The 144179-nt window shown below is 41.4% G+C and overlaps 4 protein-coding genes across 7 annotated transcripts; 3 read left to right on the top strand and 1 right to left on the bottom strand.

Annotated features, from left to right (window-relative positions):
• The first annotated feature begins 13836 nt into the window (after positions 1–13836).
• LOC145393389 (organic cation transporter protein-like) lies at positions 13837–32011 on the top strand. Its single transcript, XM_080267484.1, has 11 exons — positions 13837–14105; positions 17314–17449; positions 17887–18070; positions 19207–19310; positions 19658–19812; positions 25043–25211; positions 25832–25979; positions 27799–27995; positions 28481–28653; positions 30279–30463; positions 30803–32011. The coding sequence occupies exons 1-11, from the start codon at positions 13853–13855 to the stop codon at positions 30980–30982; spliced, it is 1884 nt and encodes a 627-aa protein (XP_080123610.1). The 5' UTR covers positions 13837–13852; the 3' UTR covers positions 30983–32011.
• Positions 32012–34355: 2344 nt separating this feature from the next.
• Positions 34356–56305, top strand: LOC145393445 (organic cation transporter protein-like). 3 transcript variants are annotated; one of them, XM_080267542.1, is made up of 12 exons: positions 34356–34508; positions 38608–38901; positions 40689–40824; positions 41445–41637; positions 42814–42917; positions 44436–44590; positions 44990–45158; positions 45610–45757; positions 47126–47319; positions 50077–50249; positions 53512–53696; positions 56053–56305. In XM_080267542.1, exons 1-12 carry the CDS (start codon positions 34460–34462, stop codon positions 56176–56178), a joined length of 1926 nt encoding a protein of 641 aa, XP_080123668.1. In that variant the 5' UTR covers positions 34356–34459; the 3' UTR covers positions 56179–56305. The 3 variants fall into 3 exon arrangements, with proteins under 3 accessions (XP_080123668.1, XP_080123669.1, XP_080123670.1); XM_080267543.1 differs by having other exon boundaries at positions 50077–50253; positions 56053–56189; XM_080267544.1 differs by lacking the exon at positions 50077–50249 and having other exon boundaries at positions 56053–56189.
• Positions 56306–69368: 13063 nt separating this feature from the next.
• Positions 69369–101167, bottom strand: nompB (intraflagellar transport protein 88-like protein nompB). Of its 2 annotated transcripts, XM_080267545.1 has the most exons (16): positions 100979–101167; positions 100430–100510; positions 98289–98464; positions 97121–97316; positions 96520–96737; positions 95708–95939; positions 94532–94689; positions 93004–93190; positions 89702–89888; positions 80803–80950; positions 80124–80235; positions 78597–78831; positions 77297–77438; positions 74558–74644; positions 69970–70091; positions 69369–69531 (listed from the first exon to the last, which is right to left on the bottom strand). In XM_080267545.1, the coding sequence occupies exons 1-16, from the start codon at positions 101123–101125 to the stop codon at positions 69413–69415; spliced, it is 2547 nt and encodes an 848-aa protein (XP_080123671.1). In that variant the 5' UTR covers positions 101126–101167; the 3' UTR covers positions 69369–69412. The 2 variants fall into 2 exon arrangements, with proteins under 2 accessions (XP_080123671.1, XP_080123672.1); XM_080267546.1 differs by lacking the exon at positions 74558–74644.
• A 2907-nt stretch (positions 101168–104074) lies between these two features.
• On the top strand, positions 104075–117100 carry eIF1A (eukaryotic translation initiation factor 1A). The gene is made up of 6 exons (XM_080267643.1): positions 104075–104177; positions 108296–108390; positions 108976–109071; positions 111831–111963; positions 113674–113780; positions 115928–117100. Exons 1-6 carry the CDS (start codon positions 104162–104164, stop codon positions 115931–115933), a joined length of 453 nt encoding a protein of 150 aa, XP_080123769.1. The 5' UTR covers positions 104075–104161; the 3' UTR covers positions 115934–117100.
• Positions 117101–144179: the final 27079 nt, after the last annotated feature.

Consider the following 144179-nt stretch of genomic DNA (forward strand, 5'->3'; position numbering starts at 1 on the left):
AAAAGTTGTTGCTGAATGGAAGTAAATATCCCTAGAACTAGCAAAAATCGTTGAATTGGCAACACACCGCATCAGCTGATTAACAATAACAACAAAAATGAATAATTCGGTACGGCAATAATTTACCTTACTATCACGGCATGGCTACCAAAATTATTGCAATCTGTGACATTCTGGGCAATGAAATTGTTAACAAATATTTGAATATAAAAATAAACAAATAAATAAAAAAAAAGAAGCGGGACTAGTCGGAAAAACATTTCGAATAGTTTTTATACGTAAAAAACGTTCTGACACGGTTAAAGGGCTGTGTAGGGGAACTGCCCAGCTGACTGAGGGGGAAAATTATCCCAAAGTTCAGAATGACTTGTATCGAGGAATGGTTCATGCGGAGAGTAGAGAATAAAGGAAAGCAGGAAAAAGAATTAGTGGTGGCCAGAATTAGGATTCAAGTAAGATGGAGGAATAGAAGAAGGGAAAGACGAGAGGAAGGAGTAGTTGCAAGGAGAGTGGAAAGGTTACAAGAGGATGAGAAAAAGGCAGAGTATAAGAGAGAAGTGGAGGAACGATTGGGCAAATATGAATTGGAGCAGATGGGAGACGTGGAAGGTGTGTGTAGGATATTTACAGAAGAAATATGTGCAGCATGTGAGGTGGTGTGTGGAAGGAAGAGAAGACGGAGGAGGGTGCAAGGAACAGCGTGGTGGACTGAAGAGGTGAGACAGGCTGTGGCACAAAAGAAGAAAGCATACAATGAATGGATGAGAAGTAGGGGCGTGGAAGAAGTTGAGAGGCAGAAGAGAGAGTTACATGTAGAAAAAAAGAGAGAGGTGAAAAGATTAGTAAGGGAGAGTAAGAAGAGAGTGGATGAGGAATTTGGAAGGAATTTGAGTGTAAAGTGGAGGGACTGTAAGAAAATGCTCTGGAAAGAGGTGAAAAGAGTAAGACAGGGTGGAAGTGAAGTTAGCAGGGGAGTGAAAGATAAATATGGTAGATTACTAGTGGAGAAGGGAGAAAAAGTGAGCAGATGGAGAGAACACTTTAAGGAACTGTTGAACATAGAGGATGGAAGTAATGCGAGTATAAGTGGCTGGGGAATGGCTGGGAGAAGGAGGGAGGTGAGAAGACAGGAAGAAATCAGTAGGATAGAATTTGTGGAAGCAATGAAGAAAGTTAAATCGGGGAAAGCCCCAGGAATTGATGGAGTGTGTGGTGAAATGCTGAAGCATGGGGGAGAGATAGTAGTAGAATGGATGTGGAAGATGTGCAGATTGGCCTGGGAGGAAGGTAGAGTCCCGGAGGATTGGAAGTCAGGTATAATTATTCCCTTGTACAAAGGAAAAGGGGAAAAAGAAGTGTGTGGTAATCATAGGGGCATTTGTCTTCTTAGTATAATAGGAAAAGTGTATGGTAGGATACTTATTGACAGAGTTAGAGAAAGAACAGAGAAATTAGTTGGAGAAGAACAGGGAGGCTTTAGGAAGGGAAGAGGTTGTGTAAATCAGATATTCATTCTTAGATCTTTAGTGGAAAAGTTTCTAGAGAAGGGAAAGAAGTTGTATGCCGCTTTCATGGATTTGGAGAAAGCATATGACAGGGTGGATAGACAAGGATTGTGGAAAGTATTAAGAATATATGGAGTAGATGGGAAGTTGTTGAATGCTGTGAAGAGTATGTACGATGGTGCGAGGGCTGCAGTGCGTGTGGATGGTGAACTAAGTGAATTTTTTTCTTTGAAAGTTGGGTTGAAACAGGGATGTGTCATGTCGCCATGATTGTTCAATCTGTACATGGATGGGGTAATAAAAGAGGTACAAGGTAGGGTAGTGGATGTTGGAGTGGCCCTGGTGAGAGAGGATAGTGTTTGGAAACTCCCTGTACTGTTGTTTGCAAATGATACTGTGTTGTTGAATGAAGACAAAGGGGAGCTGCAAGGCTTGGTGGATGAGTTTGGGAGAGTGTGTAAGAAACGGAATCTAAAGGTGAACGTAGGGAAGAGTAAAGTGATGGTCTTTGAGAGAGGTGAAGTCAGTGAATGCACAGCGAGGTTGGATGGTTTAGGAATTGGAAAATGTGAGTACGTTTAAGTACTTGGGTAGTGTGATGAGTAGGGATGGAGGTTTGGAGGGTGAAGTGCTTAAAAGGGTACAGCAGGGAAGGAAGGTTGCTGGTTCTTTGAAAGCAGTGATAAGAAACAGGGAAGTGAGCATGGAAGTGAAAAAGTTACTACATGACAGTATTGTGATACCAACTCTAACGTATAGAAGTGAAGCTTGGACGTTGTTGGAAGGACACAAGTCAAGAGTGAGAGCAGTGGAAATGTGTTATTTAAGAGGAGCCTGTGGAGTCACATGGAGAGAGGTTGACGAATGAGGATATAAAGGAGCTTTGTGGTGTGTGGATGTGGATGTGATAGGAAGCGTTATGAGGAACACACTGAGGTGGTTTGGCCATGTGGAGAGGATGGAGGGTGAAAGACTGACGAAGAGAGTGTATGTGTGTGAGGTGGAGGGGGGAAGAGGGAGGGGGAGGCCGAGGATGAGATGGAGGGATGGGGTGTAGAGGTATATGAGAGAGGGGGGTGTGAGTTGGGAGCAGGGCAGTGAAATGGCGGGGGACAGGGCGACTTGGAGGCGATTTGTTTGTGGCCACCCCAGACGGGATTGAGGTGTCTGGCAATAGATAGATAGATAGATAGATAGATAGATATTTTCGGTGTTAGGTGTAAATCTACAAGAGGTAACTGTCATGTTCAAGGATGCTGTTTTATCTTAGAAGCAATGAAAACTGCAATGCGATCTCCTGCAGGCAACGATCCCAGAACTTTGACAATGCATACTAACCTCAGCGGTGTGCCATACGTAAGAATCAAAGGGGCTAGAGGACTTTCCCATTTGCCTTACTGGTTACAAAGGTTACAAAATACCCTCCCTTCCCCCCCCCTCTCTCTCTGAACGTGAACACGATAGACTGCAGGCTGAAGTTGTCGCCCCACCCTTCTGCAGTCCACCATTCTCCTTTCAGCGGACAGAGGGAGGTGAGAGATGGTTGTACAACTGGGCAGTGGAACAGCTCGATTATAATATCAGTGTCACCACATGAAGGCGTCCCTCTCCAGTACCATAATTTTGATATAATACCTTACACTATAGGAGGTCTCGTTGCACTTCGTCCTTAGCGACTTATTTTTGCGATATAGCTTTAAAATATCAACATACCTTTAATCATTAATTCACAAGAGGATACTGAAATTTCACGAGCAGAACAAATCACCCAGGAAGAAGCGTTACGAGATATTAAAAGTCATCTAGAAAATTACCCAGACCGTAGGGGATATATAATTAATACTGACAACTTGAATATATGACGAAGAGGTACCATACTTTTCATTTTCATTTTTATTTATTTATGACTTTTGACGCATGCAATGACGATACAACCTGTCTGGCTTTTCTGTATCGTTGCTGACTGCACTCTGTAATGTTATGATAAGTGCAAAAGCCGATTAAATTACGAACCGAGAGCCAAACTTGGGGGGCAAGATGAGGGTCAGTGTAGTCGAGTGTGCACTGCTTCCATCACCTCCTACAAAAAACAGAGATGTGTTATATTAGCTTCCTCGTGCTTATATAACTTACACACACACACACACACACACACACACACACACACACACACACACACACACACACACACCAACGACAGCCAAAGCACTAGCCCACGAATGCTTATCTCCCGCCATCAAAAAAAAAAATAGATCAGTAATCCTAAATAAAATGGCTGGAATTTAAGTATGGGACCTTATTAGGAAGGGTGGTGTCTAAATATTTACTAAAGTCCTCTGGCAATCGGAGGCATATCATCGTAGCTTCACCAAAATCTAATCATTTCAAGCCACATATCCTGAAATACTGCTCACAAAGTTTGAATACAATTTGCGCGATTGATTTTAAGATATTTTGGTCACACACACACACACACACACACACACACACACACACACACACACACACACACACACACACACACACACACACGATAATAACAACAACAAGGGAAACAGCAATAATGTCAACAAAAACTACTTGGCCTCTTTAATGACCTTCGTGTACTGATAGGCATTCTCTCTCTCTCTCTCTCTCTCTCTCTCTCCTTGACAATCAAGGCCAGATTCTAGAGCCAACCATGTATTTACTACTCGGCTGTGAATGACAACAGAAGAGAGAGAGAGAGAGAGAGAGAGAGAGAGAGAGAGAGAGAGAGAGAGAGAGAGAGAGAGAGAGAGCAGTTTAGTGATGCAGGTATAGTAGTCGTGGAGAGGTATGGTAGTGGTGTAAGTATGGTAGTGGTGAAGTATGGTAGTGGTGGAGGTATGGTAGTGGTCGAGGTTGTGAAGGTATGGTAGCGGTGAAGGTATGGTAGCGGTTAAGTGTGGTAATGGTGGAGATATGGTAGTGGTGAAGGAGGGACAGTGGGCGAAGGAATGGTAAAATCAACTCTCTCTCTCTCTCTCTCTCTCTCATATAAACCACAATAAACACAGTTGAACAGCGGCAGTGTATTTCTGTGTAAAAATAAACATAACAGCCTTGGAAACTAACGTGCTCTCAGGTCCCTCAGAGCTGTGGTAAGTCACAAACAGCGATAAAGGAGTTAGAAGAAGAGGCAGAAAGCTAAAATCAGTGCTGTGGTAAGTTAGAAATAGTGATACAAGAGTTAGAAGAGGGGGGGAATGCTTAGAATTAGCCTGTGGTAAGTCAGACCTCGTAATAAAGGTTAGAAGAAGAGAGAGAAAGTTTTAATTCCCGTCTATCTAGTTCTCTAAGAGCTATAAGACAGTTTTATAAGATGGGGGAGCGTGTGTGAGAGTCTGCCAGCAAGGTGAGGTTAGGTGGGTGGATGATGTGGCAATAAACTCTTGTCCTATTGTGGAACGGTGGAGGAAGTGGACCAAAAGGTGATGTCAAGTGGATCAGGAAGGACCAAGGAAGCGCCAAAAGATGGACCAGGAAGGATGGGAAAGAAAAAAAAGAAAAGTTTGTGCGTTGGACCAAAAAATGCCAAAAAAAAAAAAAAACTGTTGTAAAGTAGGCATGAAGGCACACACACACACACACACACACACACACACACACACACACACACACACACACACACACACACACACACACAAAACTAATGCTATAGCTCACTCCACATCACTCTCTTTCCGTTGACAATCCTCTCTCTCTCTCTCTCTCACTTTAAGAGAGAGAGAGAGAGAGAGAGAGAGAGAGAGAGAGAGAGAGAGAGAGAGAGAGAGAGAGAGAGAAAGTATTGGTCATTAAAGCAAGCAGATGTAAGCTAGTTCGCATCTCGTTACCTCCATCTCATTTTTCTCACTCTAATGGCCGCGCGTGTGCTTGTGTGTGTGTGTGTGTGTGTGTGTGTGTGTGTGTGTGTGTGTGTGTGTGTGTGTGTGTGTGTTGGCTAGTCTTGGTAAACATGCGGTGGTGTACAACGTACTGAATTTGACTCTCTCTCTCTCTCTCTCTCTCTCTCTCTCTCTCTTCTTTTGCTTCTTCTTCTTCTTCTTCACCTTATTTACAAACTCCTACATTCTTGTCTCATTAAATTACCTCTCTCTCTCTCTCTCTCTCTCTCTCTCTCTCTCTCTCTCTCTCTCTCTCTCTCTCTTTCTTGCCGCAGGCGGTTGAGGCAATTTTGTGCATTTTTCACCTTTAGCATTATATCTCAATTTTGTATCTTCATTTTCTACCTTATTTTGAAACCAGTATTTAATAGGCAGGTGTGAAACTCCATTATTTTTTTTTTTTTGGGGGGGGACAGCACTTTTTAATATAATACTCTAAAGTCAAAAAAAAAAAAAAATCCATATTAATCCAGAGAGAAAAATAATCTGTTAAATTTTTTGGATCTATAACTTAAGAATTTCACCAAGATGATGTTTTTTTTATTTATTTTTGTTTATTTCTGCTAAACATATGAAAGAACTCGTACTGAAGAGGTTAATGATGGCTATAATTAGTCTTTTTAGTTCGAAAAATTGAATTATCTGGAGAAGAAATGAAAACAGAAAATAGTAAAATACTGATTAAGTAAAAAATAAATAATGGATAATAACAATAGATAGATAGATAAATAAATAGATAGATAAACAGACTAAGTTCTAGGTGTAAAGATGTTAAGGTACTGGTTACATGTGAAAGGGAGCCAGGGAGTCGATTGGTGTTTGGCTACTATTTCTAGCTGACCAATCTCCCCCCCCCCTCCTCCATCTCTCTTCTCCCTCCTCTGTCCCTCGCTTCTCCCCCCTTCCCTCTCTCCACACCCCCTCCTCTATCCCTCTCACATTCTCTTCTCCATCCCCCCTTTCCTTCCTCCCCACTCCCTCCCCTGTTCCACTTCCTCCCTCTCCACACTTTCTCCTTTCCCTCCTCATCTCCTCCACACTTACTCCTTTTTCCTCCGCGTCCACATTTCCTCCTCTTTCCCCGTTCTCCACCTCTCCCTTTCTCTCTTCAGACTTCCTTCTCTTTCTCCTTTCTCCTCCACGCCTGTCTTTAGGTATCAACATAATTATCTTCCATATAACCTACACCTCCGTATAACAAAAGAACTGAAAGAAGCAGGCGTGTTTCTATTTACATTTCATTCTACCCCTCTGTACCTCTCCCTCCCTCCACGATTCCTCCTCTTTCCCTCACCTGTCCTCTCCCCTCTCCTCTCCCTCTCTCCCCCCGTTTCCTATCCCTCTCCTACCCTCCAATCCCTCTCCCCCACACACCCAAAATCGCAGTACTCTCCCAGCACTCGTCTTCTCTCTCTTGTGTTACTTCAACCCTCTGGTAAGCATCTTTTTTTTCAATATGCATCAGTGAAGAGTCAAAATTTTCACCTCTACCTGCCAGAGTAACACAGCACCTTGAGTTAACGCACCTCTGGCCTGTGTGATATCCTGTACGTGTTACGGATTTAGACCAAAGAAATGCTGACAGTAAAAGATGTGATGTTAGTGACCGAAAATGAGACTATGACAAAATATTACAAGAACAGTGATTATCTACGCATCTATCTGTCTACCTATCTTCCTGTCTAACTATTTATCTATCTGTCATCCATTAAGTATTATCTTCAAGAACGCAGGGGTCAGAGTTTAGGCCACTTAATCCTGACAGTTATGGCAAGCATGACCAGTCGCTCTTCCCTCAGTGGCATTATGTGAAAAATAAACAGCAATGCACTGTCGAAGTACACTTTTATGGGTCACATCCAGTTGGAGAGCCTAAAACCACTGGACCACCAGGTGTTCATTTAGTTATATGGTTACCACCCAGCGTAGTATATGCCTTCCTCAATTGCACGAAACGACTTTGGCCTGTCACTCAATATAAAGTGAACCGAAGGGGGTACTACATCAAGTGAGTGGATGGTGACTCCCCCAACCAACCACATAAGTCATATTATGTGCCTGTTTTTATATATACTGCAGAAAACAGATAATCCTGAATTTCAGCTGAGCATATGTGAGCAGATAATGAATGTAAAGAAATCATACTGATACTACTACTACTACTACTACTACTACTACTACTAATAATAATAACAATAATAATAATGACACCACCATCTCCGCCACCACCACCACCACCACTACCACCACCATCACCACACCATTACCATCAATAATAATAATAATAATAATGATAATAATAATAATGATAACAACAACAACAACAACAACAATAATAATAATAATAATAATAATAATAATAACAACAACAACAACAATAATAATAATAATAATAACAATAATAATAATAATAATAATAATAATAATAATAAAAATAATAATAACAGGCTTCCGTAGTCCAATTAAGGGCAGATGACCAGCCTACTCCATGATGGCACTAACTTACCAAAATTCCCCCAGTCACCTCTTGGGGGATCGAACCTACGCACTACCGACACTCCAACCGGGGCGCCTAGATCCACTAGGCCACCAGGTGCAGTGTGTGTCCTTTGGTTCCTTCTTCCTTGTATAAAAAAAAGTCCCATGTATATTTCTGTATCATATTAGCGTATCATTGTATTACTGTATTCTTGTATTTTCGATAAATTCTTGAGTGTTGGGGAGTGTGTACTGGTGTGTACTGACGTGGTGTGGAGTACTGTGCTTCACGTGAAAGTCAGAGGATAGTGTACTTTTCCCTATGTGTAGAAGTGTACATGGTGAGGGTGTGGCGGTGTGTACTGACATTGGGTGAAGTACTGTGATTCATGTGAAAGTCAAAGGGAGTGTAATTTTCTCTGGGTGTAGAAAGTGCATTGTGCTTATGTTGCCTAACCCCCTTCAGCCTAGTCGATGGTTATGTGTATTTAGATTGCATGATTGAATTGGCTATACTCCTTTTGCTCTAACTTGGCCTAAAATTGCCATCTCCCCATCTTGAATTGCTGAGTTGTAACAAATGATTAGCACTAGAATAGGGTGCTAGTCACGAAGATGTAGTTATGAGAAGGATGGAGAGTTGTGTGTGTGTGTGTGTGTGTGTGTGTTTAGCTACATGAAATACACTGAAAAACTGAAGAATATCTGGACCAAGTTGGGTAAAAAAACGTATTAGTAACCAAGGAGACCCATTCCCAGGCTTTCCAAATTTCACGTAACGAGGACATAGTGGGTTTATTGAAGGTGTGGGATTGCCCAGTTCAGTCAGATGAAACCAGACTGGCAAGGGAACATTGAGAAGAAATACCTGTTGAAAAAGAGTTGCCAAAAAGAATTCCTCTGTGCAGCTCCTAACTTTGATCTTCTCACTCTCTCTCTGTCTCTGTCTCTCTCTCTCTCTCTCCCTCTCTCTCTCTCTAGCGATTTTATACCCTGATTTTTTTTTGTGTGGAATCTATTGCTTTTTGTCGCCATATATTTCACATCAGTAACATAAAACAGGATACTGAGTTACAAAATACAGAATAAATCACTGAGGAGCAGGTATTACGGAACACAATCGTTGTCACAGGACTTTTGCTGTTGATAGTACATATGTGACTCTATTATCTGAAGGTGTGGCAGGTTGATCCTAACTCTCTCAGGCTTCTATGAATCACGCACAGCTGGCTATAAATCGTATGCGCTGTCTGTGGTAGAATACTAGAGTTGTCTCAGTCATAAAAGGGTTAACGTGTGCCCCCTGAAAAAAAGGCAGACTTCTTTATTTAGGTTATATATAGGCGCCTGGTGGTTTAGTGGTTAGAATGCCCCAGCCAAAACGGTCTTCCATACGTTTGATCCCTAAGAGGCGTCTAAAAGATTTCGACCATGTACTGCCACCATGGGAAGCAAGCTGGTCATCTACCCTGCAATACACTGGATACCTACACTTCACAAGGGGTAGTATGGGAATGGCGACTTATCGTTTTTACCATACTGAAAACATAAGCTCTATAACCGTCGAAATAAAGCGATTACTCTATACTCACTGATATGTCGTAAAACACTTCCGCTAATACCATCCTACCAGTCCTGAATGAGAGCCCTAGCATATATTGAAACTTGAACAGCGGGTATTAGTGACGAAATGGTAACTTGTGAATAAATTGTGACACATAGGGACACAGGGAAAGAGCAATTAAGTCTATGCTAGAGTCGCGAGTAAAGAAATAATAAATAAAACTTCTGTCTGACGGATGTGATGCTGATTTTTTGATATATCGTAAAAATTCAGATCAAATAATAACCAGGCTAATATTCCAGTGAATTATTCTATCTCGAACTTATTTCCAAGGCTCGAATGATGACAATAGATCTCATGGTTCTTTGCAGATACTTACACTGCTGTTGGTGATTTTGCATTTCTTGTACCCTAAGTTACAGAAACGAACATTAGCGGTGGGGTTAAGAAAAGACGAATGTTTGTTTTTGTCTTTAATGTACTGAACATATCTAGAGAATAATTAATTGAATTTCGTTAAAGCAGATTGATTTACCTTCAACACCACCAGTATGTTATCAAAATACCCCTTCATATACCATCATACCAGTCCTGAATGACAGCCCTAGAATGTACTCAGTATGAACGGTGGGTATCAGGGCTGAAGTGGTGATATGTAAAGATGTGTGGGAGGTAGGAGGACCGCTGGACCACAGGGAGAAGACTGACAAAACTATACTAAGAGTCAGACACATGAAAAAAGGGTCAATATGTCACTCCAAAACAAAAAAGTACAATGCATTTCCGATGAAGAGAATGCAGAAGATTTCGCCAACGTGCACTCTTAATAATGGATTCTCTCTCGGGGCACTCATGGGTCCTTACTCTTGTCCTCAGCACCTTTTCTTTAGCGATTTACTCGTATTATTTAAATTGGTTTAATATCCCTTTGTACGTTGTTTATGCAGCATATGGCGATGTTTGAAGGATGTATATAGCACAGAATACTAGAGTAAGGTGTAATAAGCCAAATAAATCGCTTAAGAAAAGATATTATGACACTCCCGGCTCGCCAGTTGTATGGGAAAGTAGGATTCACTTTGAAAGGCCTGGAGCAAGAAAAGTTTAATTGTCTTCACCTACGTCTCTTGGTTTCATCAGTAAATAATCCTTAACATGTGTCATTCTACTACTTGATTTCTGACTTACTCGCTGTCTTTTAGTGTTGATCAGTAGCCAGACACTTTCTCCAGACTACCTGCCTTTTGTTATTAATCTCCTTAACAGGTGATGGTCCCGTACACTGACTAGATCACTTGGAGATTATTTTTAGCTGAGTATGTGTCACTTGGTCGTCCTTACTATCCACCAAAACTTCTGCTGAATCTGTTTCCCTACTGAAAGTTACTTAGCACACCTCGTTCCCTGCTTGCTCATGTGCCACTTTACTCAGTTCATCTACACTCTGTGTGTGTGTGTGTGTGTGTGTGTGTGTGTGTGTGTGTGTGTGTGTGTGTGTGTGTGGAATGTAATGCCGGTTATGCTGGAAATCCCGCTGTGCCACTTGCTGCTCCAGGGATTGTCGTTCTGTTCCCCTCTCACGTTCATGCCTTGGCGGTTCCATACACTAGCCAAATTGCGGAAACGTGTAGTCTTGCCCAAAATGAAGTTGGTCAGTTTCTTTGTGCTTATGTTGGAGCTGATCTGTGTGTTTCCTTCTTCCTTTATATCTTTTGGTCCTTATGTTGGAGTTGGCCTGTTTCCTGGTTTTGATGTTCGTGTGTTTCAGTGCTTCTATGTTGGACCTGACCTGTGTTTCTTTGTCTTTATGTTGCAGTTGGCCTGTGTTTCTTTCCCCTATGTTGATGGTAGCTTGTGTTTCTTCTTTCTTATGTTGGAGTTGATCTGATTTTTCTTCGTCCTTGTGTTGGAGATTTCCTAAGTTTCTGCGTTATGTTTTCCTTCTCCTGTGTTTCTTCGCTATGATGAAACTGACCTACGTTTCCTCGTCTTTATGCTATCGTTGATTGTGTTTCTTTGTCCTTATTTTAGTCTGTGTTTCTCCTCTGTGTTCCGATGCTCCAGAGGCTTGTGGACGTCTGGCCTTCTCTCTGTGCTCCCTGGCTTCTTATTTCCCTTCTCTGATAAGCTCTGTCCTGCTTCCTGATTGGCCTCTGTACCCAAACACTCTCTTCCTGGTCTCTGATTGGCTAGGGATATTATTAGTGTTTTGTGTCGTGAGTGTAGGAGGGGAGTGTCGAGAGAGGCAGTGAGATATAATTATACCGTATGATTGAACAGGAATATGCACTGATGGATAACTAAACTGGGAGAAAATTATTAGATTGATGGATGGATGAAAGAAATGATACATACGTTGATAGATAGACTGGTAGATTATTATTAGATGGATGAATAGATTGACTGATTTACACAATATCACTATCATAATCACCTTCACCATTTTCACCATCACTAGCCTATTATCACATTCACTGTTGTCATTGCAAAAATCACCACCGCAGCCAGTCATCATCATCATCATCATCATCATCATCAACCCAGTCACCACCATTATCATCACTTTCGCCAAAACACCGTCATTATCATAATCACCATCATCACCACCAGTCATCATCACAATAACCATCATCACCATCATCATAGCCGCAATCATCACCACCACTGTCATCACTCCAATAGCCATCATCATCACCACTTCCACCACCACCATCTTCACCTATCACCAACATCGTCACATCACTCTCATCACCATCATCACCACCACCACCATCACACCCATCATAACCACATCAAACCCTCTGAATGAGATAACGTGTATTATTATTTTACTCTCGCTGTCTCCAGACGATTTTGTTAAGCTTAGGATGGATTTTCTTGGACTGAAGGGTAGATACAGCCTTCGTTATATCCCTTTGAGTAGGAGAGGTGATTTTGGGATGAATAAAATCGTCCGGAAAAAGCAAATATAAATAAAGAAAGAAAACGTTATTGATTTAAGGGCTAACTATCATCCTTGCCATTACTATCATCATCATCATCATCATTATCATCCACAATCATCATTATCTTCATCACCACCATCGTCACTGCCATAATCATTGCTACGTACCTTTAAAAATATATAGAACATATTATATCCACTTATATAATTCCTAGCACGAAGGTATAAGTGATCGTTAAGTTGGAAATGAATTGCAGCTTTACAGATTGTAGTGAAAGTTTTAAAATATTCGTTAATTGTGAATTTAATTTTAAACATGGAAACAATAACGAAGATTTACTGCACCTACAACTATTATTATTATTATTACTATTATTATTATTATTATTATTATTATTATTATTATTATTATTATTATTATCCATCCATCCATCATCCAATCCTACGTTGCCCCATGAGGAGCGTAGGAGCCCGGGGCTAGGAAAGTTGGTCCTGGCATTTAAGATGAGAGTGACCAGCCTCACTCATCCCTGAGTGGCATTACGTGAGCAATAAACCCGAACCAGCCCTTGGATACAAACCTTCACCGGCTCAATCCGCTTGGAGCACCTTTATTACCCACTAAACCACCAGGAGCCAAAATCTGATTATATGGTTACCACCCAGCGTAGTAAATGGCTTCCTGGTGTCCAGGAAACCATTTGGCTTGTCACTCAGTGTAGAGTCACCCACAGGCAGAAGGAAGAGTATTATTATTATTATTATTATTACTATTATTGCTATTATTATCAAAGTTACACATAAAACCCATTACTGCTCTCCCAACTGGTTCCAAAGTGACAGCCAGGTGGTTGGGTAATTATCTATGCTATTACCGGAGCCACAACTCTTTCACCCAAAAATTAAAGCAGAAAATAATGATGCAAAAATGTCCAAAGTCTCACATATACCTTGCATTTCTCATCTTTAAATACTAAGAAAATAATAATAATAATAAAAGAAATAAAAATCTGTTCTTTTAGGCATATCTTTACTTCTGAATATTTAAAGGATGAAAAGAAATGAAAATAAAGAAAGTTGCACTGAATATGATGTAACCTTATAAGCATATTTAATTTTGATCTGATGTATACAGTACTTCACTATCTGCCACAGAGACATCACTTTCTACCTTCACTTTCTATCACACAGACTTCATTTTCTACCACAGACTTCACTTTCTACCACAGAGACGTCATATTCTACCACAGACTTAACTTTCAACCCTCACTTTCTACCACAGACTTCACTTTCTACCCTCACTTTCTACCACACAGACTTCACTTTCTACCCTCACTTTCTACCACAGACTTCACTTTCTACGCTCACTTTCTACCACACAGACTTCACTTTCTACCACAGACTTCACTTTCTACCACGGAGGCTTCACTTTCTACGGCCACAAAGCTGGAAGATGTCGGACACTAATCACGAAGAAGCGCCCCCCGACAATCCGCCGAAGGAAACCGGGGGGGACGCTCCTGAGGCACCGAGGACGACCGAAGAGACACCTGAGAGCGAGAGGACGGTGGGGGACGGTCCTGCTGCGAGACTAGGCGAGGGAGAGACAGAGACCGCGAGGGAGATGCAGACGTTCGAGGACCTGATGGAGGTGGTCGGGTCTAAGGGTCGATGGAACGTGCGCATCATCGTCATGTGCTGCTTCTGTAAGTTTCATTCTCTTATTGCGTGTGTGTGTGTGTGTGTGTGTGTGTGTGTGTGTGTGTGTGTGTGTGTGTGTGTGTGTGTGTGTGTGTGTGTGTGTGTGTGTGTGTTTAACTGATTGTGTACGTGGTGGGCGGTAACGGCCTTCATCCATTCTCTTGATGTAGTGCTACCTACTTTTCTTTCACCTTGTGTCATTCCTTTTTTGTGTCTACCTTCACGTCTCCCTATTTCTGTCTACCCTCAACACTTCCTATTTCTTCCATCCATCCTGTCACTTCTTACTACACTTCTATCCACTTCAGGAGGCTCTACACATCCTGTCACTTCTTACTACACTTCTATCCACTTCAGGAGGCTCTACACTGCGTGACAAGTCTAATGTTTTCCTGTAACCCTGGAAAACATTTTGAAAGCTAGGCATGATTCTTTTTCCCTCCTTTTTTTCATTTATTACACTATAAATATCCCCAGCGCAATATGTATTTAGGTTATCAGTTTATATCCATCGTTTACGCTTTACATACACCCTCCTCGTCAGTCTCTCACTCTCCATCCTCTCCACATGGGGGAAGGTGAGGGGAGGCCAAGGATGAGATGGAGGGATGGAGTGGAGAGGTATATGAGAGAATGGGGTGTGAGTTGGGAGCAGGGCAGTGAAATGGCGGGGTACAGGGCGACGTGGAGGCGATTTGTTTGTGGCCACCCCGTAATGGATTAAGGAGTCTGGCAATAGACAGATAGATAGATAGATAGTTTACGTTTTATGATGTAAGAATATATGCAAGAGAATGAATAGAAGAGATGAGGAGTGAAGGATAGTTTCTCAGCCAATATGTAGTAGTGTCTGTATGAAGCTAATTATTTATCTTGATTTTCTAGACTATCTTTAATTTTCGTGTACGTCATGACCTTCACGTGACCCTAATTTCTCAAGGTCAAAGTTCATCACAGTCTGACATTATTTATTGTTAAGTGATGTTACAGGCTACCCTTAAAACGATGCATGTCAGATGAGAGAGAGAGAGAGAGAGAGAGAGAGAGAGAGAGAGAGAGAGAGAGAGAGAGAGAGAGAGAGAATATTATTAAAATCTGGCAGCGCAAGAGAGAGAGAGAGAGAGAGAGAGAGAGAGAGAGAGAGAGAGAGAGAGAGAGAGGCTCCGGGGCCAATGCTCTCATCAAAGCTATAACTAGAGCCGTAAAACAAACACTGTTATTGCTAAGTTTTAGGTTTTTCATTGAATTATTATATTTGTATGGTGGATTTGTGGCACAGGTTTGCTCATATACATACATACATACAAATATACATACATACATACAAATATACATACATACATACAAATATACATACATACATACATACAAATATACATACATACATACATACAAATATACATACATACATACATACAAATATACATAAATACATTCATACAGTAGATAGATATAAACACACACACACACACATACATACATGCATATATACATACATACAATTTTCCTCATGCACATACATAGCCTACCTACCTACCTACTTACATACATAAATATTTCCTGACACGCGCATAGCCAATGCACACACATAAATATTTCCTGACACGCGCATAGCCAACGTACATATAAATACTCTCTCTCTCTCTCTCTCTCTCTCTCTCTCTCTCTCATTTTAACAGACAAAGTAAAGCAAATATCAAACCCGCCTGGTATATTGCTTCACCACTACACCACACATCTTCCTGGGGGGTGGGGGGGGGCAACAGAGGGTACAAGTAGCTCCAGAAATACGTAGGACAGTGAGCAGGGGGGAGGGCAGCGGAACACATTACTATCTGTACTGTGTTCACTCAAACTTGGCCCAGATTTTCATCTTTCTGTTGTTCATTTCCCGTAACAGTGGCAGCAGTGGACATTGGCTCTACATCCTTTCCATAGCACCTTTTCGTGACCAGCATCATATTCTAGTGTTAATCTGGTGTTTTAACTAAGTACTTAAGGTGAAGAGACGGTTATTTTAGGCCAGGTTAGAGTGAAAAGGGTACAGGGACGGTATTCACAAACATACAATCAGCCTTCCCTCGCAGCTCACATTTTTGAATTGCAAGAAAAATATAAGCAGGGAAATTTCGACATTATCACATTATCGTCTATCCTGAAAAAAAAAAAAAAAACATCTTTCACTGGGGCAAGGAGGAGCTGATTAGATTTTGAGGTGGACCTGGATCAGGATACAGGAGTTAATCATAAATTTTAGTGGCGTCGGAGGAGGTATGCCTTCTCTGAGATTGTGTAATAGGGCAGACTGACACCGTAGAATTCTTTGGTTAGTGCTATATATTAACCACACTGCATATAAGGCTTAGATCGCAGAATAACAGGAAACTAGCCAAATTTACCCGTCAGAAAACAATACTACAGACTCATTCTTTAGTGACAGTGGCGAAATAAACCAAAGTACAGTAATAAAAGCCAATTCTTTGCTATATAAGCCAGAAGGAGGGAAAACCAGCCTATATTTATAAGCTACTGTGGTGCTGCATCCTTCAGTAGCCTCGCTGACCCTGGCTACTTGGGATTTCTTTTGTTATTTTTATTTTTTACCCAACCAGTGTTTTGCTAGAGAGAGTTGTGGCGGAGAAACGTAATATCTTGCAATGTCGAGTAATTACCTTCAGCCAATTTACTCTCACGTCATTAAGCATCAGTCAAGGTCAAGTCTCTAAATCGGATAACTGTTCTTAGAGGATTAACCCTTTCAAGTCGATAACACACTTTTTTTTTATAGTTTATTCGTGTTGTTGTCAGACGATTTTTTTTTCAGCAATGGAGACTTGCCTGGTTATACGAACGTCCCTCAAACCCCTTCCTATCCCCCCAAAGAACAGGATGCTGTAGAGGAAGGGCAACTCCTTTCTGCAGTCCACCTGGTTCACGTTTCATATGAACCTGGGTCTGCTACTGCTACTACTACTACTACTACTACTAAATGAATAAATAATACAGAATAGCTTTTGTTTGAGAGAACGGCTCATTCTGCTGGTGTGGGCATGCGTGTGACAATGGAAGCAGCAAATAAAGAAGTAAAGAGGGAATGTTATATATGTCTCCCATTGTTATTTTTTCGTGCCATATCCGATTTCTGCGTCCCTAAGTTTCTTCCACGTCCTTAGATATCCCCTTTAATATTTCCTCCTCCCTCCCCTCCTTCAGGCAGCTTCGTCACGCCCTTCAGCAGTATGTCCTACCAGTTCTTCGGCGCCACACCCGACCACTGGTGTAAGGTGTCAGAACTCATCCAAGCCAACTGGACACAAGAGCAGATATTTGACCTTGCCATCCCCTTCAGGTTAGTCACAATCTGTCTTTCTATCTGTCTATCTATCTACCTGCCTATTTATCTGTCTGTCCCTCCATCTTTCTGTGTCTACCTTTTGCCGGACACCCTAATTCTGTAAAGGGTGGACACAAACAGATCTTCACCACGTCGCCCTGTCCTCTGTCAGTTAGCTACCCTTCCTCCGACTCACTCCCCTGCTCTCTCACCTACCTCTCCACTCCATCCCCCCAAATCATCCTCGGTATCCCCTCTCCCCTTCCACCTCACTACACTCACTTATCTAGTCAAGCCACGAGATGCTCCCACGTCTTTTCCCGACTTTCACAACAGGTAAGTATGCGTCCAGGTGAGAATAAGAATCGCCTTATAGAACACTCTGTCTAATGAATCTTAATGGTACTGATTTTTAGTAACTGCGTAACACCACTAATTCCAATCCCTTCCAGCAACGCCACGGGGCAGCCTGAAAGATGTCTGATGCACGACTACAACTACACGGCCGCTGCTTTACTGGGCTATGAACAAACTATGGCTAATGTGTCGGTAGTCAGCAACGGGAGCGAGGAACTGATCCCCTGCCCCGCCAGGGTTTATAACACTACGGATCTTCAGACCAGCATAGTGACTGAAGTAAGGAAACAGAGTAGCCTAGTACTGTAAAAAGCCTGCTTTAAAATGAGATAGTTTTGTAATTTCTGTCTCCATTCTAGAATGTCACAGTAACTTCTACTGAGGAACCAAAACATTAGTGACATCATCATCATCATCATCATGTTGACTTCGGAAAGATATAAGTAAATTAAGAATAATGGATCACGAAGAAAGAAGTGATGGTCACCTATGCCAGTTTTGAACATCATACTTTTTTACTTTCGCCAAAGAAGTTGAAGGGAGTGTTATATTAACCTGTGTCTTTCTGCCTGTGTGTCTGTTTGTGAAGAAGATATCTCCAAAAGTTGTTATCGAATTTCAATGAAATTTGGTGAATAGGTGAGCAGTGGGTTAAGGAAAAGTTGATAAGATTTTGAGGTGGATCCGGATCCGGATGCAGAAACAAATCATAAACTTCCTTGGTGTCGAAAGAGGCATGCACTCTCAGATTTTGTTATAGGGCAGACTAAGACCGTATAATTAACTGAGTGATTATGTGAGACCGTAAAAATATTTGTTTAGTAGGAAAGAAGAAATAAAGCAGTAAGTCATTAATCGTATTGGTGTTGGCGAAGGTATACCTTCTCTCAGTTCTTTCTGGTACTTACTGTAACAATAGGACTTGACGTGATAGACGAGTGGTGTTGTAAATCCATACCAGTTCTAACCATCCATAATTTCACATGTACCAGTTTTAATTGATATACTGTATTTTCACCCCTCCAACTTTCTTCTCACCTATTATTCTCCTCGTCCTCTTCGTCCTACTCGTCCTCCTCCTCCTCTTCCTCCTCCTCCTCCTCCTCTTCCTCCTCCTCCTCCTCCTCTTCCTCCTCCTCCTCCTCCTCCTCCTCCTCCTCCTCCTCTTCCTCCTCCTCCTCCTCTTCCTCTGTTTTTCACTCATCCTTCCTCCTCCATTTCGACTTCTCTTTTGTTTAAATCAATCTATTTTAACCAAATAATTTTGATCACTGTGTATTGGCTCCTTCCACCCTCCTTCTTCTCTATATTTCTTCCAATTTATCCACTACGAGTATTTTTTGTCCACCCATTTCTAGCCACTCTATTTTTTTCTTTCCAATTTTGATCGCCATGTTTTGTCCTTGTTATTGCAGTGGGACCTTACTTGCGATCGACGGGTCCTGTTCTCCACCACCCAGGCCGTCACGCAGATAGGCACCCTCATTGGCAGCGTTTTCTACGGGTACCTTCTGGACTGGTGAGTGTGTGTGTGTGTGTGTGAGAGAGAGAGAGAGAGAGAGAGAGAGAGAGAGAGAGAGAGAGAGGGATGACTAAGTGAAAACGAATTTGTTGTGCTTGCGCTGTGTATGTGTGTGTGTGTGTGTGTGTGTGTGTGTGTGTGTGTCAAAAATATCAGGAAGGTATTAATGAAGCTTATATCAATTTTCTGCGTTACAAAAAAAACTCAAAAATTAAAAAAAAATGCATAGAACTAACATGAAAAAAAAAGTAAGGCATTGTAGTGAAAAAGTCCTTATCTATTAATTGACCTAATTAGACTCAAGCCTCCTGAACTGACTACTGACCCCCTTGTTACGTGCACAGGCTGGGTCGACGAACTGGGGTGATTTTCTCCTCCATAACAGCCGTAATTACCAGTCTCCTCCTCATCGCCTCACCTGACATTGACACCTACCTGGGACTGAAGCTTATATATCAAATTGTCGACCTTGGCTTCTACATGGGTTGCCTCATCCTTGGTAAGTCCTCCATGCTTGCCTACTTACCTGCCTACCTTCTTTACCTACTTGCCTGCCTATCTCGTTATCTACCTGGGACTCAAGCTTGTATATCAAACTGGCGACCTTTCTTTCTTTATGGGTTGCCTCATGCTTGCCTACCTACCTGGCTACCTACTTACCTGGCTACCTACTTACCTGACTACCCACTTACCTACTTACCAACCTACCTACCTTGATACTTGCCTGTGGATATAACCAAACAGTTTTTGTTAACTTAATGGCTCAGTGTGTGCCAGCAATACAACTGAGTCCACACCGCCACCCCTTCCGTAAACAATGTTGGTGTAAGATTTCCACACCCTCTTGTGTACAGTAACTAGCCTGCGCAGCACTTTAGCACACTGTTGTTGTTGTTGTTGTTACTTATCTCCGGTGTGTTTGGCCAAGTAGACCCGTCGACCACAAGCAAGCAACTACTTCTGTGGGGTCGTCCTACGGGTACAGTACAGCCAATACACCGCGTTAGAATCCGGCGCCCCTTGTGGTAGACAGAGCCTCACTAAGGTTGGGCAGGGCCCTTCCCACAGAAAGATGCAGGGAAATATGAGGAGGTTTGGCCCCTGAGTGGAGGCCGCAGATGCTCCACTCAGGGTGCAATGCGCCGCCACGTGTAGACTCCTCGTCAGTGAAAAAAAAAAAAGTATCTATCTATCTATCTATCTATCTATCTATCTATATATCTATATCTATCTATCTATCTATCTATCTATCTATCTATCTATCTATCTATCTATCTATCTATCTATCTATCTATCTATCTATCTATATATATATATATATATATATATATATATATATATATATATTGTGTGTGTTAGTGTGTGTGTGTTAGGATAAATTTGTGCTAAATTTACTGTCACTCGTACAAGGTGGTTGCCATCCCGCCTCTCGCCTGCCAGCACATTCCAGGCATCTAGCATCAATGTATGTGTGTGTGTGTGTGTGTGTGTGTGTGTGTGTGTGTGTGTGTGTTGCCATCCCTCTGTCACTGGGCGGGGCGGGGCTAGCTGAACTGTGCTCTTTAATTTGGTGTTTTTATACATGTTTGTTATGCAGCAAAAAGAATGCAAATTTTTTTGAATATGCAAGTATATAAATAAGTAAAAATGAGTGAATAAAAATGAATGAATGAATGAATGGATGAATGAATAAAATAAATCGATAGATAAATTAATAAAGACAGACAAATAGACAGACTGATAGATTCAGACATATAGATAGATGTATGGATGTGGTGAGTGTAGCCTATACACTGTATATACACTGTATATGGCTAGTGAGGGAGTGATCGCCCTCTACCTACACAGATCAAAAGCCCTCGGGAGCAGGGGGGTGGTTGCTTTCTCAGGCAGAGGAACTCCTTGAGAGTGAAATGGCTGGGAAGCATGCCGGCACGTGACTGGCTACGGCATAGCTGGGTCTTTCGGGTGTGGGCAATCAGGCAAGTTAGCTGCCTACTGCGACTGCAACACAATGGCGAGGTGTTCAGGAAGTTAGCCAAAGAAACCTTCATGGACTCTGAAAGAACAATAATGGTCCCCAGTCCCGTGCAGCCCTTAAATGGGCAGAGGGTGCTAAGAATCTCACTGTTGCCTCAATTACAATCTAATTCCTTTGTTAATGCAAAAAATACAATTAAAAATGGTAACTGGAATGTGAGAACGCTAAATCATGACGGTAAAATCGATGAGTTAGTGAAGGTTTTTCAAAATTACGGACTTGATATTTGTGCTCTGACAGAAACTAGATTAACTGGAGTCGATAAGTTGGATTTGGAGGATGGTATACGTTTATTGATATCTGGCCGACAGGATGGAATGCATTATCAGGGAGTAGGATTGTTGCTGGGTTGGAAGGCAAATAAGGCTTTATGTGAGTGGGATCCTATAGATGAGCGATTGTTATACGCACGGTTTAAATCAAATCATGGCAACATCAGTCTGTTTGTGTGTTATGCACCTACTAATGATGCACTCGATGAAAGGAAAGACACATTTTATGAAAAGTTGCAAGAAGGAGTAGGAAGGGTACCTAGACATGATGTTTTGATCTGCGTTGGAGACTTTAATGCAGTAATGGGCTGTTCAAATGAGGGATTTGAGGCATGTATGGGTAAGATGGGAGTTGATAGTAGGATGAGTGAAAACGGAGTGAGGTTTGGAAGCTTCTGTCTAGCAAATGACTTAGTCATCGGGGGCACACTCTTTCAGCATTGCAATATACACAAGACAACTTGGGTGTCGCCGTGTGGAAAATATAAAAATCAGATTGATCACATCGCTATCAGTAGGAGGCATAGAAGTTCTCTGCTAGATGTTCATGTTAAACGGGGAGCGGATATTGGTAGTGACCATCAACTCAGCATTGCAAAAATAAGGTTTAAACTTAAAAATCAGAAGAAGGAAAAATCTGGTGTTGGTAGATACGATATTATTAAGCTTAGAAGGGAAGGAGAAGAAAAGGAGGAATTCAGATTAGAATGCAGAAATAGGTTTTTGGTGTTGGAAACGTTGGAAGAGGGGGAGAGAAGTGTAGATGAGATGTGGGAGGATGTGAACAAAGTTTTGCATGAGACTGCTGAATGTACGATTGGAAGGAGACATAGATTCAGGAGAAAGAAATGGATATCAGAGGAAACGTGGGATATGATAAAAAAGAGAGGTGAGGCTAAATTGAGGAGTGAGATGCAATGCGTTGATGAACGAGAGATTGAATTAGCAAGAGCTGCGTACTGGAGTTTGAATTCAGAAGTAAGAAGGTTAGCTAGGAGAGATAAAAGAAGATGTGTGGATGAAAAGGTTGCAGAGACTGAAATCTTAATAAACAAAAATGATGGACAGAGTCAAAGAATAGCATATGAATCGATTAGAGAACTGAGTGGTAATGCAGGTAAACGCAAGGAAATACCATTTAGAGACAGGGAAGGAAATTTATTGACCAAAGATGGAGATATTAAAAATAGATGGAAAGATCATTTTGAGACTGTTCTTAATAGACCAATACCACCAGAAGAGGATATACCGTCTGCTCAGGAAGATTTAAATATAGAAACAGGAGAGTTGAGGCTTGCAGAAGTGGAGAAAGCAGTAAAACAGTTAAAGAATAATAAGGCACCAGGGGAGGATGGTTTATTTCCGGAAATGTTTAAAGTGGAGGGGGATAGATTAATAATGATCTTGACCAAGCTATTCAATAAGATATGGGTGACGGGGTTATTACCATCAGTTTGGAAGAATGGTGTAATTGTTAAAGTTCCGAAGAAGGGAGACCTGAGTGAATGTGGTAATTGGAGGGGAATCTCTTTGTCACCGATAGCTTTGAAAGTTTTCAGTAGAGTGTTGTTAAATAGGTTGGAGCCGGTGGTTGAGGGTATTCTGAGGGATGAACAGGCGGTTTTAGAAAGGGACGTGGTTACAATGATCAGATCTTTATAGTTAGGCATTTGATGCAGCAAGTTAATGAAATGAGAGTACCGTTAAGTCTTTGTTTTGTTGATTTTGAAAAGGCTTTTGATAGTGTTTCGAGAGAGACTATGGGGAAGATCATGAGACATTATGGAATACCAGAGGAGTTTGTGAGGGTCATTATGAACATGCATGAGGACACATTTTGTAAAGTGATGGTTGATGGTTGTCTGAGTGATTCGTCTGAAGTCAAGTCCGGAGTAATTCAAGGTGGTGTTCTATCGCCTTTACTATTTATATTGGTCATTGATTACATTATGAAACGCGTTGGAACAGAAACCGGTGCAGGTATACTTTGGGGAGAGAACAGGAAACTTTTGGATTTAGATTATGCAGATGATATAGTTTTGATTTGTGATGGGCCAGAAGAGATGCAGAGAGTGTTGGACTGTTTGGTGAGTGAAGGTCGCAAGGTGGGTTTGGTTATTAATTGTGGAAAAACTGAAATAATCAATATGAATATGGAAAATGAGCAGGAATGTGTAATTGGAGGTATGGTTGTAAAGCAAGTTGATAGGTTTAAATATTTAGGTACTTATTTAGCCAAGGATGGTTCTTTGAACTTTGAATTCGAGGAAAGGTTAAAGAAAGCTAATCAGGCAATGGGAATGCTTAAAAATATTTGGAATAATAACAGTTTTTCTGTGCATACAAAAATCAAACTTTATAAGGTAATAGTTAGGAGTATCTTAATTTATGGACAAGAGTCTTGGTACAGCACAGTGACTATGGAAAATAAATTTTTGGTGTTTGAAAACAAAGCACTTAGAAGAATATTAGGAGTTAAGTGGTGGGAAAGGATACCAAATAGTAGAATTAGAGAAATAACGGGAGTGCAGCCGGTCGATGAATATGTTAGGTTCTCACGATGGAAGTGGCTAGGACATGTGTATAGGAGACAGGGAATAGTACGAGGTACACCAGGGTGGGTGGCACTTGGTAGGAGAGGTAGAGGAAGGCCAAAAGAGACGTGGGTGAGGACAATGAGACGGGAAGCTGGAGATGAGTGCTGGGGAGATCTTGAGGAGTTAGCACAAGATAGGATGTGGTGGTGTGAGTTCATCGAGGCCCTATGCATCCCCGAGGGTGCCACAGAAAATGATTGATGGATGTATGGAAGAGTGGATGGATAAATATATAGACACATAGAGAGACAGGTAGATAAACAGAGAGATAGATAGATAGACAGACTGCTAGATATAAATTGGATGTTCTGCAGCTTCAATTCTTCCTTTCATCCTTGGCAGTCATATTAAAGAATTTAGTTGCTTCAGAATCCCTCCCTAAACACAGTAATATGTTTTCCTTCCCTCGTTTTTCTTTCTTCATTCACCTCTCTCTCTCTCTCACACACACACACACACACACACACACACACACACACACACACACACACACACACACACACACACACACACACACACACACACACACACACACACACACACACACACACACACTCACACTTTCCCTGCATTTTAGCTCAGACCTGAACACTAACACATTAACACTTGCCCATGTTCCTAGTCACGAAGAAGTGCTATAAAATCGATATAAAAACCATATCCTTGTCTTATGCTGAACTACGTAAAATAACCCGCGAAGGGACGAAAACCTGGACCAAGTTAAGGTGAACGTACTATTGAAATGTCTGCTTATTTTCCTATAGTAATGTCTGCTTATTATCCTGTAGTAATGTCTGCTTATTATTCTTCCTCCTGCAGCTATGGAAGTCTGCTCCCCTTCCCAGCGAACTCACGTAGGCTCCCTCTTCGCTCTGCCCTGGGCTCTGGGCTACATGCTGGTGCCTAGTGTAGCCTATGTGGTGAGGCCCTGGCGGTGGCTGCAGGCTACCTTCACTGTTCCACTCCTCTACACACTTATCTACTGCTGGTGTGTCATTTACGTAGCATCCACAGTCTCATAAATAAATAAATAAATAAATAAAGGAGCTGGATATTCCGTGCTCCTATCTTCATTAACATACACACAAAAAAAGATTATTGGAGACGGAAAGATAACTATAGATACAGCCGTGAAAAAAAAAAAAAAATCGCCGAGCATTGTGTCCTTCTCTCCATAATTCTCATTCTTTCCCAGACGAGAGAGAGAGAGAGAGAGAGAGAGAGAGAGAGAGAGAGAGAGAGAGAGAGAGAGAGAGAGAGAGACAGCCGGGAGAGAAGTGTCACCGAAATTTTTGAACATTGCTGTACAGCTAAATAACCAGTGCAACTAATATGGAAACGAAATAACGCAAAATATATTAAAACATACAATATGTTCACTAATGTCTTTCACTCCCTTATGCATCAGGTGAAGTAGAGAAAAACAGATTGATTTAGTCTACCATGAGAGAGGCATCTCGGTGACCCAGACGGCTTTATTCGGGAAATGGCTGTATTTATGATGATGATGATGATCCAGGAGATATTATGCACGAGACTGTTGATACATAATAATAATAATAATAATAATAATAATAATAATAATAATGATGATGTGTGTGTGTGCAGGGCAATGCCAGAGTCACCCCGATGGCTGATTCATAGGGGTAACTTCCCTAAAGCGCTGAGGGTGGTGAAGAGAGCTGCTGCTGTCAACAAAAGGACCCTGCCTCCTGACGACGTGCTCCTCTCCGCCATGAAGACCATCAGAGACAGGGTAGGGGTGGCTGATTGACGGTAAGGAACGACAGAGTAGGAATGGACGGTGACAGCATCAGAGAGCATGAGAGTCAGTGCAGGAATGGACGGTGGAGGTGACAGAACAACAAAGCGTATAAGAGGCAGGGTACTAATGGACGGTAGAAGTAACGGAACACCAGACAGCATTAGTGACAGGGTAAGAATGGAAGGCGGACGGTGACACAGCATTAAAGAGCATAAGAGACGGTAGGAATGGACGGTGGACAGTAAAAGGGCATCAAAGACCATCAGAGACAGGGTGGGAAAGGATAAGAGACAGCAATTACAACACCAGGGGCAGGGCAAGAATGGGTCACGGTTGTAAACACAGCTAGCAGTCATTCGATGATGGATGACTATCATAAGCGCAGTAGACAGTCACTGACGAGGAACCTACACTTGGTTGCGCTTTGTACCCTAGGTGGAACAAGGCAGTTGTGGCGTCCACCCAGGAACCAAACCTCTTCATACTTCCCTGCACCTCGCTGTGGGGAAGGGCTGCGGTCCAACCCTAGCGAGACGTCGTTTGCCACAACGGGGTCCCGGGTCGCGACGCGGTGTATGTATTGTACTGTACCTGTAGGACTGTCCCACAGAAGAAGTTGCTTGCCTGTGGTCGATGGATCTGCTCGTCAAGGAAGACCGAGGTTATATAACAACAACAACAGTAACAAGTCTTTAGATGATGGGCGTATGGTGATTCTTGGCCAGCCTCTTCAATCCGAAGACGTCTTAGTAGGCTATATTTTTGCTCTTCCAGACCATTGTACTCAGCCCATGGGACATCTTTCAAATTGGATCATCCCTAAGTTGAGTAATATCGTCTGTGCAGAGGAAGAATGAAATATAATACGTCATGTGATTGAAGATGTTGGTGGTGCTGCGCTTGCCACACTGTTTATGACAAAATTAAGACATTCAACCTGAGTTAGGCCACAAGTATTAAGTAATTTCAGCAACAATACAAGCAGCGCGCCAAGAGTGCTACATCTGCCTCCTCCAGTCAGATTAAGGTGGAATCTTTGCCTCTTCCTTGTGCCCTTGACCTATGACAGATTGCCCCCAGTGTCGATTAATTTCATCCTTCCCAGACCCTAAGCCCATTCACCGATATTGGTCTACACTGGATCAAATTTTTCTATGTCAGTCTAGCTCTATGATTTTTACCTCTGATTTGTTGTTCTGGAAGCAAAATAAGTTAATCTTTGGCGAACTTTAAATCCTTCCACCAAGTCTGATCCAAATCGAACAAAAAATATATGAGTTAAAGGGACAAAAATTTAACCATACCTCGTAACCTTTAATTCTGAGCGATTCATCTCAAAACTGAATAATTTTATCCTTTTCCTTTCCCAAATTCTTTTATCAAATCAGGTCAAAATCGGGGGATAATCTTTACCTTGACCTTGCTCTTTTACCAATAATCTACTTTCTTTTCAATCACCCTTTTTTCTGGCGTCTCAGTCATTAGGCCAAATCTGGTGCAAATCCATCCACCAGTTTTTATCTCGCTGACAGACAGAATGACAGAAGGACAGACAAACAAACGGAGCCAAACACATTAACACTTCGCCCTTTCGTGCTCGGGTGTATTTATCAGTACCAAATAACACTGCTTCATTAACAATTGGAAAGCAAGTATTTATATAAGCGAAAGCAGTCTCCTAACGACAATCCATCAGCAGTTTAACGAAGGGTAAAACACACACACACACACACACACACACACACACACACACACACACACACACAGAGGAGAGTATAGAAAGATAGAAAGTAAATCTGTCCATCCATAGGAACACGCGATGGAGGGTGCTGAGGGCAGAGGGAACGCGGAGAGCAGCAAGAGGAGTCGCATCAGGTCAGCAGGGGAGACGGTGTGTATGCTAATGCTGAACTCAAAGGTGCGGATGAAAACACTTGTCATCTTCTACCTCTGGGCCGCCACCACTGCAGTCTACTACGGTATTAGCCTCAACACATACAACCTCAGGTGCTGCCTTCACTATCCTCACCTGTACCGTACACCACATTATTGCACGGTCGTATTTACATCCCCACGAGCAACAGCGCGTGCGGATGTACTGTCTAAGCAATGTCAGTCACCATAATAATAATCTAGATGACCAATACATTTATCCTGTTTGATTTCTATCTATCTATCTATCTATAGCCCGACGCCCTAATCCCGCAAAGGGTGGCCGCAGACAAAACGCCTCCAAGTCACTCTGTCACCCACCATTTGACTCCCCTCCCCCCAACTCACCCCCCCCCTCCCTCATATACCTCTCAACTCCATCCCTCCACCTCATCCTCGGTCTACCCCTCCCTCTCCCTCCCTCCACCTCACCTACATACACCCTCTTAGTCAGTCTTTCATTCTCCATTCTCTCCACATGTCCAAACCACCTCAGTGTATTTCTCCTAATCATATTTTATCCAGAAACTTAGTCTATCTTTGTATCTATCATATTACAGCACCAACATTTACATCTACACCTTCCTGGGAGCTCTGCTGGAGATCCCTGCTTACTTCCTCCTATGGCTGGCGACCACTAATGTCGGCAGGAAGAGAACGTTGATGCTCCTCTACCTCTTCAGCTTCCTATGCATCATCGTGCTGTCCGCCCTCCTGCTAACTCTTGATAAAGGTGGGTGAGTCGGATGTCGCCGTTTCTTGTACCATCAGTTAGGCGCTGAACTCCTTGTCTCTCACCTGGCCGGAAATCACAGGCTCCGTCTACACAATTTTGACGCTACAGTACTGGACAGTCATCAATGGTTTCCTTGATTACAAAGTCTGAGAGTCCGGGAGCTACGTCCTTGGTATTATTGCAAGACAAGCCGTGAGTTCACAGACAAACCCTGCTACACAGCAAACACGTGTCTAGCCAGCCAAAAAAGTCGTGTCTTCGTCCAGAACCCCGAAAATATTCGAACAGATAAGTGGAAGCAGCAGAGATAGCTTCACAAGTCTGGTAACTGTGTCAGACCAGACGGTGGTGGGGTTGAGTGGATTGGGGGTGAGTGGATTGGGGGTGGAGGTGGGGTAGTGGAGGATGTGTGTGCTGTCATGTTTTATATACCATGCATTACCGAAGGGTGGAAACTGTTGGGAATAACTTACTGGGTAATAGGGTTACAGTCAATTTTTATCACTATCATGTCGCTAAATATCTACATATGCATCATCATCACCCCTCTATTTCCTGTCGCCCAGTATAGATAATTGAGTGGCTGTGAAGAACTAAATGCTGGAGGGTGTATATCTTGGTTTCATCAACGTGCGTAACACGTGTGGCCTCACCCCTTTACCAGAACATTACTGTAACCGCTTGTGGAAACAAATGCTTTTCACGTTATTACTGTGAAGGCACCGCATGTTTTTGTGCCGCACCACACATGGTATGTAATATATCCCGTCATGTTCAGAAGATAAACATACAGTAAAAACACAGTTGTCTGTCTTTTGTTCCCACGTTATGTGGCTCGTTGATACCCGGCGGAGGGGCTGTGCACCTCGTCATTTCTGCTAACGCTTGTTTGGCTACACGTTATAGGCATTATTTCAGGTTAACGATACATTTCACTCTTTACAGGTATTAAATCAGGTGTAATATCACATTTAGCAACATTACTGTGCGGTGTGTTGCTAGACTACACTGTCAACAAAAATTACAGATTATACTGCCAACATGTTCATAGCACACACGTGACACATCCTCCACTACCCCACCTCCACCCCCAATCCACTCACCTCCACCACGTGACCACCGTCTGGTCTGACACAGTTGCCAGACTTATGAAGCTATCCCTGCTGCTTCCACTTATCTGTTCGAATATTTACGGGGTTCGGAACGAAAACACAACTTATTGGGCAAACTATACATACTGGCTTGTTTTTAGATGTGAGAGCGTATATTGGGGTTATCCTTTCCGCCTCTCTCGTTGACAGTTTTGTGTGTGTGTGTGTGTGTGTGTGTGTGTGTGTGTGTGTGTGTGTGTGTGTGTGTGTGTGTGTGTTCACAGTATGGCTCACTCTCGCTTAAATATAATCATCCGGTCTTAACTAGAACAGAATACATAAGCAAAATAATATTGCTCTTTTCAGTGCCTGTGTGAGCGAGTTTTTAAATTAGCTTCAGAACCACAATTAACACTCTCAGGCTCCAGTAATGACTCTGAGCTGAATAAGGTCGTTCTGGAGTAAAATACTAGAGTTGTCCCACGAATGAAGGGGCAAAAAAAAAATCTATATAAATCACCCTATTTTCAGTGCCTGTTGGAGCGAGATTTTTCCTGTCTTTGGGCGGGAAAATGGGTATCACTGCCGCCCTGCAACTCATCTGGTTCTACACGACTGAACTCTTTTCCACGAAGTACAGAGCCAGAGCCACAGGGGAGGCCTCTATGTTTGGCAGGATTGGGAGCATCACGTCGCCTTATATCAATGATTTGTTGGTAAGGTTTGTCTGTGTCTCTGTCTCTCTTTATCTGGCTCTGTCTCTGTCTCTCCCTGGCTCTGTCTGTCTGTCTGTCTGTCTCTCAAAATTTATTATTATTATTATTATTATTATTATTATTATTATTAGTGGTAGTAGTAGTAGTAGTAGTAGCAGTAGTAGTAGTAGCAGTAGTAGTAGGTGTTGTTGTTGTTGTCGTCGTTGTTGTTGTAGCAGTAGTAATAGCAGTAGCATCATCATCATCATCATCATCATCATCATCATCATCATCATCATCATCATCGCTATATTAATCGCAACATCATTATGAAAGCGATTTATTTATTTCTCTTTGCAGGGTGAGGTGGTGGTATGGGGGCCCTCACTCATTTTCGGCCTCACCTCCCTTGTCGCAGCTATCCTTGTCTTTCTCCTGCCCGAAACCTCCGATAAGCACATGACGCAGAGGCAGCGGGAGGCAGAGGAGGGAGACAAAGAGGTTTCCGGAAAGATCAGCATCCCTCTCAGCCATATTTAGAGTCTGAAACCTCCCACAAAAAGCATGAAACCTCCCACAAAGACCTGAAACTCCCTACAAATGCCTGAAACCTCCCACAAAGGCCTGAAACCTCTCACAAAGACCTGAAACCTCCCACAAAGGCCTGAAACCTCCCACAAACACCTAAACTTTCTATAAACTCTTGACATAGGGGTATTTCTTGTCAAGTACTGGTGAAAAAAAGAGTATTAAGGCTGACGAGGATGTATATATAAGTCTTTACGTGATTCTAGGCTCTATCAGAATACCTAAATTACACACAACCTCCAAGAGTAATGATGCATGTAGCTAGAATGTATTAGAATGTTTTAGAATGTTTAAGTAATAATAATAGAATGCCCTAGAGTGTTTTAGAATGTTTAGATAAAGATAATAGAATGTTTTATGTTTAAGTATGTTAGAATGTTTTAGTGAGGATGGAAACATGTGAACCTTAAGCTGTTTTATGTACAGTTCTGGTCCTTGTTAACCTTCTTTTATAGGTATTTGAATAATACCATCCACTCACTCGATGTAGTGCTATTTTCAGTGTGTTTTAGAATGTTTTAGCGAGGATGAAAACATGTGAACCTCAAGCTATTTTTTGTACAAAACCCGTCCTTGTTAACCTTCTTTTATAGGTACTTGAATAATACCATCCACTCACGCGATGTAGTGCTATCTTCAAGTGACTCTATAGTGAGGAACAAGCCAAATGGTTTTTTGTAATCCAAGAAACCATTGATTACTCTGGGAGGTAAACACATAGCTAACAAGAAGACATTTAATGGCCTAGCAGGTTAAGGAACTCCAAAAGGATGTGGCCAGGGAAGGGTTTAAAGCTAAGGGTTGGTTGGTGTTTATCCTTCACGTGATAACAGTCAGAGGAGAAGGACTGACTATCCTTGTCTTAAATGACTGGAATAAGTAACCCAGCCCCTGTTCCATATGATCCTGATGGGAAAACAAAGGTTTAGATAATAGATAGACAGATAGATAGACAGATTAACAGATAGATAGGCAGATATGAGGAGGACGTATACTGTATAACTAGAATATTTTGTGAATTATAGTAAGGATTAAAAGTATCTGAAATGTATGAGATTGTATTTGTCCTTATGAACCCTCCGAATTTAGAATGTTATTGTTGTTCTATTTTGCACTACCCCGGTCTGTCTGGTTGAACAGATCCATCTAAAAACTAGCATGCACCCCTCCCCCCTCCCCTGGTAGACCGCGCCTCGCCAGGGTCTTAACAGGGTCCATCCAAGTGGCGAGGTGCAGCGAAAATGGAGGAGGCACAGCATCCAAAAGAAAGGGCTGTGATTGGATGTGCATGAGTACTAGTCTCAGTCCAGACTTTGACTATTTGGGAAATGTGGTTGAGTTCCCCGCGTGGGAGTGACTGCAAGGCCAGCTATCGGGCCTTGACCCTACGTTATTCCCATGATAGTACCTCCCGGGACTAAAGTAACCATCCATCTTCTACCTTTCGGCGGAGTGACGGGTGCTACATCTTTCCCAAGGAGAGCCTAATAGAATGCAAAAGGACGAATATTTCCCCCAAGCTAAAGTGAAATGAACCATAGTGTAATGACATATTTCTAGATCTGGCCAAGGCATTTGATACGGTTAATCACTCTATATTACTAAAGAAGCTTGACCACTATGGTATACGAGGCACTTCAGATCAATGGTTTGCTTCCTATTTAGCCAATCGCAAACAGTTTGTGCAATACAAACAGTGCCAGTCTACCTGTATGCCAGGAGAATCTGGAGTTCCCTAGGGGTCGGTCTTAGGACCACTCTTGTTTATTTTGTACATAAATGACATCGTGTACGCTACCTCACATATGAAGCCAGTACTATTTGCTGATGATAGTACCTTTTATGCAAGCCACCAAAATCTCAATGAACTATCAAATGTTGTAAATAGCAGCCTAACAGATATTAAAAAATGGATAACAAGCAACAAACTCACGCTAAACGTAAGCAAATCTCATTACATTATATTTAGAAGGAAACAAAGCACTGCAAATCAACCCAACATCTACATAGGTGCCCGGTCAATTGAAATTTTTCAGAGTGGACAGTATAAAATGCCTTGGCGTTATAATTGATGAACGTTTGTCATGGCATTTACATATCCAGTATCTCCATACAAAGATTAGCAAAAAGTGTGGTATCATGTACCAAATTTGTGATCAACTAACAACACGGTCTTTTAAGCTCATTTATTACTCGCTGATTTTTCCTTTATTGTTTTATTGTAACAATGTATGGAGTGGTGCTTATAAGACAACTCTAAACCGCTTATTTATAGCCCAAAAGAAATCTGTCCGTATAATGGAAAACTTACGCAAATATGACCACACTAATCCATCTTTCAAGAAATTGGGTATCCTAAAATTGCCTGATATAAAGTCCTACTGCACTGCTTTGTTTGTTTACAAGTCTCTGCACAACCTGTCATTTAACAGTTACTTTGATTTTAATATGAATGATCGGTATAATCTCCGAAATAACTGTAATCTAAAAATACCGCTCATGGCTTCAACCCAGTCCCAGTCACATATCACTTATCAGGGATCCAGAGTTTGGAATGGTATCCCAATGGCCATTCAGGAACTAAGCGAGGATGTATCTTTCAAATCTGATTATAAATCCTACTTACTATCAAAGTACTAATTTTTAAAATTAGTTGACTTTCATTATGATTATTATTTATTATTATTATTGTTATTGTGGTAGTTATTGTTATTGTTACTATTATTACTGGTATTAATATAAAATTACCTCCGTTTTGTTGTAATGCTATCTTGTATATACCCTTTATTAAAATCTTAAACTATTGTCATTTGGGGATGACCATTATTACTTAAAAGTCATACAGCTGATTTAGTCAAATCGTAGTTTTAGCCTTACTAGACAACTGATGTTTACCAAAAGTGCAAGAAAAACAAGGTGCCATTAAAGAGAGTTCCCGGACTCTCAAAAGGCTCAGCCGCTAGTAGACTAAGTGTTAGGTCAACTATTGTAATCTCTATGGCTAAATAAACATTTGACTTTGACTTTGACTTTGACATAAGCAGGCAAAGAAGAAGTGCTACGCGCGAACCTAAGCAGCCCATGAGAATTTTGGCTTATAATTTTGTGGTATGTGGTATTTATTGCTTGGATGTGCAACAAAAGCAAGCAACAGTAAAGGGGCCAGAAGCACTTATAGGAATATTTGGCAGAAAGTGTGAAGGTAAACAGAACTTTTTCTTGGCAGGGCATCATTTATGATAGTGGTGGTGGTGTTGGTGGTGGAGGTGGTGGTGCAACCCTTACGTGAGCGGTAGTGAACTGAATTTTTGCGTTGGTGGTAGTGAAGCACTTGTGCTGAGGTGGCTAGACAAGAGCGCGGGTTAGAGTTTGAGAAGCGTAGTTTTGAGCCAGACAGGACCGTATCGCAGTCTGAAGAGCGCAGATTGCATGCGTACTATAGAAGACCATATTAGCGTGCTGTGTACAGAAAGAGTTGGTGAGTAAAAAGTATCCTGGAACCTTTTTATCCGATAACAGTACGGCCCTGAGACTATACCCTTTTTGCCACATCCACAGGGGCGTCCAAATATACTGCTTATCCCTAACCGAGTCACTCCCTCCCTCGCTCACTCACCCTTTTCTTTTTTTTTCCCCTTGGGTAATGGGGTCCAGACCTTATAGGAGGGGTGTTAAGAAAACAAAATTTTGCTCAGTAATAGACCTCCCCCCGGCTCGGTATCAGGTAGGGTGGAGCCTCCTATGCCATAGTTTTTTTACCTTAGAATATGACATTTTCCTCGACGGTAGATCTTTACTGGGGCCACGTCTTGGGCAGAGTGAGACCTCCATGGAAACGGGGACGCCTCCGAGGGTCCTGGCCAATGTCTTTATGTACGGTCATGGTTTTAATCCCAGGAACTCGAAATTTTACATAGTGGTAGACGCTCACCCCGACTGCGTTTTCTGCAGGATGGGACCCCCGATGGCCACCACTCACGAGGGAAACTCCACTAGGGGGGACAACATCATCATCTTCATCATCAACATTATTATTATTATTATTATTATTATTATTATTATTATTATTATTATCATCATCATCATCATTATTATTATTATTATTGTTATTATTACATCTGTGCTTGTAAGGGGTTGGCAATAGCCAATACCTACTTTCGGCATAAGATGATCCACCAGCATAAGTGGAGAGTAATGAGGAGGATGGATGGTGAACTTGTTGAACGAAAGGCAATGATAGACTACGTGTGTGTGGATGAGCGAATGAGAAGACAAGTGTTAGATGCAAGAATGTGGAGAGGGTGGGGGAATGGAATCTCGACCATCACTGCGTGATGGCCAAGGTAGAGCTGCAAAGAAAGTGGTTGAGGAGACGAAGGGGAAGACAAGAGGAAGCAACTCCTGTGAGAAGAGTGGAGAAATTGCAAGATAGTGAGAAAATGACAGAGTATAAGAGCATAGTGGAAGAAAGATTGGGAAGGTATGAGCTAGAGCAGATGGAAGGGGTGGAAGACGCATGTAAGATATTCACGGAAGAGATAGACGCAGCGTGTGAGGCGGTTTGTGGAGTGAGGAGGAGATGCAAGGGTGTGCAAGGGACAGCATGGTGGAATGGTGAGGTGAAACGAGCTGTGGAACAAAAGAAGAAGGCATATAGTGAATGGTTAGCGAGTAGAGGTAGGGAAGAAGATGAGAGAGAGAAGAGAGAGGTATATGTGAGCAGGAGAAGGGAGGTTAAGAGACTGGTGAAGGAGAGTAAGAAGAAAGTGGATGAAGAGTTTGGGAGGAATCTGAGTGTGAAATGGAGGGAGAGTAAGAAATTCTTTTGGAAGGAGGTAAAGAAAGTAAGGCAGTGTGAAAGGGGAAATAGTAGGAGAGTGAAAGATAGGAATAATAGCTTGTTGGTGGAGAAGAGAGAGAAACTGAGGAGATGGAAGGAGCACTTTGAGGATTTGTTGAATGTAGAGAGTGAGAGCAGTATAAGTGGTTGGGGAATGGCTGGGAGAAGAAGAGATGAGAGGAGGGAGGAAGAGATCAGTAGGGCGGAAGTAGTGGAAGCGATGAAGAAGATTAAGTTGGGAAAGGCCCCAGGAGTTGATGGAGTGTGTGGTGAAATGCTTAGGTATGGGGGTGAGATTATTGTGGAGTGGATATGGAAGTTGTGTAGATTGGCTTGGGAAGAGGGAAGGGTTCCAGAGGACTGGAAATCAGGTATAATTGTTCCTTTATACAAAGGAAAAGGGGAGAGAGAAGTATGTGGTAACCATAGGGGTATTTGCCTACTTAGTGTGACTGGTAAAATATATGGTAGAATACTCATTGATAGGGTTAGGCATATGACAGAGGAGCTAGTTGGAGAAGAATAAGGGGGATTTAGGAAGGGAAAAGGGTGTGTAGATCAGATATTTGTTCTAAGATGTTTAGTGGAGAAGTATCTAGAGAAGGGAAGGAAAGTGTATGCTGCCTTCATGGACTTGGAGAAAGCTTATGACAGAATAGATAGGCAAGGTATGTGGAAGGTATTAAGAGTATATGGAGTGGAAGGGAAATTGTTGAGTGCTGTGAAGAGTATGTACGAGGGAGCTAGGGCTACGGTGCTAATGGATGATGAGCTGAGTGAGTTCTTTAATCTCAATGTTGGACTGAAACAGGGTTGTGTGATGTCTCCATGGCTGTTTAATATATACATGGATGGGGTTGTAAAGGAGGTGCAGGGTAGGGCAGTGGATGTGGGGGTGGCTGTAATGAATGAGGGTGAGATTTGGAAGCTTCCGGTGTTGCTTTTTGCTGATGATACAGTACTGTTGAGTGAAGATGAATGGGAGTTGCAAGGTTTGGTGAATGAATTTGGGACAGTGTGTAGAAGGAGGAATCTGAAAGTTAATGTAAACAAAAGTAAAGTTATGTTGTTTGAGAGGAATGAAGTCACAGAGTGTGCAGTGAGGTTGGATGGTGAGGATATGGAGAATGTGAGTGCATTCAAGTACTTGGGTAGTGTGATGAGTAAGGATGGAACTTTGGGGGATGAAGTGCGTGAAAGGGTACAGCAGAGAAAGAAGGTTGTTGGTACACTGAAAGCAGTGATGAGAAATAGAGAGGTGACTATGGAAGTTAAGAAGTCACTGCATGATAGTATTGTGATCCCTACCCTGACGTATGGAAGCGAGGCATGGACCTTGCAAGAGGGGAACAAGTCAAGAGTGAGAGCAGTGGAAATGAGTTACTTGAGAGGAGCATGTGGAGTGACGTGGAGGGACAGGTTGACGAATGAAGAAGTGAAGGAACGTTGTGGGGTGGATGTGAATGTGGTTGAGAAGATTAGGAGAAATACACTGAGGTGGTTTGGACATGTGAAGAGAATGAAGAATGAAAGACTGACTAAGAGGGTGTATGTAGGTAAGGTGGAGGGAGGGAGAGGGAGAGGTAGACCGAGGATGAGGTGGAGGGATGGAGTTGAGAGGTATATGAGGGAGGGGGGGTGAGTTGGGGGGAGGGTAGTCAAATGGTGGGTGACAGAGCGACTTGGAGGCGTTTTGTCTGCGGCCACCCTTTGCGGGATTAGGGCGTCGGGCTATAGATAGATAGATAGATAGATAGATTATTATTATTATTATTGATTTTGCTGTTACTTGATTTTATTTTTCCTTGGAGGGAAATATCTTGCGAGCATCCAGCCTTTGGTTCCTTCCTCCTTGCATTAAAAAAAAAAAAAAAGTCTCTGGAAGTCCTTGCCCATGGGTCTGTCTTGCTGGGGAGATTGATCAGCTAAAGGGCCTAGAGAGTGGGGAGGAAGGAAGGATATTTTTAGAAACCTGGGAGCTAACTGCGGAGAAAACTTATCGGTTGACTCTGACTCTCGTTGCCCCATTTGCGTCTTGTATTCCCAGTGCTGGTGAGAGTTGCCGAGGCTCTTTGGTGTTCGTGAGGTGTTCAGGTGTTCAGGATCCGTCAGGCAGTCATTGGGAACCTACCTGTGAATTCAGAGGAGGTGATGGATTTATAGTGTGGTCTGGCGCGAACGTCTCTCTCCTTTTTCTCGTCTACTCTGTTCTTTCAATAATACTCTCTCTACCACTCTCCCCTATGCACGCAATGTACATACATCTTTGTCGTCCTTCATAGTGTGTGTGTGTGTGTGTGTGTGTGTGTGTGTGTGTGTGTGTGTGTGTGTGTGTGCTCGTATTTCACACTCGCCTCTTCAGATGACGGAACCATTATAACATCCACTGAGGTTTCATCCCCCAAAAGGAGCGGAATCCCTTTTAATTAATCCCAGAACTTAAAGTCTTTTCTATTAGACATTAGGGATCACCACAATGCAGGATGGTCCATAAATAGCGCTACACTAGATACCCCCATAATGTTATGTTTTAGATGGACTGCTCAATCTGCTGATGTGGGCGTGGATGTGGCAGTGGACGCAACATATGGATAAATAACACAACCTAGACATTGCTAAAAAGCCGTCCCCAAGACACACGAGGGAGCAACTAGTGGAGAGAAGGGTGGGGTGATAAATGGGTCACAGTTAATAATTTCGTTGGGGAATTAAAAGAGATTATATTTTTTACCGCCAGAGGGGAAGAGGATGGAGGACGGGATTCTCCTGAGAAAGTTATCGCTCACACCAACCACTGGAGACGATGCTGAGGAGGGTAACACAGGGAGAGAGGCTTCAGGAGGGAAACGTAACGTGGAGAGAGAGGCTTCAGGAGAGAGAAGTGACGAGAATGGAGATGCTTCAGGAGAGCGTCTGATGAAGGGGAGCTCTGGCGGGAACGTGAGGGAGATCCAGACTTTTGAGGAGCTGATGGCAGTGGTGGGGACCCGCGGCCGCTGGAATCTTCGCATCATCCTTATGTGTTCCTTCTGTAAGTTTTGAAAAAGTGTTCCCCAGGACTTGCATTTGCTCTAGCTAAATTATTCAGACTATGCATACGCGATTTTTCGTTCCCTAATCTTGGTAAGAAGCCAATATCCACCCAATTCCGAAGAAAGGAAGTTCCTCTGACCCCTCTGATTACAGACCGATCGCTATCACATCTTCTCTTGGTAAAGTATTTGCATATTTGAGATTTTTATTAATAAGCACATTGTTAAACATCTTGAATCCAAGAACTTAACTTGTATCAGACAATATGGTTTTTGCCAAAAGATCCACGGTTGATGTACTTAATCTTTTGATCCATCAGTCAACTGACCGACACAGAGAAACTCATGCAGTAGCCCTTGATATTTCTAAAGCTTTTGACAGAGTGTGGCACCGTTCCCTGCCATCCAAACTCCCTTGCTGTGGCCTAACGTCTTTTGTTCCTCAGATTTCCTCATATCTCAGCAACAGAAAGATCAGAGAAAAGGTAGAGTATGTATGTTCCAATTTCCACTCGGTAAATGCTGGTGTGCCACAGGGATCAGTTCTGGCTCCAACCCTATTCCTAGTTCAAATTAACGATCTCTTATCTGTCACCCATAATCCCACTCACTCATATCCAGATGACTCAACACTTCACACTTCCTTCACACTTAAACACCAATTCACAAACTTTTTACCTGAGTGTGTAAGCAAAAGCACAGCTGCAGAAAGTGCTTTTCTTTTTGTTTTCATTTTTACTAATTACGGACAATTATGGTCAGCTGAGAAGGGATCATCAGTGAAGGGGTATGATTAAGGGTGCATTTAGCCCCAATCAGGTAACATAGAGAGAGAGAGAGAGATATATGGCAGTAGTAGTAGTAGTAGTAGTAGTAGTAGTAATAGTAGTAGTAGGTATATGAAACTGAAACGGGCCCATCTGCGACCCATCTGTGACCATCCAGCCAAGTTTTAACGAAATCCTTTTTTCCAGTTTCGGCTGCACACACACACACACACACACACACACACACACACACACACACACACACACACACACACACACACACACACACGGCCAGAATTATAGCAAACTAGAAGTCCCAGGAGAGAAGGCTTTATAAACCACCTTATCCCAAAACCAAAAATGACTATTCTTATATTCCACATCTCTCATTCCAGCTTCGAATCAGAGGGGAGTTGCTTCATAGAGTCATGCAAGCAATTCCAATGCAATAACAAGATAATGATAACTATAATGACTTTTTTATCATTTTACACTCTATACTAACCGATAATGTGATTCCCCGTGTATGGTGGAAAGTTCTTATCTATTTATTTATTGATTGATTTATTGAACAGTAAACCTTATCGTATATCACTCATACAGGACGCTGACGTAAAGAAAAGCAGCCTGAGTTAATATTAAAAAACAATATTATCTTCTTGTTTTGTTAATGCAGCTGAAAACCAATATGTATATGGCGGAGAGAAGGGGGGATGTAAGTTGAGAGGAGGGCACTGAGTTGGCAAGGAACAGAGCGACATGGAGGCGATTTGTCTGTGGCCACGCCTTACGAAATTTAGGCGTCGGGCTATAAACACAGATAGGGGTGGATAGTTGTCTTAGTAGCTTCTTAAAATATCCCCCTAACCTCCCCTCCTCCTCCTGGTGAAATGAGAGGGAAAGTTATAAATAAGTGTCTCTGTTATTTTCTTCGCGTGATATCCGATTTCTGTGTTCCGAAGAGTTTTCCTCGTCCTTAGATATCCCTCTAATATTTCCTCCTCCCTCCCCTCCTTCAGGCAGCTTCGTCGTGCCCTACAGCAGTATGTCCTATCAGTTCTTTGGCGCCACACCCGATCACTGGTGTAAGGTGTCCGAACTCATCCAAGCCAACTGGACACAAGAACAGATCATCTCATTCGCCATACCCGTGAGGTCAGTGGCAAGGAGGAAAAAAATCGTTCTCTCTCTCTCTCTCTCTCTCGCTCTCTCTCTCTCTCGTGCCAACTGGACATAAAACCAGCTCGTATAATTCCCCTATTACGTCACGTTACTCGGAATATGATTCATCCCCTTCTCTCTCTCTCTCTCGTGGCAACTGTACATAAAACCAGATCGTATCATCATCATGTCACTCCACTCGGAATATCATCCACCCCCCCCTTTCTCTCCCTCCCTCCCTCTCTCTCTCCGTTCACCTTATCGTAAATTTCAACAAGTTATCCCATCACTCTTACGGCGATTTTTTAAATAATTATTCTTGCTCTCTCCTGACGATTTTATTCAGCTAGGGAGGGATTTTTCGACCTGGAGGGATTAGATATATGTTTCACTAATCCATTAAATACAGGAGATCTTTCCTAACTTGAATGAAGATGAATAAATAATAAAATAATAAAGATAATAAATAAATAAAGGTGGGGAAGAAAGAACGTGAAAGAATGAAGGATAATACGTCACGAGGTTGAAGGAGTTAAATAAATGTCTGAATAAATAAGTAAATAAATAAGTAAATAAATCAGTGACCAGGAATAAACTTTTTTTTTTTTTTCCAGCAACCTCACGGGCAAGCCAGAGAGCTGCTTGATGCATAACTACAACTACACGGCCGCTGCGTTTCTAGGATACGAGAGAACCATGGCGGATGTAACGGCGGTCAGGATCAACGACAAGGAGGGCGAGGCGGTAATTCCCTGCCTCTCCAGGATTTATAACACATCCCAGCACGAGTCTAGTGTGGTGACAGAGGTGAGGAGGTCTGCGTTCGGTAATTCTGCTTCATAATACTGAGAAATCCACTACAGTTCTTCCTAATGCTCGTCCTTTTGTAGCTTATTTCATGTAACTTCACAACTTTTGAGAAATCCACTACAGTTCTTCCTTATTTTCGTCCCTTTGTAGCTTATTCAGGTGACTTCAGCTAAAAACTGCTAAAAAATCTACAACAGTTCTTTCACACCGTCACGGCCCTGATTTTCATCCTTTTTTATCTTATTTCAGGTAGCTTCATAATTATCAAGGAATTCATTTAGTTCTTTCTCCTTAACTTGGCCTAGATTTTCGTTCCTCTGTATCTTATTTCATGTAACTGCATATCTGCTCACTGAAATCCACTACAGCTCGTTCACCTTAACTTGGTCCTGAGTTTCATCTTTTTGTAGCTTATTTCACGTAGCACAGTACCAGAAAAAAGACAGACTCTACATCCTTTCCATTGCACTTCTTCGTGACTGGTATCATAATCCAATGTTCAACTCTTGCTACAACTCAGCATTTAAGATGGAGAGATGGCAGGGTTGGACAAAGCTAAAGTCAAAAGTGTATAGCATAGGCTGTGACGCTAAAAAAAAAAAAAAAAAAAGGAAAAGAAAAGAAAGAGAAATAGCTCCATGACGTCTGTGGTTTTCATACATACACACCTAATGGACTTAAAAAAATAAAAAATCACCTCTTTCTTATTATCCTTATTTTTTTTTTTTTCGTTGGAAGGGCGACTGATTAATGGCTATGGCTTCAGCACAGAGTATTACCTTCAAGCACACATCAGGAGAATGTTACACGTTCACACAAAATTGTACTATACACATTTTACTCTAACGTGGCTTAAAATTAATACCTGTCTATTATGAATGCTGAGTTGTGATAAGAGACTGATGCTCGAATGTAATGTTAATCACGGAGATGTGTCGGGGAAAGATGTAGAGACGCAGTAGGCCTACTGTTTTTCCTTCCACTGAATTACGTAAAGTACCTGTAAAAAGTTGAAAATCTGGGCCAAGTTAGAGCAAAAGGGGCATAGGCATAATTTTTGTAAAACTATATGACATAAACTGTTATTATTAAAGACAAAGCATTATTATTAACGAGTGTAATGGAAGTGTCGTCTTCCTTTGGTGTGGGTCTGTACTGACGTGGTGGTGGCAGTGGGACCTGACGTGTGAGCGGCGGCCTCTGTATTCCACCACACAGGCAGTGACACAGGTCGGGATGCTGCTTGGAAGTGTGACCTACGGCTACGTGTTAGACGCGTAGGTGCTACTTTCATTGTTCTTATAACCGCAGTTGATTATTAACTAACAATATACTTCAGGTGTTCATTAATCATTTGACAATATTTGTTGGTTCTGTTATAAAACAGTAGTATGCTACAGCTGTTGTTGTTGTCGCTCTACCCCTCTCTGTCTGGCCGCGCAAACCCATGGACTGTAGGCACGCAGATGCCTTCTCGTGGCAGAGTCTCGCCAGGATCAGAAGAGGGTCCTTCCACATGATGAGGTGGAGGGAAAACGGAGGGAGGCATAGCCCCTAAGAGGATGAGTTGTGTATAGAAGATATGCATCAGTAGTAGTCTCAGCCCGGACTTTGACTACATAGTAAATGTAGCTGAGTTCCCCGACTGGGAGTGCTGTCCAAGGCCTTGGCCCCACATTACTCCCATGGTTGTATCCTCCGAAGCGATGACAACCATCCATCTACTAACTTTTTGACAGGCCAACGGGTACCACACCTTGCCCAACGGTGACCCAGGACTATGTAGGGCAAGGGCGTCCACCTTCCCTGAGCCGTTCACATGCTCCGGCCGCATACTCAGAGCATGCAGGTGCATACGCAGGATTTTAATTTGCGTTTTGGAATACAAGGCATATGAACCACCACGTATGTAGAAGCAATTAGGACTGCAACAACAAAACAAGAAAAGCTGAAATGAACGATAGGAGCTTCACTGTGGACCTAAAATCACTTAAACTGACATGACCTGGCCTGATGGGACTGCAACCGACCGGAATGGATAAGAATGAGAGTGAATAGACCTAATGGGACCAAATGAACCTACCTAGGCCTGAACGGATACATGGACCTACAGCGGCGTAAGTAGACTCAGTTTGACTCCAGCGAAATTGCACTGACGAGATTTTTGTCTCTCTTCGAATACAATGTCCAAACAAAAGGATCCACAGTAAGTCTGAATTAATCTTACTTTCCCTGATGTAAATTTCCCCAAAACAGATCGTGCACAAATTAACCACAGCACCTAATTGATGACAGTCTGGTAAAGCAGGAAAACAACGCCTAATTAGAGGTCGTGATGCAGTTAGGTGGTCAAAGATGGTGTTTACTTAAGAGCGGTGCGAGGGGTGTGGAGGCAATTAGGTCCGGAAGTTCATTAATGTGTGTGTGTGTGTGTGTGTGTGTGTGTGTGTGTGTGTGTGTGTGTGTGTGTGTGTGTAAGGGACGGTGTCAAGAGAGGAGAGAAGATATGCACACACACTTGTACCACCTCTCTCTCTCTTTCTCTGTTTTTTGTGCCTTGTCGTGCTTCAAACATCAGGGACAGAATACGAAAAAAGTCTCTGTTCCTCAAACACAAGCCTCTAATCGAAATGGTATGGATAAATAAATAAATAAAATAAATCCTCACAGCAAACCAAACTTGAAGTAAACTGAAATAGATTGTGTTGCCTCATACATCACTAATTTCACTTCGACTGATGCGTCACCAAGTTCAGTCAGAATTACAACCGAAAGATAATGATGCATGTCTGCAGGGTGGGTCGGCGGAGGGGCGTGCTTATCTCTTCAGTGCTGTCCATTGTCGCCAGCTTCCTCATCCTCGCCGCCACCAGTGTAGAGGTGTACATTGGGCTCAAGATCTTGTACCAGTTCCTCGAAATTGGCTTCTACGTCGGATGCCTTATCATCGGTGAGCCCGCTCTGCACGGCAACGTAATATTTAACTCTAGATGATTCACTACACGAGAGGTGGAAATGTTGGGTGGGAGAGACGCAGGTAAGAAGTTGAACTCTATTTTCCTCTAACGAGTCTGGCTACATAGGACTCTCTAAAACTGGTTTCTATGTAGCCTGGAGCATTGGGGAATATAAAGAATTCAAGCTCTGACCTGTCTCTCTTTCAATGTTGTGTTGCACTTTGGAGAACACTTGTAATGAGAGGCTTAGGACAATATCCATTAATCTACTGTAGAGAAAACAAAGCTCTATCCTTTTTTTTAGAATAACAGAAAGCTCTAATTTTGTTTAAAGAACAAGAGAAAGCTCTAACATCCTTCTCTGTTTTTGTTTTGTTTCGGTTACTGTTTAGCAATGGAGGTATGTTCACCCACACAGCGTACAACGGTGGGTACGCTGTTCCTACTCCCGTACACTGTGGGCTACATGTTGATCCCTTGTATATGCTACCTAGTGCGGCCGTGGCGGTGGCTTCAGGTGGCCATTACAATGCCTCTGTTCTACACACTCATCTTTTTCTGGTAAGCCACTGTTTTACTTTCACCCATTACCTGTCAGCTGTTTCCTTCAGCTGCATAAAATCCCCGACAATAGCCAGAAAAGTAATCCTACTTGTGTGTGTTGTGTGGGAAGCGGTGACGTTCGTAATCGTTTCAAATGGTCAATTCATTATTCAGATCTGCAAGATGGGTAACACGTAATCAGTAGGTCGGTACAGTCTCTAGATACAACCGCTCGTCTGAAATTTATGCTAAACGAAAAGTAATTAAGACGTATCAGAGATTTCTCAGTGACAGCTGACATGTAATTATTATAAGCTAGGATATATGTAAATGTTATGAATGGATATATGTAATTTCTATAAGCGTGGATATATGTAATTATTTTAAGCGTGGATATATGTAATTATTTTAAGCGTAGAATTCTGTAAATGTTGCCAATGGTGGTGGTAAAATTTATGCTTCTGTCCAGGGGAATGCCAGAGTCACCTCGATGGTTAATTCAGCACGGGAACTACGTTAAGGCATTGGAGGTGTTGAAGAGGGCAGCCACCGTCAACCGCACGACCCTTCCACCCGATGATGTGCTGGTCAAAGCCATGGAGAACATCAGAGAGAGGGTAGGAGACATCAGAAAGAGAGAGGGTAGGAGACATCAGAAAGAGAGAGGGTAGGAGACATCAGAGAAAGGGTAGGAGACATCAGAGAGAGGGTAGGAGACATCAGAGAGAGAGAGAGAGAGAGGGTAGGAGACAGCAGAGAGAGGGTAGGGGACCAGAGAACGAGGGAAGGAAACATCAGAGGGTAAAAGACGTCAGAGAGAGGGTAGGAGACAAACGAGAGAGGGTAGGAGACATCAGGGAAAAGGTAGGAGACATCAGAGAGAGGGTAGAAGATGTCAGAGGCAGGGTAGGAGACATCAAAGACAGAGGGGGCAGGAGACCTCAGAGAGAGAGTACGAGACATCAGAGAGAGGGTAGAAGATATCAGAGAGAGGGTAGGAGACATCAGAGAGAGGGTAGGAGACATCAGAGGGAGGGTAGGGGACATCAGTGAGAGGGCAGGAGACAGAGAGAGAGGGTAGGAGAGGACGTATATTAAGTCGCACAGGAGACTCGCAACTCCTCTTCCAAAGCGATTTATTTTACATATTTTTTTTTTTTTTTTTTTTTTTTACGTGTCCGACTCTGGGCAAAGGCTTCAGGTCCTATTTCTCGGGGGCAGTGACCTATCCCAAGGCCCAGTAGTCCTCTTACACCTCCACATGTCACCACTTCGGCGCTAACACCCACCATTCATATTGAATACATGCTAGGGCTGTCTCATACAGGACTGGTGTATTGGTATTAGCAGGGGTATTTTTACGACATGTCGGCGGGTCATCTGGTAGATCAGGAAAGTCTGCTTTTAGGATATTCAAATCCTTAAACTGTTCCCTGCCTCGGCCGGGATTCGATCCTGGGTCCATTAGGACCGCAGGCCGCCTCTCTACCGATTCAGCCACCTCTGTGCAGTATACCTAGTTTTCATACCTACATACTTTGCATAATTGATATTAGGATACTGAGATGTAAGGTGTACAGTAGATCGCTGAGTATACGGTGCTACGAAGTTTACAATATCACTTAAAATATATCGTGTTTATATGCCTTTCGCTGACTAACTCTTCGCTCAGACGTTAATCCATTCCGTTATTATATGTCACGATGTAGGCTTCGTAGCTCGGTTTTGTTAGCGGATTATTAAGGATATTCCACATCGTTATTTCGACATTGATCGTATCAATAACATGCAAGAAGAAATTGAGATATAATGTGCAGAATAACTCGCCGAGGAAGAAGTGTAACGAAATCTCCAAGGGCACATTAATACTGCCTTCCATGACGTAATGTCTCGCAATATCCAACTCATATTTCATAATTCAAACACCGCTATTTTGTTTCCTTACGGTCTCGGCGTAATTTGCATGTAAATTTGGTTGCCTTCAGGAGACCAACGTGGAGAGCGAGGACGAGAATGCGAGGCCCCGAAGTGCGAAGAGCGTGGTGCTGAGGGCGGTGCGGACGGTGCTGATGCTGATACTGACGCCTGAAGTTAGGGTCAGGGCTATCGTCGTATTTTATCTTTGGGCTGCCACCGCCATGATCTACTACGGTGTTAGCCTGAGCGCGTACAACATCAGGTATTGTATCCATCTTCTACGGCATCAGGTATTGTATTCATCTTCTATAACATCAGGTATTGTATCCATCTTCTATAACATCAGGTATTGTATCCATCTTCTATAACATCAGGTATTGTATTCATCTTCTATAACATCAGGTATTGTATCCATCTTCTATAACATCAGGTATTGTATCCATCTTCTATAGCATCAGGTATTGTATCCAACTTCTATAACATCAGGTATTGTATCCATCTTCTATAACATCAGGTATTGTATCCATCTTCTATAACATCAGGTATTGTATCCATCTTCTATAACATCAAGTATTGCATCCATCTTCTATAACATCAGGTATTGTATCTATCTTCTTCCCCACGTTCAACAGTTACGGTATGTCTTTAAATATGTTGTTAGTACGGTGAAATATACCGGGATACAGAACTACTATTCAAGTTAGCCAGGTAGCTTATATTTCAAAGTTCAAGTTACGATTCAAAAGGTTCCAGGGGCCAACTTTACCTAAAACTATTCAGAGAAGTGAATGAAGTGGGCAGATTAGCGCCTAGTCAACAACTGTCAGTATCCCTCAATTCTAGGCTGATAGCTACAAACTTTTTCGTGGAATTTGCCTGTCATCGTATGGAGGGCCTAAAGGACAATTAGCAAACAAAGCACCCTGGGGTATAGTCACGCAGGATGGAAGGATGGTGGGTATGAAATCACCACTTCAGAAAAATAACTATTCAGCCAAGAAGTCATGGTCGGTAAATCTTCTTTTTGAAACTAACACGAATAGCGTAGAGGCATGTGACAGACTAAACAAATATTTCATGCTTCCACAAATGCAGCCCAAAACTAAGGTCAACATACAAGGATACATTTACACGAGATTGGGCAGATGGATGGGTGAGGGAGTATCCAGCTTAATGCTATGTAGTATCCTTCACCACCACCCCTGCTGCGGGAAAAACAGGCGGCCGAACAGTTTGCAAAGGTAAAATTGCTGTTTACAGTGTTACAGTGGGTGCCAAATCCAAAACACGAACGAATGAAGATGATAATACTCAATATCATGGCGTTCTTTCGGTGGTGTCCTCACACAGTCTTGCCTCGTATATTTGAGAAGGACATAAGTCTGACGGCACCATGCGGCGAAACGGGAGAGGAGACCACTGACTTGGTCGAGTATGGGAGCAAGTGAAAAGTAAACAAGCAATCGTTGCCAAAGTGAGCCATCAGTAATGAACCAGAAGAATTTAATTGGAAACACAGTCTAATATGTATTTTTCTTTTACATCAACAACCACTACGCACCTGCTCCCTCGTAATCTTCAAATGTTGGCGCTTAGTTTAGCCTGTTACAACTCCTGTCTCTCCTCTAGGCCACCTAAGCCCGTCTGATACTCTCTGCTATCCCTGGAAACGAGGCTTCTTTCATCCGCCTGGGAGAGGTGTTTTAGGTTAGCACTTTCGTGCCTTAGCGGGATCCGTCTCTGTAGCCCCAACCATAGGGAGATCTCTTCTCCAGAGATGTTTTACTTATTTCATATCTATCCACTCGGTCAGGATTTGTACTAGATTTCTTCTGACTCCCACATAGGAAGCAATTTCTACTGACTCAGGACGACTGCAAAAACACGCAGGCAACAATGCCCTCTGTGGATGTACCGGGACAAAGGTTTACGTCATACTTCTAGTGACCAAGGTAATTAGACCTCCTTTTTAACGACTTTTTTCATAGTCCAGTATTCAGCACTAAGAACGTGTAGTAAGTAAGCTCCTGTCTGATCGAATGCTGGGATGATCTGAGTGGAACGGAAAAGCTTCTGTGAGTTAAGGACAGTATTTTTCATAGTGAAGGCTACAATTCTCCACCAAATCTTGGAATCCATGGAACTAACCTGAGATGATGGTTTCACTAAACATGCAACAGAACTACATTCAGGAGCCGTCTAAGGCCTCCTTCCCCCGGGTGACTGCAGCCCTACCCCACAGTTCAAACAAAACTGAAAAGGTTTGTACGAAAAAGAAAGCACATATAAAGGAGAACCTCAGTTTGGACCATCCGTGATAGAAAGAGAATGTTATATTACCACACGAAATTATTTTAAATTTATACTATAGGCGATCCATTTCAAGGGAGATGTCCTACAAAAGTTCAGTAAACCAAAATAAGACTACAAGTGATGTTTTCCAGGCACAACACACACACACACACACACACACATTTATATAGATATGTAGATAGATAAGATATAGATAGATAGATAGATAGATAGACAGCCATAGATAGATAAATAGATATAGGAGGGACAAGTGGTAGTGTTAAACTGTTAATTGGAAGAAGACGATATCGATATCTGACTGGGACAGGAAACAGTTCGGGGATTTGGAATTTCTTTCAAGATACAAAATTTTCCATATTCCAAAAGATCCTCGTACGTTCGTATGTACGTATCACACATGTCGCAAAAGTAAACTAACTAATACAGCACAATTACACGACTCCTGAATGATACAGTCCTTGCATGTGCCTAATATCGATGATGAATACTAGTGCCCAGGTACTGACATGTGAAGGTGCATGGGGCCATCTGCTGCGCGTAAGATGGTCATTGGGCATTGGAAACGGACCATACAGTGAGAGAGAGAGAGAGAGAGAGAGAGAGAGAGAGAGAGAGAGAGAGAGAGAGAGAGAGAGAGAGAGGTTTAGTTTCATAATGTACTACAGTTTTACTCCGTGCATGTAATGTCTTGCATGTCACATTGCAGCACCAACATTTACATCTACACATTCCTTGGCGCACTGTTTGAGATCCCTGCCTACCTCTTCCTCTGGCTGTGCGTCACCAACCAAGGCAGGAGAAAGACATTAGCTTTCCTATATATCTTCTGTGGCATCTCCATCGCCTTGTTGGCCACCCTTTTGCTACTACACCAGGAAGGTAGGTACGTGCTCTGTTAATATAATGAGAGGACTTAGGATGAGGGTGGGACAGCTACAAGGCACAGGCAGGAAAACAGAGGATAGTGATAGCAGACAGTGGTATGGTGAAACAGAGAAAAGTTATATCACAGTGGTATTGTATATGTTATGACAGTGCGACAGACACAAGGCACAGATAGTGAAACAGAAGATAGTGACAGCAGACAGTGGTATGTTGTAGGTTAGGACAGGAGACACGAGGTACAGGCAGTGAAACAGATGATAGTGTTAGTAGACAGTGGTACGGTGTACGTCTGGTTATTTGACTGCTGCAGACGGGAATCACCTTGTGATCGTCCACCCCACGAACTCAGCGGTAGTCAGGAACATGACCTCGTAATAGAGGTCCTTCAAGCGCGAAGCAGTAACAAACCAATTGAGCCAGAGTCACCAAGAAGGGTCCTCTTGGGTGTTGCTACACCTTCTCCCACCAATCTCATTCCCTTTTTACTTTTACCAGTGCAACAGTATCCAAACTGCCAGGTATGAAAGGGAGGTGTGTAATAAATTGCTCATCAGTCCGGGAGAAAACTGTGATTTAAACACCATCCCAGCCAGTCTTGTTTATTTTACCCATTTTCAACCCCGCATCTCTCAGATCTGGACCTATGATGCTCATCTTTACAGGTATACTCCACCACACACTCCCATCCAGCCTGTCCTGCTCAATCTCCATTGTTCGACCCCCTACCTCCCTTAAAAGTCTTTGTTGCTGGTAATAATGGGGAGGTTAAGCACTGTCATGTTGGTGTCAAAGGACAACAGGTCAGCTTTGAGTCTACTGTATCTGCAGAGAGAGTGGATGGGTTGCCTGGTTACGAATCTGCATGAGTGTTTTGTAGAGGTCAGCCCAATAATACTGTCAATAGGTCTCCTGATTATCCTGGAAGGTGTCATGGGCTGGTGGGAACTGGGCTGAGTGGAGGTCAAAGTCAAGCTCATGTGGGCTGTAGAGCTTCCACAAATGGTGATGCACCTGTGGGAATGGTGTTAGAACCTTGCAAATCAATAGGTCCATGAAACCTTTACCAAGGGATACTGTGTGCATAGCCAAGGTGATCTAGTCCCTGAGACAATGTGTGCACGAAGTGTGTTGTGCTGGAATTTGGCAGTTGGAGGGAGGGAGGAAACAAGACTTAGAGCCCTGACAATCAGTATGCTGCCCTTTACTATAAGCAAAGAAGTCATGATCGAGAACCATTGCAATCTATAAGTTTGTTTTGTAGTACGGCACTGGCAAAAGATCTAGGACCTTGACAATAAGTTTGCACTGTGCTACTGGTGAAGGATCTAGGATCTTGACAATCAAGAAGTTTGCTCTGTACCATAGGCCTGTTGCACAAGTACTGTAGCACAGACAAGGATAGCCCACTTTCTAAGTTACAGTATCCACAATCTTTGGCATGCTAGGATGAGTTTTCACGAATGGAACTAGTGATTACATACACAGGATGGTTGAATAACTTTAAGAAGGGCTGTCTTTCATCTGATACTTTCTTCACAGCCCCCTCCTTTTTGTTTTTTTTTTTACTTTTTCATTTAGATATGCCAGTTGCATTTTCTGAGGACAGATTGTAAATGGAGTATAGTGGCTTAAAATGTAATGTTGGCTCTGTGTCTACAAGCTCAGGTAGGAAAGAGAAATACTTAGAGACTCGAAAATCAATAGGCTGGGCCTCTACCATGGGTCTATTGAATGAATAAAGTTGCACAATCAAAACTAGCTCAGTTAGTGAGAAACAGAATCAACATAATGTCATGCACCAGGGGTTGTTGGGTAGAAGGAACCTATAACTTTGCAGATCAGCAAGTATGACCAAAAGTCTATTATGTGTAAAGTACCACAACAATGATGGTTCAGCTACTGAAATACAATGTCCCCAAAATGGCGCAGGAAGAGGAGGGGAAGACCTAGAAGTGTGAATATTATTAGGCTTCACCTTTAACATGGGATTGTGTAAATCTGTATGCCCAAATGTGGCCAGGATACCAACATACAGCATTCACATTAGATACATTAGAGGGTGGGGTGGGACGCTAGGGACCTAGAACATTGAAAACTGATAAGCTTCACTTTTACTAAAGGTCTACTGTATATGCAAAGTTGCATAAAAGGTGGCCTGACCTGCAATGTATGGTGGCCACTAACTGTGATGCATCATGGGGGAAGGGGCACCTAGATTCTTAGTAACAGATACAATTTGTCTTTACCATAGACATACTGTTTGTGTAAATTTGCTCAACAAAAAATGGCTTGGTTGTCTAGATACAGCATCCATAAGTTGTGATGTGTTGGATGGGCTTTGATTGGGAGAAATGGGAACCTAACCTCTAAAATTGATAGTCATTATCATTTGTCTGTTGGATATGTTAAATTACACAAGCAAAGGAAGCCTGGATACTGTGGGACAGCATCCATATGCACTAATGTTTGATCTTGGATTTATAGCTATACCACTAAAACTGCTGTAATATCTCTTCACTGGGGAATACATTTCAAGATAGAAAAGTGGAGGTCTGCTTACTTTGGTCAATTCTTACTCAAACAGAGCTGCTGATTTCCGCAGACTTAGGGAGATCTCACCAAACTTATAGATGGTGAAGTTTTACATGTAGATGCAACCATCTACAAGGAGACTGGAAGGTCATCAACAAATGACACCTACAGTTTCTTGGCAGTCCACGTGGCTTCTTGATTCTGATATGTGGGCCATGGAAAGGGAAGATTTAGCACATTATTTAAGCCCATCTAGTAACTTTTAGTTAGAATAAAGGGCGTTGTCAACTTTTGCATCAGAGAGTTAGTATTCTGTTTCTTGCCTGCCTTATTTTCCTGTTTTGTGTATAGCATGAACATTCTCTGTCTGAGTATTAGAATAATTATCAGGCAGGCATGGTTGTATGGAATACTGTTTAAAATCAGAACTGTAACAATTATCAGCAACATTACTTTCCAGTTAACGAACATAAAATGATCGGATCTTGAATTTGGCTCTCTATTGTATTTTGTTTTTCTCTTGGAGGGAACTGCTACTGCGGGCTCATGGCCTTTGGTTCCTTCTTCCTCGCATTAAAAAAAAAAAATAAAATAAAAATATATATAAAGAACTGATGATACTGTACTGTTGTTACTGCTGTTGTTGTTGTGGTCTCAGGCTCATCTGGATATGATAATGTTCGAAACCTGAGGATACATATTCATATGTTGTTCTGACTTTCAGCACCTGTTGTGGTAAAGGTGTTCCTTTCCCTGACAAGCAAAATGGCCATCACAGCGGCCTTCCAATTGATTTGGTTTTACACAACAGAACTTTTCTCCACCAAATTCAGAGCTCGGGCTACAGGGGAGGCAAGCACCTTCTGTAGGATTGGCAGTGCCTCCTCTCCCTACATTAATGATCTATTGGTAAGATTAAGCCCTAGAAAGTATAGCCTTTCCTGAAAAAAAGGATAATTTGCCTGGAGTGTAGTCACCTCATCCATCACTACACCTCATCCTTTATCTATTTAATTATTTTCATCCAACTGTGGACAGACATTAAAAGTCATTAATGACATCCAGTATTCCACTTACACATCAACAGTCAGCTCCCTAACAAATATCACATCACACCAGGGAAACAGGGGCATCAAACTCAGTATCTCTTATGTGATATGCTAGGTATTGCTCACAGCTAGTGTATAATCACGTTAATGGGTGTACAATATTTTTACAATATACTGGCAGGCTCTACACTGTCCGTTCTCAGCTATCATGTGAATGGCACACTCCCAACGAATGTGGCAGGAGGGTTGCAAAAGATGTTTTGTGGTGCAGCAATATGGCCAGTTTATTGGCCATTCAAAAATGACTTCCAGTGTACATTAATGCCTTGGCAATAGCATCATCATTAAATATTTTTGCTCAGCTCACCATAGTTACGGAGTTCTTGCAGTAAGAAATTTTCCAGTTTGTGAGTAACCAACAATTATACACGTGGGACTCATTCCAGTCAAAGCCTCATTGAGGTATAGTTAGTCCAATTGACAATAACTAGCATGATGTGTTACTTTCGATAATTTACCGTAGTACATCTTTCCCTTTCTCCCCTTAGCCACTGTCAGCCTTGCATTTAATTTTATCATTTTATTTTTTAAAGACAGGTTTGAGCCTTCCTTGGGTGCTGAACACCATGGTAGATAGATCAGGAAGTGCATGAATTTTGTTCATAGTAGCTACCGTTACTCTACTTTGTTTTTGGGCTCAACCTTGGGGTGGGGATGAGAGACAGTGGAAAGCCTAATATCCTATAAAAACTGTGTTACACTGCTCCTACGAGAAACATCATCGTGTTTTGTTAAAAACCTTGCTCATATGTGGTAGGTTGCAACTTGCATGCCCCCGGAGTTGACTCATATGGGGTAAGTTGAATGCCATGGGTTAAGCATCCTCCTGTTTACAAGCATATAAGTATCCAAGCATCTTTCACTGCTCATTATGGTGTCTGTACCAGGGATAATAATATACCTCTTTTTGTTTATGTATTACCTATTCACAGCGTTCCTGATGCACGTCCTTCAATTAGAGCTCACTGCTGCTTTCCCTTGCACACCAAAATGACTCATTACAGTACATTCACAGGGTTTGCACTACTTCTTCCATTCAAATCAACCATCACAAACACTCTGTAATTCCTTGGCATAGCTCTGTGGCTTATTATCTAATTACAGTACATTCTCAGGGTTTGTACCACTTCTTCCTTTCAGATCAACCATCACAAACACTCTGTAATTCCTTGGCCTAGCTCCGTGGCTTATTTTCTATCTTAATACTGTACTGTATCTAGCTGATTCCAAAATTCATCTTTCTCTTTCACATTTCAGTACATGTGTAATAATTAGAGTTATCATATATACCTTTCACTTGAATAGCTCATATGAAGTCCCTGCAGGAAAGGACCCTCTATTTAAGAGCGGCAGTAACTGCCAGAATTAACCCTTCCCTCTGCTGGCAAATTACAAATGAGAAAGGGGTGTCTCGTCCGTTTGTTCATTTTTGAAGGCTCCTACATGTTAGCATGCGTCAACCTTGGTCACCTAATGATGGCTCTCCCTGCTGCTCGAACTCTGGCAACTTCCCTATTCAGTCCCTTATCTCTGAGGACACACTCAGTGATCTCATCTCAAGTCTTTTTTGGTCTACCTTTTTCAACCTTACCCCTATCATTAACACTTCTCACATTCTGCACCCAGTTGTCATCCCCATCCTCCCCACATGCGCAAACCATCTCAATCTACCTCTCCTCATCACAACAGCAATACATTCCAGTCCATCCTACCCCTCAACTCTTCCATTGTAAACCTAGCCCCTCAAGGCCTCACAGTCAGGGGCGCACTGCACATCCACCTAATCATTGTCATTTCTGCATGTTTGAGCCTAGGAATATCCTCTTCCTTTACTGCCCAAATCTCACTACCATACAGCATTACACTCCAAACACATGCTGCAGACAATGATCCCTTTGCACGGAGGGAGAGCCCTCTATGTCTGTTGTAGGAATAATGAAAGTGAATTATGGTATCAGCTATGTTTGTGTATGTTACAGTCTGTGTGTCACACGTATGATCTGACGGAGTGATATGCAAGTACAGCATATGAGGACATATTACAAGCACCCAATTTAAAAGTCTGCTATAATTTTTATAGCCTAGTATTAAATAAATAAATTATGATAATTTATCTGTCCAGAATAGTGCCTACAATAGTACTGTGCATATTTCAGGGTGAAGCGGCAGTGTGGGGTCCATCTGCTGTTTTTAGTTTGGCAGCCTTGGTGGCAGCAGGACTTGTGTTCATCCTGCCTGAAACCACAAACAAGAAAATGCCACAAAAAAGTCAAAAGATATGATTAAAGAAGTCAATGAAAATGTATAAGTGCTGCCATCTCCAATTTACGTGGTTAATGTGTTAACCTGGCTCTCCGTAATCATGAATTCATGTATCTCAGCTCCTTGAACTTGTTATAATAAAGTAAGTACGCTACTACATCTCGAGCCTGACCTCCACTTCCCACCTAAAAACCATGTATGACCCTAACTTGCCTAATCATGTGGTTTCTAGAGACTTATCCTGCTAAAGAGAGGCAAAACAGACACATGACAGTGACAACAAAGAAGTATAAAGTAACAGAAATGAACTGTGCGCTCCCACTGCCAGACCACCCACCCCACTACGGAGCTGCAGCCCCACCCCCACCCCAGGAGGACACCACAGTGGGCCAGGCGAGTGTGACACCAGCTCAGTGCGAGACGGGCTCAGGTGCGCCCTGCCGTTGTGTCCCTCTTCCCCTCAACCTGCCCAACCACGTCGCAGGGATGCGAGACTACTTCTCGGCCAGACCAGCCTTCGTCATGATTGGGGTGGGACTGCACCAGATACAATCCCAGGCAGCACCGTGGTAATGGCCACTGTACATACCGGGGAAGGGACAGCCACTGTACGTATCGGGGAAGGGACGGCCACTGTACGCCCTTCTGCTGTTTTCCCCTGAAGCACCGTGGTAATGGCTACTGTACATACCGGGGAAGGGACAGCCACTGTACGTCCTTCTGCTGCAGCCACATCTGGAGCCCGCCTCGGTGTGATGGCCACTGTATGCACACCAACAGGCAAAGGCAGGAGTGGAACCGCGATGACGGCCACTGTACGCATCAGGGAGGGAACGGCTACTGTACGTCCCTCATCCACCTCCTCCTTCTCCTACGGGAGTAGCACTGCGGTAACGGCCACAGGACGTACCGGGAAGGGAATGGCCACTACATCCCTCAGCTACTTCCCGTTGGGCAGGCAGACCCTTGGTGACGGCCACTGTACGCGCTGGGAAGGGAATGGCCACTGTACGTCCCTAATCTGCCTCTTCCTCCTTCGGAAGCAGCCCCACAGCGATGGCCACTGTACGCGCAAGGGGAGGAACGGCCACTGTACGTCCTTCTGTTGCTAGCCCAAGGGACTGTGGAACCGCAACGAAGGCCACCTTATGCATTGGGGAAGGGACGGCCACTGTATGCCCTTCGTCCACAGTCCCAAAGGTTCTCCCGGAGGAGAAAGTCCCTTGCGCGGCCCACTCTCCACCAATCGGCTGCACGGGACACCCTTCTGTCTCTCCCTCTAGGTGTACTTCCCCGGAGGTGCTGCCGTTCCAGGAGTGGTGGCGAGGTCCTGTCACTGAGGGAGGGGTTCACGCCCTTCAGTCTGCCCCTGGACGATGCTGGGTCCTGATGGATGCCCCGCGGGCGAGGTGCCGCAGTCAACCACTGACGGTGCCCCCACCCAGCGGCGACCGCAGTCCTCTTCCTTCCAGGGCCAGCCCCAGGACCCCAGGGTGGGACCGCTCTGGCCTCACTCACTGTCAGCCCTCCGCCAGGAGCATGAAGTGGCATGCCCGACTCCTGACGCAGTTTGGATTCAGTCCTGAGGGCCCCCCCACCAGGTCGAGGCCCGAGCAGAAAAGGGCCTCCCTGCATCCCAAACCAGACACGCGCCCGGGCCGTGACGCCCGCGAGAGTTTTCCCGTGCCTTCTGCAGGAGGGCCCCCCAGGAGGGCTCCCTCTCACTCCCGGGCACCATCTAAGTTAAGCCCAGACCTCAGCAGCCCAGTGACAACACCTCCAGACCCCAGTGTCGTGCTAAAGACTTTACAGTGACAGTGGCCGTAGGTGATATAGAAACAGTGAGACAGAAACACTACCCATAAAGATCTCTATTCCAGTTTATCCAGAGTGCTGTGTATATGTCTAAGCACCAGAGTAATATACTAGTGTGTGGCCAAGAGACCCGCCTACCACTTACAGTCCAAAGAGACCGAGTGTATGAACAGTGTCACCACGGCTATGTGATATTCTCTCGTGTATTAACTCAGGTGTGAACTCTGCCCATGTGATATGTTATGCTAGCATTAATTAACCTGTCATATTCAGTGCATCTTTGTATGTATATTGTAAGGGAATTGACCTAAGACAATAGATGTGTTAAGGTGTCCTGCCGAGTTCCTTTGTAAGTGTTCTATTTCTAGTCTAGAAAGAGGACCCTGCTCAGTCGCTGGTGTCTTTAGAACGAGAAGTCGGTCTAAAAAATCCAGCATAACACCACCAAACACCTCCGTCAGGATAAAGACACTTGATCAAGAGATCCTTTCCTGTTTTAGGAACCTCCACCCCAAAATGTATGAAAAACTGCTCCAGGTAACTGGCAGAGGAATAAAGCTGGAGAGGCAGAAGGAAGAGGATTAGGGAGGTATGAAGGTTACACCATGTCACACTCCAACAGAATTTTGGCAGAACTTCAACATTAGGGAATGCCCTAACCTACACTGTCCATGCCTGGGACAGAGTTACAGCAAAGACGATGAGGCACAGATGGGGAATCTCCTATCAAGCACAGATGGCTACTCTCGAAGGAGGAAGAGGCAGATGAGGGACGTACAGTGGCCGTTCCCTCCCCGGTACCGTACGTACAGTGGCCGTTACCGCGATGCTGCCTGGGTCTGTATCTGGAGCAGTCCCACCCCGATCCTAACGAGGGCTGGTCTGGCTGAGAAGTAGTGTTGTATTCCTGCGACGTCATGGTTGGGCAGGTTGAGGGGAAGAGGGACACAAGGTCGGGGCGCCCTGGCCCGCGTCTTGCTCTGGGCCAGAGTTGCACTCACCTGGCCCACCGTGGTGTCCTCCTGGGGTGGGGGTAGGGCTGCGGCTCCATAGTGGGGTGGGGGGTCTGGCGGCGGGGGTGCGCATATTAGGTGGGAGAAATTGGACTTAGTGGATTTGTGATGAATAACAAGGAAGTTGGATGTTCAAGACAACTGTCCTGTGTATGCACCACCTTGAAGGCAAGTAGTCTTTGGTTGGTGGAATAATTTCATGACACTGCCTCATGATGACAGAAATTGTATCCTATCCCTTCAAATTCTGCTCCCAGTGGATGCCCTGCTGCTCCAGATTTACCCCTCACAAACGTCCTTGGACATGCATAATGATGGATCACTGAGGGCTTCATCTTAGTCGCTAAACTCATTCATGCAGAAAAGAAGAGTCAAATGTTCTTTACTTGGCATGAAGCCAAGCACCATCCTATCCTTCTGTTATAAGAAAAGCAGAGGAAAGTAACATTTTCCCCAACAAACTGGTCTCATCTATGTTGAAGACTAATGAAAATTTTGTAACTGCCTTCCTCTAGGAGGGGAAGAAAAGATGCTGCAATGTCATCAACTGCATTTACTGTCTCACCATGCAAGTGGTGATGGTGAAACCTGCATCTCTGTAAAAACCTATGTAACCAACCCTTCACAGCACAAACAGCCTCGAACTGGTTACAACATGTTTCTGGACACCAGAATAAATATCATTAGCCTTGGTACACAGGATTTGGGTATTAGTATGTAGGATATCCAATGCTGCACACATACAAATTTCAAAAGATTTGGTTCTATTTTCAGCAGCACTGTCCTTAACAGTTCTCTCCAGAAAACATTACACAGACACTTGTACCTGTTCCTTATGCTCCTTCCAGCCACCCACTAACCTCCCCACCAATCCTACTCCTACTTCCTTCACACCTCCACAGCCAAACCCACCGATCCTTCCCACACCATCCAGTCCCCCAACTCCTCCCATTCCAACCCATCCTAATCCACCTCAACCCTTACCTCCATCACAACCTCTTCCTACCCTCTCCCCCCCCCACCCACACCACCTCCCCCCTGTGCTGCAGCAGGCAACACACATCGCACACACAACATAAACATCTTTCAGTTAAACATAGATGGCATAAACACCAAAAAAGAAGAACTCACACAATTCATCAAACAACAGAACATACACATTGCCATCTTAAAAGAAACAAAACTACACAGAGCACAGAAAACACTGACATTTCATAACTTCACCACTAACTGACAAGACCGGGCCGACAACGGTGGCGGTGGACTCATCACCCTGGTACACAAATCCATCAACTTTGCAGATACCAGTGCACACACACAGTCACTTCTACCCCCACATGACACCACAACAGAAATACAATCAATTAAAATACGTATTGGTAACAAATCACACATAACAATCGTTAACACGTACATTCCCCGCCAATCTTCCCCCACTACCACACAATTACTCTCCACGGATACACATCACTAACATACCCAACATCATCCTGGGTGGTGATTTCAATGCCAAGTCGTCGGCCTGGCATGTCAACAACCCTGACACAGACAGAGGGCTGGTATTACAATCTCAGACAGATCATCTTTTCACACTGAACAATCTAGACCAACATACCCATATCCCATACCAAGCCCTCTTCCTCCCATCATCTCCAGACATCACCTTCTGCTCCCCAAACCTCACCCCCACTACATCCTGGAGAGTGATCAGAACCCTAGGTTCTGATCACCTCCCAATCATCATCACTACCAAAACCAGAATCACTCCAGCTGGCCACAAACACACACACACACTAATTATAAGAGAGCCAACTGGGAGGCCTTTATAACTGAAACAGAACAACATTTCGAAACACTAAACAGTACACCCATCACAAACATCAACACCGCTGTGCACACTTTCAATACAATTATACAAAATGCAGACAAAAGACACATCCCTAGAGGCAACAGAAAGAGACACAACCCCAACTTCACACCAGAAATTCAAGACCTCATCAGACAACGGGACACACTGCGACATTCCTCAACACCCCATACACAAGACACCATACAACAAATACAAGAACTCAACATTCAAATAAACAATAAAATATCAGAACAGGAAACACTAAACTGGAAAAATTACCTCCAAACACTTGACCACAAAACAAACATCAGCATGCTCTACAAAACACTAAACAGCATCACACTTTCCAACAGCAACACCACACAATTACACGCCGCCATTACAACAACAGACACTATACCCTCAAACAAACAACAAGCAGACACTCTCATCAATCACTTTTCATAAGTCAGCCATCTAAACCCCCATCCCGAAGACTGACGTATCATCCGAGGTAAGAGACAGTTCCCCACAGACCCAGACTACGCACCTTTCACTTACAACCAGACGAAGCACATCATTAACAACCTTAAGCACTAATCTGCCTGTGGACCAGACAACATAAGCAACATTCACCTTAAACACCTTGGACCACAAGGCATACAAGCACTCACCAACATATCAATCTACAGCTACTCACACAACATAGTACCCAACATCTGGAAGCATAGCATTATCATCACTATCACTAAACCCAACAAAGACCCCACATTACCCTCCTCACACCGCCCCATCACACTCCTCTGCATCCCTTCTAAAGTCACTGAACAACTGGTACTACAACTAGTCACACCTCACATTCCCCTAGCCCAAGCACAACATGGTTTTAGGCCACTACACGCCATAAGCACCCTTCTTACAGACCTTAAACAGAGAGTTTTTGATAGCATGAATTCAGCTAGGCCACCACACAGAACACTCCTAATCACATTAGACATCAGGAAAGCTTTTAATGCCATCCCCTGCCACAACCTCACAAACAAAATACTGAACACAAACATGCACAATAACACAAAAAGATGGCTGGCAAACTGCTTAGCAGGCAGATGTGCACACGTAACATTTGCCGGTCAGTCGTCTAACATCAGAAACTTCACAAACGGCGTCCCCCAATGATCTGTTTTGTCCTCTGCACTCTTTAACCTATACGTGCACGACACACCCACACCCCACACATACACATAGCTTCCTATGCAGATGATATAAAACATGTACGCACCAAAACACAAACACAGCTGCACACATCATCCAACCTTACCTCAACACACTACATGAATGGTTCACCACAAACAGGCTCAAAATAGCCCCAGCCAAATCTACAGTGACCCTTCTCACAAACTGGACAGCAGAACACAGTCACATCCCACACCTTACAATAAACAACACTCCCCTACCACACACACGCACACACACTCAAAATCCTTGGTGTAACATACAATACATCAATGTCATATAAACAACACATCACACATCATGTGTTAGGAGTGTAATGCTGTATGGTAGTGAGACCTGGGCAGTGAAGGAGGAAGATATTCGCCGGCTCAGACGTACAGAAATGACAATGATTAGGTGGATGTGCAGTGCGTCCCTGCGTCCAAGGCCTGGAGGGGCTGGGTTTACAATGGAAGAGTTGAGAGGTAGGATGAGACTGGAGTGTATTGGTGTTGTGATGAGGAGAGGTAGATTGAGGTGGTTTGGACATGTGGAGAGGATGGGGGATGATAATTGGGTGAGGAAGGTGAGAAGTGTTAATATTGGGGGTGGGGTTATGAGGGGTAGAACGAGGAAGACATGGGACAAGGTCATTAAGTGTGACCTTAGGGTTAAGGGACTGAACAGGGAGGCTGCAATGGATCGTGCAGTGTGGAGAGCCGCCATTAGGTGACCAAGGCCGACACATGCAAGCATGTTGGAGCCTTTAAAAACGAAACGAAACGAAACGATCACAAACATTAAAAATAAAATAACACCATGACTCAACGCCTTGAGGTCACTTGCCCAAACAACATTCAGACACAACAAAGAAACCACCACCACAGTATACAAACAAAACATATGTTCAGTGATGAATTATGCAAGCCCTGCCTGGCTCCTAACCTCACCAAAACACACTACAACACTCTATAGACCATACAGAACAAGGCCCTAAAAATAATCACAGGCTGCACAGCTACTACACCCACAGACCACCTACATCAAGAAACCAAAGTCCTCAAAGTCGAGGATCACCTAGACATGAGAGGCATCCAGTTTCTTGCTGCAGCCTCCACAAACCCACAACATCCACTACAGTACATGGCAGCACATCCACCCACACCAAGGAACATCAAAACAACATCCAGCACACGATATCATACACAAATACTGTCATCTCTCCCCCCTCGCCCACCTCAGACCAGCTGCCAGAAGCATATCCACACGCAGATCACTCGCCGCTCCATTCAGTCACTTAAAGACAACACACAGCTGCATGCAAGGCCTCCTGATATCCACCCTTCTGAATCCTATCTTCCTCGTGAGGACAGGGTCCATCTGGCCAGGCTGAGATGTGGGCACCATCCAGCCCTTTTAAGCTACCAGAAGAGGCTGGATGACTCCGTCGCTGATGCCTGTCCAGGATGCAACACAGCACCCCATACTATTAAGCACATTATGGAAGACTGCATTGCACACAATCACCTATGCCAACAACACAACATATACTCTTTGAGAGCTCTGTGGGAAAGCCCGGTCTCGGCCATGGCCTTCCTAAGGGACTCAGGGCTGTTCGGCCAGACTGCCTAGGGAACAACTACTACTACTACTACAACACAATATACACTCTCTGAGAGCTCTGTGGGAAAGCCCGGTCTCGGCCATGGCCTTCCTGAGGGACTCGGGGCTGTTCGGCCAGACTGCCTAGGAAACGACTACTGCTACTACTACAGTTCCCTCCTAGCTTGCATGAGATGCAACACTAAGTGCTTGCTTGACCCCTTGTCAATTCCTTTGCTACTCCAGCTTCCATCCTTTGACTTCTCACATATTTCTCTGATACGGGTATGGGACCAGACTAATCAGTCCAGGCATTTACAGCAGGAGTGACCAGTTGTTCACCCTTTTGTGGCAGTATGTAAGCAATGAGCCTCAAACACTCCTCAGAATGAAACCTGTATGAGCCACAGCTGTTGAGAGTGACTTAAGTCACTAGACCATCAAGTTTCTAAAAACCTGCATGAGGACAATGGGGTTGATGCACTACAACAGTACATAGCACATAGGCTCACCCTTGATATTTCTGCATACAACAGAAAACTGTCCCATGCATGGGAATGTAATCAAGAGTGGCCGTGAAATACATATTTACAAAATGTATTATCACTACACGTAGAGGGAAAATCTAAGGATTACGAGGTAAACAATCATATTTGTAATGAATATTTAGTTATCAATTTCATATACAGAACATGTACATATCTACTAGTAAAGCATTTTTGACTAGATATATCACAGTAAATCGAATGTATTGGTTTATAAACCTTAATGTGCTCTATGAACGTAACTGAGGTAAATGCACTTAAATAAGGCAGCACACAATCACTTAAATAAAATAAAATAAATATATACAGTATATTATAAAAAGTCCATCCATCCATTGCCAGACGCCATGTATCCCAGATGGGGTGGCCAATGGCTTAGAGTTAATTGTTTTTACAGGGAGGGGCACTAATCCTCCACCAACCCCACTTGACGTAGTAGTTAATATATATAGAAATAGTAATGAACTGCAATTCAAAAATACTTACAATTAAAGTTATACCATAACAGATACTGGCAATTAAACTGAGATCAAGTTAATGATAAAATGAGATATGCTGCTTTTTCGTTCAAATGGACCATCTCCTACCTACAATAACCTAGGTTCGATTACATGAAAAGGCTCTGGGATGAACTAAGGCTTATGATGTTAGAGCAGGGGTTCCCAACCTTCTTAAGCTGACAAGCACACAGCTGTTTTCTGGATAATTATGAGAGCACCACCATAATTTTGGAAATTATGCAGTCCAATTAATAAGACCTATTTTAAAGGCCAGAAAATCTTTAAATAACTTGCACCGAAGATTCACAAATAAAACTTATACTGTACAACTCGGATTTTTATTAGGAAGTTATTATCATTTACTTGCAAGTTATGCATATAGGTATATAATGGCATACACAGCAATAGTTAGCCTCTTAAGATAATATTACTAAATACATTGAATGTGTTTAAATACTGAATACCATTAAAAATAATTAATCCATGTATGGAAACTTTTCCAAATAAATTTCAAAATTTTGCAAAGGATCTGTTATACTACCTGTAATAAAATGTTGGAAAGTAAAATACCCTGCAGTTAGTAAGACCTATTTTAAAGACCACAAAATCTTTAAATTACTTGCACAGTAGATTCACAAATAAATCTTATACAACTCGGGATATTATACGGAAGTTATCAACATTTACCAAACTTGCACATTATACATATAGGTATATAATGGGATACACAGCAATAGTTTGCCTCTTAAGATAATATTACTAAATAAGCTGCAATTTTACTTTAATCATTTACAATCCATATGACCCAGCGTAAATGAAGATTGCCCTGGGAAATTCATCAATGTTACATATACTGAACCTTATATAAGTTATGCAGTTTACTCACATTACTGTAATTTTAAAAGGCAACAGAAAATAATGACTAAAACCAACCACAATCGAACACTGGCATCAGTGTTTTCTTATGCATTTATAATCAGCAGGTTTGCTCGATAACTGATGACACGTCTTACATCGTGACCATCAGCTATTTGTCAGACTTTGGCCTACAAAGAGCTGGTGCTCACGAGCACGATTTTAATCACCGTGAAAGAGCACTGCCTGACCATCAGAGAGCAATAGGTTGGGAATCCCTGAGTTAGAGCTTGGTAAGAAAGAAAGATCATGATGCTGGCTGGAAACTTCTATGGGCACACAGGTGAACATTCTTTAGGCTATGATGGAGTGCATGAGGGAACTGGTATGTTACAAGGAATGCTGAAGGCAGTAGAAAAATCAAATACAGTATACCAATGTATTGTAATAACACGGTGTTTATCACGAGAAGGAAAACTAATTACATACTAATCTGGTGGTGTTGGTAGTTAAACACAGTACTTTCCAGATAGGATCTCTGAATGAAAATATGTTAAAGATATAAATGTGAATGATGGGGATCAATCCACTCCACAGTATACAGTGCATGTGTGTGATATGGTACCTGAACAGGACGGGGGGGGAAGGAACGGTGTATGATCCAACAATGAGTGTGGAAGATATGAATGCAGAATGTTAACATATTTCAGTCTAAGGAAATATAGGGATTGCTTAGTTGGGAATGCTAAAGCAGTGCGTGGTGTGGCAAGAGTATCAACAAAAAAGAAGGGTACGGCATGGTGGGATGAGGAGGTTGAGACAGCAGTGGAGGAAAAGAGGAAGAAGTGGTTAAAGTGGTTACAGGATAGGGGTTCAGTTGAAATATGAACTGAGTATACTGAGACCAAGAAGCACGTAAAGAGACTAGTGAAGAGGAATAAGAAGGAGGAAAATGATGATTTGGGAAGAAAAATGAATACGAACTACTCTAAAAATATGAAGTTATTCTGGAAAGAGGTGTGGAAATGTAGAAGTGAAAGCAGAAAAAAATGTGATGGTGTGAAGGATGAAGGTGGTAGGTTACTAACCCATGGAGATGAAGTAAGGACCAGATGGTAAAAATATTTTGAAAGCCTGATGAATGGGAACAGAGAGAGCAGAGCGGTTGTAAACATGACTGGTTTTGGGGGTGTGCAGAGAAGGAATGCAGTGCCAGGAGACGTGACACTCGCACAGGTGAAGAGCACTGTGAAACGACTGAAAAATGGGAAAGCAGCTGGGGTTGATGGGGTGCATGCAGAGATGCTCAAGTGTAGTGGAGACGGTGGAATGAAGTGCTTGTTGGAGATATGTAAGAAGGCATGGATGAGTGAAACTGTGCCTGCAGAGTGGAAAAAGGCTGTGATTGTACCCCTGTACAAAAATAAAGGTGAGCGAAGTGAGAGCAAGAATTATCGTGGCATAAATTTACTCAATGTGGTAGGGAAGGCATATGGAAGAATTATTATAGGGAAAATAAGAGAGATATCATAAGTCCTAGTGAGTGATGAACTGGGTGGCTTTAGGAGTGGCAGAGGATGTGTGGATCAAGTATTTGTAGTGAGACAGGTAGCAGAGAAGGCTTGTGAGAAGGACCATAAGGTGTTTATGGCATTCACGGATCTTGAAAAAGCATATGACAAAGTAGACAGAGAAGGATTGTGGAAGGTTTTGTGCATGTATGGTGTAGAGGGTAAGCTGTTACGTGCTGTCAAGAGTTTTTATGATGGTAGCGAAGCATGTGTAAGGGTTAATGGGCATCTAAGTGAATGGTTCACGATCAGTGTGGGTGTGCGACAAGGGTGTGTGATGTCTCCTTGGTTATTCATTATATATATGGAGGGGGTGATGAGAGAAGTAAAAACACGAGTAATGGAGAGAGGGATGGCGCTGGTAATGAATGGTGATAGATGGAATATCTCAAATTTGTTGTACGCTGATGATGCAGTACCGCTTGCAAGTACCGGACAAGAACTCAGCAGGCTAGTGCAGAGTTTTGTTGATATCTGTGAGCGTCGTGCCTTGAGAGGAAATGTAGAGAAGAGTAAAGTGATGGTTACTGAGAGAGAAGGTGACTCCCAATGTGATGTCACAGTGAATGGAGAAAGACTGGAACTGGTGAGAGAGTTCAAATACTTGGGTACAGTGACAGAAAAGAGAGGAAAATGTGCAAAAGAAGTTGAAAGTAGAGTGACACAAGGAAGAAAAGTGGCTGGTGCAATGAAAGCCTTGATAAGAAACAGAGGCTTGAGTGTTGCAGCTGCATGAGGCTTACATGAGGGAGTGTTAGTGCCAACTCTAACATATAGGTGTGAGACTATGGTGTGGCATGAAAATGACAAGTCAAGAGTAAGAGCAATGGAGATGGGACTTCTGAGGAATGTATGTGGAGTACAGAGAGTGGATAGGATACAAAATAATGTGATCTGTGAAAGGTGTGGAGTGAGGAAGTCGGTGGACACCAGAATCGAAGAGAGTGTCCTGAGATGGTATGGTCATGTGGAAAGAATGGATAACAGAGTGGTAAAAAAGGTATACCTGAGCGAATCTGAAGGAGGGAGGAGGTGAGGTAGGCCAAGGAGAAGGTGGAATGATATGGTGGATGATTGTGTGAGGAAGAGAGGTTTGGAAGTCGGTGAGGCTAGGGAACTGACAAGAGATTGAGCTGGCTGGAGTAATTTTGTGAGGAGAAGTGCATGGTCAGGGATTTTGGCACCCCTTGTGAGCATGCCAGCGTCCGGATTGACTCAGTCAGATACGCTATGTGAAGCTGCAGAATGTGGTGAATGTTTTTGGCATATCCGGTGGAGCCAGGATTCCAGGGGCTTGAATGATGAGTGAATGGAAGTGTGGCCTATTTGGATTGGGCAAGTTTGTGCTATCTGGATATTGCTACTCCTCACCCTGCCCCTGGGTGGGAAAGGAGGTCTGGATGATGATGATGACTAAGGAAATACTTGTATATAGCATAGATGATGGTCCAGGGGCTAGTTCAGCTCCGAGTTGGAAGTAACAAGTTAATTTAGCTGTTGCACTTACTGCCAGTGAAATAACCGTTTATCTGTAAATAACTATTTATCTGTAAGAAAGGTCAGTTGTGTGTTCAGAAAATAGTCATCAGGTGATAAAAGACTGGTCCCCATACAAGCATGGAACACTGCCTTACAAAGGGCATGTATGTGTGAGATGTGCAATGCTCAGTGGTAGCAAAGACTGGATATTATGAATGAAAATGGGGAAACAAGTGTAAAAAAGTGGGACTGACAAAATGGATGCAGTTTATTAAGTACTGCGCTGCATTACACATCGGACTATGCTATTGCTTTGGCTCCAGGCTCATATGGATATTTATGTACTCAGTGTACTGGCAAAATGTTGTGAACACAGGTAAGCTAAGATGATACGAACTTGTGGAGAGTACATGTCAGAGGAACAGGATGAAACGTACTAAGTGTAGGGTAAGGGTGTCAGAGCAAGTCAAGAAAAATGTTGAATGATGCCCTGAGCCATCAGGTAAACACAGCTGACCCAAAGAATCCTGGAATGCAGCTTTTTAAATTTATGGATAAATGTACCATCACAATATAAAATAAGCTTCAAGTTCACTTAACATTCAAAGTATTATGAAGCTTTTAGGCAACTGTGTAAGGAAATATTACAATCAAAGGCAATGTTGGTCATATTTCCTTGACATTCAGTTGTCACTAACTACATCTAGACTAATTATTCCAATCTACTTATCCATCTGACATAATTTTGTCTCTGATTAATTTTTTTTTTTTTTCTTTACCAGAAGTACATGAAATTAATTTAAGTACAATAAGTTTACCAGCCAGAATAAATATCTACTCTGGTAACAAGTCATCACCAAGTTCTTCATCAGCAAATTCATCTTCATCCTTGCGTCGAAGGCTGGTCTTTGGTCGTTCTTGTAATGGACCAAGGGGGTCAACGTAGCTGCTGTCTGAGGATGGAGAAATTGCAATGGAATGATATATAATTTCAAATATACAGCTGAGTATATATAAATTGTAAGAATAAATATAAATCTATACTTTCATTATATTTTTCTCTTTATGATATTTCTACTGATCACAGCAATGCAGATAAATGAATTACATCTGAGTGCATAATCCTGATAGGAAAGGTACAAATGAAATAACCTACATGCACAAAGCAATTATCTTACTAATCTTTAAGTTACTACAGGTTTGAGTTATAAACCAGTACTGCATACATCATAATTGGAAGTACTGTATATATCTCCCAGTGTACTTGAAATGAAGCCTCTGACTTAATAAAAATGATCATTTGAACTGGAAAAAAAATCTACTCTATGGCAATGAAACCAATCCATCAATGTGTTATCTAAGATACAACATTATCCTACTTATATACAGACCAACTTCTTTACTGGAGGGTGTATAGGGCTCATTTTCCTCGAGGTCATTGAGTGAAAGTCTTGTTGTTCTACCACCACTGAGTGCTGACCCTGGTATACTACGTGCACTGCGCGCACTAGCTCTGTAACACACAATATATCGCTTAGCAACAAACATTACAAGGTAATAAATACACCATAACCTGTATACAATACCAAATAATAAATACACCCTAACCTGCATATCAAACTTACATAACAGTGTAGTTCCAGCTAAGCTATGTACAGAATTGCATTAGACTGGCATAAAATGATTTTTTGGAGAAAATTAACAATGCTTACATGACTAAATTAAGAAGAATTTAAGTAATAACTGGAGCTATGGCTAAAAAAAAAAGAAAAAAAAAAGAAGAAAAAAAAAAAAGAGCTAAATACAAAATACAACCAACAAATATTACTTTAAATTGTAGGCAGAGTATTTTTAATCCAAAATGTTTAGGTCCAGATTCATAATAAAGTAGACTTTTTCTGTTAATATATATATATATATATATATATATATATATATATACAGTATATATATATATATAAATATATCCAACATATTGAAAAAGCAAGCAAATATTTTCCTCAGCATCAAGTTAAGTGTTGGGGATACTACTTCAGTTTACTCTGGGGACCTTATTATTCAGAGATGATTACAGCATCTTCCTCTTGCAAGCCCGATTCAATATGAAACTTATCACCTGCACATGTACAGGGTATTTACCTAACTAACTTGGCCCACTTGATTACATCTACAGTCAACTCAATGACCTATATTACCAATGCTCAGTGGCTGAGTGAGCTTGCACAGAAAACAGTTAAGTTTAAAATTATCAGCATGATTAAAAATGCTACCGCTCAAAAATGTTTAAATCACAGGAGGTTTAAAATTATGAAACTGAATACCAAATTACCAATGTAAGTATAATTTAGCATTAAGTCTGGGGGCCATGGTAGCTCAGTGGTAAAGCACCTGACTCTGGACAAAGGAGTAGTGAGTTCGCACAGCGCCCGGGTAGGCTGCTGTGCCGGGAGAGTTAGTACTCTCCTGTCACCTAGCTGGTTGTAGCAGCCATGGCTCAGTGGGTTTGAGGACTCTGATCGAAGGGTCAGAGGTTTGAGTCCACCCATGGGTCACTGGTGGACATCCAGTCATACAGTGCTACACACTCCAAAACCTAAGTCCTTTACCCAGGGGTAACACCTTAGCCCTTATAGACAAAATTCTGGGTTTTCCAGGATGCTACACACCTTGCATTAAAGGATGCTTCTTGTTATGTTTGGTATCTAATAAACTACAACATCACCATAACAATCTCTGCAAGCAGTACAGTGCCTCCAAACTTAAAAGACTTTTTACCAATAGGAACAGTATCTTCTGTTACATCTATCATTATGGTTTCATTGGCTGACTGACAATTTCAGTCACACACAGTGTGTTCACATCCCTGTTAGCTTTACGCCTAAACCTCTATGCTGAGCACATTCTTAACCTCTTTTGGCTTAACATCACTAATGTCAGAGCACCTAAACAGCACAGGAATGTACTGTATTAGTTTGATGTCTATGCTGAGCACATTCTTAACCTATTCTGGTTTAACATCACAAACTTCAAAGCACCTAAACAGCACAGGAATGTATTAGTTTGATGTCTACGCTGAGAACATTTGTAACCTCTTTTGGCTTAACATCACTAACCTCATAGCACCTGAACAGCACAGGAATTTATTAGTCTCTGGCCTTACTGTACTAATGTACTGTACTGGGACATGAAATGGTCTGCTGACACTCTATCTGCTAGGCGTGCATGCATGCATGCATACATGCATACACACAAATCACATGCTGCCTTCCTCTTGTCTCTTACCTCATTGCCACCCTTTCTCTTCTTTCAAAAGTTTTTTCATTACTTCATGCTCTCAAAATAATTTATCATTTACTTCTACGTACTTAAGTCATCAACTGAAGATACCCCTTTCCTCAACACCCAAACATTGCTCCATCCCATTATGGTAAGTGATCACCTCTTATTTACCACTTTGTACACTCTCATTAGCCCTTTCTTTATGCCCAGTGATATTCCAAGAGGTTGTACATGTACTACAATAACTGTTAGGTATTTAGGTATTATCAGAAAGACAAAAATATATCTTGAATGCCAAAGGGGGGACTTTGGGAAAATTTGGGTTTTCACCATATTAACTAGCTATATCACATGAGATTCAATGGCATACTTCGCACATTTCAATTTTCATGTAACATTTTTGGATACATCAGCTGCACAAATTGAGGGCCTACTGTATATGACAGAAATTCACTTCAATAAAGGTAAAATTCTGATGTAAATGATTGCTTACCATGTCAGTTTTTTCTGGTTACACTACACTCGACTACAGATAAATACAATATTGAAAAAAAATTTCAAAGCAACCATATACATCTGAGACTCATGGAAAATATGCATACTAATACGATGCTGGACACAATCACACAGTGTACGGTACAAGAAGAAATGTGTCAGCATAATAATGAGGTTAAATACAATAACCTCCACCCCCCCAAAAAAAGTATTAATTAAGGCTATCTGGACACTGCTACTCCTCACCCTGCCCTTGGGTGGGAAAGTAGGTCCGGATGATGATGATGCATTAGGCCAGTGATTCTCAACCAGGGGTAAATTTACCCCCTGGGGGTAAAAAATTGCACGGCAGGGGGTAAATATATCATACACACACACACACACACACACATATATATATATATATATATATATATATATCTATGTAATTCTGTAATATGCTATACCTGGCTAACCACATTTAATGTTAAGTCTAAAGACTAGGGTTGACTCTAAGAACTGCCTAGTGATTGTTTGAACTGGCAACCCTATCTGACAGTATGCAAGTGCCACACTTCAATTGGTCTTTGTCACTGGCTGATGCAACATAGAAACTCCACTCCATACTCATGTTCTCAATACTATTCGTCAGTGCTATGTCAGTGTTGTTTGATATGAGTGAACTGTAAATTTTCTTTATGAAAGTTTCTTTTGTGCAAAACCTTAATATCAAAGTTTTTTTTCTTTTCTATTCTATGTTTTTATGCCGGCTATGTATTTTTTCATTGGGGGTAGGGAGTAACTAACTAAATACATCAAGCCAAGGGGGTAAATGACAAAGAAAAAGTTGAGAATCACTGCATTAGGTACTTCATTATGCTGGACTGAGTATGATTTAGGGGAAGGCAGTCTGGAAGGTGTAAGCTGTCTAATAAAAGCACAGTGGCACATAGTGCTGTCTGTTACTGCACAGGAGTGAGTCAGATTTCTTGGATATGTAACTCAAGTTCTCCATGAATATGGGGATCTATTAAAAATTAAAACACAATGTTTTACATATGAATCACACATGACTGTGAATCACCAAGAGGTACAAAACTTGTACTGTACATACACTTAACTTGCAGGGTTATATAATAATTTTGTGCAAAGGAGTGTATGGTGAGGCTTTGGCACCCTTATTCTTTCCTGGCAAAGTGATACAGTAGTCTTGAACTGGCTCAAGCTAGCTGATAGGTGGTAAAAAGTGAATAAATGTGGAAGTGTATGCCGGTTGGGTTGAGTCAGGATTCCGAGGGTTGTAGTGGTGACTGAGTAAGTGTATGACCCATTCTACCGGACAGGCTTTGGTTGGTTAGTCCCTCTCCTCCTCTCTCCCTCCCTCCATCCCTCTCTGACAACATACACTTTAGTGGCATTATACACTTGCTCAGTGCTATCAAGTCTCTCCAGTACAGAAATTTTGCAGGTGCTGCATGTGATAGGGTAGCATTCCCCCAATGTTGTCCTGTGCAATGTAAATATTTGGAAGCCCCACACTGAGAATAGTGACAGGAACCCTATGAACTCTGCCAGACAAAGGTGAAGTAAAACAAAAAGAGCCAACATACAGGAACATTCTCTACAAGGATGGAGCAGCCATGCTCAATGTAAACATGACCACCACCATACAGTACAAAAATCATGATGCACCCTCAATAATTTTCATATTTAGTGATGTCCATACAAATAATTATTAGATGGTATATACAGGAATCGTTTCAAAGATGTTTATCATGTATGAAATAATAAAATTATACACAGTTTCAAAGATTATGGTAATTTTTTTTCTGTCATCTTTCCTTCAGTAAAATCAAGATAATCACCACCCAAACTGAGTCTAAAAAGTTCTATGCTGTCATGAATGTAGGAAGACAAGTGAACGGTAGTTATGTATATGCCTGTTAACATTTTGTCCAGATAAAATTTTATATACAGATGATAAGTGTGTGTGTGTGTGTGTGTGTATGCAGTATATATATATATATATATATATATATATATATATATATATATGAGAGAGAGAGAGAGAGAACTTGGTAATACATTAATCTCTTCACACACAATGCTCCACATACAATGTACCTGTGCAACGGTGTACACAGATTATGTGCATCAAAACTACTTCACATAAAAATACAAATTATGTACAATCTATAAAATACAGTTAAATTCAAATGCTATTACCTTGCACCAGGGCTTTTTGGTGGATGGATGCCAGATTCCTCATACCCTGAAGCAGCAGAGCCACTGCGAGAGGCACGAGAAGAGGATCTGGAGGGTGCAGCAACAAGGATACTAAAGGTGAGGCTTCTCACCCTCTTTACGTTACACTACAGTCTTTGGCAGAAAGGAAATCTACAAACCTACTGGTGCTCTTCACATGTAAGTAATAGCTAAGCGGTTAGTTATTTAATTAGTTATTTTTACCTTGTCAAACACAGAAAGGTGCATTTTTTCTTTGTAAAAGAAAGGGACTACTCATTCTTAGAAAACCAATACCAGATTTAAGGAAAGTAAGTAAAGGGTACTAAGTAATACTGTGATGACAAAACAATCTACAGTGCTGTATGCAGTATAACAAGGGAAATGCATACCTGAAAATTACACTAAGATTATAATACTGTCTTCTTCCATACACAGGTCAGATAAGAGTATTCTTGCAATCACTTGACAATTTTATTCAGCTTAAGATTGACTCTTCAAACTGGAGTGGCTATAGCACTAAAAAGCCCCTTTCAAAATGTGAGACCTTCCCTGAGCTGAAAGTAAATGTTAGGCAGCCGGAAGAAAAAATTAAAATGGACGTCACCCAGATTCAAGAAGTCAAGGTACTGGGTCAGATGAGGTGTTTTGGAATATCAGTTCTTGATCTGAATTATTCCATGACTTCCATTACAGCAAGTGCATATTTGCTGTAATGTACAGTATTTCCTCATGTAATGCTGTAAATGTTCCTAAAACTACTGTGTTTAGTGAAAACTGCTTTAAGAAGCTTAGTTCAAGCAAGGAAAAAAAAAAATTACATTCAAGACTGCGGATATGTTTAAAAAGATATATGATATGACTGGGTGTACAGTAATATGTATGTACCGTATTCTAGTTCATAAGCAATACAGAAAAACATGGCTAACCATCAATAACAATTCAGGAGATCATACGCAGTTAATATTCTACACAAAGTATTTCAGAACAGCATTTAATAATTCATAAACTGATTTAACTACTGTACTATATCATTGCAGTGCAAAATTCAAAGATAAAAGTACACACACACCTCCTGTTACCAAATTTCTGGGGCCTGGAAAAACTCCTGCCTCAGCACAATCTGCCTAAGGTGAACCATAATTTTTATGGAGAAAAATTATGCTGATACCAGACCCTTTCCTTTATACTCCCTCCAAAATCAATGCTATCCCAGCATTTGTAAAGACAGAAATTCTCTACTTCTGTCTATAGTCAGACACCATGACCCCATAAGGGGTGGCCGTTTGTCTTTGAGTTAGTCATTTTACAGGGAGGGGCACTAACCCTTTGCCAACCCACTTGTTGACATGTGTGGGTTGGTTATATGGTTACCACCTAATGCTGTAAACAGTTTCTTTGCTTACAGGAAACATTAGGCTTGTCACTCACTGTAAAGCCCCTGAAAAGGAAAGAAGGGTAATAAAAAGTGACCGGAAAGATAGGAGAAACAGGAAGAGAAAGGGCAGACAGAGAAAAAGAATGATAAAGGTGAAGGAAGAATAGGCAGCACTACTATCAAGTGAGTGGAAGATGGTCGCCATCACCTACCACCATAAAAATTAAAATTATATAAATAAATTTAGCAATTGCACTTTTTTATCCCAGCCCGTGGTGCGCAAAAAAGAAAGAAAAAAAAGTTTTTTTTTTTAGTTTTTGTTTATTATAAACTTGAAGATAAACATCCAGGGCATCATCTGGTGGAAAAATATAACCTCTCCCTCTCTCCGTCTTTGCGTAGGGCCACATGTAAGTTTACTTACGGGAGTGGCGAAAAAAAAAAAAAAAAAAATTGTTTATTATAAACTTGAAGATCAACATCCAGGGCATCATCTGGTGAAAAGAAAGAAAGAAAGAAAGAAAAAAAACTCTCTCCCTCTCTCCGTCTTTGTGTAGTGCCATGCATAAGTTTGCAAGGGGGTCAAGCTGTTTAGGGTGCTGCACGGCCAGCACAGCCTGAGTTGTGGCTCGCAACACGATGCTACCCAGCCTGAGCTGTGGCTTGCAATCCACGGGATAAGCATGCTAAAAACAGTAGAATATTGCTTGCTAGAATAAAGAAAAGGTTACAGCAGCAAAGCCCTGTAAGGATATCATAAGACCAGTACACATACAAAATATTTAGTTATGACATTTACATACAACTGGCTGCAGCATATTATAACCATATCCATTATTAAACATGCTAGAAACAATATCAAATGTGAGGAACTGACAACAGCAGCAAAGAAAAATAACCAAAATATCAACAAATAATGATGACCCCCGTAAGGAAAAGCTAGGATCGACAAAAAGAAAATACATTTGGATACGATAATTTTGATTACTTTTGTACCTGTATACCTGTATTGTTCTGCAGAGCTGCAAAAGATATATGATTTGTAAGAAATATATGAACCTACTGAATTAAAATCAGAAGTAAAAAATTCTGAATCTATACTTTGTGTTATTATCCTAATGTTTCCAAATGTAACTTGCATAAAGGTGGTTCATGTTTGTGTGACAGGACAACAGGTAGGAATGGGGCAGTCACTTAAAGCTGTGACACACTTGATGAAATATGCAAAGAGGAGGTTCAGTGTACTAATAAATATGCATATATCAAACAATCATGTGTACTGAACATTTAAGGCACAAAAGATGTACATGCCTTCCCTATCAATTACTATCATACTGAATTACCTGCGTGAACCAGGGCGTGATCCACTAGTTGCACGGCTTTCCTTCTGCTCATGAGCCCGCTCTACCTTCTTAAGCTCCAGTGCATATTCCCCTGCCTCCTTCAACCCGAGATCACTGCTTAAACGGATCAGCAGCTTCAGGCCTGAGGGAGAAAGTGGGGGAAAATATCTGTGATGGAGCACGATACAAAAGAGTTTTGGAACTAAGCACAGATCTTCGGATCTGTATGCAAAAATCTGTCACTAGAATTTTTTGACAAAATGTGCAGGGCTGATTTAGAACTAATTTTTACAAATAGCTTATTGGTAAAAACAGAGGCTTAACCCGCCCCGTCCCGACGACGTATGGGTACGTTGCAACGATTTGCATTTGCCAGTCCCGGCGACGTAACAGTACGTCGTGCAATTGCAAGGTCGCTAATTTGCACAATTTTCAATTTTCGCACGTGATTTTTCGTATGTATACACGGGACACCTTCCTCTATTCCTGTACAAGATACCAAGCAGGGACAATGCCTTACACTGCATAATCTCCCCCCTCCCCCCCTCACGCCATTGTCTTGGCAAAGGACCTGTTACCAGTGACCTGGCTAGTAAAGTTATTCAGGGCCAGAGTGATTCCCCAATCGATGACAATGTGGAGGACAATGTTTACATAGCATTAGAAGAAGAAACAGCCAGAAATAATGATCAGGTTGTGTGGCAAAAATAGGTCAGGTATGGTGATTAGTTAGTGAGTGAAACAATGCTTATAATGCCTTTATTACTGCTTGAAAACCAATATACTGTCATACTACATATACATTCGTACCAAGTAAATAAATAAATACCATTTATGAGTGGATAAAATAGTTACCCTCCCATAGAACTCGTTTTCTTTGGTGCCAGCATGTTAGAAAACCCACTCAGGTAAGGAGGAACTCCTGCCTGGATTGGGCACTTTAAACCTCAGGTGAGCGATTTCTCTATGAATTTTCGATGTTTCTTACCAAAAGCGAAGGTTTTAGCCGAAAAAAAAAAATTCGAAAATACCTCGGGACTGGGGGATGTCGGAGGTGCGGAAAACCTCGGGACGTGACGGGTTAAATAAATGAGAAAATGCTAAGACAAAAGGTGTAGACACTGCTGGGACAATATACCAGAATTAACCCATTAATGTCAGATGGCAACTTCGGTAAAATATTCAACTCTGACTGATGCCTATCTTTTCTGTCTCACCCCTATCATACAACATTTATAAAACTTCCAAAAATAGGCAAAAACAATGGATAATGTTGCAAAACAAAATAATTGGAACATACATTCAACATTTTCTGGGAAGCGTCGATTGATCTGTTTATACGTGTTGAGTGCCTGCTGATAGTTGCCTGAGCGGCGGTGGCAGGCAGCTACCATCAAGTGCCACTTGGGTTCATCTGGCTGCATAAGAGCCGCTCGCTCAAAGTAACTGATTGCTTTTTCTGCAACCTGGTGTTCAATGAAGTACGATCCCAGCCAGTCTATTACTTCCAAGTTACTTGGGAAATAGCGGTACGACTGAAAAAGAGAATAAAAAAACAATTCTATGATTTCCAACCCATAATCATACCATGAAAAAGCAACTCCTGAACTGTAGTTGTGTTGTGTTCAGTGCTCCTAAAGACCTTCAGCAGATGTCAAGTTGAAGAACACCATAGTCTATATGCAGCCTACACGGTCAGTGGAGGCAAAATGGGTTATATACAGTACATTATGTTTACACAAGCACACAGATGGGCAGCCACTGATCCCTGGACTCTGGTGGAGTTTTTCTAGGAAGTAATTTTCTGAATGATGTATAGGGCTGGCTCAAATAGGAAGAACTTTGTCTGGATATTCATGATGCCAGTGGTGGCCATATGTCTGATAACACATGTGTGAAATGTAGTGGCTGATGATGGGGGGGAGGGGGGAATATTTTTCAAGGTACTCAGTACAGTGCAATGACACTTAATTTTTTTATTTCCTTGTGCTGGGGGTAATGCAAAACAAAGTTATAAAGTAACATGGGGGGATGGATCTTGTGCTAAGTCAATGAAGTGTGTGCTTGTGATTTTAAAACAGCAAAAAAAGCAGTACCAAATCAATCATCTATAATCTGAACCACAAGCTCTCACACTTTTCCAACTCACATAGCAGGGTGTGTGTTTTTCTACATCCTACAACAGTTCAATATACTTAATGGACTGCCTATTTTCCTTAGGTGAAAATAAAGGTACAAGTATTTTCAAAGTTTCATTGAAATCATATTATCACCATTTTTCCTCTGGAATAAAAAGGAAAAAAAGAAAAAAAAAGGAACAGAAAGCCATACAGCAGTTCCTCTCCTGGAGGTATGAGTAGTATGCATTATGAAACAAATATTTTGGAGTTACAGTATTTTGTCAAACGGTGCAAGGTGCTTTTCAATGAAATGATATCACAAACCAAAGTTTTCTTTCACTTTTGTTGGTCATTAGTATTCACCTAATGGTACAAACTGATCCAATAACCTTTACTTGCTTAGTTATGAACAAAGTATAATAACAGAACTTTAAGTGTCATGCAGGCAGAACTTGACACAATGGAGTCCACCCAAACCAACCCCTAATAAGTGATATAAAAAAGAAAGACCTGGTGGATATCACAGTAAATAAGTATCAAACGATTTTTGAGACTACGTTTTCCACAAATTAGGTATACTGTACACAAGAATGGTAATATTCTTTTCTGAGTGGTACAGCATGACAACTTAAAAGTAACTCTGCTCATGAAGACAATCCATTAGATAGACAGGCACTTGTTTATTATAAACAAGTTCACACACTCACATCAAAATAGTACTGGTAGGCCTGTTGCTTGTCTCCTTCAGAGTCGAAGATCTGGCCAAGACGCTGGTGGATGTGGGAATCAGTTGGCACCAGACCCAGTAGCTGAAGGTACCTGATACAAAAAATACAAGTACTGCTTTTAACCCTTGCCAAGCTGCAGACCTCATATGCTGCTCAATGCAGATTTGCATGGGACAAAGCTGCAAGCCTCAAACATGGTAAAATTTAAACATACTACAAAAACAATGACTCAGGGGAGGTAAACTATCTTACAAAAGTCAACCCGGCAGGGGCTAATCCTCATAGCCTGGGGAAATAGTTTTTACTGTATAACGGTACTTGCTGCCACCAGAAAATTTTATTCAGCTTTGCACAGACTGCAAGTAGTGAAAGGGTAAATGAAGATGTCTAACCTATTCAGCTAAAAAGTCTCTCCAGAGCTGAATATCTTTGTATGGAGAGAACAAGATTAAAATAAAAGATAAATCATCACAATGAAGTGTTTGTACAATATAAATCGCACACACAAACTGTAAGGATGACTATGAATAAAAGACAACAGAACTATGAATAAAGACAACAGAAATGTACCATATATCCATTTCTAATTACATCAGGCAGACATTTCTATGCAGTTATATATAATAAAAGCTAAATATAAAACCAAGCATCAACACACCACTCAGAAGCCTGATCGTTGTCCTCCAACAGTTGGTACAAGTGGGCAATCTGATAAACAACTGGTGGGTAGTTTCGAACAATGGCATGCATCTTCAGGAGTGAATCTAAGGCTTCTTCATAATGGCCCAACTTCTTGTTTGTAAGGCCTGCAAAATATGAAGGATGATTATAGTATTGTGGAGTGATGGAATCATCTCAGCTCTACTGAGTCAGAGATGCTTCATTCCACGATGAAAATTAGTACTGGGATGAATCTGAGCTTACACAGTTTTCAGAACTTTCCATTTCATAAGAGAACATAAGCAGGCTCAGGGGGGGGGGATATTATTTTTTAAAATCTTTCTGGCAGGGTTAAGTGTCCCCCAGATTCCCCTATCCAAAATCACTTAATCATGGGAGTTGTTTCAGAGAGCCTCGGAGGGCCCAATACCTGCCCAGGGCCCCAACCAAATGGGCAGACTCACGTGGCCATGTGGAATGTGAGAGGTGTGAATGAGGGGAGCAAGTGGGTGGAAGTGGTGAATGTGTTTAAGAGTGCGAGATATGCCGTGATGGCATTGTGTGAAATGAAGATGAAAGGGTGTGAAGTGGAGGAGTGGGAGGGTGTGAAATGTGTAAGATCGGGAATGAATGGGCGAGGAAGATGCAAGGAAGGAGTTGCCTTTTTGATGAATGAGGTGTGGCAGGGTGGAATGAAAGACTACAAATGTGTCAGCTCAAGGTGTATGTATGTCAAGTTCAACTTTGAGAAGGTGAAAGTGGCAGTGATTGTAGCACACTCACCGTGTGAGGACAGGAGTGAGAGAGAGAAAGACAGGTTTTGGGATGAGCTGGGTGAAGTAGTGGGAGAAATGCCCAGGAGCTATAAAGTGATTGTGATGGGGGATATGAATGGAAGAGTAGGCACTGGTCCTGAGGAGGACATAATGGGTTGCTATGGAGTACCAGGAGAAAATGATAATGGAAAGAGACTAAAGGATATGTGTCAGGAGAGGAGGCTGTGCATTTGTAACTCGTATTTGCATAAATATACATGGTATAGAAGGAATGGGGATCGTGTTGAAAGAAGCCTGATTGATTACGTGCTCGTAGAGAGATCGATGATGGGAATGGTTGCTGATACAAGGGCTGTGAGAGGACGATGTGGAGGTCTGTCAGATCATATGATTGTGGTATGCAAGATCAAGCTGAGAGGAGTGAGAAGGATCAGGTGAGAGAGAAGCAGTCAGGGAGAAAGACTGAAAGTTGAGAAGCTGAGGATCAAAGAAATGGCAGATGAATACAGGACCAAAGTAGAGGACGAGTTAGAATTACTAAATTGGAATGAAATGGATCTAGACAGACTGTGGAATGCATATAGGGATTGCTTAGTTAGGAATGCTAAAGCAGTGTGTGGTGTGGCAAAAGTAGGAACAAAGAAGAAAGGTATGGCATGGTGGGATGAGGAGGTAAAGAAAGCGGTGGAGGAAAAGAGGAAGAAGTGGCTAAAGTGATTACAGGATAGGGGTTCAGTTGAAATAAGAACTGAATATGTTGAGAACAAGAAGCACGTAAAGAGACTAGTGAAGAGGAAAAAGAAGGAGGTAAATGAGGATCTAGGAAGAAAAATGAATGTGAACTACTCTGAAAATAGAAAGTTATTCTTGAAAGAGGTGTGGAAATGTAGAAGTGAAAGTGGTAAGAAATGGGATGGTGTGAAGGACGCAGGTGGTAGATTACTAACCCATGGAGATGAAGTATGGACCAGTTGGAAAGAATATTTTGAAAGCCTGATGAATGGGGATAGAGAAAGCAGAGCAGCTGTAAACATGATTGGTTTTGGGGGTGTGCAGAGAAGGAATGCAGTGCCAGGAGACGTGACACTCGCACAGGTGAAGAGTGCTGTGAAGCGGCTGAAAAATGGGAAAGCAGCTGGGGTTGATAAGGTGTATGCAGAGATGCTTAAATGTAGTGGAGAGAATGGAATGAAGTGCTTGTTGGAGATATGTAAGAAGGCATGGATGAGTGAAACTGTGCCTGCAGAGTGGAAAAAGGCTGTGATTGTACCCCTGTACAAAAATAAAGGTAAACGAAGTGAGTGCAAGAATTATCGTGGCATAAACTTACTGAGTGTGGTAGGGAAGGTATATGGAAGAATTATTATAGAGAAAGTAAGAGAGATATCAGAAGTCCTAGTGAGTGATGAACAGGGTGGCTTTAGGAGTGGCAAAGGATGTGTGGACCAAATATCTGCAGTGAGACAGATAGTAGAGAAGGCTTGTGAGAAGGACCATAAGGTGTTTATGGCATTCATGGATCTGGAAAAAGCATATGACAACGTAGACAGAGAAGGATTGTGGAAAGTTTTGTGCATGTACGGTGTAAAGGGTAAGCTGTTAGGTGCCGTCAAGAGTTTTTATGATGGTAATGAAGCATGTGTCAGGGTTAATGGGCATCTAAGTGAATAGTTCACAATCAGTGTGGGCGTGTGACAAGGTTGTGTGATGTCCCTTTGGTTGTTCAATGTATATATGGACGGGGTGATGAGAGAAGTGAAAACACGAGTAATGGAGAGAGGGATGGCATTGGTAATGAATGATGATGGATGGAATATCTCAAATTTGTTGTATGCTGATGATGCAGTACTGCTTGCAAGTACCAGACAAGAACTTGGTAGGCTAGTGCAGAGTTTTGCTGATGTCTGTAAGCGTCATTCCTTGAGAGTAAATGTAGAAAAGAGTAAAGTGATGGTTAATGAGAGAGAAGGTGACTCCCAGTGCAATGTAACAGTGAATGAAGAGAGACTGGAATTGGTGAGAGAATTCAAATATCTGGGTACAGAGATAGAAAAGAGAGGGAAATGTGCTAAAGAAGTTGAAAGTAGAGTGACACAAGGAAGAAAAGTAGCTAGTGCAATGAAGGTCTTGATAAGAAACAGAGGCTTGAGTGTTGCAGCTGCACGAGGCTTACATGAAGGGGTGTTAGTGCCAACTTTAACATATGGATGTGAGACTATGGAGCGGCATGAAAATGAAAAGTCAAGAGTAAGAGTATTGGAGATGGGACTGCTGAGGAATGTATGTGGAGTACAGAAGCTGGATAGGATACGAAATAATGTGATTCGTGAAAGATGCGAAGTGAGGAAGTCGGTGGACACCAGAATTGAAGAGACTGTACTGAGATGGTATGCTCATGTGGAGAGAATGGATAACAATAGAGTGGTGAAGAAGGTATATCTGAGAGAATTCGAAGGAGGAAGGAGGCGAGGTAGGCCAAGAAGAAGGTGAAGAGATATGGTGGATGAATGTGTGAGGAAGAAAGGTTTGGAAGTCGGTGAGGCTAGGGAACTGACAGGAGATCGAGCTGGCTAGATGAATTTTGTGAGGAGAAGTGCATGATCAGGGATTTTTGGCACCCCTTTGTAATGTGGCAGCATCTGGATTGATACGATTATGTGAAGCTACAGAACATGGTGAATGTTTTTGGCCTATCCGATAGAGCCAGGACTCTGGGGGCTTGAATGATGAATGAATGGAAGAATGGCCCATTGGATTGGGCAATTTTGGGCTGTCTGGACATTGCTACTCCTCACCCTGCCCTTGGGTAGGAAGGGGGGTCTGGATGATGATGATGATGATGATGTTGATGATGATGCAATACATCTGCCAACATGCTGGCACAGATAACAGTAGTCATGGAGAAGGCTGGGGGGGTGAACCAGCTATAATCACCAAAGAGTGCACGAAGGATAAGAGTCCTTATTTGGCTTGTAAATGTGTAGGGAGCATAGCACGACTATTACCTGATGACTAACAGTCTGCTTCGGTTAGCTTTTAATAAAAAAACAAGAGTGCTGAAAAAATAACATTTTACTTAGCATGACTTTACTGCAACATATCTATCTATCTATCTATTGCCAGATGCCATAATCCCGTACGGGGTGGCCATTTGACTCTGAGTTATTTGTTTTGCAGGGAGGGGCACTAACCCTCCATCAACCCACTTGACACGTATGGAGCACGTATGGTTTGGCTATATGGTTACCACCCAGCATTGTAAATGGTTTCTTGGCTTACAGGAAACCATTTGGCCTGTCACTCAATGTAAAGCCACCTGTAACGGAAAGAAAAGCAATAAGTAGTGACAGAAAAGATGGGAGAAATAGGAAGAGAGGAGGGCAGGCACAGAAAAAGAATGATAAAGGCTAAGGAAAAAGTAGGCAGCACTACATCAAATGAGTGGATGATGGTTGCCACCACCTAGAAAGAAAAAAATAACACGTGGCACATTCTACTCATTAATTACCTTCCGTACTGTCATACCACCTTACTTAATATCATTATTATAAGCAAGATAGTCACCTAGGTAAAAAGGTAGAGTGGTTGCTTGAAACCTTGTTGAGAATCACTTTTGGAAGAAATGATTTTTTGCTGTTTTAACGAATGAATTTTGTTATCATCATTACAAACATCTCTTACAACACGAAATATTTTTTGTTGTTTTAATGAATGAATTTTGTTATCATCATTACAAATATCTCTTACAACACGAATTATTTTTTGCTGTTTTAATGAATGAATTTTATTATCATCATTACAAATATCTCTTACAACAAGAAATAGCATCTCAGTACTGTATACATTTATTCTGGTTACAGAACATCACAGGGAACTAAAAACCTGGAGAAAAGGATAGGAAGAAAGAACACAATAATATTCTTGAAAGCACTGCTCGACATCACTCAGAGGTACTGCACCACTACACTCCCCTGACAATTGTCACTTTTGCAATAAAAATTTTGAGTATACTATAGCCTATTGTGGCAGTACTGACAATGATTCACTGCCAGAATACAATACTTTATCAATATCAGCAATTTTTTCTAAATTACGTGTACTGTACATGTAATAAGGCCATACAAAGTGAAATACCGTACCATCACCTTCACCAATTTCTCATTATTTCTGATTAAGCAGAACATACAGTAGCTTCATATTCACCAGATGGCAACACAATAATAACTTTACGCTCTTCTCCCACATGGAATGGGATGCATTATCCTTCCTACACTACCTGCTTGCACTAAAATGTGGTCAATGAACCAAATATGGTGTTATTATATTTTGTAAGTGTGCAATTATGGCAGGATGATGGTAACTATATATGGAGAGAATAACTGTATAATTTTTATGAGAACACAATGACTATAATTGAGATAAGTTTTATAGTGACTTATAAGACAAAGAAACCTTCACTACTGGCAGCTACATATTTACAAAGAATTCATGCATGTTACTTGAACAACGTACAGGCTGATGTAACATGATAATGCATGGCAAATACTTTTCTCCTGTCAGGTTTGCAGTAATAATTCAATTTTACTGAACTCTAAAAAACAAAATAATAATACTAATTACCAGAAAGCACTCAGAGACCACATACCTCTGCCAAAGCCATCACCATTAAAAAGAATCCAGATCTGGATCTGTGGATATAGGATCCCAATCTACCCCCAAATTTAATCAATTCTTTCTTGGTCCATGACCCACCTTTCCACAACATTTCATTGAAATTTGATAAGAACTTTTGGAGATGTTGTGTGGAATACTCCGGATCCAGCCCAATATTTAATAATTTCTTCCTTGGCTCATGGAACACCCTTCCACAAATTTCATCAAAATCTGGTCATAACTTTTTGAGTAATTCTACTAACAGACAGACAGACAAACAAACCAATGCAGTGTATAACATAACCTCCTTGGCAGAGGTCTATCTATCTATCTATCTATAGCCCGACGCCCTAATCCCGCAAAGGGTGGCTGCAGACAAAACGCCTCCAAGTCACTCTGTCACCCACCATTTGACTCCCCTCCCCCCAACTCATCCCCCCCTCCCTCATATACCTCTCAACTCCATCCCTCCAACTCATCCTCGGTCTACCCCTCCCTCTCCCTCCCTCCACCTCACCTACATACACCCTCTTAGTCAGTCTTTCATTCTCCATCCTCTCCACATGTCCAAACCACCTCAGTGTATTTCTCCTAATCTTTTCAACCACATCCACATCTACCCCACAACGTTCCTTCACTTCTTCATTCGTCAACCTGTCCCTCCACGTCACTCCACATGCTCCTCTCAAGTAACTCATTTCCACTGCTCTCACTCTTGACTTGTTCCCCTCCTGCAAGGTCCACACCTCGCTTCCATACATCAGGGTAGGGATCACAATACCATCATGCAGTGACTTCTTAACTTCCATACTCACCTCCCTATTTCTCATCACTGCTTTCAGTGTGCCAACAACCTTCCTTCCCTGCTGTACCCTTTCACGTACTTCATCCCCCAAAGTTCCATCCTTACTCATCACACTACCCAAGTACTTGAATGCACTCACATTCTCCATATCCTCACCATCCAACCTCACTGCACACTCTGTGACTTCATTCCTCTCAAACACCATAACTTTACTTTTGTTTACATTAACTTTCAGATTCCTCCTCCTACACACTGTCCCAAATTCATTCACCAAACCTTGCAACTCCCATTCATCTTCACTCAACAATACTGTATCATAAGCAAACAGCAACACCGGAAGCTTCCAAATCTCACCCTCATTCATTAGGTCCACCCCCACATCCACTGCCCTACCTTGTACCTCCTTTACAACCCCATCCATATATATATTAAACAGCCATGGAGACATTACACACCCCTGTTTCAGTCCCACATTGAGATCAAAGAACTCACTCAGCTCACCATCCACTCGCACCGTAGCCCTAGCTCCCTCGTACATACTCTTCACAGCACTCAACAATTTCCCCTCCACTCCATATATTCTTAATACCTTCCACATACCTTTCCTATCTATTCTGTCATAAGCTTTCTCCAAGTCCATGAAGGCAGCATACACTTTCCTTCCCTTCTCTAGATACTTCTCCACTAATCATCTTAGAACAAATATCTGATCTACACACCCTTTTCCCTTCCTAAATCCCCCTTGTTCTTCTCCAACTAGCTCCTCTGTCATATGCCTAACCCTATCAATGAGTATTCTACCATATATTTTACCAGTCACACTAAGAAGGCAAATACCCCTATGGTTACCACATACTTCTCTCTCCCCTTTTCCTTTGTACAGAGGAACAATTATACCTGATTTCCAGTCCTCTGGAACCCTTCCCTCTTCCCAAGCCAATCTACACAACTTCCATATCCACTCCACAACAATCTCACCCCCATACCTAAGCATTTCACCACACACTCCATCAATTCCTGGGGCCTTTCCCAGCTTAATCTTCTTCATCGCTTCCACTACTTCCGACCTACTGATCTCTTCCTCCCTCCTCTCATCTCTTCTTCTCCCAGCCATTCCCCAACCACTTATACTGGCACTGCTCTCACTCTCTACATTCAACAAATCCTCAAAGTGCTCCTTCCATCTCCTCAATTTCTCTCTCTTCTCCACCAACAATCTATTATTCCTATCTTTCACTCCCCTACTATTTCCCCTTTCACACTGCCTTACTTTCCAAAACAATTTCTTACTCTTCCTCCATTTCACACTCAGATTCCTCCCAAACTCTTCATCCACTTTCTTCTTACTCTCCTTCACCAGTCTCTTAACCTCCCTTCTCCTGCTCACATATACCTCTCTCTTCTCTCTCTCATCTTCTCCCCTACCTCTACTCGCCAACCATTCACCATATGCCTTCTTCTTTTGTTCCACAGCTCGTTTCACCTCATCATTCCACCATGCTGTCCCTTGCATCTCCTCCTCACTCCACAAACCGCCTCACACACTGCGCTTATCTCTTCCGTGAATATCTTACATACGTCTTCCACCCCTTCCATCTGCTCTAGCTCATACCTTCCCAATCTTTCTTCCACTATGCTCTTATACTCTGTCCTCTTCTCACTATCTTGCCATTTCTCCACTCTTCTCACAGGAGCTGCTTCCTCCTGTCTTCCCCTTCGCCTCCTCAACCACTTTCTTTGCAGCTCTACCTTGGCCATCACTAAGTGATGGTCCAAGACTCCATTCCCCCACCCTCTCCACACCCTTGCATCCAACACTTGTCTTCTCATTCGCTCATCCACACACACGTAGTCTATCATTGCCTTTCGTTCAACAAGTTCACCATCCATCCTCCTCATTACTCTCCATGTATACCGGTGGATCATCTTATGACGAAAGTAGGTGTTGGCTATTGCCAACCCCTTACCAGCACAGATGTCCACCAAAGCACTACCATTCCCATCTACTTCAGCTGGCACACCCCACTGACCAACCACTCCATCCACTCGTACATTCCCAACTTTGCCATTCATGTCTCCAATCAACAGCACTCTCTCGCTCCTCTCAGACAAACAAACCAATGCAGTGTATAACATAACCTCCTTGGCAGAGGTAATAATAATAATACAGTATATAATACTAATATTAATACTGTAATAATAAAACTACAAAATGCAAGATATCTGGCTTTCAAGATATTAAACTCATATCCAATCATTCAGCATTGATCATGGCACACTGTAGGATGGAGCAGAATCAACTCTTAAAAAACTATCATCATCATCATCATCCAAATCCCTTTTTCCATCAAGAATGAGGGTGAAGTGGGGGGGGGGAGGGAGGGAGGGAGGGAGGGAGGGAGGGAGAGAGAGAGAGAGAGAGAGAGAGAGAGAGAGAGAGAGAGATTAGGGAAGACAAAAAAATATATATATTATCTGCAAGCATACAGATAACCAAATGAGGTAAACATGGCCTTAACATAACAGATACGGAGATATTGGCAACAGAATATCCTTCTGATCACAGCAAAGTCCAAAAATAAGAAAAAGAGCTATGTTAAAATCTGCGGTCACATCACTGCCACTTCAAGTGTTATAATACACAGTTAAATGTCCGTACTCACCAAGATTATACAGTGCTTCGACACAGGAGGCATCTATATCAAGGGCAGCGATGTAGTGTTCTCGAGCCTTCTCATAATCCTCCCTCTTGTAGCAGCAGTTGCCCAAGTTGACCAAAGCAGCATCATTGTACCCATTGGAATCTCGGGCCATCAAGGCATATTTTTCCGCAAGGTCAGTTTCATTTTGCTGTTGAATTTATTGCAGTTATTAATACAGTTTAAATCATCACTATCATCATCCAAGCCTGTGTTGCCCCATGAGGAGTGTGGGAGCCCAGGGCTAGGAAAGTTGGTCCTGACATATAAGATGAAAGCGATTAGCTGATTAGATGATGACAGATGGATCTCTGAGTGGCATTACGTGAGCAACAAACCCCAATCATCCCTTGGATATAAACCTGCCCACGCTCAATCCAACTGAAATCCCTTAATTACCCACTAAACCACCAGGCGCCATAATTTGGTTAAATGGTTTCCACCCAGCGTGGTAAATGGTTTCCTGGTGTACAGGAAACAATCTGACTTGCCATTCAGTGTAGAGTCATCCGGAGACAGAAGAAGGAAGAAAGAATGAAGGAATGAAAGATAGAAGAGAAAGGAAAGAAAGAAGGAAGGAAGAGAGGAAAGGGCAGTCACAAGAAAGCACCACAACATAAAGTGAGTGGATACAATAAAAAAATGCAATGAAATAACATATTACACCAATATTTATTCACAAAAATTCTAGGTTACTGACAATAAAAATAAGCATACTCCTACTAGCTGGTGATCTGAGAAATCCAATCTGTATGAGAGTATATTTGTCATAATTTTTACAAAAGTACAGTAACTTGTAGTAGGTGTGGGTATTCACCATCCACTTACTTGGTGTAGTGGTACAAAAAGTTATTCGTACAGTGAAAAGCTGAATGGTTCCCTTTACATTAGGATTGTCTATTTTATGCCTGGGTAGTTACCCATAAAACTTATCGCCTGGGTAGGAAATAAAGTATATTGTTGTCACATACAGTACTCGTCAAAATTATCGAGCGCTTACCGCCGGGCGCGCAATACTTATGGCCAAAAAAGAATCACTCATTTCAGGGGATAAAAATTGAGCCACAAGTTTGCGGCGTAGCATGATGTCACGGTACCCTGAGGCCTTCCGACACGCTGGTTGGTTCCCGCCTCAGTCGCCCATGGGCTGCCTGAGAGAGAGGAACTCTGCCGCGTCTCCCTCTCAAATTGCGCCATTTTTTACCGAGTGTCCCGCAGTGTTTTGGCCTTCACCACTTTGTTACAGCACCTACCCGTGAACTTCCAAGTGAAATCATATCCCAGATCATTGCTCTAAAGGAGGCAGGCCACCAGACAAAGGAAGTTAGTGAATTGGTTGGTGTGGCACGATCGACAGTGCGTCGTTGGTGTGCGCGGTTTCGGTTGGAAAACAGTGGTGAAGTTCCCACAAAGAAACGACGGTCTGGTAGGCCTAGGAAAACTTCCCCAAGGTCTGTTAATGTTTTAAAACGTGCAGTGGAGTTTCATCCTCATGTGAGTGCAAGGAAAATAAAGGAGAGCAACCCGGAAGTGTTTGGTGAGGTGTCTGTGAGAACAGTGTCTCGTAGGGTCCATGAACTTGGTTACACAAGTCACGGGCCTGTGAGAAAGCCTCTTCTCACCAAGAGCCAGAGAATTCGTAGGCTTGCCTTTGCTAATAAATATCTAAACTGGGGTGAGGAGCAATGGTTGTCAGTGTTGTGGTCTGATGAGGCAACGTTTAGTTTCACCTGTAACAGAGGAGCACATGTGTATCGATGCAAAGGTAGTGACCCACTTGACCCACGGTATGTAGAAAGCACAGTTAAACATCCCGATTCACTCATGGTATGGGCTTGTTTCTCTGGTCAAGGTTTGGGGAAGCTTGTTGTGCTTCCCAAGAATGTTAGAGTGAATCAGGATGTTTACCAGGAGCTTCTGTGTGATCATTTACCAGGCTCATTCGAGCTAACAGGTGCATGAGTGTTTCAGCAGGATGGTGCACCTGCTCACAAGGCCAAATCGGTCACCAATTGGCTTCGTGACTGCGAGGTATCACTCATGAAGGACTGGCCAGGAAATAGCCCAGACCTCAACCCGATTGAAAACCTCTGGTACCTCGTAAAGAAGAGTCTCCAAGGGAAGGATGTGAGCTCTCTGCCTAAGCTGGATGCCGCCATTCGTGACTCCTGGGACAAAGTACCCTTCCAGCACCTCAGGAGCTTCGCCCTTTCACTTCCAAGATGTCTCAGATCCGTGAAGAAACGTAAAGGCTACCCTACGAAGCACTAAAGGTAAATAAAATGCATTATATATATGTTTTTTCAATGTTGAAAAGTTTGTTTCTTAGGAGGGATGCAGGGCGCTCGATACTTCTGACGAGCACTGTACATATATCGGTAAGTAATGTTTGGATCTGGGGTCCCTTAACCCATTATATCTCTCTCACAATTGACCTAATGGTCTCAGATCTACGTCCTATGTTACCAAGGGCTCAAGAAAACTTGGAAGGCTAATATGAATGTGTAGAATGAGAGGGGTGTCAAAAAACAATATTGAATAGAAGCATAAAAGTTTTTAAGGATGTAAGGTACCCTATGATGTGAAGGCACTGTGCAAGACAAGGATGAGACAAAGTGAGGTTTATGAATGAGAGGGTTTGACATACTGGGTATGTAACAAATAATATAAGCATGTGTGGCCAAAGTAATGATGGGGTTGTTTGCTGGTGATAAACAATGATGGACAGAGAGGAATGAATGTTTATAAATGTGTCACCTGAATGTTTTTATGAATGTGGTGCTGATTACTGATTACAAGTATGCACTTTGTAATGACAGGTGTGGAAGAAAAGGACATGTTTTGAAACCAACTAGATCATGAGATTGGATAAATGCCAAGCAGTTACAGAGCACTTGAGATAAGAGACTAAACTAAGTTAGTTACCAGTACCTATATTAAACTTTAAACCCTTGACCTCCATGACATCTCACCACTTCTCAAACTTTCCCTCCACTATATAAATAATATGCCTCTAGAATTATAATAAGAATGTATGACTGGCCAAAAGATGGTTGGCTACCACTGACCTGCAAGATACTACATTAGAATGAAGTGTGGCCACAAGCTTAGTACCAGTAACTAGCCATTAAAATTATTTCATTCAGGCTGAGAACTCAGCCACAAGTACATTGGATTAGACCCATGATGAGGTTCACACAAACATTTACTTCTACACTGCTTATTTTTTTTTCTGTTTTCAGAACATTATTAAAATTTTAACTTACCAAAAAATACAGAAAGGAGAGGTTGGTTGCTGCTGTGCTAGCAACTTTGGTCTCTTTCTTCTCAAACATTTTTAAAGTCTCCACTGCATCTTTAAAATTTTTCTGTCTCAGGTACATGACTGCCTTATTAATTTCCAAGTCATTTGCCAGGTCAGCATATTGAGAGTTCTTTATGGCATCCACGCACCTGTAATATAGCACCCATTTAGCCAACATACAATATAATAATTCATTAGTCATCCCCACCCTCATCATGTCAGCCTTATTTTCCCACCTAAGGATGGAGTGAGGTAGGATTCAGAACACAAAAAAAAGTGAAAGGACCAAATGAGAGAGAACTTTCAGCATCACGCACAGTGAAATGGGCCATGCAATCAGGGTAAGAAAGTAGTAAAATTAAACAAGCAGCCCACCATACTACCAGCTTTTGAAAATGAACAGTTTACCAGAATTTCAGGTAGTACAAATGTATAAATGCTATCTGAATTTATGCTGAACCTAAAACATACAATCAGGGTATTAAATATTATTTACTGTATACAGTACTATGAAACATAGCATATGAATGATTACAAGCTCATAACTACCAGTAATATTTTATTTTGCTCTACTGTGGGCATGGAACTGCACTGTTCTGGTAGTACATCAGATTGACAGTTAGGAAAATTCTGTAGTCAGTCATCATTGTTGGTAGTACGGTACCCTGTACCAGATGAATGGATTACCAGCAATCATTCACAAATCACTGATGCCCAAAAAATCTTGGCTCCACTTTACAGGCCTGATCATCTGCACTCTTTTTTTTAATGCCCTTCACATACACCTGCTATAATGAGTCAATCCAACAGCTATCAAGTCATGTGTTCCTCCTGACCATCAGCACATTTTTCTTTTTGTATATATGCACTTCACATACACCTGCCATAAGGTCGATCCAAATCTTCATTATGTGCCCCTCCATATGTAATTTATCTAACCAACAGTGCAGAGAGCCACCATTAGGTTACCAAGCCTTTATAAAAGATATGATACGAACTCAGCCTCATCAATTCCCACTCCACATCAGTTTCCATAACTCACTTTCTTACACTCCTATTTATACTATCTACCTACCTTCTTCTTAGCCTGGCATGCTTTGTCAAACTCACTCAGATATACCCATGACATAGCTACTGTATCTCTTCTCTCCACATAACCATACCACTCAAGCACACTCTCTTCTAACCTATTATTAACTGACTTCCTTAATCCACATCTTCCACAGACCATGAGCTCTCTTTTCCTATCCATTCTACGCACTCTACACACATTTCTCAGTAATTCCATTTCCAATTCTGTTACTACTGCCTTGTTACTCTCATGCCATACCAAAGTTGCACACTTGTACTGTACACTGACATTGAAACACTGGAACTAGATACAGTAACTGATGGCTTTCTGTCAAATTTAATATTTTATATAATCATTCATCACTCTTCCAATGTTACACTAAACATGAAATCTATATGATAAATATGCATATCCTTACCAGTTGTAGCCAGCACTGAAAGAGTTCTCAATGACTGGTGAGATAAGTTTGGCAGCAGTGAGTATCGAACGTTCTGCCTCCTGCTTCATCTGACGCTCAATTTTGCGCAAGGGATCATTGCGAATTACTTCCAATATGAGATTTGCCTGGGTATCATCCTGAAACACACATAACAATAATGAATGTCTCTGTAACCAATCAGTACATTCCTTACTGACTTATGGGATGTTACATATCCTGATTACAATTTTCCTGTTGATGCAGCAATGTAAAGCCAAAAGCCACAAGGCATCACGCAGGAAGAGCAATGATGGTGGGTCCTATTCACACTTAGGAAGGAGGAGGAGGAGAAGAAATGTAGCTATGGTTCTGCCCACTCCGTGGTTTCTCTCTGTAAATGCATCCCTCCACCTTCCTGGGTGGAGGAACAACAAATCACAAGAGAAAACAGGCTTTTGCAGAGCCATCAAATTATTTGTCTCCTGCAGTAGGTCTGTGGAGACAAATATTTGGGCAATCCAACCAAAGGTTCTTTCGATTCATTCTTCCTTCCCGTCGAACACACTCATCAAGGATCAATATTTATACTAAAGCAGATGAAATAAGGCTTCACATTACTGGGTTGTGGGTCTGGTTTGGCTCACTGACTAGCTAGGGCTGCTTCTCTTAAGAGTACAACAATAAATTTTCCTATGTAACTGAATGTTAGAAATTCATTATTCAATGGAATTAAGTGCACATTCTACCTGCTCTTCAAATGTGAGCCAAGATGGTCTTACCAGACCAACTGAGATTTGGGGAAAAGTAGTCATAAAAACATCTGGAACTGATCTTCCTAAGTGCCTCAAAATTTTCCCACAGTGCTTTGGGTCTGCAAAAGCCCTTTAGTTAAGTGTAAGAAAATAAGTACAGTACCTCTGGATATGAACTGACATTTTATATTTAAAATGCATTCTACCTATATATATATATTTTTTTAATGAAAAAGAAACCTGACTATGAATGAAGTACTGTAATACAAGGTGCAGCTATCTTTACACAGAGCTCAACAGAAAAAACTGATAAGCATTGTGCAGTTGCTTCTTTCTGTGCCTAGAAGATACACTGTATACAGTGTTAATGATGATGATGATTATAATGTCATCATCACTGTAACAGAGGAGTTTCATTACTGACCGATGAAGCTGTATATTTCTCATCATCATCAATATCCAGCTGACACTCCAGGAGACGCAGGAATCCCTTTTTCATCTTTTCTTTGTCTCCAAGGGCATAATAGGCTGTCACCAAGTCCAGGCCAGTCTTGAAGTTTGCCTCTTCCTGCATGATGTACTCAAAGCTGGTGCACGCCTCTGAGTACTGGCCCATACGTACAAACACCAGGCCAATGTTATGCATGATCTTGATCCTGTAGAATAAAATCCACAGATATAGAGTAGACTAGAAAGACACCATTATCATCCTAATTTCCTGCTAGCACACAGGATGGGAAGAACCAAAGCAAAGCTCTGTGACCTCTCTGGGGACGTAAATCTGAGGAAATGGGTGCTCTTATAAAATATTCACTATGTAAGTTAAAGGCTTCTTGCAATTCAGGTGCTGATGAATTCATCAGAATAATGAAAAGTACACTGCACTGAACTGTTCTGTTAAATTACAGTCTTAAGTAAGAAGTAAATAATACAGCTAAAGCATCAACATGTACAGTGATATCATAGTACAACACAAATTTGGAAACTATGATACAGCATATCAGTAGTAAAAGATAAAGATTTTCACCCTTTTGCAGCTTATTTCATGTAGTTCCACAACAGAAGACAATGCTACAGCTCTAGATCTTTTTCACAGGACTTCCTTATGAAAAGCACAATATTCAACTGTTAATCTCTGGCTACAGCTCGGCACGTAAGATGAAGAGATGGAAAATTTGGGTCGAGTTAAAGTGAAAAGAGTATAATGCAGTTGTAATTTTTTGCTATTTACAGTACCTCATACTTTTGTGGGTATTTGGTACTTGATCCAGTGCCATCCTATAAAATTTTATTGCTTTGTTGTACTGGCCCATCTTGTAATGAATGTTGCCCATGTTGACACGGAGCCGACCAGAGTTATTGAACATCCTGTCTTTGGTGATGACTTGGTAGGTATTCAGGGCCTCTGTATACATGTCATTGGCAGCATACTGGTTGGCAAGATTGAACAGCACCTGAAAGTAAGTTACAACATATTTCTGACATCACTATCATCTTCATCATCATTCCAACCATAATTCCTACCTAAGAGACACAGTGAGGTACGATCAAAGTACAATGAAACTGAAAGCATCATCATCATCATTATCAAAGTTTTATCTGATATGGGGAACAGATGAATGTCAGAAATATGATCACAGGCTGCCTAGTTAACAGATGAACAAATGGGATAAATTGTTGGAACATACTGAGAGCAACAGTTAGGCACCAAAACGGTAGAATGATGAAATACGTAAAATTTCAAATATCGAATGAAATAAGGCTAGAGTAAATCAGATGAAGCCTTTGCATTGCAACAGACTTTACCTAATAAAAATTACTTGGTATAGGTAATTACAGAGAAAGTGAGGTCGAGGTTGTGCCCATCTGAAAGTCCAGCCTGTTCTCGCTGACGTATAAGAGAGCGTTCTTTGCTGGATGCCTCCTTGGCTCGATCTAATGCCAAACGTACTTCACCACGAGATGCTGCCAAACATGACTCCTCTATCAGGCCCATCACTCTCCGTTCAAGAGCTTTTATCTTCTCTTCTGGGCTGCAAAATATATACTGTATATGACATAACAAGGAAATTTAAGCACAGAATTTAGATACTGTACTTTATAATACAACACATAGAGAAATATAAATAAATCAGAATAAGCAACAAATCCCAATCACCCGTTGGTGCACACTAATTTAATCTGACACAATATAAAGCATATCAAATCATAGAAAACTAAGATTAAATATATATCTATCTATCTATCTATCGCCAGATGCCATAATCCCGTAAAGGGTGGCCATTTGACTTTGAGTTATTTGTTTTACAGGGAGGGTCACTAACCCTCCACCAACCCACTTGCTGACATGTAGGGAGCTAAGTATACATACATACATATACAGTATTTGCATAAATATGTATATATCCAAATATCAGTGTGTCAGAATAACAGGGATAGTCTGTAAAATTACTGATGTTAAAAAACACAACATGGAAATGGCCCACCTGAATGTAAGATGGATGAATGGACAAGGTAGTGTATGTATGACTACAATACTTGATGTGCAAAATGATGGCACAAGCTACAGATGCAACATGAATGAGGATGGGAAAGAATTATGTTATAACACTCATGGATGGGTACAACAACACAGTAATAATTGTGGACAAAAATACATATTACTGTAATATAGGCAGATGCATAGTGTCCTTACCATTTCTCTTCCTAAAAATAAAAAGGTCCACAAGACAATTTAAGTTACAGTAAATGCACACAGTGATGTGATGGGGTTCCCACCAACCAAACTCCCTCATGAACATCATCAGTTGAGTGATGTATTTCTCATTCTACTTAAGCCACCACCACAGATTCTGTTCATTAGGATGGACCTCCAACGATGAAAGGGTAAAGTAGTTTCTAACCTCACCAATTAAAAAAAAGTCTCTTTTAAGCCAAAAGGCCTTTCCAGAGACAGTAAGTACAAAATAAAACCTGTCACCAAACTGAAGGGGTTAAAAACACACCTTTCCTCTGTTTTTGAGATTAGAGGTGGAGCAGGGCCCTTGCTGGCCTGGTTGAGAGGGTCAAATATTGCACCCTGAGAGGAGTACCCAGTGCCCCTCATGCTTGTCATGGGCCGTCTCAGTCCATCGCTTGACCCTCCTCCACCTACTTGCCCTAATGAGCTGTGTAGAGGAACCTGGGAAAAGTGAATAAAAACAATGAATTAAATGAGTTACTCTCAGGCAAGAGAAAATAAATAGGAACAATGAATTAACTCTATCTGAGGAAAATGAATTACAGTAACTGCAGCCTGAGGAAAATTATTTGAGGCAATGAATTAACTCCAAACTTCAGAAAATGGTCAACACTGAATTAACCCCAACCTGAGAAAAATGAATATGGACAACGAATTAAATCCAGCCTGAGGAAAATGAATAGGAAAAATGAATTAACTCCAGGCTGGGGAAAATGAATAGGAAAAATGAATTAACTCCAGGCTGGGGAAAATAAATTGGAACAATGAATTAGGCCTAATCATGTCAGTCTGATGATGTATTTTGCATTTCATTCTTGTTATCTAATTTTTAAAATCTTTGGATTGATATTTCAAAGTGATGAGGATAGATATAGTCTTAATCTACCCCTGAACTACATGAGGTCTCCCAAAAACTGTTTGGATATAGCAAGAATAAAAATAATTGAAACATCACTGGCACCTGGTGGTTTAGTGGGTAATTATTGTGCTCCAATCGGATTGAGCCGGTGAAGGTTTATATCCAAAGGGTGGTTGGGGCTGACTGCTCATGTAATGCCACTCAGGGATGAGTGAGGCTGGCCACTCTCATCTTAAATATCGGTGACCAACTGCCTAGCCCCGGGCTCCTACGCTCCTCATGGGGCAATGTAGGATTGGATGATGAATGGAGGGATGAAACACATCATCAGATGAAGTGGTTCATTAGATAAGCATCTGAGTGTACTATACAAAATGCAGTGCATAACTTGAATCACAGGTACCGGTATCGTACTGTATATGCACAGCTAAACGGCGACATACTAATACAGTATTGTAATTCAACCAATTACTGTGCTAGGTCCTGCAAGCAGAGAGCTATCAAGTTCAGAACTGAACATCTTTACAGAATCATAAACTACTACAGTATATATTCCTTTCCACCTGCCCATCCTCTTATTAGCATCTAAAGATGAGGTGAAGTGGGATCCAGACACAAAGAATGAGAAAGCAAAAAAGCTGGAGAACTATCAAAAGGATGCCTTGTGAAATGGGTTGCACAATCATTCACAAATCATCTAAGCCTTCAGAATCTTGGCTCCACTTCAACACCATAACCATATATGCATATTTATTTGTGTTTTCATTTTACATGAACTTTATATACACCTGATGGATAGTAATGTAGCTGACTACCAAGTTACAAAAAGGGATACCAAACCCTTGCTGTGTGCTTTTCTGTACAAGCATTCATGCACTTAAATCCACTGTTAGTTCCTTAGCTTCATCAGATTCCATAGCACACTTTCTCACATATTAATTTACCATTACTTTCAACTTTGAAGCCTATCATGCCTCCTCCCACTTCAGACTCACTCACATATTCCAGTTTCAGCCTATCTATTCTCTCAATATGGCTATACTATTGGAGCACACAACTTGTAAAAAATTAAATCAAATAGGCCAAGCAGTGTATTAATGCAACAGATTCATGCTAACTAGTTGAAGGGGTTAGAGAACACAAAAAAACACAAATAAAGAATCTCTGCAAAGAATTAAAACCTTTCTAAATGGGTCCCTACAACCATAATTTAATTACACGATAACCTAAAAATTCTTTGTCGTCTTCCCAAACAGCACCGGACATTAGAATCTACTGTTTAATGTGTATGTTCAGATGATTTAACGACACAGGTTATTAAATCATCCCATAATACATTTTCAACGAGTGTTTTTTGAGATGGTTTAGTTACATATGAATGACCAAAAACAGCAAGATCGAAACTGTGAAGTGGAGGATGACTGAATCTGGTTTAAATTATCATAAAATATAAAACACCACAGAAGTTTTCAAAATTCAACAAAATAGTTTTAATAAGCACTTAGGAAATATCAAGATACAGAACTGTAAATATAGCTTTACGTTACCCCTGTCCCTTGAGAGGTACCCAGTCGTGGCACTGCCGCTGAAGTTAGGCGTGCTGCAGTGCCTGGGCCTCGACTCTGTGTCTAGTGGAAAACATCACCTGCATTAGTAACTATACATGCCAGTCTCAGGGACATTAATACATTACTCTTCATACTTACTTCACACAAATTCCAGTTTAGTGTATGACTCAGTTCCTAACTACAGCAAAATAAGAACTGTACAAAATGTCTAATCAGAGAAATTTAACTCAGCTACCAAAAGCAAAATTATACAGTACAGTATTGTACATTCACGTCACTGAAGGTATCTAGCATAATATAGTGTAACTATAAAACACTACTGCACACTGCAATTCATTCATTAATTCATTGCCAGACGCCATGTATCCCAAACGGGGTGGCCAAGGGCTTAGAGTTAATTGTTTTACAAGGACACTACAATACTGTATATTATTCAGGCTTAATATCAGCACGTATATATGCAGAGACTGCACTGTTCTGATTATAAAACATACTGTTTACAGATGCTAAAAAAAAACTATTACTTACTGGAGGTCTGCGTCCATGGCTGGTGCGCACAGCTTCCTGAAACCCCTGGTCATTCTGCAGGTGACGGGTATCAAGAGCTGGGTGAACTTCGTTGAAGCCAGAGTATAAGTCATCATCATCCTCCCCAGCAAATCTTAAGGTTTCCATGGTCTTTGATCTTCGCAGTTTTAATCCAAAGACTCACTTCTCTGAAATTCACCACTGCAGGTCCTTGGACTAAAGAATAACAAATGTATATAAACAGCTATATATAAAGTATACCTGTACACATACAGTAAGTTCATACTGCTGTATCATACAACATACTGGACATAATAAATAAAAACAAATCAGCATTATGAAGCTTCAAGAAATGCACAGGACTTTACACAGACCTACAAAGATTTGATGATACTGTGAAGAACAAAAATAATTCTGGTTATCATATCACTTGTCTAGTTTTCCCTAATTTAAATCATATTATGACTGTATTCCAAACTCAGCATTCTTGGAAGAAATCTGATGGTACTTGATGATAAAAAAAAGGACTATATACTGTATCAAGCAACCTAAGCTTACTGTAGCTGTTTCATAGGTCTTCTTTAAAACACTGTAATCCTTTGCTCTAAGAGGTCTCCTAAGCTACATCCAATTATCTTGTGACAGAAAAGTTTAAGGTATTTACATACTGGTACGAAAGTGAGGGAGGACTGTGCATAGAAGTGAAAATACTGTGCAAGTGTCGATTCCCGATTAGATATGATTAGCTGTACCTTACAGAAGGACAAGTTAAGAAGCTGGATATGGCCCAAAATACGATCATGAGAACCAGATGGATGCAACTATACAACAAGGGAAGTGATACAAAGAGAAATGGGATAGAATAGTTTTGAAGATAGAAAGACAAAGCTTTAATATTAAATGAGGTCAGATGCCAAGGGCAAAAGAACACTGACCAAAGAGAGCATTTGAGTAGGCAAAGTGGTGGTCGGCACACAGCACTGCTGGTCTCACAGAACAAACTATCTCATTTAGGCTATACCGTACCTTCACACATAAAAATGAGAAAAGTACAGGAGTGCTGCAGAATGATGAGGAAAACAGGAAGAGAACAATACTGTATATAGTACATCTGGAAGCAAGTCTGAAAGTACAGGTGATAGCTGAAATGTACAAATTGGCAAGGACAAAGAATGCATAATGGCATTATACAAAAGAGTAGCAAAGAAAGCATTGCAGGACTGGAAAAATGGCATGGGAGGGAAGGGATCAGTAAAACATTCTCAGAATGTGAACAGTTAAAAAGGAAGGAAGGAGAATGACCCTTAAAACTGTTGCTTAAGACAAAGATGGACTCTCTTAAAGTGAAAGGGTGAGTGGGAAAAATGACTGGTGATGATATGGTGTGAAAGATGTGTGCACGGTGGAGGTTCAGTGAAATAATGAGTGAACATCTGATAACAGAATGCAAGTACTGTACTATGGAGAACCAAGAAGACGGCTTGAGACAGACAGCACAGAATGTGTAGCTGAGACATAATGGAAGGAAATTGCTCCTTTAGTGCAAAGTACCCTCCATCAAGGATGGCATCTGACAGTCTTCAAAATTACTTAAAAGGGGAACATATAAGTACGGACCAAGCAGATGGGCAAAATGTGGAATACTAAGTACAGTATATCGCTACGGTACCTCTCCAGCATTACAGTTTATCTCACTAGCAGTAATTTCATGCAGTAGTTATTTAACTCATTCACTCTGATGGCAAATAATCCTTACTACGGTAAGAGGCTGATATTCACCTTCAGTGATTTTTTGCACTGGAGAAGTTAGATATAGCCTTCACTTACCCATCCACTACAACAAAGTTGCTCTAAATACAACAATCTGGAAACAGGAGAAATTAATTGGAAAAATATCACCAAAGTCAAAAAGTCATTTAATGTGCTGGGTCCTTCATAGAGGATGGCATTGGATATACAAACTTAAATAAAGAAAAAAACCCATAATCTGAACCTCTGAGCTTCATGACTAGGTGCAATTAAGCAAAGGGTGATCCATAAAGAACCTGCCTGCATGCTCCAACGCTGTAATTCGTGTAGTAACGAAATAAGAAGAAGGGAGAATGAGATACCAGTAGATGCTGTGTTGGGATATGAGTGAAGCAGAGGAAAATTTAACCTAATTTTCACATTATGGCTTACATTATGACTATCTCTGTGATGGTACACTTACTGAGAATCAACAGTTCCTTTAATTACTAGAGCAGGAGTTGAATTCCTTTTAAGTTAAATTTTCAGCCCAAAACATGGCAAACACCAGAAGAGACTCATCTGACACCTATCCCAGAGATCAATCAGACTCTTATCATCTTTCCATTACCACCTACATAACCATATTCTATCACCCCTCAACAGTATGCTGAATCTGGCTACTATGGTACTTTTTTACTAGTTCTTTTGGTTTATTCTCTCTATACTCGGTTTTTAAAACTTATTCTAACCACAAGGAACAGGAATAAGTTTCTACATTTTACACATTTCATTTCAGTTTATACTGCCAAAAACATCACCAAAAACTTCGCATCCAGACCAAGTTACATATCATGTCCCTCTATTGGGTTTTCTGGTTATGGATTCGCGTTAGTCAATGTACGTAATGCTAGAGTATTATGGACAATAAAGACTGTCACTTTCGTTTGTTGTTACCTGCAGAAATATCCAAATACTTAATTCGACTGAAATTCTTTTATGAAATCGCTCTTCGCAGGTTTGACAGCTGAACCACACTTGACGTTTGAAGTTTTTCGCTCCTGGAATGTTGTTGACGCAGTCGCAGTGTTCACTTCATAACTATATTAAGGAAATTACAATAGCATGTCTTTATTATCTAGCCCTGGATTTAATTATATTATTGATTTTTTTTACATTAAACATTATGTTTATGCTACAAAAAAATAGCTTCATCAATATTCAAATGAGCGTCATTTAAAAATAATTTCTATGTTTAAAATATCAATTTTACATGGCTTTTTTAGCTTTATAATTATGCGTCATTATACGCGTTTGTGAATGTTTAAAATGTAAAAAAAAACTAGACACCAATACCTCATTTGATCCCTTGCACCATCCCTGTGCGCCAGCAGCTGATGTCTCACGAGTGGCTCAGTTATCTTATTTGCTCTGCTCTGTATACCATAAGACAAAATGCCCAAGAATAAAGGTACGTGCATTTTAATGCTTCATAAATTGCTTTTTGCCTGTGAGGGGTTGCTCAGGCTCTGTAGAAAAAGGCATACCGTTAAATGATCTACTGAAGGGAACAATGGTCGTGCAACGTAGTCCTATTTTTCCATGATGACCAGTGAATATTGTCTTAGCCAGAATTCTGCTTGTGTGTCGGCTGTGTGATACTGTTAGTCCCAGTATTACAGTATTTTGTTTTTGAAGTTCATAGAAGAGTTAGTCTAAGACAGTTATTGGAAAGCATTTGTTTTTTATACTCTGGTACCGTAGAAAGCAAATTGATATTCTTGCGTGATTTTGGGGTTGGTGCCCATTTTAGTCTCATTTATTGGAATGTACGATAAAATTGTGGTTTAGGGACATCATCAGAAGGACTTTTTCAGTTGTTTATTGTAGTTTCTCATTGTTTTGTTTATTTTTCATCCCTATTCAACAGTTGTTTTGATGGGTAAATATTTTTCAAATAAATTTCCAATCGCCATACATTTAAACAGAGGAGCTAGTTTTAATGACAGTGGAGTCCTTCCAAAACCTGCTAGGGGGCTAGTATTTATCTGTGTGTTTAGGTTTGCATAGATTGTTAGGTTAGGGTAGGTCAGTTCTCAGCAAGTAGTGCACACATGGCTTGTCAGTCTGTCCTGCACCTTTGACCTGTGATCATTACTCAGCTTCTCAGTGAGATCAATGCAGTGTACTTTTATCTTCACACTGTACTGTAAACCTGTCATCTGTGGTTTTTGACTCCTCAGCATTGTGTTAGACCTCATACTGGTAAGTCTCATTTTAAAATTAAGCTGTGCAGAAAAAATATGTATTATTTGAGCGGTTTTATCATCAAATGGTTATTACAACCCTCATGATAAAAAAAAAATATAGGTAATTCTTAACCACCACATGCTGGGCAATATTTAACAATATCGTCACCTCATTTTATGGGCGATTTTTTGGAAACTGCAGAAAATGGTTTGTTTTCAAGCCTTAATATCTTGGAAACTATAACAGTTAGGGAAACAGATTAATGGCCATTTTACTCATCAACTCATCCTCTTGCATATGAAAGTATCCCCAGGTCTGTAGGTTGTTGGGTTGATGAGTTATGATGTGGGGAAGAGAACTAATTTTCACTTCAAGAGCTGGACATGTTCGTGCATTTGCCTGTGGCGCTGACTATGGCCTAGCTCTCAGCATGATAATTTACTGCACCATAGATAAACTAGACCCTGTTGCATACAAGGCATACCTTATGGCACTATCACAGCCCTATTCTAGTATATATAATTGGAAAGAGGCTGTCAGGGGTGGACGATGCAATTGGCTACAGGCAGCGCAGATGGAATCAGACAAAGAGGAACCTGAAGAAAGCATTTTACACCTGGCGCAGACTAGAGACAAAGTGACTCGCCTGTGTGGTATAGAGGGGTTCCGTCCTTACCCGTTGGTGGCGAGATGAAATGGTGGCTGGATCAAAAGGTGGCGGGAAGACACTTCTGTGTGTAGCCACTACCTGGAGGTAGTGGCTACACACCCTGATTGTGACGTGTATACATGGTACCTGGTGGATGGGGGTTAAGGAGACCTAAGACCATCTCTTAAAAATTTGCAGAAATTTATACGTACCTGTGGATCTACTCAGAGATTTGATGAAGGTGTACAGAAATACATTTTCGAGTAAGAATAGGATCCATCAGCAAATGAGGAAAAGACAGTATACAATAAGGAACATGAATTGCATGACAAGGATGCCATTCGTGATCTGTTATATTCATGTCACAATTTTATAGGTACCGAAAAGGCATGCGTTGTCAAACCCGATACTCTAGTTGTTGGAGTCGATCCTCTGTTTTGGGGGATTTTGTGTATTTGATACTACTGTATTTTGTATTTTATTGATTCCATGTTCGTCTTGAAGATCGATTTCATGTCTGCCTTACACTGGTGGGAAGGCAGTAAGGTGTGGTATGGTATGTTAGGTTAATTTTGGGTAGGTTAGGTTGGAACTGATTAGGTTAAATTTAATTTAGGTTGGTTCATTTGAGATAAGTTAGTTTGGTTAACATGAAATAAGGTAATTTATAATAGATTAGGATAATTTAAGTTAGCTTTGGTTAAATTTGCGCAGACAAGGTTAGATTAATGCAGGATAATTTGTTAGCTTTGGTTAAATTTGCACAGATGAGGTTGGATTAGTACCAAAAAAAACTTTGAAATGGTGCTCGTTTGTCTCTAGCACATTGCAATGTAAAACAAAGATCTCTTATGAAATGTGATACGCCACAGTACTTATATAATAAGTTATAAAAAACATTGAAACTTAAACACGTGCTGAGTGTGTGTGTGTGCGCATTTTAATAAATAAGTTGTGGAGTGTTTAAAATGCAGTCTTTGTTTTTCATTCCTGAGTGGCACCGAAGACAGATGGACGCCATCTTGTCGTGCTCCACAGACAGATGCACACTATCTTAGCGCACAATTTGTTTGCATGAAGTTAAACTTATTAGTGTTCATTATCAAACCTAATGTAAGTTTTCTTAACCAAACTTAGTCTAATCCAACTCAACCTATGTTACGCAGACGTAACCTAACCCATCTTTTATATACAGTGTTACCCGTATGATAAGACATTTTTTCCCCCAGAAATGTGCACTCAAAAATCACCCTGCTTCTAAGTTGTAGCAAGGAGTTTGCCAACCCTCACGAACCCCAGTTACGAGATACAACCTCTCACAAACCCCAGTCATGAGATACAAGCATTCGTGAATACCGGTCAAGAGTTAAACGCACTCATGATCCCCAGTCACGAGAAATAGAGTATGCTAAACAACACGGCAGCAGGGCAGCTGAGAGGCATCATGGATCTTTTATACAATAAATATACTGTAGTATCTGGTGACTGGTTGTATGGTATTTTAAAATGGAATCTGTCAATATGTACTGATATACCGTATTAGTAATAAAGCAATAGTACGATAATGACTTTGTTGGCTGAATTGAGTGAATTCTGTCAGGGATGTGGGTTGTAAAGGTTCATTTGAACTGGTGAACATAAAAACATCAGCTGATGGGAGCTGGATGTAAACACACTGTCGCCAGTGTGTTTACACGCCTTGTAATGGCAACTATTAGTTGTTGCTGATGTGCGATGTGAATAGGTATAAAATTGCGCTGAACTAGGTACAGTACATCTAATTAATAATAACCACAAATATTTGATAACAGGTCCAATATGTGATAATTTGCTGTGCCAGAAAGAAAAATGACACCATACTGTAGAGTTGGCACCTTAGACTTACTGCTACAGTAAGCTAATAAATCCTCAATCCCCCCCCCCCCAAAAAAAAAAAAAAAAAAAAAAACTAGCATATTATAGGATATGTCTTAGGACTTGTACCGTCTTATCATACCGGTACAGGAAATACGGTAATAAAATTTTCTTTCTTTGAAAACATACTTCTGTACACACATATAATGACACAGTTCACGGGTATGTAAGAGTTTCTAAACAAAATTTTGAAGAGGCTGTTCTGTCTCTCCTTAAGGATTACCAGAATATTTAAGACACATCATTACTAATGAATGCACTTAGATGGCCAATCAGCTGCTAGCTTTCAAAGGCTTAAGGCTCTTCTTTTCTCAGATGAGATCAAATAGGCTATAGCAAGATTGACCCCAGTCTGACTGCTGTTGACCGTCAACTGAGCAGAAAGTGGTTAGGGATCTTGTTCAGATTAGAAAAAATTGCACGAAGGCCAATACATGCAGTACAGCATGATGTAAACGATATGATACCGTGCTGTATGGTACTCAACCTTTCTGTACTGATAGCATCCATGGGTGCCAACCAGTGTCAGTGTTGACAGTCTGTGTTTAGTGTGGACTGTAGATTCACTCCCCTGGTTATTAATTTCCTTTACTCACACTCTGGTAATGAACACCAAGGTTAATTTACCTTTTTAACCCCAAGGGTAATTACTACTTTCTTGACCTTCCACCTAGGATCTTCAAGTACCATTATTAAATTCTTATATTTATGGTTAACCTCACATTTTCCTTTCACATAGTTTATTAGGAGGTAATATCCATTAATTATCCTTCCAGGAAAGGGAGGAAAGAACAGGAGACGTGGTAAGAATGAGAATGAAGCAGAGAAGCGTGAATTGATCTTCAAAGAAGAAGGGCAAGAATATGCTCAGGTAATGAAATGAAACTGTACAATTCCCATTAAAACAGCATGAGGTTAGACAACAAAAGACAGAAAAAAGGAAGTTCAGGATAGGCCTCATCATCAGCATCTGCATTTCTTGCACTTCCCTAAGTTTTCATTCTGAAGACATTGTTAGATTCTAGGTTTCTGATTTATAGGTTAGAATGAAAAGAACACAGTGAATTTAGACCTTTCTCCTTTTCAGATGGAGATATATTGCTGCTTTTATAATATTGTTTTGTTGTTCATTCAGATGGCTTTTCTGATCATCCCATCATATTGATTGGAGTATGATTATTTTTTTTCCCCTTATCAAATTCAGTTGCTATATCTTATAACTGCACAGTCAGTCACAGCACAAATGGTATCCCTTAGGTTAAAGCACATAATTATACATTTGTGTGGGCTTATATTCCTTTTCCCATGATCTTTCTTGGAAAATTTAGTTTAAGTCAATGAGGTTTTCTTCAGTACTAATATTGTTGGTACCTACACCTCACACAGAGTAATATGGGACTCTTGTTACAAATTTCATGTTGGCCATGTTTACTTACCATTGTTTCAATATTTTCAGGTCACAAAAATGCTTGGAAATGGACGACTGGAGGCACTCTGCTTTACAGATGGCATGAAGCGACTGTGTCATATCCGAGGAAAGCTTCGGAAGAAGGTACTGTTTGTGTAAGGATACCGGTATATACATCACATAGCAAGTCTTGTCGGTGGGAATGAACAAATGTTAGTTATGGTTTCTCATATAGATACAACGTACCGTATGTCAGCAACCAGTTTACAAAAAGAATGTTCCATCTTTGTCACTTTCTTTGTCATGTATGAAATTCATGTACCATCTTGCCCTGTCATGCCTCCTCCAACCTTTGGACTCACATACAGTGCACCCTTTTCACAAGGCTGTTCATAGGCCTAACCATTCTCTCAAAATAACCATAACTATAGGCAAGCATACATTTGCTCTCTTATCAGTAGACTTATTATTTCCATGGAATTTCTGTTACCACCATGGGTAATTCTGTACTGAACACCTAGTTCATGTTTTGCTATTCCTTCTTGACCCTCCATTCTCTTTTGGCAAGGGATGGTAACAGTATAAGTTTCTGTTGGTTACATTATCTTTTCATTTGTCTACCACCAAGAGTCAGTTCTCCTTCCATCTGCCACTGTGTACCGTACCACTTTTGAGCACATTACCTCTTAAACCTTGGCAAGCTGTATACCTCATATGAAACACAGTGGAGGTCTGCATGGACCGAGCTGCAAGAATTATAAGCTGTGGGATAAAATTTTCATTGGTTATAAAATAATGACTTGGGGGAGGTAAACTGCCCTAAAAAGAATCAGCCCGGCAGAGGTTACTCCTCCACTGATACCATCAGGTTTCCTGTCAGAAGTTCTCATCAGCATCATCCTCCATGCATTCGTTTAGATTGATAGTACCTCAGTATATTCTTGTTTGTATATCTCTCTGTCATATCTTACTCCTTTGGTTTTTCCTATTCCAGTAGATTCCTCATACAGAGCAATTTCTTTTCATCTTCCATTCCTCCAAGTTTTTCTTGGCTTTCTTCTTGCCACATGTCTCTGTGTTATTATTTGCATCATCTAGTTTGCTTGTGTTAGGATCTGTTTTGAGAAAAGGTTATTGTTACAGCCTCAGTCCTTGAAAACAGTCTTATCCCTTGCCCAGCTGTCACTTATAAAAGATTGTCAGCAGCAGCAGCACAACATGCTCTTAGAGAATTCATTTTACTCCACCTGACCACTGGTTGTTGATCTAGTTACGTTACATTTTGCTCTGCAGTGCCCTTCATGGTCATCATGGTGTATGATATCCGTTCAGAAAGTATCTGACCGGAGGCTGTAAAAAAACAAATAGCTAACATTAGGACAATAATCTCCTTCAAGGTGTGCCCCTTCTGACTTGATACATGTATCCCGCATTCTTTCCACTGCCTGAAACATTTTTCAGAGTTGGTTTTCGGTAGCTCCTGCAGATGCTTCGTCGCATTCGTCATGATTTCTTCTCTCGTCTGAAATCAGGAACTCTTCAGAAGAGTTTTGAGCTTGGGGAATAACCAAAAGTTGCACGGAACGATGTCTAGTGAGTAGGGAGCCTGCTGTACCTGCGGGATGTTGTGCTTGGCCAAAAATTCCTGAATCAGTGGAGGAGAATGGGCAGGGGCCTTGTCATGCTGCAGCTTCCAACTTGATGCTCTCCAAAGGTCTGGTCACTTCTGTCGAACTGCATCACGAAGACTAACGCTGGGGTAGTAATGTTTGTTGACCTTCTGACCTTGTGGAGTGCATTCCAGATGCACATTACTATGGCAGTTGAAAAAAAACTGTCAACATGCGAGTGCATTTCAACTTGCTGCAGACGTGTCATGCCTTTTTTTTTTTTTTTTTTTTTTTTTTTTTTTAAAGGCAATCCTGCATGCTTCCGCTGAGACGACCATGCTTTGATTTCTAGATCCTACCCATACACCCAAGTCTCATCTCCAGTGATAATAGTCTTCAGGATGTCTAGATTGCAATTTGCACACTGCAACATATATTGAGCAACATTCATCCAAGAAAAGAGATCATGACGAGTGCGACGAAGCACCTGGAGGAGATACCGAAAACCAACTTTGAAACACGTTTCAGGCAGTGGAAAGAGTGCTGGGCTACCTGTGTCAGGTCAGAAGGGGTCTGCTCTGAGGGGGATTAGTGTTCTAGTTCAACTGGTAAGTTTTTTTTTTTTTTTACCTAAGGTCGGATATTTTCTGAACAGACCTCATAGACATTCATACTGGTACAGTACTTTCAGTATGTGCAGGCTAGCTGTTATTTGTGTTGGTGTACAAGTATGCAGGTACCAGTATATATTTTTGTGTGTGTGTGTGTGTGTGTGTGTGTGTAAAGAAAATACTACAGTACACATTATATATATATACAGCATACTGAATGTATATGTCATCGTCATTTCAGTCACTTGACCAGCATAGTGCTCCGTTCTTTGGTAGTTTTTAGAATTTCAGACAGATCCTCATAGAACAGATTTTGAAAAGATTAACCTTTTATTTTTATTATTATTATTATTTTTTTTTTTTTGTGGACTGGAATTATGTTATAAATAATTTAATGTGTATATGGGAAGATTGATAATAACTTCTGGGTTGCCATGGACAGACTTCGAAATTATATTTAGGTAACATGGCAGTGGAAATTGTATTTAGGTAACATGGCAGTATTTTTCAGCTAGAGAAATCTTTACAGCTATAGGGTAAAGAGTTTCATTTAACCTTCTCTTTACTATGAATGCATAAATTTATTCAGATTAACTTCAGACCATAATTTTCTTGAGAAAAATCCAAATAGCCAAATAGTTATGGACTGAACTGACTGATGCATTGCATATACAACTTTCAGGTGTGGATCAACCAGGGTGATATCATTCTTCTTGGACTGAGAGACTACCAGGACAAAAAAGCTGATGTGATTCTTAAATACAATGCTGATGAGGCTCGAAATCTGAAGTCATATGGCGAGATCCCAGAATCAGGTATTTATATTCCATACACGGTACAGTCTGTTTAGAATGTGTGTGTGTGTGTGTGTGTGTGTGTGTGTGTGTGTGTGTGTGTGTGTGTGTGTTTTTGCACACGCACTCATGCACACACGTACACATGGGTGCATTAGTGCGGGTATAATTAGTAGGAATGATAGTAACGTAGCTACCTTTTGCCAAATTTTCCATTCCAGAATTCATCAACAGTGATTAGGGCACCATATTTATTGAAATAGTTTCTGTTGGGATTTGGAATGTGTGATTTAGGGAATTATTGAAATAAAGGTGAAAGAAAAAGACATTGATACAGCATTGTCTTGGAATGAATGATGGTTTGACAGTGTGTTTCTGCAGATTTTTATACCTGGAATGATTGGTAATTTGGAAATGGGAGCAGTGATCCAGGTCAGGAAAGCTGCAGGTGTTAAGAAGAGGTATTAATGGATAGAAGTATGAGTAGCTGTGAAAGAAATGCTTTTTATGACAAAGATTCTGTTACCAACTACAGTAATGTGTTATGTATGCGGCTGACAGACTGGCGGTGTTGGGTGACTAATCATAATTGCGAACAGTGTAGTTAAGGTATCTGGAGGCATGTGGAGCTGATTAGAGATAGCTAAACAAATGATCAAACTTAGACATAATAGAGTGGAAATTGAGATAATAGATGATTCAGAATGCTTGTTGAGCAAAGGGAGTGCATGGAGATACTGGAAATGACACTGATAGAAGGAGAGGAACATGAAGTATGTGAGAGAGGAGTGATTATTTTGATAGTGATGAAACATGTGGCTGTTGTACTGTATGTTAAACTCTTTGGATCCTTTGTAAATGCAGTGTCAACTATAAATTACTTCATTCCCTTAGATTCTTTGTAGATGCTGTGGTAACTAAATATTTCCTCATGCCCTTAGATTCTTTCAGTAGCATACAAAGTGATAACTCTTTTTCAAAGTATGAGAGTCCCAAGAGACAGTAAAGATTATAATCAACCTATTTATTTTTGTCACTATTAGCAGAGGCTGTCAGAGCACACCAACACTGTGTTATCACATGGGTTTTAATATCAAATACCGTACAGCAGTATGCATTGATACATATTCAAATACTGTTTTCCTATTCAGGTATGTTTTGGTGGTATTATAGGATTGCTCATGTAACATTTTTGGATATTAAAAGAGCAGTTAAGGCTGTTTTATTGAAATTCAGTTATCCAACTATCCTTTGCCATTGTTGTGATTGAAACCACCCTCATTGATCAATAGTCCACTTATCAAAGGGAGGGTCATTCTTCTCAAACTACTGTAGGTGCATTAGTTATTAGTGGGTTTTCTCAAGCCCAGTAGTATGTAGATAGATAGATAGATAGATAGATATGCCAATTGGATTGAGCCGGTGAAGGTTTATACCTGAGGGGTGGTTGGGTTTTATTGCTCACGTAATGCCACTCAGGGATAAGTGAGGCTGGTCACTCTCATCTTAAATGTCAGGACCAACTTGCATAGCCCCGGGCTTCTATGCTCCTAATGGGGCAACGTAGGATTTAATGATGATGATGTGTACTTTCTTATGATTTACTGAATGATTGTTTCATCATGCTAACAACAGCGCAAGTGTTGAGAGGACTGTAAGTTTTATATGTATTTGAGTAATGAGTATCACTTTTTAGAAATTGTGAATTAAAAAAAACAATTTCCCAATCAGTCAAGGTCAACGAGAATGCAACATTCGTCGAAGATGGCATGGATGATGACATTGAGTTTGATGACTACTCAGAAGAGGAAGAGGATGTTGTTGCTGATATTGATGCGGTAAGTTTTAAGGGGTTATTTATAGAATAAAGCACTTACACTTGTATCTAAACTTCATTAGTGTTTGAGAAAGTATATCATCACATTCATTATTTTGACCCAGTTTCCCTTGTGTTGGGTGGAAAGACCAGAGCACTTTTGTTTCATATTGTGGGACAAAAATCACAGGATGAAGGAAATTTAAAGGTAGATCCCCTTTCTTTGTTGTCAGAGCTGTGGGGATGCCTGCAGCATAAGTATTGGTGAATGGTATTGTTACATTCCTATGCTAGTACAAGGTAGGAGTTTCCAGTACCCTGCCACTGCCCTTTTTAGTACAGCTATTTTATCTTCCTTGTTCTTCACCCCATTCTTGAGTGGAAGAGAGCTCAGAATGATAAAGTAAATGGAGTTTATAAAAATCAAAATTGAGATCAGAATGTAATTCCAGTACTGGTAAATAATTTTCCATAAATAGTCAATCACCCTAACCCACTAATAGGTGGGGTAGGAATGAAGATGAATCACAAGTAGGAGTGCTTAAAGGTAGAAGTATTAATAGGAGGGCCAGTGAAATGGGTCACACATTCATTTACTTGTCATTCAAGTCTTGGGAAGGGTTAGCTCCCACCTCACACAGTCCCCCCCCCCCTTTTTTTTTCTTTTCTTTTTTTTTCCAAGTTCAGCAATGAGTGCATCTCAATCCTTGTGAACACTAGATACTTCCATTTCCATATCTTGTCAGTTCTTTTGCCTCCATACCTAAATCCTTTACATATTCACTTGACATATCAAGCCATCTTCTTGGTCTTCCACCCGTCTTCCCACGCTTGTTTACAAGTACACTTCCATCTTCCTATTCTTAGCCATTCTTTTCATATGATTACTCTTATGCCTGTAAGCACATTCCATCAAGCTTTTGATCATTAAACTCCTTCAAATATCATTTTTTGTGGATCTGTATAGGTTATTCTCACCAACTTTTGCAACCCACACCCATGCTTGAACAGTCATATTTTCACTGCCCTCTCTCATGACTGTCAAACTTACCCGTATGTTGGGTGCACTAGCACACCATGAATTCCTCCTGCGGCACTCTGCATTGTTGAGTCCAGTGTCATAAGTGGCTACTTCCCCCCCCCCCCCATTGCTGTTGTCTACTTCCTTTGGGAATTAACCAGTTTTTGTGTCATTATACCAGGGTATTTAGAATAGTCACCATTTCAAGTCTTGTCACTCACCGGTACCTTGAATCAACCATCTCCCAGGAAATATCACTTTAATATTAAATGCATTTATTTTCACACCATGTTACTCAGATACCCGTGAAATGACACTGATCTTCATGGGTCCTTTTAACATTCGTCAAGCAGCATGATGTTACATACAGTACATAGTCAGGTCTGAAGTACTCCAGTCCTTCCATATTCATCATCATCTTTACTCCTGTTTTCACTTCTCACAACCTTGTCCTCATAATATAATGTTCTGAACAACTGTAGGTACATTTCACATTGTTATCTCACCCCAGCATTGATATGGAATGGCTCACTGTATTATGTTCTGTGGCTGAAATGTACAGCTCATTATAACCTCCGCCAAAGAGGTTATGTTTTACCCTGAGTTTTAGTTTGTTTGTTTGTTTGTCTGTTAGCAGGATCACTCCTAAAGTTATGAACAGATTTTGATGAAATTTTGTGGAAGGGTGGGCCATGGTCCAAGGTCCAAGGAAGAAGTGATTAAATATGGGGACAGACCTGGAGTATCCCACACAATGTCTCCAAAAGTTCTCATTTAATTTCCATGAAATTTTGTGGAAAGTTGGGCCATAGACCAAGAAAGAATTGATTAAATTTTGGGGTGGATCCGAATCCGGGATCACCAGTACTCTGAAAGTTATGAATGGGTTTTGATGAAATTTTGTGGAAGGATGGTCAATGGGCTAAGGAAGAAATTTTTACCTTTGGGGACAGATCTGGATTCAGAGTATACCACACATTGTCTCCAAAAGTTCTCAATGAAATTTTGAGGAAAGGTGGGCCATGGACCAAGAAAGAACTGATTACATTTTGGGGCAGATCCAGATCCTTTTGAATAGCAGTTGCATTGGTGGAGGTATGCACTCCCTGAGTGCTTTCTAGTTTCTGATATTTTTTATTCTTTTTCAGATATGAGAGTTCCTCCACATAGAGATGTTTGGTGGGTGCAGTTGGAAGCAGGCCTGTCATCAGATTTGTAGCCTAGGAGGGGCATGATTCTTTATTAACAGCTTTACTATATGAAACATTATTAAATGTTTTATGGAATCAGACCTCTTGAAAATATAAAACAGTTATGCAGTAGAACACCAAATCTTCATTATAACTGATAAATCACCTCATAGTAGTTTACAAGTGGCTTTATATAAGCCACTTGTGAATTACAAAGCTACATATGAATGTGATTGTAATGCAGGCAGCATGAGAGAATTATGTAAATTTAAGTATAGGAAGAAATAGTTGGTACAAATAAATTTTTCTCAACCAACAATGCATTAATGATAATTGATTGCAACACAGGTTGAAATCTCATTAAAAAAAGGGAATGTGATTCTCAGGTGTGGCATGCTTAGTGAGAAGTATGTCACATACTGAAATAATCTTCTTCCTTAAGTTTCACTTTTACAGTCACCTTGGAATAATTTATAATCAAATTATATCCCTGCAAGGTCTTTCAGTAAAATGCCTGAAAAAATTTTCATCTGTGTGAAGCACAAGCAAAGATGTTACACTGTATACAGAATTTTAGAAAGCGGGTTTTGATTTCACAAGTACCATAGGTTGACTTGCAGTCTGTTTTGAGATGGGGCAGCAGGTTGGGGGGTGGGTGGGGAGAGGGTAAAAATGATGGGCCTGCTTGGAAGAAACATCTCACTTATCGCTTGCTTAAACCAGCAAAAGTATAGCTAACATCTAATAAAGAATTTTATTTATCTTATTACATACCCACCTGGTAGTTGCTAACATTCACTGTGTAGAGACATGCACTTCCAAGCATTGTTATATAAGGAAACTTTAAATTTTTTTTTTTTTTTTTTTTTTTTTTTTTTTTTTAGGAATATATTTAGTTCTGTACAGTATTTCCACCTTTCTGTACCCATTGTTGTTAGGATACTTTTCAAGTATGTATCAGTCTCAGCATAAGATAAATTTATCATATCTATTGTAACTTTCAGTGTTATTGCAAGATATTCAGTAGTAGGTGGAAAATTGGTAAGTTCTGTTCCCTGTACAAGTGAAGTATTTGTCACAGTGATATTCAAGACTTTTAATTATTTTTTAATATAAAGCTTAATAATATCCTATGGGTTTTTCACTACAATGCAGTACCTTGTAGAGTTAAGAACTTAAGCTTATACCGGTATATCTATTGTACTTTGCTATTGACGTTCAGTGAATATGACTGCTGAAATTTTTAATAATATTCATCACTAACCTAATCCTTTATTTCATCTGGAATTGGGTCAGGGTACGTGAAGTTACGGAACATGTCAGAATTTTGGAATCAGCAGAATACTGTACCAGTAAATCAAAGACATGATGAATTCATTCTCAAGGGGACGGAGATCATTCCTCACTAAACCATGCCAATGGCCTGCAGTTAGAGCTGTTGTCTCGTGATTTTATGGTATGTGTCAGTCATAGTTAAAATGTCATACCAAATCTGAATTCAGGAAAAATACATGTATACTTAACACTACTGTATTTACAATTTTATCAACTTCAGAAATGTAGGGTATGTTCTTTGTAAACCAGAAAATGAGGGGGGGGATTTGCATAAATCCATAACTTTGGACCCTTATGTGTTTTTCACCACCTTACCCATGTGTCAAGTTGGTAGTCAAAGACTGCAAAATTTATCTGTCTACCTACATACAGCCAGACATCATAGTACCAGAAGGGGTGGGTGCAGGTGAATTGCTTCCTTGTGATCTGGCCTCTCATTAGGCCATCCTCTACTCAACTGACACCTCCCACATTCATTTACCTTTCCATCTCATCCTCAGTCTCCCCTTTCCTCTTCCCCCCTCCATCTGACTCGCTGACAAGTCTGAACATGATTTGCTGAATTTCTTTGGGAGACAATAAGGTTAACCCCCAGCATGGGAGATCTGAGCTGAAGGAATTTTTATTGGCTGGAAGATAAAGTAGTATCCCCAGGCAAAGGGATCAGCTGAAGAGTTGAATCAAATCATGGATAAATGGCAGCAGCATAGTACAGGGGTTCTGTGTTTCTTCATTGTCCTTTGTTTTATAAGAGGAGGACAAGTTTGTCCCATCCTCATGAAGTCTACTTGATATATTGTAATGAGCTGCAAGCCATAAATAGGGGGCCCTCTTCTGTACTCATGAAAACTAATGCAGTAATTGTTGGTTGAAAAGTCATGCTCATACCTCTCTTGGAGAATCTGCAAGTTGGTAGTGATAATGTAATGCCATTTTCATGATTGTAGTAGTTTTGAGACATGATCATGGTAATGAGATGATGCACTTCATTTATCCGTCTTGCAGTTATCTTGCTCCCTCCCTGGAACTCCCAGGCAGCTTTACCTTTTCACATCTCTTTGTGCTATATCAACCAGTCTTCCATTCCCAACTCTGTCATCATGATTTTATAAGTTCTCTTCTCCCATATAACTGGAGAACTTCCGCTTTCAGCATTACCAAATATCTCACTCTGAAGCACCATCCTTTACACTTATTTTCTTCTAGCGTTATGTCCACACATCAATGCCACTTGTGTTTCTCTTCAACCACTTCACAGCATTTCATAGTTTCTAAATGGAAAGTGTTATATTCTTTCTTAGCTCTGATTTACTGTATGCAACTAATAGTTTTTTATTTATTCTCTACAGTTCAGTCGTCCAGATAATGTTTTGGAGTTTATGGAATGTGGTGCTAGGTACAGTACTCTCTCTCTCTCTCTCTCTCTCTCTATCTCTCTCTGATGCATAGATCTGTGGCTAATAGGATTTGTAAGTTTTTTTTTTTTTGTTAATTTGAAAGTTATTAAAATGTTATGTAATAAGTTCTCACACCAAGTCAAGGATGTGTGCAAAGTACTATATTTTAGTGGAACAACTTTGAGACATTCTAATAGTTTTGTTATTGAGGGGTTATTACACAAAACACTAACTTTTGGTTTCAAAACTTTATAGTGAATCAAAAAGTGTCAAGTGATACTAGGTGTTAATTCATCAATAATAATAATATACCAAATTTAAGTGAAATACTTCGAGTGATGACTGCCTCTACCTGTATACTCTGTCTTCACTTTGTATGTTCTATCACTTTTATGTTCTGCCGTGCTAATAGGTAATGCTAGATATCCCTGGTTTAATCTAACCACACTTCAAACTCTCAAGTTCTGTCATCAACCTAGAGGCATTTTCCTATTCCTAGAGCATACCTTAAACCGGATTGCATTTGCTACCCCTTGAACCCAGGGGATGTCCTTTTTGTAGTTTACTCATACTGTTATGAGACATTTTTTTAATTTTGGGGAATGCCTCACTGAAGAGTTTTGTTAAATTTATATTTAACCCCTCTCATGTCCAAATATTTTATCCGCAGTTGAATAAAATCACCAGATGAGAACAGTAATATGAAAAAGACATCCCCACACTCAGTGGGTTATATCCTGTTAAGTATTTTATCACACGTTGAAGGTGTTGGAAAGGGACACCTTCGTGTGGTGACACCAGTACAGTATAACCAGGCAGCTTCACTTCCCAGTTATACAAAGGTTCCTCAACTGCCCCATCCCCTGAAAGGTGGATGATGGGCTGCAGGAGGGCAGCTTCAGCCTGCAGTCCATTGGGTTCATGTTTCAGATAAACCTGGGGCTACATTACAATTATTACTTATGCACCAATTGTATAGAGATTGGCAATAACCCTGTCATGCTGTAAGTGACATTTCATTGTCTATAATAAAACCATCCAAAACACAACTTGGTTTCTGGTCCTACCACTCCAAAATGCACTGTTCACAAGCTTCTTGTAGGAAGCCTGTTAAGCAGACTTACTCAAAGAACACTTAAGCAACAATAGATACAGGTAAGTTTTCAGTGATATTCGATGCGTCCACCTTGCAAGCCAAAAATGGATGACAAAAATATGACCTCGAGATAGACTGACAAAAATCAGCCGGACATGCAGAACAGCAGAATCGCCATCTTTTATTTCCTGTTATTCTTATGGACCTAACATAACAGAAACCGCGCCTCTTTGGTTGCTTATGTTCCTTCCAGTAATAATCTATTGCTGCCCATAATAGGCCTACGCCCACTGTATCAGGAACGTTAAAGTCAATCTTGTAGCCTTATAAATCATGCATCCACAATTTTCTGCATAATTGTGCTCTTCATTAGTTGCCCTCAAGTCCCTACTTCTGCCTCCACATCATTTTATTTAGAATCTTGTTTTACTTTTCGTCTCATATCAATTATTATAACCATTCTGTCTCATTACTGTAACTGAATACTGCTGTGTAAGAGGAATTCCCTACAGTATGGCGTACCCTACTCTGTCCCTGCCATGTGCGGTATCATCACATCATTGGCGATAGGGGATACTACCTAACAACGACATTCTTTGGTTACTAGAATCATTCCTTTATTCATAATTTTTGTTATTTATAATGTCAGAGGTTGTACCCATGACCTTCTAACTCGGCACAGTAAAACTGCCAGGATTTTATTAGTGGGAGCTGAATTTTGCTTGTCAGTATTCTTGGGGATAGGCTACGGCTAATTTATACTTTGAGAGCATTATAGGAGTGGGCCTATCAACATTAATAAAATGTATGTAGTGATAAACAGGAATCAACCCAGAAAACAATAATTGATACCCGAATAAATACATAATAAATGAATGACCACCTTCCCGTTCAGTGTATCCTGTTAGAAAGGGGAGATTAAAATTGGAATATGATGCTAATCACAATGAGGTGCTATGGAAAGGAGGATGAGCCAAAGCATTGTCTTAAACTACTGTACAGCTGCGTGATTTTCGCCCCAAAGAGACGAATATCTGGCCAAGGTAATGTGAAAGAACTATGAAAATACGGGTCTAGTTAGCAAACAGAGGTTTTGGTTGGTTAGTACAACAAGGGCATGGTAACCGCTCCTATCACATAGCACCACTCCTGATGCCATAGGGAGCTTCGTAGTGTTTTCATTAGCGATTTATTTAACATATTACAACTACAGATCACTAACGAGAATTGTTACAAAATCTTTAGAGTCATTTAGGTAATGAACCATATGGTCTTGGGATTCGTGTGGCGTTTGTGTAATCTGAAGCACACATGGCTAGCAACCACTGAGTCCGGCGGTAGGATTCTGAAGTTTAAAGATCAGCCTTCTGAACCAAAACTTTAACTAACCCTGGCAAGCTCGAACCACATCATTATGAATCCAGCCTCATACCAGAATCTGCATTGTGTTTTCAAGAATCTCTCTTGTACTGTATTATGTCCAATGTGTTATTAAGGTAAACCACAGTAATCGAGTCCATTTAGGCCCCCTGTGGACAGTTACGGATTCTTGAAATATGAATTCATAGCATCACTCTCAGGGCATGAAATGGCCGACGAATCAGTGAGCAGGGACAGGTGGGGGAGAGGAGGTGTGAGAGATGCCGACAGGGGGGGAGGGATGGGAGAGATATGGAGGGATGGGGGTGGGAAGGGTGACAGGAGGCAGGCTGAAATATGCAACTTCAGAAACGAACAGCAAAGGAACTGAGTAGTAAAGGAAGAGACAACGAAATTTCCTATGCCCCCCACCTCCTTTTTGAAGGGGGGGAGGGGTTACCAGCAGTGGTGCATAGTATGACGGGAGCGGGTGACATTTCCCAGTCATTCGAACCAGCCGAGACCCTTGGTAACTGATTCCACTCTCGCATTATTATCAAAGGCATTTTGTTCACTTACTCGACTTTTGCATTGTTTGGTGCAATTTAGGACTGGGAGTTGTCTGATAAGATGATTTACGACGGAGAGATGGCAAAAACAAGGTCAAATGAGAGAGAGAGAGAGAGAGAGAGAGAGAGAGAGAGAGAGAGAGAGAGAGAGAGAGAGAGAGAAAAGTATCGTGGAAGCGAGACTGATGTGGCGATGATCCCTAAAGCCTCGGCCAGGGCACCGTAGTGTACCTGACATTTATCACCAGGTAATTGTGATGATTACCTGTAGTGTGGGGTGTCATTAGTGAGGCACGGTGGGAGGCTGCCGGCATCACACCTCACCACCACCTTCCTATACTTACCTGCAAAGGAGGGCGAAGGTGGATGCTGAGGAAGCAATAGATGGAACGCATTTGGGTAGCCTGGCCTTGCAGATTGGGTACTACAGGTTACTACTGATGGTGGGTGTATTGGTGTATGGTACTGCATGCTGAGTGTTTAGGCGTATGATACTGTGTGTTGAATGTATTGGCGCATTATAGTTATGTTTATTGGTGTATATATCATTGGTAGTTGTGTGCATAGGCCTGTTTTTGTTACGTATATTAGTGTTTATTATTGTTGCTGTATGATAATATAATGAATGTTGCTTGTATTGGTGGATATGTTTATTGGTGTTTGTAGATTGTGTACTTTTTGGTCTCTGCTGTGTGTATTGGTGTATGTTATCGTTGTGTGTATTGATGTATATTATCGTTGTGAGTACTTATGTAGTGGATGTAAGAGGCCATGGAACAGAGGAGGGTGAGGGTTGAAATCAATGAGTTTGAGAAGAATGCCATTGTTTGACGGCGGGTGAGGATGGTATAGTCTGATTCCCGCTCGTTTGCGGCTTAGGTGTGGCCCACACCTGTGGACAATGGTGCCACGCGTCCCCAACTTGCGATGTGAAACGGAAGCTGTTTATGTACAAGGCATCACAAATTCGATAAATTCAGATGAATAAAACTTACACTTGTGTATTTTGATGGATGAATCAACAGTAATCTTATTATGCATAAAATATTTATACAGTAACACAGAAACATGGCATACATATTGTAGCCTACAGTGTTGCTAAAAGAAATAGCAGTCACTTTTAATGTTTTTTAGCGTAGTTTTAGGGTGGTTAATAATATTACAGTTATGGATATAATAGAATGAGCCTGAAAAAAGAAGAAATATGCCAATATCCAAAGTAAAAGAAATAATTCATATAATTCTTGTGAGTGGCAGCACTGACAGATAGCTTCCCTACAGAGAGAGAGAGAGAGAGAGAGAGAGAGAGAGAGAGAGAGAGAGAGAGAGGCAGGAGAGGGGCATGCATTGAATGCATTGTCGGCATCACTAAATATAACAAAACCAAATTAACAAATGAAAGAACAATTATAAATAACTTATAAAAGAATCAAAAGTACTCAGGGTAGCTCACATTTCCCGCCAGGAGAGAGAGAGAGAGAGAGAGAGAGAGAGAGAGAGAGAGAGGTCTGTCACTGCCTTCTTTGTATTCATTTGTTCCTTTGTACATACTGCACACACTGATATACATTGTTCCTATTGATGCACATATATCTATACACGTAATTTCTCTCTCTCTCTCTCTCTCTCTCTCTCTCTCTCTCTCTCTCTCTCTCTCTCTTCTAATACTGACCACGTGGTAGGTGAATCCAGCCCCCCCTTCCCCTTCCCTCCCTTCTTAATCCCTCCTGGGTGTCTCAGGTCAAATCCCCCTTCACACTTCCCCTCCCCCCTGGACCACCACCCCAACAAACCCACATCCACACTCCCACCCACACACCCACACCCCACTACGTCGGGGTGTATGAATCAGTAACGTAACAAACCTCTCAGCAGACAGTAACTTTGACACTCCATCTACTACTAAATATAACAAAACCAAATTAACAGATGAAAGCACAATTATAAATAACTTATAAAAGAATCAAAAGTACTCAGGGTGGCTCACATTTCCCGCCAGGAGAGAGAGAGAGAGAGAGAGAGAGAGAGAGAGAGAGAGAGAGAGAGAGAGAGAGAGAGAGAGAGAGAGAGAGATAACGGTATAGAAAACGTGGCAACACTGTACACAGGTGCGGGCCACACCACAGCCGCAAACGTGCGCGAGTCCTACTTTAGCTGGGAATGTGCAAGCGGTGGGAAGCTGTTTGCTATCCACAGTACATGTTTAATTTCTGAGAGCCGTTTTAGCACCTTTCGCTGACTTTCATTTAAGGGAGCATCTCTAGGACCTGCCTTGTCCGTATGTTAATCAGTATTGCTTCGTCAGGCGCTAGGTACTTCCCTTCAGCAGATTTAAACGAAGCCGGGAAGCCCATACTTCGGCCCTGATAATCCTGCTTCAGGTTAATGCTTTTTCTCTTTATTCTCTTCACGAGATTATCACTCTTACTTTATTTATCCAGAGCTAATTAATCTTCTCTATCCTAATCTATGCCATAAACCTTAGAGACTAATCGAACCTAACTTAAAAAATAAAAAAGTCCCGAAATCGACTGAAGCTCCGAAATTCGCTCCCGGAGTTCTACTATTGCGGTGTCGGGATGCTGCCTCTGCATATTCCTCTCCTTAAAACAACCATCGGATGGAGCAATTGCGATCTCCTCATTGTCCTCTGGCGGCGACTCCAAGTGGCAGTTTTCCTGGGATACCAAAACCTCATCGGAATCCTAAGGTTGGTAATAATGGCGCTTGTATCGGGCTGACTTGGACCTTGAGCTTTCGGGCGGGAAATCGACATCATTTTGATACTGAGTTTCACTTTGTTGGTCGTTTATTATCACTCGATGGCATATTTTTTTATCTATTCTTGCTGCTCTAGATGATTTTATTAAAGTTCTTGTAAACCTTTATTACTGAAGGGGTTAATGGAATGTTTATCTAACTTCCCATGAGCTACGTCGCTTAATCTTTGAGCTGAATCTAGCGTTAGTCGGAGGAAAAAAAAAAAATCGGAGTTCACAGCCAGAGTATAAATTTATTGTGATACTGACGTCACAGGTGGGTTAGATGACACAATGATTTTAACTCGAGTATGCTTGTCGATTTGTGTTTTTTCATTTGCGTGTTTTGGTATTTGTTCTTACTTTTTCGTTAGCATATTTCCTTATGTAACATCATTAATTTGCACATCAGTATCAGCTTCACTAGGCAGGTTAATCATTAGTATATTTTCGTATCTGCTTTTTGTTTTTTAGTAGTGTCGTATTTGCTCTTCTGTGTTTATTAGTATGTTTCCATACTAGCTTTAGTTTATGCAATTCATACTGTTCCGTATTTGCTATATTTTATTCTTTACCTTGTTTGCGTACTTGCTTTGGATGATTAATTACCATTGTTCCGTGTTTGATTTAAGCATTAGCGTGTTTATGTACTTGCTTTCATTTATTCATTACCTTATTTCAGTATAAATTATTCGCTAGCATATATCCCTGTGGAAGAAGTTGAGAGGAGGAAGAGAGAGTTATATGTGGAAAGGAAGAGAGAGGTGAAAAGATTGGTAAGAGAGAGTAAGAAGAGAGTGGATGAGGAATTTGGAAGGAATTTGAGTGTAAAGTGGAGGGACTGTAAGAAGATGTTCTGGAGAGAAGTGAAAAGAGTAAGACAGGGTGGAAGTGAAGTTAGCAGGGGAGTGAAAGATAAAAATGGTAGATTACTAGTGGAGAAGGGAGAAAAAGTGAGCAGATGGAGAGAACACTTTAAGGAATTGTTGAACGTAGAGGATGGAAGTAATGCGAGTATAAGTGGCTGGGGAATGGCTGGGAGAAGGAGGGAGGTGAGAAGACAGGAAGAAATCAGTAGGATAGAAGTTGTGGAAGCAATGAAGAAAGTTAAATTGGGGAAAGCCCCAGGAATTGATGGAGTGTGTGGTGAAATGCTGAAGCATGGGGGAGAGATAGTAGTAGAATGGATGTGGAAGATGTGCAGATTGGCCTGGGAGGAAGGTAGAGTCCCGGAAGATTGGAAGTCAGGTATAATTATTCCCTTGTACAAAGGAAAAGGGGAAAAAGAAGTGTGTGGTAATCATAGGGGCATTTGTCTTCTTAGTATAATAGGAAAAGTGTATGGTAGGATACTTATAGACAGAGTTAGAGAAAGAACAGAGAAATTAGTTGGAGAAGAACAGGGAGGCTTTAGGAAGGGAAGAGGTTGTGTAGATCAGATATTCATTCTTAGATCTTTAGTGGAAAAGTTTCTAGAGAAGGGAAAGAAGTTGTATGCGGCTTTCATGGATTTGGAGAAAGCATATGATAGGGTGGATAGACAAGGATTGTGGAAAGTGTTAAGAATATATGGAGTAGATGGGAACTTGTTGAATGCTGTGAAGAGTATGTACGATGGTGCGAAGGCTGCAGTGCGTGTGGATGGTGAACTAAGTGAATTTTTCTCTTTGAAAGTTGGTTTGAAACAGGGATGTGTCATGTCTCCATGGTTGTTCAATCTGTACATGGATGGGGTAATAAAAGAGGTACAAGGTAGGGTAGTGGATGTTGGAGTGGCCCTGGTGAGAGAGGATAGTGTTTGGAAACTCCCTGTACTGTTGTTTGCAGATGATACTGTGTTGTTGAGTGAAGACGAAGGGGAGCTGCAAGGCTTGGTGGATGAGTTTGAGAGAGTGTGTAGGAAACGGAACCTAAAGGTGAATGTAGGGAAGAGTAAAGTGATGGTCTTTGAGAGAGGTGAAGTTAGTGAATGTACAGCGAGGTTAGATGGTGAGGAATTGGAAAATGTGAGTACGTTTAAGTATTTGGGTAGTGTGATGAGTAAGGATGGAGGTTTGGAGGGTGAAGTGCTTGAAAGGGTACAGCAGGGAAGAAAGGTTGCTGGTTCCTTGAAAGCAGTGATAAGAAACAGGGAAGTGAGCATGGAAGTGAAAAAGTTACTACATGACAGTATTGTGATACCAACTCTAACGTATGGAAGTGAAGCTTGGACATTGTTGGAAGGACACAAGTCAAGAGTGAGAGCAGTGGAAATGAGTTATTTAAGAGGAGCCTGTGGAGTCACATGGAGAGACAGGCTGACGAATGAGGATATAAAGGAGCGTTGTGGTGTGGATGTGGATGTGATAGGAAGCGTTATGAGGAACACACTGAGGTGGTTTGGCCATGTGGAGAGGATGGAGGGTGAAAGACTGACGAAGAGAGTGTATGTGAGTGAGGTGGAGGGGGGAAGAGGGAGGGGGAGGCCGAGGATGAGATGGAGGGATGGGGTGGAGAGGTATATGAGAGAGGGGTGTGTGAGTTGGGAGCAGGGCAGTGAAATGGCGGGGGACAGGGCGACTTGGAGGCGATTTGTTTGTGGCCACCCCAAACGGGATTGAGGCGTCTGGCAATAGATAGATAGATAGAGATATATCCCTGTCTGCTATTGTCTATCCAGTAGTTTATTTCCGCGTCTGCATCTCCTGCCTACTCATCAGCATAATTGTGAGACTTGAGAGGGGTGGAGGGCGTGAAGTGTGGCGAAGGTGAGGGGAGACGCGCCACCCACCCCGTTAAATGTTCATAAAATTAGCTAAAACCACAGACAAGCCCTCTCACTAAGCACCTTAACTCACGCGCACCTCATTACGGGTCGCCGAGAAGGTGTTGGACGGGTCTCAGGAGGTGAGGAAGGTGAGAGATGAATGGGGAAGAAGCTGAGGTAGGGAAAGGGCAGTATAGTGTTAGTATTTGCAACCCCAGGCTCATTTGGACATGAACCCGGTGGACTGCAGGCTGAAGTGGCCCTCCTGTAGTCCAATATCCCTTTTTTTTTTTTTCTTCTTTTTTTTTAGGGGGATAGGGAAGGAGTTGAGGGACGTTTGTATAACCGGGCAGTGGAGCCGATCAAGTATAACAGTGCCACCAGGTGCAGGCGTCCCTCTTCAGTACGGGGAAGTGGGAAGAAGCGAGGAAGTAGGGAAATGGGGAGAAAGGAGAGGGAGGGGGATTTAAGGAGGCTTGGTGTGGGAAAGGAAAAATGGATTAAGGAAACTTTCAAACTCCTTCACTACAAATTTTCCCTTGTAAATTATTATTGTCTGGAGTAAGAATGAGCTAAAAAAAAAAAAAAAAAAAAAAAAAGCATCGTCTTACTAAGTGTTATAACTGTTCACTACCTTCAAATCGCCGTTGTGTTTAATATTTAGAGGAATTTATGCATCGTGGGGGTGAGGTATGGTGTGGTATGGTTATGTGGCTGCCTGTACTAGTGGCAGCGACAGTCCTGTCACCTCTACTGTTTCTCCATGAACTTCGAATATCCGTGTGATGTATGGCCGATTAAAATAATCAGTGTTGGTTGTTGTGGACTCGCCAAACTGATTTTCAAAGTTCAAATAGAAGGGAGAGGCAGGAAAGGCAGCTAAACTTGTGCCGTCGATTGTACGTTCATGGTGGCGCAGCATGGTGTTCCTTCTGTCGCCACAATTATAGGGTTTGGCGAGTAACTGTGGCGTGATGAGGCCAGGCAGCCATTATATGCAAATGAACAGTTTTCTCCTCCCTGTGGCCTAGTGTGGTGGTGGGTCCTGGTCTCCGCGCCAGGTCCTCTGCCGCTCCAGTCTGGTCCCTTAGGTCTGGAATCCAATAGCTGGAAGAATATTTTAATTTATTTCAGACGATTATTCTTAGCTTTGGAGAGAATTTCAAAGCTGAAGGAGTTAGGAATAGACTTCATTTATCACGTGGGAAAAAAATACACTTATCGCAGCTAAATAAAATCGTCTGGAGACAGCAAGAAAAATATGAAAAATGTGACGTAGGACTGAAAGGCTTAACTCGTTGGCTTAGGAGGTTCTGTAGCCTCATACACCCTAGAACCGACTCATACTACCACATACACCCTAGGACTGATTCATACTGCCCCATACACCCTAGAACCGACTCATACTACCACATACGCCCTAGGACTGATTCATACTGCACTATACACCCTAGAACCGACTCATACTGCCTCATACACCCTAGAACCGATTCATACTGCACCATACACCCTAGAACCGACTCATACTGCCCCCATACACCCTAGAACCGACTCATACTGCCCCCATACACCCTAGTACCGACTCATACTGCCACATACACCCTAGAACCGACTCATACTGCCTCATACACCCTAGAACCGAATCATACTACCTCATGCACCCTAGAACCGACTCACACTGCCTCATACACCCTAGAACCGAGTCATACTACATCATACACCCTAGAACCGAGTCATACTACCTCATACACCCTAGAACCGACTCAAACTACCACATACACCCTAGAACTGAGTCATACTGCCCCATACACCCTAGAACCGACTCATACTACCGCATACACCCTAGAACCGACTCATACTGCCCCATACACCCTAGAACCGACTCATAATACCACATACACCCTAGAACCGACTCATACTGCCCCATACACCCTAGAACCGACTCATACTGCCTCATACACCATAGAACCGGCTCATACTACCTCAGCTGTTTGCTGCTGTATTATTATTATTATTATTATTATTATTATTATTGTTGTTGTTAATTGTTGTTGCTGTTATTGCTATTATTATTATTATTATTATTATTATTATTATTATTGTTGTTGTTGTTGTTGTTGTTGTTGTTATTAGTATTAGCATTAATATTAGTATTGCCTCAAAGCTAAGGGCTGCAGTACAGATGCATCTAGAAATCGTGCGATATGGAGAACCGCCATCAGGTGAACGATGATGACACTTGCATTTTAATACTAAATTTTACTACTACTTTTTCTGCCGCTGCTTGGAATAATAGAACAGGATCTTTTAGTACCATAAGTACATTAATGAAAAACTGACAACAATCTGTAGCCATTTGGAAGAACTACGAATAAGAGTTTCATTTTAAAGGACCATGGCCGAGACTCAAAGCTTTAGGGAATCGTGCAACACATCTCCGCGCCTTGTTACTTCCTTATAACTTAAAATCAAGCCTCGTAGGTCACAGAATACCGATATTACATTATTGGCAAAGCATCTGTTAGCTACTTTCTCAGCTGTCAGATCTAGTGGCCACAGTGTATGCCTATTATTAACCCGGGACTGAACATTATTCAAGCGGCGATTAACCCGTCACATGTAAGTTCCCCGCCTCCTAACCCCGTCTTTACCGCTGACTGCTTGTGTGACGCATTATGTGCTGGTGTTGGAAATTCATATTGTACTTGAACGAAAGATTTCTCCACATTTGAAGCTAGATATTTACTGTCTGTGCTAGAATGGAAAAATGGTTATGGTGAGACGTATTCTTGTTTTAAACAGGCTTTCGTCTTCTGCTTATACGATTTTCTTTGGTTGACTCACCTGAAGTATAGTTTAACCACCACCACCACCACCACCACCGACAAACAACACCAACACCAACACCAGCAACACCACCACCACTACTACCACCACCACCACCACCACTAACAACAACACCAAGCTGTGTTATGGAGAAGCACACACCGGGAATTCCTATTATAGTCCATAAGGGAGCAAAGTTACTATAGGCCAGCTTTGTACGATTGGTGAAGCTGTCTTGTGTATCTGTGTCAGTGCATATGAGGCTCACCGCAGAACCACTCCTTTTTCTTCGGAGGGAGAGTGATAGCCAGAATTAACCCTGCCTCATGCTGGTGAAGTATAAATCAGGGTATCTCTCTTTTTATTTGTCTGTCTGTCTGCTTGTATCTATCTATCTGTGTTTGTATGAATAATTGATTGACTGATTGGTTGGTAAGAACAAGAAGGGTGGGAACATAGCCTTTGAAGAGACATAACGCCATCACCCAGTTTAAATGCCTGTCGCAGCGGAATCGAACCCAGGCTCAGGGCAAAAGTAAAGGAGTTGTCGAAAACCTAATAAATACCTATGAAGACGCCACCCTCGTTCAACATTACCATACAGTTAACTTGAATCTTTTTACTCTAATTTGGCCTAATATTGCCATCCCGTCATCTTGAATACCGAGCCGCAACAGATTAGCCCTGGAATATGATGCTGGTCACGAAGAAGTGCTATGGAAAGGAAGTAGAGCCGTAGTAGTTGTCTTTTTCTGCCACTAAGCAAAAGGGGAGAAAAAATCTGGGCCAAGTTAAGATGAAAAGAGTATAGTTGGCTCCAGGAGAATGAGTGTCCTTAATTGTTGGAGTGAGCGGTGTAAGGGAAGACGCAATACGCTTTGAGGAACATGGTCAGTTGAACGTTGTAAAGATGTTCGGAAGAGGATGGGTCGTAAAATTGATATTACCAGAGAGAGAGAGAGAGAGAGAGAGAGAGAGAGAGAGAGAGACCCATATTCTAGCTGGGTAAGGAGGCTCCCTACCATCTCTTCCTTAGCGATTTATTTTCCAAACTACACATTAATTTCCTCTTTTTTTGCATCTTATATCTTTTTAATATCAACATAAATTGCATGAATAACACAGCAGTATAGTAATGGATCAGAATAAGAAATAAATAGGTAAGGAAGAGGTGTTGGTAAGCATCTTAACCACACGTGAATACCATCCCAGGACCCACTCCTTCCCAATACCAAACCGCAACCGGATCCCCCTAATTGCTATCTTATCTCCCCACTCATAACCTGCTGCACCCCATCGCCCCCCCACCTTTACGACCCGGCACGACCTCAGCCAAGGGTCCACACACTCATTAGCCCTCGTCTCGTGGTTGTCTGTGTTTGGCAAGAATCCACACTTGTAGGGAAAAAAGTCGGTGTGGTTTAGGAATTAGAAGCAGGTGTATCTTTCGCCATTTCGACTGTGCAGCGGGAAGCATCATACTCCTTTCGGGAAATTCGAATTATGTTCCAATTCTCTTACAAAAACACATAACTTAATTTTCTTGTGACTAAACCACATCTTTTTTTTTTTTTATCGAACAGACGGAAATTTCTTGCAGTGGAAGCGTTAATAAGCATAGAAAAACAATGCAATATTCCTCTCATAAGCTACGCACATCAAGAAATTACACGTGTGCCCTGCGAACTAGCACTTATGTGTAAAGGTGAGGACAGTGCAGTCGAATGAACTTCTAGAATTAAATATACTTTCTGTCCATTAATAGGCTTTGCTCGCCATGCTTTACGCTCATATTTAAAAAGGTTAGGATAGGTTAGGTTGGTTAGGTTAGGTTAGGTTAGTCAGGTTAGGTTAGGTTAGGTTAGGTTGCAGGGATTTAGTCAACTGCTGTGAGGGTGTAAGCGTGTGTGTGTCCATTCATGAAACGAAGAGAGGGTTAAGAGTTAAATATAAAATCCGAGGCAGTCAATCCCAATTTATTTCCTTCAAGGTGTAGGGACCAGAGAGTAGCCACAGGAGTTTAATAGATTTAAGGGTAGATAATCGGCCTACTCCTCTTTGCGGCATTACATAATCGGAAAAAAAATCCATTCACCTGGGATGTTGTAGCCACTGGAAGGATAAAAATACGTAAATAAAACTAATGGAAGAACGAAACTTAACTTCACATAACCGAGCAAACAAACATGGAGGTTGACAGCATTCCTCAGACCTTGATGCAGTAGGGGACAACATTTAACCTAATATTTCACCCCCTTGTCCCACTTTCGTCTACTGACTAGCATTCCTAAACTGTGAGAGGCTTGGTATGTTTCTGTGGCTTTAGATGAGTTTCTTTGATGCGTCGGGGAGGAAAATGATGAACAGTCCTTAAATGTGAAGTAGACGCATTGACATAGCGAATTTTTGTCTGTGATTGTACAAATTTTAAACTCTCCTCCACCATGACCTATCGCCATGGGGTCTCTAGATACTTGCGTTATTGCTACTGAGGGAAGAATGAAAACCTGGCAGTATATGAACAGAATCAACAAACATAGATATATAAAACATTCCTTGGACCTTGGTATAGCGATCAAGCTCCTCTCCACCTGACCTATCGCCATGGAGAAGAAGAAGGAGGAGAGGGAGAAGGAAAAGGAGGAGGAGAAGAAGGAAAAGGAGAAAGAGAAGAAGAAGGAAAAGGAGGAGGAGAAAAAGAAGGAAAAGGAGGAGGAGAAGGAGGACAAGGAGAAGACATACCTTATTGCTTTAGATTATCAAAACCAACAAACGCGAAGGCATAGAGCATTTCTCAAACCGTGGCACAAAGATCTAGCTCCCCCACCCTGACCTATCGCCCTGGGTCCGCTGGGTACTGCTTCCCGCCAACCATCAATCCAGGCAACTAATGACTATACTAAGGCCTGTTGGTGGGGCCTTAATGCCTGAGTCGATCCCCCGCCCTGGCTCCTGCACCGATACATACAATTACCCGCTGTGTTGGACCTCACGCAGATGTGGTTGTGAGGATGTAAGGCTGTGTGTGTGTGTGTGTGTGTGTGTGTGTGTGTGTGTGTGTGTGTGTGTGTGTGTAGTTGATTACCGGTCGGGTTTTTGGCCAGGTCTCATGTACCGGCACGTTGAGATTATGGTTTTCTTACAGACGATTTTAAGTCAACACTCTCTACTTCCGCCAGCAAAGTTAGACGGAGGTTATGTATTCATCCGGGTCTTTCTGCTTACCTGTCTGTTTGTGTATATCACTAAAAGTAGTTATTGGATTTGAACGAACATGGTGGATAGGTGGGCAGTGGGTCAAGAAAGAACTGGTTAAATTTTGGGTTTCATGTGGATCCGGGTGTAGGAGTAAATACAAAACTTCACTGGCTGGAATAAATGCTAGAATTGCCCTGAAAATAAGTTAGTAATAATAATTCGACCCCGCGTTTTAAAAATTTAATTCAAAGTTACGAAACAGACAAATTGCGAGGCAGTTAATGATGCCGTAAATATGCTGTGAAAGATTAAGTGCCGGGAGTCAAGAAATGTGGACCCTGAGGAAGTATGCAGAAAGAAACTCGATCAAATTTACCACAAAAAAGTGCCTGTAGCAATGAAATACTATGGCAGATATTCTTTTTGTCGTATTTTTTGCATTATTAGTCACTCTGATTTGATTTTGAAGTTCATGGTATTAGAGTGAGAGAAGATGAAAGTGTAAACAAATGATCTTAAACTCAACATCAGGTCGAGAAAATTTATGTATCCGTACCGTGGTGAAGGCAATGATCCTCCCACCCCATCATTCCACCTCGCACCTCAGGGCCCCATCGCCACTACCTGCTGCCCAAATTGGCGGATTGATTAGCGGCAACAGTTTACAGGTGCCATAAAGGTGTGGTAGCCGTGATGTACCTTTCAGACCCTCTCGATGCTATCCTCACCTGCACTCTGTAACCTGCCTCGCTAACACCCCGTTTAAAATCATTACCGTATCCTAATTGACGTCTTTTCTTTTCCTCCCACAATTCTTATACGCACCAAACTGATATCAGATGGTCTCTAAATTCTACTAGCGCGAAGATCTAGGAGGCTATGTTGCTTTTAAGGTACCGTCACGATATTAACCACGTTGGTCTGTGTTACCTGTTTTAAAAATTGTGTGGAAGAGAGTCTCCTAACAGACCTGATGCTCGGCGAGTTTGCTTATTTATCTTGATACTGTCTGTAATCATTTCTATACACTGGATAAACATCTAAAAACTAAACTGTGGAAGAAAGGCAGATGTTTAGTGAAGCTGTCTTTAATTTAATACTTATAAAAAAAAAAACTTAAGGATTCGTTGAGATGTCTGATATCTCAAGTAGAGCAGAAATATTTATCCCAGTGGCGGAATTTCATAGACTTGCCATATTCTTCAAACTGAGAGGACCAAGGGGGTGTAACTATTATCCAATTCCTGACAGTAAATTATAGAACACAGCATTAGATGTGGGTAGCTGGCATGCCACGGTGTAGAATGCATTCATCTTATTGTGTGTCATTTGTCCTGTGTCCTGTATAATATTGTGTGTCATTTGTCCTGTGTCAATTTACGCGGTGAGGTGTAGTGTGTCCTGTATTTTCTTGTACGGTAACACGTGTAAGTTGTCTTAAACGGTATCACGTGTCATTTGTCCATTCTTCTTGTAGGAACGATATCATGTGTTTATGTATTCTTGTTCGTATCCTTCTTCACCCTGACACCTCACAAGTTAGAAGGCATTGTAACACCTTTTCCGCAGCGATTTATTTCTCATATTTTACATTAATATTCTCTTGTAAGTTATTTGTATCATTTAAATATCGATATGCTCGAGGATACTGAAGTGTAACCTGCAGAATGAGTCGCTAAGGAAAAGAGGTTACGAAATCACCAAGGCCCCTTCGAAAGCGACTCTCAGTCTGATAATGTAGTGCGTTATTCAAACCCCTTCAGTACGAGGTTTCTTCCAAGCAAAATATAGTCGCCTGGCAGTAGCATTTATATATTTTAAAAGTCTCTGCTAGAAGGGTTTATGCATACTTTTCTCACTCCTAAATTGAATATGATCAATAGGCAGCCGAATAAAAAGGCCTTGTGCCTGCAAGAATACGGTAGAAAATAGGGCATGCATAATATATATATATTTTTTTCATTTACCATTCAATACAAACCCAATACTCTAATGTAAGCTCCCTGTTGCAAGAGTTAACCGTTACTCCCAGTCCTTCATGTATGGAACAGGTCAGCTCTGGAACTGTCTTCATCTGTCTGTATTTCCTACAGCCTATGACCTCCAGTCATTCAGATGAAGTGTGTCTAGGTATCTCGAAATAAACGGATCTCTTATTTGGCTTTCTGTTATCTTGTTTTTGTTTTTTTCTTGGAGGGAACAGTCTTACGGGCTTCTGGCCTTTGGTTCCTTCTTCCTTGCATAACAAAAAAAGTGACTCAATGCTCAGAGTAACAATCGGTTTTTCGGAATAATATCGTGAATCTGTTCTCTAATGATAGCGTGTTCTTCATTTTTATGGGTAACTTTGACGTATTCATAATGTGAACACAGAACACGCTCCAGCCTCCCTAAGTGGTACCTGGAACTGAGTTGAGAAGGGAATGTAGTGTTTACCTTGGAATTAAATCTGAGTCCATTTTTATAAAGAATCCTGTTCAGTTATCACAATAAACAGGTGTCCATTAGCTTATCTCTATCACATACCGTTTTGTTTTTCGAATATTGTCACGATTATTCACTCTGCTTTGGTTGTGAAATGTGTGGTAGCTGTATAAGTGAGATGGAATTATTTATAGGCATTCTTATAAACGACTGAAAGCTTAGGAGAGTTTATGAATACGCGGTGTAAACACAAATCCGGGGTTTATCTCCGTACAGCATCTTGTTACATCTCGGCGCCTTTTGTGTGGGCGGACACATGCAGAAGGTTAGCAGTGTATATGGTTGCCCTTGGGTCGTATTCTCATCGGTTAAGGAAGCTCCCTAATACCTCTTCCTTAGCGATTTATTTTTGGGTCTGGGTGGCTAACATCCTTTTGTACGTTATCTATGCGGAGTATGGCGATATTGGAAGGATTTATGTAACACAGGGCAGTATGGTGTAATAAACAAAATAAATCGCTGATGAGAATACGGGACCATGTGTCTTATGGCTTCAGAATTGGCTAAAGACGTGTGATAATGTTGTGTTTTTTCATCATCATCTTAACATCATTTCCCTCTGATACAATGGGTGAGTAGATGTATATTTTTTTTTTTTTTTTTTTTTGAGACTCAGAAGCATAAACTGAGGTAAATCTTGTTCTGTGGTATGTAATTATTCCTGCAGTTATAGAGTTGCCTGGAAATTATTTGATCGTTATTTTACAAAGGAAATTCTTGAACATTACTTTCAAAGCATCATAATATTGGTTACTTATATTCGGTGCTCCAATGTCAGTCAATCATGCAGTCTCTTGATCTGTCTATCTGTCTATCCATCTATCTACCTATCTGTCCCCCAATCTGTCTCTATCGTATTTATCAAAAACAGCCTCCGATTGTAAAAGAATTTTGACAAGAACCAAGATCAACTGCTTCCATCATTATTTTTCCTAGTAGCTACTGTGTTGAATAAAGAACTTCATTAAACAAGATCTAAGCAGCTGCACTAGAATCCAAGAGCTTTATACCTTGTTCATGAAAGTATACAAAGTGCCAGTGTTGATGTAAACTCTCGGCCCTTAAGGAGTGTGTTGTTTACATCCTCAACATTAATCATTTGCAGATTACTAGACGTGCCTTGTTTGGGTGAAAATGAGTTGACTGATTTACCTCTCTATTGGGTGTCTTTTCCTCCTTGCCTCTCCCTCTCACTCCTTTCCTCACTCCCAGGCTATTTCCTCATCTTCTCCACTCACTTGGCCTCTCATTCCCTCCCTCACTCTCTCATTCCTTCCTCCTCTTCGTCTTTCACTCCTGCCTGTCACTCATTCACGTCTTCCCTCACTCCTTCCTCCTCATCCCCTCTCACTCTTCCCCTCACTCTCCCTCACTCCATCCTCCTCTCTTACCCACCCCTTCTCCCTTCCCTCTCATCCCTCCAGCCAGCACACCTTACTTCCAGTTCCCTTCCTTCCTACTCCTGCGTCCATAATCCCACCCCGATACACACACACACACACACACACACACACACACACACACACACACACACACACACACACACACACACACACACAAAGCTAATTCTCGGCTGAAAAGGTAACGAAATTAGTCCTGTCGTGTATACTTCTCAGTCACCAGAAAAAGCAGTATATTTTGCTTCCCGGAGAAAGTTTACCTTGTAGGATACGCCGAATTTGGCTAGCCTACCCCTCAAACAGAGATATTTACCACTACATCGGGACTTTAGGATTTAGTTGTGCGCATGTGCATATTTGGATGTGATTCATATTGGGTATTTAAACAAGGTAATACTTTTTCATACATTCTTCTTCTTCATCGCCTTTTTCTTTCAGCTTTTCTCTTTTCTTCTTTTTCTTCTTCTTTTTCTTTCTTCTTTCTTCTGTTCTCTCTCTCTCTCTCTCTCTCTCTCTCTCTTTTTGCGTGGTATTATAATGCTTACGTACTCGAGTTAAAAACGGTCAAATTAAATCTAAACATGCAAGAGAGAGAGAGAGAGAGAGAGAGAGAGAGAGAGAGAGAGAGAGATGGAAAGGAAAGAGGGAGGGAGGGGCAGGGAAAGGGATATGGAGAGGGAGAAGAGGGGGAGAGGGAAGGAAAGGGATGGGGGAAAAGGGAGACTGAGGTGTTTCTGTCTCTAAAGGAATTAAGTTCAGCGCTCTTGATCCCACCTTGCCTTTCTTCTATGCCAAACGAGACCTAGATATCGAGGTATCAGCATCAGCAACACTACATCACGAGGACGCAAATGATGGTGATATATCGTGTACGAGGAACTGGTCTTTGTGTTGGGTTAGCACACACACACACACACACACACACACACACACACACACACACACACACACACACACACACACACACACACACACACACACACACACACACACACACACACACACACACGTGCAATTGTTCCCTGTGAAACACTCTTGTCAGTGTCCATATTGAGCATCAAATGATACGTGTAAGAGTGTGTGTGTGTGTGTGTGTGTGTGTGTGTGTGTGTGTGTGTGTGTGTGTGTAGGAAGCTACTGTTATGGTTCACTGCTACTGCACTACTTTCCAACTATTAAACATGCAGAAAGCGGGTTTTTAAAGTTCACAGGAGCATAATAGAAGGCAGCATTCATCATTGCATTGTGTGGTACTGGAAAACGCTTGCTGACAATCGGGTAATCAGCTAAATTCCTTGACCTCTGACCTTTCTTTATAAACTATGCCTGTGAGTTGCCCGATATGGAGACCAGAGACACGCATCTTGTTCCGCGTTAATGAATTAGCATCAAGAAAGGATCGCGAACCATACGGAGCTCATGATTTAGGCAACACTATTTATGTAGATTACTCCGCTCTGTGTGCCCGCCATAAGTTGCGCGCTCCAATTTACATGCAAAGCAGATGCTAAAATTTATTCTCTTGATTCCGGTGTAAACTCTTAAGTGTCATACAGGTACCTTTTAATATTTTGACGCTTTACACATCCCTACCGCAGATAGTGATAACAGATAGGCAAATGAAATCAGGTCAGAGGTGGATGCTATCTTGTACTGGGAATGAAATCTTGATATTAAAATCGACTCCTACGCTCTCTGAACACGTAGACGCCTTTTTTTTTTTACTTTCCTCTTCCCATATCCTGAGGATTTCATTCAACATAGAATTTTCGGACAGGTGCGGTTAGATATAGCCTATCCTGTTCTTAAGCTGAATTAAAATTGTCAAGTAGCAGGGGAAAAACAAAAGGCGTCTTAGGAATCAGCTGTTTTTAATCCCTTGCGTGTGTGTGTGTGTGTGTGTGTGTGTGTGTGTGTGTGTTAATTCTTGCTATCCACAGACGATTTTTTCACAGTATTTTTGTAGGAATAATTTTTCATGATGGAATTAAAAAGAGTCTCATTTTTGTACTTCGTAACCTGATTTTTGTGAGCCGAATTAAATGGCCTAACAGCTGTAAAAATAAGGAGAAAAATACGTCAGTGGCTTGAAGAGGTAAATAAGTAAGATATATAAGAGGTAAATAAGATTGAAGCGGTAAATAAGTTATATTATAGGCTCATGGCGCTCTGGGATGGTAAATACGAAGGCTTTATACACCTGCCATAAATCAGTGGGCTGGGGAGGTACTGGAAGGTGTTTGTGTCAGGTATACATAAAAGTATATTTTGATTAATTTTTATCTGCGTGTTGAAGGGAAATACATTATGCTTTAGTCCGTCTTAACTTGGGGAAAAGGGGGTCAGGGTGGTGATGATGATGATGATGGTAACCTGCTTGATGGTGATGATAATAACGTTCTTGATGGTGATGATGATGATGATGATTACCTTCTTGATGATGATGATGATGATGATGATAACTTTCTTGATAATGATGATGATGATAACCTTCTTGGTGATGATGGTGACAATGAAGATGATAATGATAATATATGATAATGATGATGATGATGACCTTCTTATAGTTGGGACAGCTCTCGTGCTTTATTCCATCTAACGGCAGACGATTTTATTTAACTGAACGTGGGCTATAGGATCCTGAAGCGTTAATCGTAAACACTAAGCCACTAAAATTAGGAAAAGATACGCATGCAAATTCCGACCAGAGAGAAAGAACGTTGTTAGATGGACGTGGCAAAAATACCCAAGGAATTGAAACTAACGCCAGATGCTCTAATTTTTTATGAGAGTTAAAGGAGCCTGGAGTGTTGAAGAGTAAATAATATGCCCTTAATATAAAAAAAAAAATAAATAAATAAAACACGTACGCAAATTTGGTGAGGAGAAAAATGCATGTTTGTTGACTTCGGCCAGACAGACGAGACAGGAGCACCCAGATAATCAAAAACGAAAGATGATTTTTATTTTTTGAGGGCCAGTCACACGAGCCAGAGAATGTTAATATGCTACGTAAATCAAGAGGCAAAATAAGCACGCAAAATAGACGTAAAAAAATTGCTGTCGCTTCCACTTGACCAGACCGACAAGGTGAGAATTTCATCCACGCCATCGAAAGCAAACACAAGATCAGGCTTAACAGAGGGTGTGCCACAGATTCAGAGAGTGTTAATATGCAGCTGAAATCAAGAGTCAAAATAAGCATGCAAATTCAGTGTGAAAAAGAATAGAATGTTGACTCTGTTTAGCCAGACCGACGAGGCAGGCACACCCAGGCAATCACCAGCCAGTCCTGCCCCGCCACCTCGCCTCGGTCACTCCATGAATCACTCTCACTCCCGGGCTACAGGTCACTACAAGGAGACCCACTATCAGGAATTTAAATTAGTGACAATGTAGAGTAATTACCGGCCGCCCCAAGCAGTGATAAGTGGCCGGGGTGCTGGGAAACTTGGTTGGGGTGGCCGAGGGAAGAATAAGGAGAAAGGAGGGGAGGGGGTCTGAGGAAGAGGGTCGAGTTTGTGCCCTGTAGTTAGTTTTTATTTATAGCACGAATTACCTTTTTTTTCTTTTTTTTCCTAGCTACATGGCCGTTTAAGTAGGGACAGAGGCTATTTAATTCACCTTTCTTTTTCTGTTCCTTTTTTTCTTTAATAATTCACCTTTCTTTTCCTGTTCTTTTTTTTTTTCTTTGACCCTTAGCCGCGTTGGACTCATTTCAAATGAATTAAATTGTCTGGTGGTGGCGAGGTTAGAATACTGAAGTTCTTCGCTATAGATGAGCTAGAGGAACAACTTCCCATATTTGTGCCATCAGAGGAACATTTCAGCTGTAAAAAATAAACTGCTTTTGCGAAATATGTCAAAATTCTATCACTACACTTAGGGGATAAAGACAAGATGGAAAAAGTATATAATATAGAAAAATTAGTGACAGATTTCCATACCGGTGATGCTACGCTTAAGATGAATGTGCTTGGCGGCATGTGGACAACCTGCGTTTTGGAGTGAGGTCAAAGGTGACGCTGAAGATGCTGATGATCTCTTACGATAGCCTAGAGTTCAGAGCTGGTGTTAGGAAGAGACTTGGGGGTGTTGTTGTTATTAGTGTACGTAATTGACAGTTGGTGTTAGGAAAGACTTGGGGTGTTGTTAGTGTACGTAATTAACAGCTAATGAGGTCTTAGATTGATGATGTGGCTCGTGTGAATGCCAATATTACCGTCCTCTCACACCCCCTGTATATTCGAATTTTATTTTGGCTTTACTGAAGATTATGGAAGTTTCGGTCTTGGCATTAGGGGCGTTGTTATTGGCAGTGTAATTGGGATCTAATGACGTGTTAGGCAGATGATGTGGTCCTTGCTTACTGAAGTGTCCTTGGTCATTCTCACTCCTCCTAATACCCTGAAGTTACAGTTGACATAAGGTTACAAAAGATTCCCACTCCTCCTAATACCCTGAAGTTACAGTTGACATAAGATTACAAAAGATTCCCACTCCTCCTAATACCCTGAAGTTACAGTTGACATAAGGTTACAAAAGATTCTCACGCCTCTTAATACCCTGAAGTTATAATTGACATAAGGTTACACAAGATCCTAATATGCATTGACTGTTTCGCTGAGGATGTTGAGGTGGCCGTTGATATGAGTCTTTTGCTACTCCCATACCTTCGATACCACAGAATTTGTTAATCGTAGGAGTTGCTTCTCGAACTGAAGGGGTTAGTTCTAGCTTTCATTTGTCCCCTCATTTCGGGGGAGGGGGGCTCTTACAATCTTAATAAAATCATCAAACCGCAGCAAGAGTACAATTTAGAAAATTTCACCGTATTAATAACTAGTGCCATTGGTATTTGTAATTTGGAAATAGTGAAGCTCGAGACTGGCATCATAGAATTTATAATTGGGATTACTGAAAATATTAAATAATTCTTTGTAGGAACCACTGGACTCTGACGAATGCACTGCTGAGGTTACTGGCTACTTTATTGGTGCTATTAGTGCATGTAAATGAGAACCAACGAGGATTTAGATTAATGGTGTGGTTTTAGAAGCCCGAAATTTCCCCAGGCACCCTCACACCTTCATATACCTTGGATTTAGTGCTGGCCTCACTGAAGACTTTAAAAATTTATAACTGTCGTAAATAATGCACGTAAAGTAAGAGATAAAGTGGGTATATATTTGCCAAGCGGACCTAGAGTGTTGTAATGTACCCTTGAGACACCCTAATTAATACTCTGAATTTACTTTTGACACTGCAGTAATAAAAAATAAATAAACTAAAGATGGTGCAGGCGTTATTAGTGCATGTGGCTGAAAATTAATGAGGCTTTTGGTTTATGAGGTAGTTTTATGGTACTCTTACACCGCGTATAATGGTGTGCTTAGTGAAAGAAATCAGTGTTTGTCGGCGGTATTAAGAGATGGTAAATGAAAACTGACGAAGACTTAGATTGACATGTTAATTCTTAGTGCTGAAGCGCTCCTAGGTAATCACACTTTCTCACGCTCATGGTGCCCTGACTTCAGACATTACAGACTAAGAAATACGTTAATGAAGACAGTGTAGGCAGTGGAGGGTTAATGAAGCTTTTAGTTTGAAGAGACACCGGTAATTCTGTTCTTCTAAAGTGCCCTTGGATAATCTCATACCCCTAAATATATCCCCCTGCCGTCAGTGAGTTTCTTTTTCAGCTTTATAAACTTAACAGTCGTAAATTAGAGTAAAATATGAAGGCCTATATTTCCTTATACTCGTTCCAAACCTTGATCGTGATAATTCTTCCATATTTAGAGTCCTAGATTTCTCATGGGCACAGCAAAAGCATCTAAATTTAGCGGAAATGAAGTGCAGACCAGGTCCTTCGTAGCCATTATTGGTACGTGGGGATTAATGAGGCCTGAGATTTATGGGGTAGGTCAGGGGTGATGATGTTTCCTCTGCTACCCTGACGCCCCCTCCCCCCTCCTTCTGTTACCCTGACCCCTCCTGCTACCTGGCGCCCCCCTACTTGCGACTCGTGGCTACCTGTCCCGGCCGTGTGGGGTGAAACAACCGGTCCCGGGGAGGAGAATGTTAATTGATGAGTGAAACAGGGGCCTGAGAACACACCTGCCTCGGCCCACCCACCTGCCTCCTTACCTCCTCACCTGCGTACTTACATTACCTATCTCCTTTTTACCTATCTCCTCAGTTACCTACCTATATACGTGGCCACCTTCTCACCCAACTACTAACTGTACCGACTGCCTCACCTACCTACCTACCTGCCTACCTACTTTCTCACCCACCTACCTACCTACCTATTCACCAACTTACTTCTGCTTCCTCACCCACATGCATACCCTCTCACCGACATACTGACATCCAGTTCTCCTTCCTCTTCATACATCTACTTAACCTACGTCCCCACCGACCTACCTTCCTACTTACCCACCTGCTTACAACCACTTCACCCACTTTCCTACTTCCTCTCTCTCCTGCCTACTCCTACCTACATTTACTACTCCACTCATTTACCTGTCTATCTCCTCACACACCTGTATCCCTCTGTCGCTCCTAGTACACCCATTGAAATATTTCGGGATGTGAGAAATCGAAGGGAAACATCACTAAATATGACAGTGTCATTTTTTGGAGCTGCAGTGGCGAGGTGGTTCCAGGCCTTTATTACAGAGGTGTTTAAAGGCTCCAGTGGTATATTAAAGTGATTATATTTTCACGTAGGGTATGTCAGATCAACCTTATAGTCAGATAGCTATATATTTACCAACTGTTCTTCTTCAACATCATCATTCTCTCTCTCTCTCTCTCTCAAAACGACGAGAAAATAAGAGGTAAAATGGCCTCATCCTGACGCTTCCTGTAATCTTCAAATAAAACAGGACTGATGTGTGCTCCCTGTGTGACCATCAGCTAGACTGTTGTTTTGACTTCACCGCATTGTTTTTCATCATCATCTATTGTTTTTCACGGTTTTATATTGTTTTTCAGGGGCTTTATCTCGTTTTTCGTGACGCCCTACTGTTTTTC

This window comes from Coenobita brevimanus, chromosome 24, assembly GCF_032717465.1.
Source record: "Coenobita brevimanus isolate Jiangsu-jjx chromosome 24, ASM3271746v2, whole genome shotgun sequence".
Classification (NCBI taxonomy): Eukaryota; Metazoa; Arthropoda; class Malacostraca; order Decapoda; family Coenobitidae; genus Coenobita; species Coenobita brevimanus.

What these genes read in the sequence shown, in the direction of transcription:
- nompB (XM_080267545.1), bottom strand. Translation starts at nt 101,125, where the DNA reads ATGGAAACCTTAAGATTTGCTGGGGAGGATGATGATGACTTATACTCT. An exon ending in TCTCCTTTCTGTATTTTTTG is followed by an intron (nt 89,889 to 93,003) that starts GTAAGTTAAAAT and finishes TAAATTCAACAG; the next exon opens with CAAAATGAAACTGACCTTGC. An exon ending in CCTACCAGTACTATTTTGAT is followed by an intron (nt 78,832 to 80,123) that starts GTGAGTGTGTGA and finishes TCTCTTTTTCAG; the next exon opens with TCGTACCGCTATTTCCCAAG.
- LOC145393389 (XM_080267484.1), top strand. Translation starts at nt 13,853, where the DNA reads ATGTCGGACACTAATCACGAAGAAGCGCCCCCCGACAATCCGCCGAAG. An exon ending in AGACCAGCATAGTGACTGAA is followed by an intron (nt 18,071 to 19,206) that starts GTAAGGAAACAG and finishes TTGTTATTGCAG; the next exon opens with TGGGACCTTACTTGCGATCG. An exon ending in CTTATATCAATGATTTGTTG is followed by an intron (nt 30,464 to 30,802) that starts GTAAGGTTTGTC and finishes TTCTCTTTGCAG; the next exon opens with GGTGAGGTGGTGGTATGGGG.
- eIF1A (XM_080267643.1), top strand. An exon ending in GAGGAAAGCTTCGGAAGAAG is followed by an intron (nt 109,072 to 111,830) that starts GTACTGTTTGTG and finishes TACAACTTTCAG; the next exon opens with GTGTGGATCAACCAGGGTGA. An exon ending in TGGCGAGATCCCAGAATCAG is followed by an intron (nt 111,964 to 113,673) that starts GTATTTATATTC and finishes TTTCCCAATCAG; the next exon opens with TCAAGGTCAACGAGAATGCA.
- LOC145393445 (XM_080267542.1), top strand. Translation starts at nt 34,460, where the DNA reads ATGCGTACTATAGAAGACCATATTAGCGTGCTGTGTACAGAAAGAGTT. An exon ending in TACACACTCATCTTTTTCTG is followed by an intron (nt 45,159 to 45,609) that starts GTAAGCCACTGT and finishes GCTTCTGTCCAG; the next exon opens with GGGAATGCCAGAGTCACCTC. An exon ending in CCTACATTAATGATCTATTG is followed by an intron (nt 53,697 to 56,052) that starts GTAAGATTAAGC and finishes TGCATATTTCAG; the next exon opens with GGTGAAGCGGCAGTGTGGGG.